General features: G+C 38.2%; 12 protein-coding genes and 1 pseudogene across 22 annotated transcripts; 7 read left to right on the forward strand and 6 right to left on the reverse strand.

The window, feature by feature from the left end:
* Window positions 1-4,963: 4,963 nt before the first annotated feature.
* On the forward strand, window positions 4,964-11,702 carry LOC113711785 (uncharacterized). 2 transcript variants are annotated; one of them, XM_027234988.2, is made up of 6 exons: window positions 4,964-5,549; window positions 5,891-6,023; window positions 7,063-7,222; window positions 7,920-7,956; window positions 8,979-9,330; window positions 10,243-11,702. In XM_027234988.2, the coding sequence occupies exons 1-6, from the start codon at window positions 5,367-5,369 to the stop codon at window positions 10,266-10,268; spliced, it is 891 nt and encodes a 296-aa protein (XP_027090789.1). In that variant the 5' UTR covers window positions 4,964-5,366; the 3' UTR covers window positions 10,269-11,702. The 2 variants fall into 2 exon arrangements, with proteins under 2 accessions (XP_027090789.1, XP_027090785.1); XM_027234984.2 differs by having other exon boundaries at window positions 10,263-11,702.
* A 2,730-nt stretch (window positions 11,703-14,432) lies between these two features.
* On the reverse strand, window positions 14,433-32,086 carry LOC113712879 (vacuolar protein sorting-associated protein 52 A). The gene is made up of 19 exons (XM_027236491.2): window positions 31,486-32,086; window positions 30,874-30,931; window positions 30,614-30,709; window positions 30,207-30,308; window positions 28,972-29,055; window positions 28,764-28,844; window positions 27,119-27,262; window positions 26,805-26,896; window positions 25,187-25,268; window positions 22,384-22,566; window positions 21,702-21,817; window positions 21,544-21,602; window positions 21,077-21,177; window positions 17,504-17,554; window positions 16,406-16,585; window positions 16,186-16,320; window positions 15,906-15,980; window positions 15,104-15,161; window positions 14,433-15,022 (listed from the first exon to the last, which is right to left on the reverse strand). Exons 1-19 carry the CDS (start codon window positions 31,677-31,679, stop codon window positions 14,718-14,720), a joined length of 2,196 nt encoding a protein of 731 aa, XP_027092292.2. The 5' UTR covers window positions 31,680-32,086; the 3' UTR covers window positions 14,433-14,717.
* Window positions 32,087-33,118: 1,032 nt separating this feature from the next.
* On the reverse strand, window positions 33,119-36,040 carry LOC113712880 (probable beta-1,3-galactosyltransferase 8). Its single transcript, XM_027236492.2, has 8 exons — window positions 35,678-36,040; window positions 35,483-35,550; window positions 35,006-35,253; window positions 34,540-34,797; window positions 34,323-34,410; window positions 33,980-34,105; window positions 33,676-33,785; window positions 33,119-33,572 (listed from the first exon to the last, which is right to left on the reverse strand). Exons 1-8 carry the CDS (start codon window positions 35,942-35,944, stop codon window positions 33,412-33,414), a joined length of 1,326 nt encoding a protein of 441 aa, XP_027092293.2. The 5' UTR covers window positions 35,945-36,040; the 3' UTR covers window positions 33,119-33,411.
* Window positions 36,041-36,874: 834 nt separating this feature from the next.
* On the forward strand, window positions 36,875-42,903 carry LOC113711622 (protein BEARSKIN2). 2 transcript variants are annotated; one of them, XM_072067947.1, is made up of 5 exons: window positions 36,875-37,064; window positions 37,214-37,374; window positions 40,679-40,783; window positions 41,259-41,536; window positions 42,044-42,903. In XM_072067947.1, exons 3-5 carry the CDS (start codon window positions 40,729-40,731, stop codon window positions 42,764-42,766), a joined length of 1,056 nt encoding a protein of 351 aa, XP_071924048.1. In that variant the 5' UTR covers window positions 36,875-37,064; window positions 37,214-37,374; window positions 40,679-40,728; the 3' UTR covers window positions 42,767-42,903. The 2 variants fall into 2 exon arrangements, with proteins under 2 accessions (XP_071924048.1, XP_027090577.1); XM_027234776.2 differs by lacking the exons at window positions 36,875-37,064; window positions 37,214-37,374 and having other exon boundaries at window positions 39,159-40,783.
* A 964-nt stretch (window positions 42,904-43,867) lies between these two features.
* LOC113711623 (uncharacterized) lies at window positions 43,868-56,019 on the forward strand (annotated as a pseudogene).
* A 603-nt stretch (window positions 56,020-56,622) lies between these two features.
* Window positions 56,623-59,857, reverse strand: LOC113712881 (monooxygenase 1-like). 2 transcript variants are annotated; one of them, XM_072067963.1, is made up of 6 exons: window positions 59,549-59,857; window positions 59,291-59,437; window positions 58,360-58,413; window positions 58,071-58,228; window positions 57,583-57,811; window positions 56,623-57,226 (listed from the first exon to the last, which is right to left on the reverse strand). In XM_072067963.1, the coding sequence occupies exons 2-6, from the start codon at window positions 59,358-59,360 to the stop codon at window positions 56,694-56,696; spliced, it is 1,044 nt and encodes a 347-aa protein (XP_071924064.1). In that variant the 5' UTR covers window positions 59,361-59,437; window positions 59,549-59,857; the 3' UTR covers window positions 56,623-56,693. The 2 variants fall into 2 exon arrangements, with proteins under 2 accessions (XP_071924064.1, XP_027092294.1); XM_027236493.2 differs by having other exon boundaries at window positions 58,071-58,239; window positions 59,549-59,846.
* Window positions 59,858-62,010: 2,153 nt separating this feature from the next.
* On the reverse strand, window positions 62,011-64,334 carry LOC113712883 (chlorophyll a-b binding protein CP26, chloroplastic). Its single transcript, XM_027236494.2, has 6 exons — window positions 63,553-64,334; window positions 63,262-63,346; window positions 63,081-63,131; window positions 62,778-62,898; window positions 62,521-62,655; window positions 62,011-62,399 (listed from the first exon to the last, which is right to left on the reverse strand). The coding sequence occupies exons 1-6, from the start codon at window positions 63,767-63,769 to the stop codon at window positions 62,139-62,141; spliced, it is 870 nt and encodes a 289-aa protein (XP_027092295.1). The 5' UTR covers window positions 63,770-64,334; the 3' UTR covers window positions 62,011-62,138.
* A 626-nt stretch (window positions 64,335-64,960) lies between these two features.
* Window positions 64,961-69,052, reverse strand: LOC140014948 (uncharacterized). The gene is made up of 3 exons (XM_072066659.1): window positions 68,746-69,052; window positions 68,482-68,623; window positions 64,961-65,436 (listed from the first exon to the last, which is right to left on the reverse strand). Exons 1-3 carry the CDS (start codon window positions 68,939-68,941, stop codon window positions 65,340-65,342), a joined length of 435 nt encoding a protein of 144 aa, XP_071922760.1. The 5' UTR covers window positions 68,942-69,052; the 3' UTR covers window positions 64,961-65,339.
* A 510-nt stretch (window positions 69,053-69,562) lies between these two features.
* On the forward strand, window positions 69,563-77,810 carry LOC113712979 (uncharacterized protein ycf45). Of its 4 annotated transcripts, none has more exons than XM_027236666.2 (9): window positions 69,564-69,932; window positions 70,351-70,413; window positions 70,763-70,840; window positions 72,012-72,232; window positions 74,070-74,142; window positions 74,269-74,553; window positions 75,637-75,780; window positions 76,819-76,865; window positions 77,458-77,810. In XM_027236666.2, the coding sequence occupies exons 1-9, from the start codon at window positions 69,597-69,599 to the stop codon at window positions 77,480-77,482; spliced, it is 1,272 nt and encodes a 423-aa protein (XP_027092467.1). In that variant the 5' UTR covers window positions 69,564-69,596; the 3' UTR covers window positions 77,483-77,810. The 4 variants fall into 4 exon arrangements, with proteins under 4 accessions (XP_071923722.1, XP_027092467.1, XP_027092468.1 ...); XM_027236665.2 differs by having other exon boundaries at window positions 69,567-69,932; window positions 76,815-76,865; XM_027236667.2 differs by lacking the exon at window positions 75,637-75,780 and having other exon boundaries at window positions 76,815-76,865.
* A 2,492-nt stretch (window positions 77,811-80,302) lies between these two features.
* LOC113714516 (uncharacterized) lies at window positions 80,303-83,980 on the forward strand. Its single transcript, XM_072067570.1, has 2 exons — window positions 80,303-80,914; window positions 83,353-83,980. Exons 1-2 carry the CDS (start codon window positions 80,544-80,546, stop codon window positions 83,555-83,557), a joined length of 576 nt encoding a protein of 191 aa, XP_071923671.1. The 5' UTR covers window positions 80,303-80,543; the 3' UTR covers window positions 83,558-83,980.
* Window positions 83,981-86,396: 2,416 nt separating this feature from the next.
* On the forward strand, window positions 86,397-91,751 carry LOC140015342 (uncharacterized). The gene is made up of 2 exons (XM_072067630.1): window positions 86,397-86,741; window positions 91,374-91,751. The coding sequence occupies exons 1-2, from the start codon at window positions 86,455-86,457 to the stop codon at window positions 91,579-91,581; spliced, it is 495 nt and encodes a 164-aa protein (XP_071923731.1). The 5' UTR covers window positions 86,397-86,454; the 3' UTR covers window positions 91,582-91,751.
* A 1,304-nt stretch (window positions 91,752-93,055) lies between these two features.
* Window positions 93,056-95,403, forward strand: LOC113713430 (probable fructokinase-5). Its single transcript, XM_027237154.2, has 5 exons — window positions 93,056-93,279; window positions 93,628-94,038; window positions 94,341-94,475; window positions 94,590-94,706; window positions 94,807-95,403. Exons 1-5 carry the CDS (start codon window positions 93,097-93,099, stop codon window positions 94,942-94,944), a joined length of 984 nt encoding a protein of 327 aa, XP_027092955.2. The 5' UTR covers window positions 93,056-93,096; the 3' UTR covers window positions 94,945-95,403.
* Window positions 95,404-97,842: 2,439 nt separating this feature from the next.
* Window positions 97,843-111,564, reverse strand: LOC113714457 (CLP protease regulatory subunit CLPX3, mitochondrial). Of its 5 annotated transcripts, none has more exons than XM_072067950.1 (18): window positions 111,182-111,562; window positions 111,016-111,084; window positions 109,144-110,346; window positions 108,363-108,424; window positions 108,136-108,224; window positions 107,871-107,954; window positions 107,274-107,320; window positions 104,929-105,003; window positions 104,725-104,802; window positions 103,667-103,723; window positions 102,217-102,273; window positions 101,543-101,613; window positions 101,323-101,422; window positions 101,113-101,217; window positions 99,458-99,520; window positions 99,129-99,251; window positions 98,842-99,000; window positions 97,843-97,998 (listed from the first exon to the last, which is right to left on the reverse strand). In XM_072067950.1, the coding sequence occupies exons 3-18, from the start codon at window positions 110,197-110,199 to the stop codon at window positions 97,924-97,926; spliced, it is 2,301 nt and encodes a 766-aa protein (XP_071924051.1). In that variant the 5' UTR covers window positions 110,200-110,346; window positions 111,016-111,084; window positions 111,182-111,562; the 3' UTR covers window positions 97,843-97,923. The 5 variants fall into 5 exon arrangements, with proteins under 5 accessions (XP_071924051.1, XP_071924050.1, XP_071924049.1 ...); XM_072067949.1 differs by having other exon boundaries at window positions 109,144-110,740; XM_072067948.1 differs by having other exon boundaries at window positions 109,144-111,084.
* Between the last annotated feature and the right edge of the window lie 20,936 nt (window positions 111,565-132,500).

Genomic DNA, 132,500 nt, shown 5'->3' on the forward strand with positions numbered 1-132,500 from the left:
TTCTTCCCGCACACCAGCTTGTTGATGAGGTTGCCGTTGTACTTCTTGGCATTCTCCGGAGTGGCTCCGGCCTCGTCGGTGTCCCCCTTGGAGGGCCAGCCGGTCTCGAAAATACCCTTTTGAAGAACGCAGCTTGCATGTAAATTTTTTTTTTTTTTAAGTAATTTGTTAAATAGCCTGCCTGAAACCCGCTTGCGGGTTTCCCCCTTATGTAAAATGACTAAAAGCTGCGTTTCTGTTCTATTTATATCAAACACATACTTTCAAACCCTCACCTGAAGGGTGAGGATGAGAGGGGAGGTTTGCTGGGCATCCTAGGGCCCTCCGATGGGCATGTGCAACTCAACGCAGCTTGCATGTAAAAAAAAAATTTTTTTTTTTTTAAGTAATTTGTTAAATAGCCTGAAACCCGCTTGCGGGTTTCCTATAGCGGAATCCTGAAGGAATTCAACTTTGCAAAGCATTCGTAGTTGGTGCGCCCATAATCTAAGCCGGCCCTTCTTCGCTGAGCACCAGACAAATTGTATGTGGTGCGTAATGATGAGTAAGGCTTTGGATATACTATATATTAGAACTATACATTATACAATGCCAAAGCAGCTATGGCACGCACCCCATTGATCTTCTTCCCAGCACTTTAACAAGCTTTTGAAGGAGATAACTCTGCATAATTCATCCCGATGATGAGGAGGCAAAGATGGAAATTCTTTAATTTTTTTACAAAGTTTCGAGGAAACTGGGGTTTATTATAATTGTTTACACTGGAATAAATACAGTAGGGGTGGCGGGATCGACGATCCCGGAGTTGGGCTGGAAAAGGACGAACTCCAGAGGGACCTGCTTGGGGTTGGCCTTGTAGGCGAAGTAGGGGTAGGCATTGATGAGGAAAGGGGAGCCGGTCTTGAGATGGAAGTTGAGGATGGCAGTCAAGCAGGGGGTGAGGTCCGGGTGGAACCTGCAGGCGAAGGGGAGGTAGGAGGTCTGGAGGACGGCGAGGGAGTGGGCAGTGGTGATGGAGACCTTGTCCTGGAGGTTGAGGGAGCAGAGGACGGAGTAGACGCTCTGCATAGCCCGGAGTAGACGCTCTGATGTGATAGATGAGAGGGAGGTGTCGTTGAAGGTGAAGACCATATAGAAATAAGATGAAAGTCAAAGGGAAATATGAAAAATATGGAAGTCCCTAAAATACCCCTTCTGGGTTCCTAGATCTGGAAGCCGATGGAAATTATGAGGTGGCGCCGCCGCTAAGTTCCTTGATTGGAATCGAAATATAAGTTTAGGGATTAAATTGGCTATAAATAATGTATAGGGACTAAATTGACGGAAAAAAAAAGTTTAGGGACTAAATTGGCGATTTTCCCTAATCTATTACATCTGGTGTGGACGACAGCGACACATGTTGTACTTACCCATGACCGCCAACCTTAGCTACATGTCCACCGGGCATTCCAACTCAAAGACCGTAAAGGGAACATGTTCGAATCTTGGGAGCCCCCTCCCAGCACTACCAGAAAAAAAAGGTTCATCCTCTTGTTCAAGACGGTGGACAAATTCACAATTCGTTTTCACACGTACGATTTCTCACTTCCACTTCCATGTATATATATATTCTTCTAAGTTCTAAGAAGTGGTAGCTGCTTCATTTCGCTCCTCTAGGCTCTATCTACATTATACTCTTATCTGCCAATTTCATTTCTACGGCTTAATTGAATAACCACCCTTCCCATCCTCCATCAACCCTAAAATAAATATGGGCAATCTGCTACTAACTAGCTAGCTAACTAGTGTATATTGTATATGGGGACACACTACTACTATGTACTCATGTTTTTCGATTTTTATTTATTTATCGATTTGAAGGATTGGATTCTTAAGTATATACATACAACTTTTTATCTTTTACCCTTTTTCCAACCAAGTCCTTCCTGTCCTTGTTAATTATGACCTGAACAGTTTCATAGCTTTCCTTCTTTTTTTTTTTCAAAAAAAAAAAAAAAGAAAGACTCTCGACCCGTTGGTATCGAATATCTCTATCACATGTTTGTTTAAAAAAAGGGAAAAAGTCCCCCCTCCCCCAAAAGAAAAAAAAAACAGTTAAAAATTACACTTGCAATGTTGACACAATAAAATGTGCTCCCAATTAGGGGTCAGCATTCGGTGCAAAATCAATATTTCAGTTCATTGAATTCGATTATTAAACTTGTAAAAATCTAAATCGCTTTCAATTTCAAATTGAATATATCTAAATTTATTTCACTTTCAAATGGCCAATTTCAAATTATCGATTATGAATTCGTACCGAATTTGCTCAACTCTACTTCCAGTACTAGCATATTGTTGTTGGAACGTAGAGGGAGATAGAGAGTTACGGTTGGTTTGACGCTGTACGGCTGTCCCTGCAGTTTGCACTGATATACACTAGTCATATCTATATTATATTAATATAATATATACTACTACTAGTCAGTAAGTAAAGTAGTAGTAAGTATTATTTTACTACCCACTACATGTCAATTCTTTCTTTCTCATGTTTCAATTATCCGTCTAAGCGAGGGACAAAGATTCTTCGCGGTTACTGTATAGCTACCAATATAATGTCCAGCTGCAGCAGCATCAGCATCAGCATCAGCATGCATGCTTTAAGATTTTATTAATTTTTTCTGCCTTGTCACAAACATGATGATATACTCCATCCGTCCGTCCGTCCATCCCGCAAACCACCAGCTGATGATGAGCTACCCCCTTCATTAGGATAGGATACAGCATACTCCATTAGTTAGTAGGAAAATCAAGGAATGCATGGGGCGGTTCTCCCTACTAGGGTTTATAGCTGAGAAAAAAAATGAAATGAAATGAGCTCCAGCCAGCCTGCAGCCTGCAGCCTTCAGCCTTCAGCCCTGGCTACTGCAAACTTTTAACATTATCCTATTATTGGTAGGCAGCAGCTTCAGCCTTCAGCGGTACTATTTATAACTACAATAAAGAAACCAGACCGTGTCTGTGTGTGGAACTTTACGGGGATGGATGGATGGATGGATGGATTCATTCATTCAATCACACAGCCAAACGTCCCGCGTGAATGGTTCAGTGGCGGCACCTCCCCGTGGTGAATCTCTAGGTCCCAGGTTCGAATTCCTGCGCTGCTGGATTCCTCTGCGCACTTACCGTGCTTGGGTCGGGTTGGGGCGCCAAAGCCCGGGCCACAGGGAATTAATCGGGCCCCGTAAGGATTGACCCGTACACCCCTGTGTCGACAAAAAAAAAAAAAAATCACACAGCCAAACAGATCGTTATAGTTATAGTTAGTGCGTAAATACTTAATTCGGATGCTAGCTATTCATTTTCCGCAGCTACAACATTCCTTCCTACCTCATTTTCAGGACTTAAAAAACTCCCAACGGTACGGTGATCTAGTGTTGTCTAGTCACCTTAATTCTACTGTCTACTGGAGTACTTATTGAGGAAGGATGATGCGCAGGCGAATCATCGTAACCACGAACCGCCTCCCGGCCGTACCGTTTTTGCCATCAAATCATGCGACGATCTCCTCTTGCAAAGTGCAGTCTTAGTCCTCTCCTCTGGGCATTACTCCGTAAATACTGCAAAGTCGAAGCCCCAATAATACTTTGGGCACATACCTGTCATTTATTAAAAAAAAAATAAAAAATAAAAAAATAAATGAATAGAATCAAAGCCAACACTCAACAGCCACAGCCAGCCATGAGGACTGCCATTCGGAGGGACACAATAATAATTCTACGCTCTAGTCTCTACCCTCTTACCAACTCCCCCATTCTCCTACCAGCGCGCGTATGTACACGCACGTTCATGCTTCCGAACATTCACCGTCTCTCTCTCTTACTTATTTGTACTTGTGTACAGTTATAGATACTAAATTCAGGAATCTCCCCATTGGTTTCGAACCTCCTATCTCTAGCATAAAAACAAAAGCAAGTTCATAAGTTTTTAAAGCTTTAGTGGTAGAGATTGCATATATATATATATATATATATATATATATAATCAAATGTAATGACTTTGCATGGTTTTCTCTCAATATAGAGATTATTGATCAAATTATAACCTGATTGTAGGGAGCATTTTTTTTCTTGACTAAAAAATTTTGGTCATAGATATGATCTTGTATGTTTATCTTTTAGCTGAAAGTTCAAGTGACATATAGTATATTTCTTTAAAGATAATTTGATATCTTATGCTTCAAATATGTTTATCTTTGAGAGATAATATGTATAGAGATATTTAACAGATCTGCAACTTGCCACTTTTATTTAAAATTTTTAAAGGATTAATGCCTAACTATTATAATGATAGCCTTAAGTTCACTATTTTTAGAATGCAACATCTTTATGAATTGATTACTAATAATCTCCCCCCTAAAGCCTAATAATTATTCCCCCAAACGTATATAATTAAGATCTGTTTAGAGTTTTCATCTGTATATATGATCAAAATAAGAATAGACAAATTAAATTTTTTTGACTAATACGTTTTTACTCGTGAAATACACTTTGAACTATATATGAACCACCATATCCGCTACTCCGTTTTCATCCAATTTCTTTGACAATTCATATTCGAAAACTAGATGTTTTGTAAGACAATTTTTAACTTTATATTGAATATCTTTTTCATTTGTGTATTTAATTTTAAAACTCTAAACAAGCAGGACGAGCATTAATACTAGTAAAAAATAATAATACGATACAAGTAACAAGTGAAAGGTGAGAAACTGTAAGTAGGAAGCATTTGATTTAAAATTTTCTACTTAAAAAAAAGAGAAGAAAACAACTGAATGGGAATTGTAAATGGTGGATGAGGTTTAGAGTAGTAGTAAGCAGTAAGCACAACATAACATTAAGCGCGTAAAGATTATGGGTGGCAAAGTGTAAAAAGGAAGAGTGGGGTGGGGGCTGCGGCGTATATAATTCGTGTCCGTATTATTACGAGACTTCCTTTTTTCTTTTGCTTTTCCCTTCCCTCCCATTTCCCTCTCTCTCTCTCTCTCTCCAATCTTTTTCCCTCCCTCTGGATCTCTGACCTAATTGTCTCTTCCCTTCATCAACACCACCACTAACCCTACCTCATCTTCACCACAACTTTTATCCAAAAACAAAACAGAAAATATCCTCCTCTTCCTCTTGAGGGATTTCCCATCTTCTGTTGATCTTGATCCCAGCACATAGATCCCTCTCTGCCCTTCGCATAAACTACTAGGGTATCATTCATTTGTCACATGCAGAGAGCTTGTTAATTGGGGTGCTAGCTGTTGGTCTACATAAACACAGATCGAAGAGCGGAAGAATTGTACTAGACTAGTAGAGGGAACTGAGCTCAGAAGTCAGAAGATGACTCCAGCTAACTTGGCAGGGCAGTTTGGCGACACCACTTATACGAAAGTGTTTGTTGGGGGATTAGCTTGGGAGACTCAGAAGGAAACCATGAAGAAGTACTTTGAACAGTTCGGTGAGATCTTGGAGGCTGTGGTCATTACTGATAAGACTACCGGAAGATCCAAGGGCTATGGATTTGTATGTATCTTCCTCCCCCTCCTGCAGCCCCCCTCTACTCTTAATACTAGTTCTATATATTTCTCATCTCTACGCACGTATCACATTTGATACTACCTACATTCACATCGTGATCTCTCTCTCTCTCTCTCTCTCTATATAGATATATATATATATATAAACTTATCGTAAGTTCCAAATTATGTTTGTCTTCATCAAACAACCGGACCCCATAACAGATCTAGCTAGCAAATTTCACATGTTGTTTACTCTTTTCTTTTCTTGTTTGTGGACGCTCTCAAACCTCGATCGGGAGGTCAAAGAAAGTTGTTTCCAAAAATTTATGTATATATAAATGTCAGGTAACCTTTCGCGAGCCAGACGCAGCCATGAGAGCTTGTGCTGATGCTGCTCCTGTGATTGACGGGAGGAGGGCCAACTGCAATCTTGCCTCCTTAGGTGTTCAAAGATCTAAGCCTTCCACCCCAAAGCAAGGTAGTACCATCTTTTTTTGGTTTTCAATTCATCTCTTTTTTGCTTTTTGGGTGTCCATAACATACTGTTTGAGGGTTAAGCAGCGGGAGGGATGGCAATTTGATTAATCTCAAAGATTGCATGTTGAGAAAGAAAGAAACGTACTCCTGATTTTTGTTTGGTTCCTTCTCCTCATATGCAATCAGCATCGCCATTTGGGGTGGGGTTCACTCTGGTCAGGCATCTCACATGTTGAAGGTTGTCAATAGTAGTATTTTTACTGTGGCATTAATTTGAAGCAAAGTACTCCATCCACATCTTGATACGCCATGAATATTCATTCAATCTCCCCATTGCAGCAGAATAAAGTGTTGTGTTCCTGATATATTCCTGAGTTGGAGGCGGGTGTCCCAACTAATTATAAGAACGCACCCAAATGAATTGGTTGGCGCTGGCCACCACACACATACATGTACAGCTCGACTTATATACGTAGTCCAGTACATTTTCATAATACTCACACAAGTACTGTATGTGCAAGCTAGGAAAGAAGGAATGATGAGTTTTTGTTTTTTCGAAAAGCAAGCATGGGTCATGACAGCTCATTCTGCTACCAGTACTGCTTTTGCTTTTGCCGACTAGTAAAAAATTTTTTTTTTTTGCTTTTTATTCTTTCTTTACTTTTGTTGGACCTCATCTCATCTCATCATGTGGAAGCGCCCTAAATCTTTGTCAAAATTTTACTTATTTTTCATTAATGATGCAGTCCTAAAGATTAAGGGCGCGCGGCATTGATTTACCCATAAAACAAACTTCCAGCCTCAAGGTTAACAATTATATATGCATAAGAGTTACCGCTATCACAATATTGAGTTTCTTAGCCTAGTAATGTGATACAACAACTTAATCTGTGGATGATCTACCTACCCATATACCATTTGTTGCCCTGATGACTCATCATGCATGCATTCATGCTCATTAATTATTAATCTGCTATATAAACCTAATTCCAAGCACTCGATCTATAAATGTAATCAATTTGATGATTGGCGGCTAGTAGGAGGTGGAGGAAGGAACTTTAGGGTAATGAGCGCATTCCAGGGGGCCGCTGGAGGAGGAGGAGGAGGAGGGGGATATCAAGGCGGGGTTGGCACAGCTTTCCCTTCGGCAACTTTCCCTCATTATGCCATACAACAAGGAATTCCTTATAATCTATACGGGTATGTTGTCATGTACTAGCGCTAGTATAATGCTTTTCTTGGATCTTACTCTCTCTCTCTCTCTCACACACACACACTCTCTCAGGTAGACAGAAAGATACGTCCGTAAGAATGAAGGAAAATGATGTTGTAGAATAGAAATCAAGGGAGTAATTGCATAGGTTCTCCTTTCTGCATGCCCAAAAATCATCATTCTGTTCTGTTTGCTCTCTCTCTCTCTCTGACACCAACACACACGCTAGTGCACTAGTCGCTGTAGATAGAGGTGGTGAAATGAATGAATGGGAATGTGGAAGCACAGCAGGACCATTTCCATACTTTTTCCCAGAACATGAATGATATCGAACCCATTTGCATGTTTTTGTCCTCTTTTAGGATTACGCTGCAGTTAAAACAGTAGCCAGCTTCACTGCTTCCTCCCTCCTTCCCACATTTCTTTATTTCCTTCTTTCTTTCTTTCATTTCGACAATTACCAGAAAAAAAAGTACTGTCACTATCACCATCATCATCATCCTCAGCAGCGAAGAGCTAGCTGGCGCATTTGCTATTTTATGCATTGCTTCGCTTTCTCCTCCTTTTTCACATCATTCATACTTCTCTTCTACTATTACTACTACTGCAATGCAAGCAACCACGTCTCCAACTGCTACCTGAATCTTTTTTGTTTTCTTTGTTTCTTTACATGCTATATTTCAGGTACTCTCCATACTCAGCAGATTACACATATCCAACGGTAATTAAAAACAAACTTCTCTCCTTTTTCATTCTGATCTTTCTCTTTTATTTTGGAAGCGATGACACGACTTTTTCTTTAAAACGATTAAACAAAAAGACATAATATATACTTTGTTTAAACAAAAAGACATAATATATATGTTTAAATCGAGCTTCTCAAAGCTTATTGCTCCTCCAAAAGGTTAAGGTAAAAAGAAACAAGTTATCATGACACCTTAAATAAATATTCATTCATGGTGCCGCATCGAGTACTGTCTCTCTATCTATTACGTACGTACAATCATTATCCAAATTTGAAGCTTGTCGGCAGTCCCATCCATCCATATGTTTTTATTAATTTTAAAATTGGAATTGGGCTGTGAATTCGTAGCTACTGAATGGAATGGAATGGAATGATTTTGTACAACAGTCAGTCAACAAGATGTGCCGTCGAAATTTGACGTTGACTCTCATTGTTCAATCGTTAAGTTTTTTTTTTTTTTAGAACCAACCTTCTCTAATAATATATTAAGTGAAGGATTCCAAAGGCCAAAAAAAATTAGCAAAAAAAAAAAAAAAACCAGCAAAAGCTGGGGGGTTTATTAAGCTTAATCTGTCTCCAACTCCCTCTCATATGAATTGCGATGTGAGATGGAATGCCGCCGTTTAACCCTTTGACCAAAAAAAAGTTACTACATCTACTTTTCTGTTTTGACCAACAATCTGAGTCGTCAACAATTTCATCCTTTTCTTTTTGTCGCTTTTGCCAAATACTAAACTGAATAAGAGGAATCTTCACTACAAGCAATAATATTGTCTAATTCAAAATTCCTTTTATGCAAACATACCCCTACGGAATCTTCTTCACATTATTCAGGTAATGCCCATATAGCTAGAAATAATAATGTAGTGGCTACTTGGAATTCCCTTTGTTAATTAAAATGTGTAAAATCAGTAGTTAGTGTTTTGATTTACTACTACTAGTTTTGACGTCGTTACAACTTTTTCTTTTTTTCTCTTGGGTCTGTGGGTCGATTCCAGAGTTACTACAGCATATACGGTGGGACAACAACTGCTCAATATCCAGTATATGGAACTGGAGCTGCTGGGGGGATGTCCATGATAACCGGAGGAGGAGGAGCAGCAGCAGCAGCCGCCGCCGCTGCAGCCGCCTTCTACCCATATCTGAATTTCGCGGATGGCAGCGGGGCAGGAGCTACCGCTGCCGCCTACACTTCCAGCCACGGCTATGCAGGCGTTCAATACCCCAATCATCATCTCTTCCAGTACTCTGCCGCCCTTAATTCCGCTGCTGGAGCTTATACCCAACACTATGGTGCTGCTGCGGGTACCCCCATCTCCCTTGCGCCCCCCACCCCGCCACTGCAATCAGGTTTGTACGTTGCACTTAACACCCGGATTCATTTCCCCCGTGGCTTTGATTGGTTAGCACCTTTATACTACTATCATTTTTAGTTTCAGGTTACAATAGCTAGCAGCTTTGCTTTCCTTGATAAATAGGTTAACATAACATTTCTTGGGCTCCAACTGCTAATCTTCTTTGATTTAACATAACAGGGTATCAAAAGTCCACGCTATAATCGAGTTTCCCTTATGTTCATCACAATCATGTGAAATTATATTGGAGAAATTGACGGCTCTATTATTAAAATGAGACAAATAATAGATCAAACGACTAGCAGCATGCTGGCGACTTCCGCTTTGTTGAATTGTCAAGAGGTTTTGATGTGTGGGTTTGTTGGACGGTAGCATTCACACTGTCGGAAGTGGGCTGGTAGTTGAGACGTTGTCACAGAGAGTCAGTGACCATTCACCTTTGCATCCGTTTCAATAGAAAAACCATACAACTACTAACAGTGAAGCTTTTTCCTAAACAGTATATCACAATGATCCTGATAACACTACATGTGGCATCAAATATGTCTTCAGCCTCATCAATTGTCATTACTTAATTAAATTTAAAGATCAATTCCCTTTTTCAAATCAACGTGAATTAAGCAACTTATAATTCGTCCCCTTCAACTGTTTGTTTGGTTTCTAAAGGCTACCATTAGAGAAAAGAACAGACAGAAAACAAGGGATAAAACATACATGATATGGACAAGAACTTGTTCGCTATGCTTCATTTGGTCAGCCAAGAAACATGACATGCTGGGATAGGAGACAGCAGAGAAGTGTTTAATTTCCTGTCATACATACATACTTGGTTATAATTAACTGTTAATTATCTTCTTAAACGTTATCAGACTATTCTGGAATCATGGGATACTAATATCCTTGACAGTTTGTTTTGCTGTGCCGCAGGCGTGACCATGGCTCTGCATGCAACGATCCCTCATCGTTAAACAGAACAATCAGTCTAATGGTCCTAAATAGACGAATTCCAAGCTGCTCCTGCTTTATACTCCCATCAGAAGCTACCTCTGGCCTAACCATGGTTCTTTATCCTCTTGCTCTGCCTTCCTCCTATCCCTCATATGTGGAAGACCCTATTTGTAATCCCATCAAGTGGATGAATTGGGGTCTTGCCAAATGCATTTTGAGTAACCCCCCATAGGGGTCACCACATCAAAATGTGGAGATCGGGAAATGTGTTCTGATCTCCCGCCCTTTGCTTCTCTTGGCAGGAAAGGATCCTACTGGAGAAAGAAAGCAATTGCATTGCATGCATGCATGTGCATTGTCATCATCATATTCGTCACCAAACCAACTCGAGCCATTTGAAGAGCTTAGTTGTTGGGCGTTGGTCATCATCATATGTTCAAAAACTTGGCCAGGGACAGGCTGAGTAAAAAGCTATTTTGAAATTAGCCCAAAAGGCAATTCAAATGGATCCTTTTAATGTTTAGTAGATTTTTTTTTTTTTTTTGGTTGTAATGATCAGGTATTAATGTTAATAATCTTGTAATGGATTAGGCAATAGCTAAGACCCTTGTCAGTGTTTGCCATTAATGCAGGCTTATCTACAGAGTGGTAGTTAGTATCATTAGGACTCTAAGGGATGATAGATTTCCTTTGAGTTTTTGTTAATGTCAACTAGTCTTAATCTTTTAAAACTGTGACTAGTCATGTTTATTTTCAAAATTTCACCTTTTTTCTTTTTACCATTTTGAAATTTCTTGTTCCAACAATCACAAAAGCCGTGTCTCGTTAAAATAAGCAGACAATCATGCTGTCCTTAGGGTGAGGGTGAGTGGTTGTCGGTAGATGTTGATGTTTTCCTTGAGTTGGTAAACTCATTGTGGCTGAACGTTTGGAAGTTCTAGCCTTCTTTCTTGTAGTAAGCTATACATAGGATGGATAAAGTTTTAGGTAACTCTCTTTTTTGTAATTTTTCACTGGGTAGATTTTACATTGCATCAACCTTTGAAGAACTCCAGTACTGAATGGAACAGTGCGTGGAGTTCAAATGCATCAGGAAGTTACCCATCGGGAGGTTTTTGTGTCCCTTTGGGTTCTTCTTTTCTGACACAACAACCATGGTTAGAACTCAGGTCGTCATCTCTCTTCTACTACTCCTAAGTTCTGCTCCTCGTCGCCATCTCTCTCTCTCTCTCTCTCTCTCTCTCTCTCATAATTTGAGCTGGAACTTGCTATTGTCTGTTATGGATAAGCCTATGGTTTGTAATATACTAGTAACTAGGAAGACTGCTGCTTTTCATCGATGTCGATTGAGAACAGTTACTTAACTCGCTACTTTAATTTGTTTATGCAAATCAAACGCTACTCTGCCTACATTATTTATTTTTTCTGTAATACGTATTTCCTTTTTCTTTTGGTTTTCTTTTTCTTCCTGCAATGCTCCTTGGTTGTCATCCGCGAATTATGGTGCGCAGGGATGTCCTTCATCCGGTAATATTCTAGTAGATGACAAGCCCTGAGGACTTGCAGGGTTAGAGTGTGAAAGAGGCTAATCAAATCAAGCACCTAACGATGAAACTTGTTTGATTGTTCTATTGAGCTTGAAATACTTATTCTCTCTCTCTCTCTCTCTCACGTACATACACACACACTAATCTATCAAGAAAGAGAGTCTAGCAAGAAAAGAGTAGCCTCATTTTCCTTTGAATATTCATGGGGTATACAATATAATGCTTGCATCTCATTATTTTTGAAAATATAAATACCTCATAGAAGTCAAGGCCTACAAGAGTACAAAAGTGAAAAAGATGGTAAAGGTTTTAACAATATCAACTACACAAAGGTATGATAAACAAATAGAACTCAAAGCAATAAAGCATATTGCATGTCAAAGAAATATTAAGTATGCTAAAGAATTAAGTTATAACAGTATCATAAACATAATTATATTGAATCAAAATTCATTGTACGTTGTATGCACAAAAAGAAAAAATAACTTTTTAAATTAAGGTTTTAGAATAAGAAAAAAGCATGTTGAAGCAAAAGAATTAGCATATAAAAAAAGATTAAGGTCAAAACAAAGCTAGTAAATCATAAAAATAATAGATCAATTAGTGTAAGGTAAAGAGATATAGAAGAAGAAGACGGGAATTATAGAGGACGAGAGTGAGAGAGTCTAGCAGAAAAAACTTAATTAGAGAGAGAAAAGAGGAGTAATTAGTGTGTGATGGATAAAAGAGAAATCAATAAGAAGATACGGATTTGACTGATTGATAATAATTTTAATGTTTGAGTAAAGAGAAAATCAAATAAATAGTCATTGACATATTGATTTTCTATCTTATATATCCCTCTATATACTAATGATATCTCTCATGTATTGGTTTATACCTTTAATGTCCCTCATATATGAAATGATTCTTGATCCCTCAGAAATGAAAAATGCACATTTTTAGTCCCTCAACTCATTCTTACTCGAAAAAATCAGGTGCACCTCATGCCCCAGAAACTTCAGAGGTAAAATCAGAAGATTGCAGGGAAAAACGAAAAAACTTCTCTTATATTGCAGAGAAAAAGAATGTGGTAGCCAGCATGGCTGTCTTCGACTGCGATACTCGTAGTATTGCCGTCTGCTCCACCACCACTATTCATCACAATATTTCACTGAAATTCAACTCTCCTCTCCACTCAATTTTTCATGTAGAATTTGATTTCGACATTAGTTTTTATAAAAAAAAAATGAATAAAAGTGGTGATTTTTTTTTTTTTAAAAAAAAAAAGCTAGGTGGAAGCTATAACAGCTAATAACGGAAAAAACATCCCGCTGTTTTTTTCCATTAGCTGTATGATCTTAGAAAAAAAAAACATAATACAAATATCAAAATCAGATTTAGTGTCTTTTCTATTTTCACCCACACTGGTTCAATTTTTTTCCGCAAAAACTAATATCAAAATTAGATTCTACGCTGAAGTTAAATTTTGTGAAATTTTATAATTGAAAGTAGTGGCAATTGACGATGAGACCACCAGCATGGTGACCAAAGGCACCCATGGCTGCTGCCATATTCTTAGCTAGGAAATTAGGATGAACAAAAATGAAATGTGAGAGATATTTTTCCTTTTCTCCCTATGATCTTCCAATTTTGCCAATAAAATTTGTGAGGTAGGAGTTGCACGTGATTTTTTTCTAATAAGAATATAAGTAGAAATGAGTCGAGGGACTAAAAATATGCGTTTTTTTATTTGTGAGGGATGAAAAATCATCATTTCATATGTGAAGGATGTAAAAGGTACAAAGTCAATATGTGAAGGACAATTTGTATCATTTTCGCTTGAGTAAAAAATAATTTTGTCAAAAACATTGTTGCTCTAGCATTATTGTCTACCAATTTTATTTCTGCTTTTTTTTTTTTTTTTTTTTTTTTACGGTTGCAAGTGAAAGTTGTAAGAGAATAATGCTTGGATGTTTTATTCATAACTGTAAGGAATATAAGGTTATGGTACAAACCTGCGCAATTGAATAATTGTGTAAACCAGATGACCTTGTGGAGAAGATCTTGATTCAATTGCACTTTGGTAGCATGGCCGTAGTTACAGGGCTATTCTTTCCTGGTCAAGTAGCAATTGTTTAAATTGAATACTCAATAATTTTTACGAGGGATTTGCTAACATAGTCGTCCCTTTTCGCCCTACTATTTATCAAGAGATAATATAGAACAATCTTACTTAATTTTAATGAAATTTTTTCAAAGAAGGAAGATGATAGAATCTATCTTAATCCGTGTCCGCATCTATTTGCTTAGCAAAGGGGAAATAAATAAAGCATATGAGTTTGATCATTAATGATGCTGGGCATTCCAAGTACACACTAACATGCAGATTTTAAGCCCAAAGAGGTCGCGATACACGGACTTGTCTGACAGAGTTCTTCGTATCTCTCTGGTTATTTTCAACTCCATATCTTCTCACCAGGAATATCGCTTTACATTTTTAATAAACATGAACTACTAATACGTTCTATCAATTGCGTTGCTTCTGTTGCAAAGGGTTTGGGGTGGCAGAGAGCAATCATAATGGCGGGGATTTTCTGGATCTTGAGACATAATTGATAGATGGTCCAACAAAAAATACATGCGTATATATATATAGAATTAATCTTCTACACACTGACAGTGTATACACTCTCACCGTTAGATATATGATACATAATTCGAAATAATCCCAAAACCAAAATTCTCTTTTGAAGATCAAATGCCTTAAATTCATGATTCACCTATCCTGTTGGAAGGGGGTATGAACCGTGTATCAATGCATTCGGAGGCAAAGAATTCTATGCACCAACTGTAACTTTCGAAGGTAAAACTTACAAAGTGACGTGTACACTACTGGTAAGTTAACTCAGAAAGTCCTTGAATACTTTTTGATTTCATACATTATTGATGGTATGGAAACAAGATCTTTGTTTAGTGCAGATCCACCAGGAATCTCTTTTATGCAATCCAAAAGTCTAGTGTAGTAGAGAAGCAGCTGAGTCAAAGCAGCTCTCAATATCTCCATGCCGCAGAGGAAGTTGCTGAATGATTTGATGACATCGGTATGCATCAATTCTATCGCAGCTTTCCATCTACTTGCAAAGTCCTTCACAAGAGGCTCGATTTCAGCTACAGATATAGGCTTCTCTGACACAGCTTTTGAGTCCTCAGCTGACAGTAAATTTCACATAAGCATATTAGGAACCTTGAACAACTTATAGTTGATCTATAAGACATAATAGTCATACTTACAGGCTCTGGTCTTCACAAACTTGATGAGGTCACTGAAATGCTCCAAGAGTAACTCTTCCTGCAAACAAAAATGACAGGGTGTCCTATTACCAAAGAGAACAAGCTGTAGCTGAGATTAACTCAAAAACTTCAGTTCAACTTCCAACAATTTCTGAGAGGCAGATTCCTTCAAAAGCAATAAGGAGTTTTAACTGTCTAGTTGAAATGCAAAATACGCAAAACTATTTCATCTTCCTTTGGAATTCTAATAAATCAAGGGATGGGAAGAAACGCTATTTTATAAACTACTATCCGTTGTCTTAATTACCAGAAAGAACAAGCTATAATCTAAATTAACTCAAAAGCTTCAGTTTAACTTCCGATGGCCCAAAAATTTCTGAAAGAGATATTCCTGCCAGGAATCCAATCACCTAGTTGAAAAGCAAAATATGTAAACTTTTATATCTTTATTAGATCGTTCCACTACATCAAGGGATAGGGAACAATTTAGTTTGATGTTAAACAAGATCAATATATAAAATAACACAATATCTATGAATAACTATGCAACCATCTTAAAAGCTGGAATTGCAGAACAAGAGCAAAGATTACATTTAGCACCACAACTTAAAAGACTATAAAAGTAACATTCCACCAGATTTTTACCTTGCTATATTTTTAAAAGACAGATCTCTAAAGAAAAACTTATCAAGTATAGTGCTTCCAAAATGCTTCCATTTAGATCCAAGAGCAGAGAGAAAAGAAAGGACCGTATCCTGAAAGTCAAAAACGCATGCATTGAATCCATTAGTCATATGCTCACCACAAAAACAGCAGTATTGTTCTTCAGCAGATCTTCAAAGTACAATTGGATTTTCCCACCCTCTGGCCCAGCTTCCTGATACATGTAAAAATCATGTTTCAGAGCTCACAATCTCATGATTCAACCCATTTAAAAAAAGATTTAGACCATGACTACTCATCTAACAGTTTCCACAGTAGACAAAAGTAGCTGATTGTGATTAAAATCAGAGTAAGATCACAGTTTCATACACAACCAACTAGACATTATTTGGTTATAAAGTTATATAATGTAACTATACCTTCAGTACAGAAATTGTCATGTCATAGTTGTTAATCAGGAATACAGTCTGCAACTTTGCTTTTGAGAATGTTTTTGACAGTTTGATAAGCAAGTCATCAACAGCCATTCTCAGTCTTTCCAGGTTAAGTTCAAGCTGGAAAATCACATCAAGCGAGATTAGCAATTAACGTGAATGCCAGTTCCAATTCAAATACAGAGAACCTTCCAGCATATTATACCTGCCCATCTCCATATTCCACATTTAGGTGGATCAGTGAAGCCGTGAACTCTGCATAGCGCCTCATGACATAATGAGGGTGAACATCATCTTCCCACAAACTTCTGACATTGGCATTTCGCAGGCTGTTGAGGTGCATGTCAAACACCATCTTGAAACGAGGCCATAAAGCAATATTGACCTGCTCGTATTCATTCCAGTAAGCTTCAATAGTATGTATGCCACACAATGAATCAATGATGACCCAAGGACGTTGTTTTCAAACTTTCGAATCTAATTTGCAACATCACAGAAAAGCCCTTTTTTGGGCATTAATCCTCACTGAGCCGTCAGTCACCTTAGATCCATAGCTCACCATCAATCAAACTGCGGCACTGGTGGGTAAACTCGCAGTTTCAAAACATCCTTAAATCTATATGGTTTGGCTACTATATTTTCCTCAGCACATTTCATTACCAAGGTCAGCTTGATTTCTTTGGAAATGTGTTAATACTGGATAGTTGCAACAAAACTTTCCATTAGACTAGGCGAGAAAAACGATAGCACACCCAATTATAGCTGTTTTTAACATAGTAAATTGTTGCACTAGAATTTAGTTTTCCAATCACACATAAAGCTTTTTTAGAATCTGAATCATAGTTATAATCAGAGATCTGGGTTATACTAACTGCAGTGAAATAAGGAGAGAATTATCCAACACCGCTGATACAATTTCTTTCTCTTTTTAAGTGGACAATACGATTCTCAACCGTGCTGTGAAAAGAGAACATACAACTGACTATCTTATAACCATCAGTAATTTGCTTTTTCATTTCAGACTAAATTTCTATTGCTGGTGATTCATGCAATAGGCTTACTTTTGCAGTATCCTAAGTCATATTGCTTAGTGGAAAGGTTCTTTTACGACAGTCCCATCTAGAAAAAAAAATAAAACCATTCTGAGTTCATTCCTAGGAAAAAAAATTTATATAACAGAAACTATCTTGGGATTTACACATAACACCAACTTCTTACAATAGAAGAAGAAAAGAAAGCTTCATGACATTTAGCAATGACAAAAGTTGATAAAGATGATACATGAAACTATCTTGGGATTTACCTTATCCAAGTAAGAATCGAGACATGGTATTCGGCGGCGTGACATTATGAGCTGACGAAAAGATAAAAGAAGCTTACTGTAAGAATCACAACAACTTTGTCAAACTAATCAAACTCATTCTACTCTTAGTAAACTTGAAGTTTTTCTGAATGCAAAACACATTTAAACAATATCAGCAAAATATAGTCAAAATGCAATTCAACTATGAAGCTTCAGTGCAATTACAAATCCTTTTTTCCCCTTGTTCAAAAACTTCGTGTTATCAGGTATTAATGAGATTTGTACAACCCGTTTCATTTGCAATTACAGGCACACAAATCACAACTGAAAAGTCGAAAGGAGTAAACATTTACTCTTAATAATAAAAAAAAAGCTAATATAAGACGAAGGAAAACTGCTCAAAAAACTCCTATCCATATTAGAGGAGGAAGCAGTACATAATCTGGTGCAAAAATAAAATTCAGAGTCAACTAATAAGGAATAAAAATTCCATCCAAAATTTCAGTAATTATATTTACAGAGCTCAAACAAAAAGGATTCTAACCATTAGCTTGATATTGTAAAAATATTCTCAAATGATAGTGGTTCTCCAATACTTGTGGAAATATATAAATCATTTCCAGAAGGCCTTCTAGTTTTGAAAGTTGATGGTGCTCTTTTATAGGAGATCTACAATTTTCCTCACTTACCAAAGCCTGAATTTCTCTAAAGAGTCCCATACTCGATGGTTGTAACTGCAAATGGCTGCAAATATACAAACCAAAAACTATGAAAAAGCTAAAGTACTAGACATGATGAACCTTGAGCACTTCTAGACATTTGAGCCTTTAACATTTTGAGAATTATTGAGATAATTTGCCAGGCTCCTTGTTTTAACTTGACCCATGGTTGCTAACATTAATTGTAGCATATGCCAAACTTAACCATAGAAGTAAAATTCTTACATGTCATACAGAAAACGATGCTAAAAACTTATATAGTGTAATTCTCTAAACTAAAAATTTTAATTATTATAAGCCATAATCTAATGTCCTTTTCAAACCTGAAGTGCAAAATAGGTAAAGAGTGCCCCGTACAAGATGTCACTATGTGTTATTGACATAGCTGAGTAGAGTAGGCTGCAATCTTAAAGTTTTCAAACTGTGTTTCTCCACTGCATTGAAACATAGTTTGCAATAGGAGCTGTGGGAAAAACAAATTTCAAGTACGTTGATTTTGTCATTCTATGACCTTAATTGCAGATCCAACTACTTTCACAAAGTTGATTTAACATGTACTCCCATGATTCTGCTTGTTTTTCTCGCTTTAGGTTTGAGCATGATTTTCAGAAATTCAATTTTATGGGTTTGCACACCAAAGTTACTCTTGTAATTGACGTGAGAGAGGATAGAAAGCCAAAAAGTTCATCATTTAAGTGTTTAGTAATGGTGGAATTGGAATGTCTAATAGCAGCAACCAAGTTATTCTGTCAAAAATTAAAGAATGATATAACATGTAGCTTAAGAAAATGTCATGATACGAAATGAACTTGTGTTGATCTTGATATTCTACAATTTTGTTTTTTTTTTCCTGCCCCGCCAACTGACAAGGTATTTAAACATAAAGTACCTTGAACTTCGAACAATTTGATTTCGTGAGCAGAACTATCAACATGTATCCCTTCACTATCAACATGTATCCCTTCACATAAGGTCACATATTTCTTCATATTTGATAATTTTCCATGTTAAAGCATTATTATTGCCATAGTTGACCCTAGTAATTTGGCACTTGACAAACAATTTTTCAGACGGGCATTGCCTAATTGAAGCATTTATTGTGAGAAAATTTCAACTAGATACAAGTTTGTAAAAATAACTTTTGCATTACAGGTGATCAATAAAGGATAAATAGTAAATCAAGAGGAAGAAGAAAAAAAGAAACAAGATAAAGCTAAACCTCAAAAACACAAAAATGTTTTTCTATACCTGTTGGATACTTATTGCAAAGGGAATAATAAAGTATAACTTGGAAATCAGGAGAATCGTGTACGGATAAATGTTAACTGTAGGGTCGAACCAATATTTCTAACAAACTGTAGTGTTTCTAAAGGAAAACAAACTTTTGGGAAAAACTTGCTTTTGACAGAAAAAGATATATGCCAAATTAGTTGATTTAAAAATAAGAAAATACGTTTACCTACTAATATGAAACACAAAAACAAAAAAAAAAACTACTTTGTCTCAATTGATATTGCAGTGAGGCAGGGAAAAATCAAGCAATAAATGGCTGCTTGGAACAAAATTGGTTCCATGTTAACATTATCAAGGAAACAAAAGAAGGAAAACAACTTTAAATAAAAAGGCAATTAATTATGCTCAGTCAAATTCATAGTTTTAGATCAACTGAGATAACAATCGCAATGTCCCAAGATTTCCAAGGGTACATCCTTCATCAATGAAGAGTTGTTTATACTTCCTCTAATTAGTTTATCTAACTTTGTCAACCTATATATATTCTCTATAGTCATTCGTCCGAGTTCTACCATAAAGTGCACAACATATCCTTTCTAGTAAACATCAAATGGCCGCACTGGATTTGCTAACATATTATTGATCAGTCCCCAAACTCTTAAAAATCAGAGACAATCAGAAACAGGAAACTGAAGCAACATGAAGATAAACAATGAATCATAACCATCTAGAAAAAAATAGATCAGATACTTAATCCAACTACAGGCAACTAAAATTCCCTCAACAGAATATAGATAATTTAAGAAAATTTCCAATCAAAACAATAACTCAAAACAAGAATTTTGCCATAATAGACACCTCTTAGATCCAAAAGAAAATGAAAATCATATGAAAAAGCTAACCTTGCAAACTGAACTTAGGACAGGCAAATGCAATTCTTTTTCAGCATGACTAAACGATTACCTAATCTGGTGCCATAAGAAATTGACAATCATGACGTAAACACAAATCCATATTCAAAAAGAAAATTGACAATCATGACATAAGCGCCATAAGACCAAAAAGACAGCTCAACATAGATGTCCTATGAACAAGAATGTATTGTGATCACTAAAAGTGGAAAAAAGAGTCAGTTACATAGTGAGTTGGTCAGACATCAATTGCAGATTCTACAATGCACACCATTAAAGATACAAGAATAACAACACATAGCAGACATGATTATAGCGCTAGTTTCAAAAGACAAGGTTCGTAGAGCCTTTTCACTTCAATCTAGACAAACTGGGTAGGTAACAAACTCTGTTTCATGCATATTACCAAGAAAGAGAGGAGATTAGAGAGTAATGCACTAATTCCACAATGTACTAACAAAGTTAACATAACATTGGAGTTATCGATGGGAATGTTATAGCATATAAAACATCCAATGAAATACTTAAATAAATGGTATCCTTGTTTCAAGATTACACGGTTTTCCAAAAGCTTTCAAAGTTCTCTATTCCAGATTCTACACATTGAATGACCATCTAAGTTCTGATATATTATGTCAATTGGAAGGGAAAGAAGAACATAAAGCCAGTCACATCAAATGAGTTACAAGAAGTTAGAAGTTGTGCATTACCTGGTGCTGGTGTATGATGCGGATCATAAGCATCGAGCCAATAGCATCAAAACAATTTGGCAGGATCGAGTTGAAGTGTTCATCAATTACAGCAAAGGGACCTACAGTTTCAATATGACCCATTTCATACCATAAGAATCCGAATACTTGCTAAATTAACACCAAGACTGAAAAAAAAAAAAAAAAAGCATGACCAAATGGCCGGTATTCAAAAATGAATTCAGCAGTTCTAAATTCACTAACAAACTACCATGTTTCTATTGCTATTCAACAAGTTTTTAAATCTCCTAAGAGGTGATCAATATAAGAGAATAATACATTCTTATCAGGGAATGAGCTACCAAAAGTAATACATTCTCATTAGCAGCAACTGTGAAGTTAGATGATCAAATTGGAAGTCATCAAATAACTGCTATAATGAAGTCCTAAAATATTCATCCCCATAGAATAGTGAATAAACAATGTACCTGCAAATATATCATTAAAAATGGATTCTTCTCCAAAGAAATCATCACAGAAAAGGTACCTGAAAGAGGGAAAAAACAAAAACATAAGAAACATTCAATTGAAGGAAAGTATCACCTTATATTCCATAAAGAATATCAGAGAGAAAAATATGTAGTACTCAGAGGTTGCAGTATCCATAAGCAGTTTGTGCAAGCTCCTGAAAAGGACTTCATAAGGATACTTTTTGGAGCTAGCTTCAGCTATATGAGGTATCAATGCAGGTTCATCTATTTCCTGTAAAATAGGTAACCTATGAATAAAGTCTTTCCAGTAAAATAGGTACCTATGAATAAATTCTTTTGGAGGTTAGTCCACAATAGTTTCCTACAGCAAGATAGTGAAATGGAAATTTTGTTCATAACTCTATTTTGATTAGTGATTCATTGTACTATAAAAAATTTTATTATCTAGATTTTCCTTCAACCAATTAGTCTTCTTTAGTTCATAGATTTCAACCTTGACGTTTCAATAGCCTGTTTGATACCTATCAGTTCTCAGCTCAGACCAATTGAGAAATTAAGTTTCAACGTGCTTTAAAACAATTTGATTTCGAATCAAAAAATTCAATTCACATGAATTCCATGCGAAACATTAACAAAATCCATAACATATGGTGTTCAGAAGGTGGGCAGGGGGAGAACTTAAAATGAAGATGCTACATTTCTATTTCTAGATGACATATAGAGAACAACCCCAAAAATTCACCAAACAAACAAAATGATCAACACAACCATTGAAAATAGTAAAAACACTTGGAACTAAAGGTAATAAAAATAGTCCAGGTGACCACAGTGTCAAACCTTGAGAATGTTTATCCTCTCTCCTAAAGCAAAAACAGCGGATCGATTCTTCAGGGGTTCCCTTCCTCTGGAGAACAGACTACTGCTTCTTGCCTCAACACCAATTAGGTCACTCGATGTTGCTATATCCAGCTGTAATTTCTCCAGTGCTTGAATATAAGCCCGGAAATGTGCACTTAGAACCTTCAAAAGAAGAAAGTAGAATATGAAGAATTAAATAAGTGGCATTTGTTTGGAACTTAAGGGTGCAGTCCCAATATATTATTTGAACAAACAACTACTAATGAAAGTACAAATACATAAAAAATGATGGCAAACAAGTAGCAGCAAGATGAAAGATGGAATGCACATTTAGCTTAGAATCAAAGATAAAAGAATGGTAAGTATTGATGATGAAATGTAACATCAGCTTTGGCGAGGCAGTAGGTATATAGTACAGCTGCCCAAAATATAAAACTCATCTATACTGATTGACACAGAACTAGGCTAACCCCATATGCAGTTTCTCTACTTCCATGTTTTCATGATGGTGAAGAATATAAGACAGACCACAATTGAGTAGCTTGATTCACGTTTTAGCCCAAGCCAGACCTAGCAAATAATCAAAAGGTTGAGCCTTATGAATTAAATCTGTTGGTAAAGGATCAAGGACATTTCTTCGATGTGAAATTCTAAAAGTTTTGACATTTTAAAACCCCTTCCTTTGCTGCCAGAGGGTGGGGGAGATTTGGTTGTTGATATAGTGTCAAGCAAATTAGGCGTATCCAACCTTCCACACATGATACAACCTGATATAAGGCAAAACTAAAAATTCAAGCATGTCACTATTGTGGATAATATAGCACTAAATTCAACAAAAGGGCAGAGGGCAACCACTAGATTATCTGTCAGCAAGCCCATCTACCACTTCAAGCAGCCATGTAGATTCGTAAGCTCGTTCTATAGACATGGTGAACCTAAATAATATAAAACAATCGAACATCAAATGAATTAAAGCTTAATGCTAACAATGACAAGCAACACCTCTGCTTCACTATAAGATTTGATAAAGTGGATCTTGTCTTCAATGGTGCAATTTGCCCCTTCTTGGTCAAACAATAGGCTTGCGAAATCCAACAAATGCAGTACCGAACTTCAAGCCAGAGTGGTACATAATTCCCATTCCAAACTACAATGACAATCATTTTGATGGTATTTGCGCCACTGGATTAACTGATTAACCACAGGGACATCACCTTTCCACATGGATTACCAGGTTATGAAAGTACCATAAAGTCAAAGAGGTAAACAGCGAATATTTAACATAGCTTGTCTCTTTTGTTATATGTTACCAAAGTAGTAATACCAAATAAGTTTGAGTAACATAGTAGTAGTACTTGTACAGATAACTTTTGCAGCACTTTAACAAAAAAGAGATGGACCCCATGGTACACTAATGCTGAGAAGAAAAGGCAAAAAGCATTGAAGAACTTCAGTTTAGATCTTCCCCTTTATCACAAAAACCAAAACCAGCTATCTCTTACAGTCCACAGGAAACCATAGGTTTCACACAACAAATCCCCTAGCTGTCTGCCATACTGCAAAGACATTGCATAACTAGCATGTATTACAGCTCAACTAGGTATCAAGTCACCACTTGCATTTCCTGCTCAACAGAAGGAGAAACTCTGCAATAAAAGGAATTCCAAGTCTGGTGGGAGCTTTTGTCCTTGAGACGTTCTATCATGCACCTAGCATAACAGGTCCAACATCAGGAAATGTGTTTGACATGGTTCTGTACTTTTAGCTAATGATTCCATGTTGCTCTCTGTATAGCTCAGGCCTACACCATAGTCTACTTTGCACACAAAATCCTTTCTTCCAAGGAGTTATTCTGATGAGAAACTGTCAAGTATTACCTACTCTGCCATATTGTAACTATCAGTTTAATCCAGAGTCACCCACCCCTCCAATCTTGTAAGTACAGATTATAAAAATTAAAGCTCTCCACCAGATAAGATTAAATGCTTGCACCAAGGTCATTCAAAAGCTGGGCTCAGAAGCATGAAATTTTCCCCAAGAAATCCATTGAATGTCAAATAGAACACTTGCACTCGCTATTTCCTCGAATCTCTAAATTTCTCCACCTAGATAATCTTGTTTCAAAAGCCAATAACTCTGCAACTATTAATCTTTTGATGGAGGCATCACCAACAAATAAACTGTCTAATCTATATATCTTCTGTATAAGCTCTTTTGAAGTTAAATACACCATCACCATCAAGAGAATTAAAATGCAAAAGTTCATAGAGATAGAAACACAAAATTTATTCATGGGCAAAAAATAGAGTAAATTCAGAGTATGCAAAGTTGCAGGACTATACCTAGTTTAGTGCTGTGCAGTTACGGAATATGCAAAAATGACATGTATTTGAAAAATTAACTCACAAATATGCCTCGGTTTGGTTACCAGGTATCAAAGCCCCAACCCAAACCCTTTCAGTCAGCAACTACCGACAAAAACTGCTCCCACAATCAGAAGGGGGTACAATTAAGTGGCTGGTAATTGTCACTGCTCTAATAGCATCTACCTATTTTGGTTTCTACCTCTTATATTTGAAATCATATCCTTGAATATTCCTTCTATCACTATTCCCCAAAACCCTACTTCTAACCTTTTCCATCATAATTCATATCTATCAGTTTAATTCCTTTATGCCATTTGATTATGGAGCTAAAGCATTCACAGCATAATTGAATAGTTTTTGATAACTAAATTCTCAAATCATTGATAACGCTCCTTGACTAGCCTAAAGGCAATTACCTTGTTCATTGTGTCAATATATGCTGCACGAATTTCCACATATATCTCCTTTCCATGTTCCTTGAGAAAGGAAATAATATACCTGCATGTTCAACAGAATATTTCAGATCTTGCATTGGATCCATTATGGTATTTAAAGAAAAAGAGTAATAAAATTAAGTTTGAAGACCAAATATATAAGTCTAATACTGTATAAACCAACTTATATCTTCCGTTCTTCAATATGACAAGGATCAGACACATTAGAATTCTGCGGAGCCCCAAAACTAAGAACTTATAAAGGCAAGAAAGATTCTGAAGCAGGTAACAGGTTGTTAAAAATAAATACTAAATTCAATGGTGTAAAAGATCCATAACCACAAGCTCCAAGAATGAAGAGTAGGAGTCTTCAGTTATGACATATTAACGAAAAGCCTAACTCTAGCTCCCAAGATCTTTGAGATACTTATACAGCCTTTTTGCCCCTATTTCTTGGCTAATGGAAATGTGCCTCACATGCGAAAGGAGAAGGAAAACAGCTTTTGGCTTTCCTCCTTATTTAATAAACAAAGGCACAAGCGGCTAGTTTTGAGCAACCAAGAACAAGTCGTAAATAACTAAAGCTCATCAAAAGTGGAAAGGTTGCTGATTTTCTCTCTCAGAGTAGATATGCACAAGGAGGACCAAGTAACTTTCTGACAATTTTTATTTTGCAGACAAAAAAGTCAAAAGTATTGATTTTACCATCACTTTTGGCAACAAATCTTCTTTATCAATTTTATTTAATAAGAAACTCAAATTACCCCAGAATACATCTTCTGCCATGATAGTAGACTTATATCACATATTAGTCATTATAAATGCAAACTACAATAATGCTCTTCAGGATTCCATTTATCAATATCAATTCTAAACCTTTCCCACTTAGAATCTAAATTCAATACTTCAGGATTATTTTGCTCGTTAAAAGGGCTTACACATACAGTATGCATACAATTATAATACGACTCCAATATCTCCTTTTTCTTTTTATCCAAAGCCTGTCTTTTAGTCTTATATAAACTATCTGGTACTTAGAATCTGACATCTGAGAAAGGCCTTTAATCGAAATTGGTCTCATATAATGAGACTCTTTATAAGCCCTTACGTTCATATTTAACTTCTCCACTTCTTGATTTAAGTCCATCAAATTATTATATATAAACATATCCATGATATGAAAAGGATTGACCAGATTCTCTAAAAAGAGAGAGCTATGGAAGAATGGGTTATATTTTGCTAAAATGGCTGTAGTAATGAAATTATTGCGAACAGTGCAAGTCTCTGAAAGTCTGCACGTGTGTAAGAGAGTGATTCCGGGTGTGTTTTGAGGTAGAGTGACAGGGAGACATAAACGAATTATATCCACCTATGAAGGAATTATATTCAAAAAATGAACAGATGCAGACTGTTCAAGTCATTGATAATATAAAATTAAGTTAAGCATTCCAAGAAGAGAGAATTAAATGAATTAAAAAAGGATATAAGCAAGACCATAACAATGAATGGTTGTTGAGTAAGTTAACCTGAAGTAATCATAATAAGAATCTTTAAATTGACTATATGAGAAGCAGTATAATATGACAGAGATGCAACTTACTTGTATTTCAAAAGAACACTCTGTTGAAGAATCTGGATATTAGTTTTTGGTTTCCGCAATGCATATAGCTTTTGAACCATGAAGTCAAAAACCTATATGAAGAGGGAAAATGATTTATCATTACATGACTAACTTCATAGATTCCAAGAAACATTGAATAGAACTTAGATCGATAAATTTCACAAACAAATTATTAACCTCCTGTGATGAACAATTCAGACTGATAAAACATGTATTTCATTCTTACAGGATAGACTCAAGAGTCAACAAGCATCTAAATAATTTGCCATAGCATGTTGAAACGTGCATCTTACCTTTGAAACTGCTTTCTGCCGAAGCCTCTCTAATTCAGGTTGAACATCTTTTAATGCTTTCGAAGTTTTAACCATAGGATCCACCTTAACAAAGTCCAGCTTTTTGCTCAAAATCTCTAGAGTCCTCAAATACTCATCATTAACCTGTGTGCAAGTATAAAGACAATTTACTGACCATGAAATATGAGAAGTCAAAAGCAAAGATGCATAGTGGCCTGGCAAGCCCATCAACACATTTTAAGGGATTGGGATAGCAGGGACTGGAATGCCAACAACATCTCAAACAGACAACTATGGACAAGCAACCAAAAGGGGGGAGGGGACAAACTCAAGCAAGATCAATTCAAAGCCAGTCCAAAGAGTATATGAGACAAATAGCAAGTGGAAGCCAACTCAGCCAGTTTAGTAACTGGGCAAATTGCAATACAATTTACTAATCATTGTATTTGTCGAGGTACTTTTCAGCAAGCAAACACAACAATTCTTTATTCTACCTGTCAATAACCTTTTAATTCCAATTCTTCTCATTACTTGGTAGTTGCCCTATAATGCCAGCTCTTATGCTTTCTGTGTTGCCTAGTCTTTCAATGAAGGAGAAGAGTATGGTGTGCGTAATTTAATGAAATCTCTCCATGCAATTTCTGCATATTGAATTTCGGTGGAACAAGCATCATTGCGGGGTTTGTTATCCTGCGAATATTTTTTCAAAAAGGCATTTGATACTCAACTGATGTCTTTTTTCCTTGATACTCCAGCATCTTCCATATGATTTATAGGCCTCAGAAAGACCTCAAACTGAGTTTAATGCTAACTCAAAACAACTTAAAAAAAAATTTAGCCTGTTTTTAACATGAGCATGCAATTAGCAGAAACAGAAAAGGCTAAGTACTATGAAATGAAATATGAACTGGTCAACGAGATAATGTGTTAATTAAACATTCAGATCTTATGATGGCAATAAAAGGCCAAAGGAATCAATCAACAGAGACATTTGGCATCACTCACAAAATTCTAAACCCTAAATGTGAATGGAAACCATATTATCCACAAGAAAGGTTTAGAGTCATATGACAAGTTCCAAAGTGCAAATTAGAATGTAGCCATGCTTAACCTACTTGCGTATCTGCGGAGGTATATATTCTAGTATGTCTATCAGTATCTCATCCCAACATTATCTGCAACTTGAAGCTATTTTCAGTTCTCAATTTCGCGCCTAACTTTCCCCTTTTCTAATCAAATGAAAAAGAAAGTTATTTCTGAAAAGGACATTTGATGTGCATTTTAATTACATCTTTTGCTTGTCAAACAGTTTTTGCTACGTCTTTACCATTGTAAAAGATCATTTTTAAGACTGACTATTCTCGGATGCTTTACAAAGCTAAGGTATTTGTAACAGCCCCACTTTAGGATTTACCCAACTGTTTTCTCTTGTAACCTTTGCAACTCATTAGATGTACAAGAGACAGAAAGCTAATCAATCAGTAGTATCAACTTGAAGTTAAGGGACAATAAGATAGTCAATAGACAACAGTCATAACACTATGAAAGAGAGACTAAAAATGTACTTGTGTCAAATAAGCTGCCAAACTGAAGGAGGTAAAGGATAAAACTGGAAATGGGTAATAAAAAACAGAATTCAGAATACCTCTCCATCAACAATTATGTCTATCATCCTTGGTGGCACAATAATATCTTCAACAAATTTTGCCAACTTTGATTCCGCAACCTGTCAAAGAACATAAGCAGTTATAAAAGGCAGAAAAATGCCACCGAGCCTTTTGTGCTAGATACTGACTAGAGAGTTTACAATTACAAGAGTACTCCACCCAATAGGAACAAAGTAAAATTCATACCTTGCGATTTTTCAGCTTCAACCCCATATCCATGGACTTCTCTTGAAGAATTTTTATATCTGAACTTATAGAACCTATCTCAGCCTATGGCAAAAGTTACGAGAAGTATAATAAGAACATCGGACGACATCCAGAATAAAAAACTGAAAGATAAACAATAGCAAAGAGAAAGGATCTGCAGAAACCGATTAGACACATGTACAGCCAAAATGCACTTTCTGACATTCTAACAGCAAAACATTCAAAGACCCAAACAAAGTAGATAGTTGATGCAGGCAGGAGCACGAGAAAAAGAAAAGTCACTTTAATCCATGATACAGGTTTGGTTTTTAGGATAAACCAACAGAAAACCTTGATTATGGGGCTAATTCAGCACCCAACCTTAATAGTTTACCTGAAGAACCAAGAAGAAATGATACACTTTCATTAGATGTCAAAATCTGAATTACACATGCAAAACCTGAACCCTGTCCTTATCACTCTAATTCTCACCATCTTAATCTCATTCTTCCCTGTCCTTATCTTTCCAATCTGATAGGAGTTAACCTTAACCTACTAATATTAAGAAATTTATCCTGCACGAGTAATGCTCTGACATAAAAATTCATCCCAGTTCAGTTACTTCTGTACAAACAGATCAAAGTGGAAAGTATGAGGAATTCCACAAGCACAAATCTTGATAACAAGAACTGCCAGAATTCAAACTGTGATCTTCTTAATCTTTGGATTCCACGAAATATAAAGTATTAGACTGGGAATTGCTTGCTATTCTGCCTTCTCAACTAACTCAGCCCCTAGTTTAATTCTCTACAGTAACATGTGTAGCTCCTCCTAGTTGTCAAGTAAGGCATGACTCTTGGCATTTGTACCTATTTCAGCTCAATCACTACTAGATGGTACAAAAGCACAAAGCATTCAGTTTAACTTGCTGCAGTCAAAGCACATTGGGTTAAACGCACAAGAGGTAACAATGGAGGTTATCATCTGTAAATCAACCTAAAAAGAGACATAAAAATTATAAATGGAACAGCCTTCTCTCTCCATTGATGCAATATACAGACATAAACTAGGGCCATGATTGCTTGATGGAATTAAAAACAGCAGTAAAATTAGAAAAGTATAAATGAGTCCATGCTTTAGAAGTTTCCAATTCCATTGACGACGAAAGTTCAAAATGAATGGTATCTTGATTTCATCAATATGAAAAATTGAGCAACAATGATGGAATGCAGTACCTGGAATCCACTAAGTAGGGTCTCCATTTGTGAGAGTATAATGTCACAATCACGTATTTGATCATGAAGGGAGACCAAGTTGTCACTTTCCTTAATGTAATCCTAAAGGGACACAAGGGATAGCTATCATGTTAGAGAAAATAAAGTAAAATCTTTACCAGACATATATAGCATGACAATGTCAATAGCCTGTCAACCATGAACAGAAACAACACTCTTAAGACATTTCCCCATGAGTACAAAGTTCTAAAATTCACAAGGCGAGCTTTTGGACTGCCTAAAGGATAAGCAGCTTGACAACATGAAAGTCTCGCTACAAGCATGCTCTAGCTTACAAGAAATTGCAGACATATAATCCAACAATAGACAAATTTGGAAGGAGGAGAAGTATAGTGAGACCAACCCACCTCAATGGATTCCAATTCAACTTGGCGTACATTGCTCTCAACACCCTTTGTGTACTCTCGAAGCTTTGTTCCCTTAGACAAGATGTTTGCCACTACCTTTCAAAGAGCACAGCAGAAAACATAAGGCAAGAGGCGAAAATGTTGTATGCAAGAAAAACAACATACAGACAACAAGGAAAAGTAGACAGCTTTTCATTACTTGAAAATGGGAAATGAAGAAAGTGAAAAAAAAAAAAACAAAACAAAAGAAAAGGACATACTTGATCATGCTTGCATTCTTGAAGCTCTTGCTCTAGCCCTTCAAGTGATATATCCTCACTATCAAAAAAAAAAACACCATTATATATCCCAAAAAAGAATCAGCAGAATAGGTGCGGGAGGAGAAGAATAGAAACCCACAGTGGAACACTAATCCTACTAACTTGAGATCTTAAATATATCAAATCTCAAAGAAATTGGATAGTGAATCGATGAGGATGAAGAAGAAGCCCAAGCCTCCCAAGCAAGAAGTCTAACCCCCTTTTTATTTATTTTAGATTAAAAAAAAAGATAATTGATAATCCAAGACATCAGACTGATGAAGAAACAGACCAATTAGATCCCAAACCCAATCATTCGAAGAAAATTTGAATCAAATTCATTTTCATCAAACTAATAGTAGGAGATAAAAGCTTTTTTTCAACTCGCAAAACAACAATAACCATGATATATCAACTAAATATTCATTCTGATCAACACAAAAAAAAATAAGTTTTTTTTCTTTTTACGGTTCGATAAATCTAACTACCCACAAACAAATGCACAAAAAATGCAAAAAAGGAGAAGTAAATCGAATATGTTTCTGGACGGAATGGAGGAAGAAATTTCCAAACCTGGCATCATCATCGTCGCCACCTCCGCCAGTCAAGTCCCCCACATATGATTCCAAATCCGAAACAACTGGATGAATCATCTTCTGGCCCCCATTTTCATGCTCATCATCATCATTATTGTTTCCCTTCGCGAATTGTAATTTGTTAGAATCAACCTCGGCGGCCGCGGCGGCTGCAGAAGCAGAAGAAGCCATCCCCAACTCAAAGATAAATATCAGATCGCTACAACTGATTGATGCAACGGAGGAGTAGTAGGCTACTAGTAGTACACATTACACAAGTAACAACACGACAACAAAGCTGTGTTTGGAATGAATTTAATACGCCAGATCCATGACACCGATTAATAGGAGTTTTCTCCAGGGAGGGAGGACGTTGTTAGTTACCATTTACCGAGCAAGGTACAAGTTTTTCAGGGTCATGTACACCATTTCACTGCCACCGAGTTCCGGAATACTCCTATTACTGAAATGAAAATAGCCTCCAAGCTGGGACTGGCGGTCTGTCTAAGGTTCCAGGTTATCGTTGCTGGCGCTTTTGGGGCGACCTCTGCTCAGTCGTCTGGGTGATTCCAAGATACCCTTTTAAATTGAAAAAAAAAAAAAAAAAAAAAACCTCCAGCAGTACAGAATAGCAAGTACCTGACGACGGACTTCTATTTTGCACCCTTTAACTAGTAATTGATTCTTGAGTGGCATCTTAAACTTCCAAGTTTGAGCACATTGCATCCACTCTAAAACTCTCATATGTGTCCCATTTACGTCCGAACGTTACCAAAAATGGTTTAAACTCATGTAATGTAATCCGTCCCATTTGAGTCTAATCTTGACATAGAAGAAAGAAGTGTGCACACAACTAAATGAATTAAGAAAATAAAAGAAAATTATTTTTTTATGCTTTTATCAAATTACCGGATAATGCAAAAGGAAGCCAATGACCCAAAAAAAAGAAAGGAAAATATGGGTTTCAACTGGAATTTATTGAGGATGGACAAATCCAAGTTTAATCTTACAAGAAAATTCTTAAGATATGCTAAAGACTAAAAAGGCCTCGTTTAGAGTTGCAGTACTTTTAATTTTTTTTTTAAAAAAAAGAAGCACTTTTAAGTGTTAAAAGTATTTTTAAGACATTTGATGAAAATCATTCCATAAATTTAAAAGTGAAGCTTTTAGTGTTGAAAGCACTTTTTGACCAAAAAAAAAAAAAAAACTCAAATTTTAGTGCTTTTATAGTAAATTTTGTAATTTAAAAAATAAAACATTAAATCTAATCCTTTTATCCTATATTATAAACTATACATTACATATTATTCAATATAATAAGTACTTATTGAGTTATGTCTCGATACGCCACTAATAGGTAAAAGGGACGATGATATAGCTAAAATTACAGTTGAAGAACAGAAACTTCCGGTTGGAAAATTATAGTAATATGCTTTTGGTATTTATCATTTAATGTGTATTTATTCTTAATGTTTTTTTTTTTGTTAACAAAGTCAAGGAATGAATGAGTAATATTGCGATTTCCCAGCGACAGAATATGGAGATCTCCATACTTCCTTTAGCTTTGCTTACAATACTAACGCTTGGACTCGAATAGCTAGGATAGATTTGTAAAACTTGTGAGAATGGAATACATTGAAATTTAAGATTGGATTTAAATCAGGCAGATCTTAAAATTTAAGGTGCAATACATTGAAATTTAAGATCCGAAGTGAGAATTGAATAAAAGTTAAAAGAGTAAGACTTGTTCAACGACAAAATTAAAGAGTTAAAACTCTGGGCTAGCTAGCTGAATTCGGGTTCTAGTTTGAAATGATCGATGATCGAACGGTAGCCTCCAACTTGAGATTGATTGCCGGCGGCCATGGATGAATGCAAGGAAGGAATTAATGATGGGAATGAGAGTAGCAGCGGGCCGGGCAATTTAGAAATCGGCATCAACAATATTACTCCAAACAGCCCCGTCTCCTTCGCCGCAAGCGCTGTGCACAGCTTTCATCCTCTGCACTGAGTTGCATATCCCGCTGCATGACCAATCAAATGACGCAATGCATGTCTTCCCTCCTTCCCTTTTCCACTCACAGTCTGCCCCCCACAAAAAATTAAATTAAATTAAGTCCTACCAATAATATAAATAAATATAGTACTTATATATAGCATTGCACATTCATTAATTATTGTTACGTACCAGGAGGGGTTCCACAACACATGGAGCGATCGTCCACGTGTTGCACTTCCAAGCCAATGAACCACGACCCCAGCGACACGTCCTCATTAGCATACCGATGCAAGATCCCCCTACACCATACCATGCATGCATATATAATAGGAGGAGTACCGATCGAGCACACGTACATATATTTGCAGATGGAATCATCCATCAGCAAATCAGCATCTTAGTTAACTTTGTGATCATATATATATATGTATGTATGTATGTATAGGCAAGCATGTGCATATATATTTGATAATTAAACCAATCAGTATCTTACGAGTTGATGGAGATATAGGTGGCAAGGTCCTTAGAGATGGCATATATTTGACCGGTGGCATGCCTAAAGTACTTGTTGCCTTCTTCCCCAAATTTCCAGAACTCTGGCTCGTAATACTTGACTCCCCTGCCATGCCATGATTAATTTCAAGGGAAAACCAGCAACCCATTATAAGTAAGTACTGTTAAGCAAGACTAGTACGTACTGACTCAAGAATATATATATATATGGTGCATGGTGCTGCATATAGATGTGTATGTACATGTAATATTTGAAGTATTACACAAAAAAAAAAACACTAGCTACTAGGTAGAAACAAATGTTACTCGTGAATTCTACTCACTTCTGAGAGAGAACAGGTCCAGACTTCATGCACCCAATATAGGTCCTGGGTTGTGATTTGTAGCGGGCAAGAGTGTTTACAAGCATACCTACAACATATATATATATATATACATGACCAGTGCAAATTAGGCTAATTATATGATGTGATTATTAATTTGCAGCTGTATGTATAATTGGTACGTAACTAAGAAGCAGCAGAGAGGAGCAGTACGTACCCAAATTGACATGGACATCATCGTCCACCTTGACATAGAAGTGGGCATCCCAAATTGAGACTGCAGTGGAGAAGTAGAGTCGAGTTTTGGAGGAGAGTTGGTGGTATCCTTCAACGTGATCCAGTCTGAGGATGTCCCCGTACTCCGCATCCTCAGCATCAATGGCTCGATCCAGAACTCCTCCCGGTGTTGCACTGTGCCCTATCACAAATCGGATCACTATTCCTTTCTCCTTCTCCAATTTCTTCAACATATTTCCTATACATGATCATTATATAGAGTGGATTAGTAGCACATAAACATGATCATCATTCTTTATAAAAATCAGAGGGAGGTATAGGTAATGCACTTTTTTTTTTTTTTTTTGGGTAGGTAACATTTTATTAATACCCAAGAAAGATACAAAATATAGGTACCGCACCTGGCGTCTCTTATAAATAAAGATTGTTAGTATTAATTAACCTACCTTTGAGCAGCCAAGTCTCTCTGAGGGATTCACGCCGTCTCTTGCTGCTGAAAGCTGTATTAATTCCAATAACAACAAAGGCCTTCTTCTGCAGCAGGCTACTAGTACTGGAGGTGGAATTTGAGGAGTTTTTGCGTAGATCATGATCAAGTGAGGAGTAGTACTGCTGCTGCTGGGTTTTCCGACTACTCCTAGTCCGAGCTGCTGACAATTCCATCTCCAATGTTGATATCGTTTTGTCTAATGACCTGTTTAATTAATTAGAGATCATTAACAAACGAAAAATAAAATCATTACGCATGCAAGCAAGCAGCAATATTTTTTGTTATATAAGTATGATTAAAGGGAAACATGCATTGTTGATCGTGATCCTAGCAATTAAGCTGAGGGGACTGCAGGCTTATAACTCAAACAGCAGAAGAGTGATTAAATAGTCAACAAGGAAAATCAGGCATCTTGTACTATACGCTGTCTTACTGGATCGCTTGATGTGTCTTTCTCACTTCTTCCATAACGTCTCCAGAGCCCATTTCCGTCAATTTCTTCTGCAGCACATGGACAAATATATATATATAGGCAATCATTAACTAGTTTTAATTCATTTTACGTATGAAGGAAGAGTTTCAAGAAAATCATAGCTCAAGTACTTAAATTGGTACGAAGTTTAATTACCCGTCTCTGATGATCACATCCATTTGTAACCAGCTGCTGGGTGCTGAGCTTTTCCACATAATGATGAGTGGTGGGGATGCTGGAAATGGCACGACGTCCTATACTTTGAGTTTTCGGGGCAGGGCGACTAGTAGCTGTGATCAGGGCGGTGGTAGTGGACGACTTTGTGCCCCGGCTGCTAAAAACAAGTGATCCTGCCAGGAAGCTGGCAACACATAGCAGAAGTATGGCTTTCCCAGAAAGCACTGATGATTTCCCAGCCCGCATTCTCTTAATTTATTAACTTTTTTTGAAAAGGAAGGAGAGGGGGGCGGGGGGGAGGTCAAGTTGCCAGGCTCGTGGCCCTGAGTTCAACAACAAATGCCACCGCAATCCAACAACGGTCGGCCTCTTTTCTGTCAGCACTCAGCAGCAGCTTTACCTCATGTGTTGTGGTGGGCTGTAGCTGCCGAGCGCTTTGTTGCCGAAGTTCTTGAACATGCATGGACCAAAACGCAGATGTCTGGATGGACGAAGATGCAGTGGATGGACTTGGGAAAGCGGAAAAAATTGATAATAATGATTATCAATATATATATATATATAAGAAATGGTCGGAGCTTGAATAGTTGTATGGAAGAGATATGTAGCTAGAGACGTAGGTAGGTAGCTAGCTAGTGTACCCATTTGGCTTGGAAGCTAATCGATATATATTGAGGGTTAATTGGTGTATGTGCTGTTCCATCATGCATGGGAAGCAGCCAGTAGCTGGAGAGGGAGCGGGGGAAAAGGGACTAATTATGGGAGGGCAGTTTAATCATGTGATTTTCATGTTTCAACAAACCCACTCATATCCTAGCTTCTGCCAATACTTCTCCCCAGATTGCCCGTCTAATATGGAGAACACAACTCAAGTGTCCCACCACATATATGTGTGTGTGTGAGAGAGCATAACCACTCCAATATCCCATCAGATGCGAATGCTAGTTTTTTTTTTCTTTTTTTTTTTTGTATTAATATATGTGAATGCAAGTTAACACAATAATATTCCTAGGTCGAATCAAATTCAGATGTATAAAGGAATATATATATATAGCCCAAATACGGGTTATATTATAAGTTTGAATACGGATCCTCTCATGATTTTCTGTTATATGTTGGATCATGTCCTTTGCGTACTGTTGTAGTATCACCAGTTAATGTGGACCTCAGCGCAGCGCGCGAGGTTGCCTGGGTTTGGTGATATATGTGTTTTTTGAGCTGTGAACGCGTCTGTTAATTGGTTTAAGTAGAACCTTGTGGGAACCAAGAGCACAAACTAGCTTACTTGTAAATCCAAAAGCTGCAGTCATAGCTAACAATTGACATAAGTATATCTACATTGATGGCAAAGAGTATTTACATATAGGTACGTAGGTAACAATTTTCATGTTTTTCTAAATTATGTTTTTGTTTTCTTAATTTAGTCAAAGTAATAATTTTCTTGAAATTGCAAATACTAATTTGTATTTTATAAATGATTTTAATGTTATCATTTCGGCCATGTTATATTGATAGATTACTCAATCATGTCAACAAAGAGCCACGATAGCACAGAGGAGCAAAAGCATAAAGCTTCATCCCTCAATCCTCGAAGTCCAACTCCAACCCATAATACCTCTGTTGATGAGACTAGAGAAGGTTCAAATAAGCGAGAACCATACAAACTAAGGTCAAAGGTATAGTCTCATTTTGCTTTAGAATAGATGACTGGTATCAAGCAAGGGCAATTACTATAAAAAAAAAAAAAATAATTGCTGCTAATCCTAAGTGTCATGCATGGTACAACTCCCTTACTCAATCAATTATCTAAGTATAATCAGAATCCCAACAACAAACCTAGTGGTCAAGCTACTTTGTATATAGGGTTGATTGATGATGGGGGAGAGACCAAAGGGAGTCTAATTATTTGGAAATTTGATCAGTCTATTAGCTAGGAAAAGTATTGCATACACGTTGATCAGTGAAAAGAAAGGATTTCAACATGTTATGCGTACTACCTATCCTTCATTTGGGATTCCCTCTAGCTGGACTATTTCTAGAGATTGTTATCAACTCTATTTAGATAAGAAGGCAAAGTTAAAAAGTTTTCTTAAAAGTATATCTAGCTCACAACTGATTCTTAGACCTGTATACAGAGAAATAATTATATGTGTTTGATTGCACATATTATTAATAATGACTAGAAATTGGACAAGAAAATAATAAACTTTTGTCCAATTACTAGTCATAAAGAAACTGAAGTTGGAAAGGCTGTTGAAAAATGCTTGCTTGAATGAGAGATTGATGATGTTTTTAGTGTTCCTATAGACAATGCTAGCTCTAATGATCTTGTTGTTCAATACAGTTACAGTCTAGGTTAAAAAATTCAATGAATGTGCTAAAATTGAAAAAATTAAAGTGTAAGAAACTGTTAAACCTAGATGTTGCTACTAGGTGGAACTCAACATATCTCATGTTAGACATGCACTGCCCAAAGATTTGAGAGAACCTTGAATGGTTTGAGGAGCAGGATCCCTATATGGTTCAGGAGCTACAATTATTACCAACAAAGTCAAATTGAAAGAAGGCTAGATTCCTAATTTTTATGATCTAACTATCAAATTTCCCACTATGGAAATGAACACTTAGGTAAACAATGAATAACCTAAAAAAAATAACATGTTGCCAAGAATGTCAGTTGGACCAGATTTTGAAGATTCAAATAGATATGATGCCTTTCATCATATCAAAGTTATGAAATATATACGATCTAATTGTAAAAATTTTTGGGACCAAATATGTGACTTCTACTAAATTTTTTAATGATACCGGTCACATAAATGTAATCTTGAAGAAGATGAAAATGTTGAATTGAATGTAGTGGCAAAATCTATGAAGGATAATATGACAAATATTGAGGGAGAATTGAAAAGATGAACATTTTGATTTTTATTGCTGCTACGCTTGATCCTAGTACTTGTTTTTATGAAAATGTATGGGGATACTAACAGTAAGGTTGTGGCTAGGAAGGCAAAAGATGTCATGTTTGATTTGTTCCATAAATTAATACAAGAGGATGAACTTTCCTTTGCCAGTTAATACCTCTTATTTCTCATATTCTTCAATTCACTTTCTAGTGAGTCTGTGGTCAATGTTTAGTTACTGTGGGTGCTACAAAAAAATAAAAAATAAAAAATTCAATGACAGGTACAAAATGGAGTTTAAGAAAAGGAAAATTGAACTTTGAGGTAGGGACAACAAATTTTAGTTGGATAAGTTCATAAATGAGGATTATGAATTGGATGATGTTGATAAATTTGATATTAATTTTGGCATGATGGAAGGCTAATAGTATCAAATTTCCAATCCTTTTAAAAAATAGTTTATGATGTATTGGCTGTTCCTGTCTCTACTATTGCTTCTGAATTTGCATTTAATATCGAAGGACATGTTCTTGATAGTTTCAGAAGTTCTTCTTCAACTCTAAGGACTGTTCAACCTCTTAATTATATGCTCTCAAGGAGATCCTCAATCTTAGCACTGAATTGCCGATTTCATATCCGATTCTCACTCCTGGAAGCTGCTCTTGCCTACACCCTTATGTCTACACCTCTAATTCATTCTCTCTTTTTTTTTTTTAAAAAAAAAAAAAAGGAAGAAGAAGAACCCACAGACGTGTGATGCTACAGTAAGAAACTTAGGACAAGAAATATCCATCTGTCATGTACAGAAACATGTTCACGTTTGTAGTGGATCATATGTCCTTTAAGCTCTCCGATAGACAAATAAAGGGATAGTTGTATGTATGGTACTTGAGGAGCATGAAAAGGGTAGAGTTATATGCATGAAAAGGGTGTATATGGAAATGAGCTGAAAGATGTTGTGACCATGAATACAAACGTAAACAAGATGCAAGGAAGAAGAGAGAATGCGTAGAATGGAATCAAGCAAATTAATCTGCGCCCCGCACATGTGCAAAGCCCAAGCCATGGCGACTGCGTCTCCATTGATCGAACTGGCCGGAGACTTCACAAACCCTCTCTACTCTACACCAGTATTATATATGTGCTTTTTGGTATTAAATTATAAACTGAATATAAATCCTCCGGAACTACTAGTAGTGTATATATTATATACATTAGTGTTGGATTTCAAATAATATCGGCCGTCCAAAATCCAAATGGAGGTTGAGAGAATCTCGAGGAGTACTTGTAGCTGTTCAAAGGAAGGATAGCATTGCTTCGGGAGCAATCAAATATCCCCTAATCGGACAATCATATTCTGGATCCCGTACGTATTTTCAATCTCGGGATCGCCTAACAACTATTTTTTTTTTCCCAAGAAAATGCTTTTGAATCATAACCAAGCCGAAAACAATGATGAATACCAGACGCGAGGTTAAGGCAAGTGCATTCTACTAACTTGATGGATGAAGTGAAGAGAGCGTGTGGCAATGGAAAAGGGATCGTATGCGCGTCCAATGAAGTAGTAGCTAGCATGAGGAGGAGGAGGAGGAGAGATGCATGGATGAGGAAATGCATGAGTTGTCGCTGGGGCACATTGCATGGCGTTTCCCTTTAGTCGCCGTCTCGGTCATTCCTATGACTTGGCTTGTACGTTAGCTTTTAGCAATCCCGGCGGCGGCGTCACCGGCCGTCAACTTTCTCACAATATCACACACACACGCCCCTCGTAGCTAGCTAGGTAATTGAGACTTAATTTGAGAGGGTTGACAAATTGAAAAAACCACAGCAGGCAATTGCACATATATAAATGTATGTGGAGCGTTAATTTTGACAGCACGCATACGCATACGCATGCGCATGTACATGTAGAGAGAGAGAGAGAGGCTCGCTGGCTTCATAGATTTTGAGGCCTTCATTGCCACCTTCAATCTGCATGCTGCTCTAGCTTCTTAATTTGGTGTGTATATATATATACTCATGGCTTCATCAAATGGCGGCGTACCACCTGGGTTCCGGTTTCACCCCACGGATGAAGAGCTTCTGCACTACTACCTCAGGAAGAAGCTCTCCTTCCAGAAGTTCGACATGGAAGTCGTTAGAGAGGTGGATTTGAATAAGATTGAGCCCTGGGAGTTGCAAGGTACTAATTTGTACCTACCTACCTATTTCATTTTACTGTACTTCCCACCAAACTGGACCATACTCCCTCTATTTCATGCATTTGCCAATAACCCATTTCATTCCCCTCTTTTCTCCGTTAATCTACCAGACCAAACGAAAGAGAAACGGATAAAATAAGTAACCTTTTTATAAGCATCTCCTGAATTTAGCCTTGCGTGACATGCTACTAAAATTCTTCGTCTTTTTTTTTTTCAATTACAAAATATCAGGTCATTTCAAAGTACAAATGATTTCGTATCCAACTAGACAAGTGCTAAGATCACCAACATATCGATCTAAGCCAGTAAACTAACATAGATAAAAACTGTACTCCATACAGTACCCCAACAGATTCCACATACTAGCAGTATATATATAAATATGCACTCGTAGTAGTATTTGAAATCCAGAAATGGATATTATTCACCCTTATTTTTGTTCCCCTCCATTCACAGAAAGATGCAAGATTGGGTCCACCCCCCAAAATGAGTGGTACTTTTTCAGCCACAAGGACCGGAAGTACCCGACAGGTTCAAGGACAAATAGAGCCACCAATGCCGGTTTCTGGAAGGCCACAGGGAGGGACAAATGCATAAGGAACAGCTTCCAGAAGATTGGAATGAGAAAAACCCTAGTTTTCTACCGAGGCAGAGCCCCTCATGGCCAAAAGACCGACTGGATCATGCATGAGTACCGACTGGAAGACGGTGATGATCCCGAAGCCAATCCCAATGTAAGTCTCCCAACGCAAGATGTAGCTAGTGTGTGTGTGTGTGTGCATATATATATATATATGCAAAATTATCAATTATTCACTTTCTCTTGGTCAATAGATTGTAGCAAAATTAGTTATCAGGCTAGACTAATATTATATATATATATATATGCAAAATTATCAATTATTCACTTTCTCTTGGTCAATAGATTGTAGCAAAATTAGTTATCAGGCTAGCTAATTAATTAGTCAACAACACAGCACATACTCAGAGGTAAGTAACGACGAATCCCATGAATGGATTTTGAAGTCACACACTTAATTTAATCAAAGGCCCCCTAGCTAGGTACCTGCTGTCACATTGACCTCCCTCACACATATTCGTCCCGTGGAGGCCTGGTTTCTTGAATGGATCGATGCATTAAATCATGTCCAAGTAACAATTCCAGCATGAATGCATGTGGTCTTAGTTAGTTATATACGAAAGCATGTAAACACTTGTTATCTGTACTGTATGTACTGCAGGAGGATGGATGGGTTGTTTGTCGGGTTTTCAAGAAGAAGAATTTATTCAAAGTTGGAAATGAAGGAGGAGGGACCGGTGGCGGCAGTGGCGCGGCTGCCTCAGACCATCTCAATGCTACTGCTTCCACCAATATTAATCAACCTCGTGGCTTCATGCAAAGGGAGAATCAGTACTTGTTTCACCAGCAACACCACCCCCATGTCCTAGCTGGCTATTCTCACATGATCCCACTGCCCTCCATGCCTCATCAGCAGCAATACTCGGCCCAACAGATTCAAGCACAGAACTTCATACCCACGCATAAGCCCCAGTTGGACGCCATGGGATATGATCTCTCAGCTTTCTCTTCGGCCGCTTCAGAGTCAATAGTAGTACCCATGATGCAGGTCAAGCAACTCATGGCAAATGCTAGGGACTGTGACAGCGGAGAAAGCGACCAGAATAACAGCAGTCTTCGCACTTACCAGCAAGCATGTGAATCCGGTTTGGAGGTGGGAACCAATTCTTGTGAACCTTCTCAGCATCAAAGTATGATTACTACCGGAGACGATCAGAATCTGAACGAATGGGGAATGATTGATCCTCAACTTGGACATGCGCATGACTCCTCCAAAGGTGCAAGGTTTGAGGTTGGGGAACCTAATAATCCATCTAATTCCATGAATCACGTCAGTCAACTCTCACTGCGTGGTGAGATGGATTTTTGGGGTTACGGCAAGTAGTTTAAGCATATGGTGTACACTACCCATTGATTCAAGATTTAGGTAATTAATCAGTCAGAAATAGAAAGTAATTTATATTAACCTGTGTATCAGAGGTCCTTCGAACAAATTCATGAGGTGCAACCATGTAAAAAACATTGAACAGAATCATTATTTCCATTTAATGTCACTGTGCTACTTTTCCTGTGCTTCTAGTAGCATCTTCTTGTTGTGTGACGCTGTCAAACAGGAAGTCTCTTTTCCTTGAAATATATATATATATATATATATATATATATGAAAGGTAACCCCGATCTTAAAGTAATTCTTGATTAGGAAGATAGAAAGGTTATAAATACCGTGACTTTGTAACTATCAAATAGAAAGTAATTCCTATCTTAAAGTAATTCGGAAAATAGAAATGTTATATACACGTAACTATGTAACTATCGACTGGAAAGTAACCACGGTCTTAAGTAATTCTTGATTGAGCCTTAGAGAGCTCGGTCTATTGCATATAAGCCATGCGCATTATGACCAATAAACAATAATGAGCTTAATGACCAACAGGTCCAACACACGGATATGTTTGCATATTTTTATATTATAGATGTTATTAGTATTAACTTACCTTTATTAAAGAAAGTTATTAGGATCTTATCTTTATTAAGAAATTAAGTTATTAATATTGAAGGACAAATTACATTTTACCCCATGTGGTTCAGTGTTTCTGTATATAATCTTCCTATGGTTTCAAAAAGCTATATATAATATTCTCATGATTTGAATTAAAGTGTTAAAATAACGAAATTTACAATCCATAACAGAGTCACCTAAAATATAAAAAATACACCTATATAAAGTTAAAAATTATTTATTAACCACAGGGGGGTTATGTGTATATTTTGAAAATTATAAGTGAGTTATATAGTAAAGCATTAAATCATAAGGGGGTTATATGATAAAATATAAAACCATATGGGGTTAATGTGTTATGTATATTATATTTATATATTTTGGTCACTTCAGCAATTTTAATTTTTAATTAAGAATAATTTCGACATTTTTAAAGATTCCATTACGAATGATCATTTCCATCATTTTGACACTTTAATCCAAACTATGAGGGGGTCATGTATAGTTCTTGAAACTATAAGGGGTTATGTACAAAAAAACACTAAACCATAGTGGGGTGAAATGTAATTTGCCCAATATTGAATGTCATTTATAGAAAGCGGAGGATCTGAGCTGTTTAAAATCTACATGCTTACTGCTCTGGGAAAGAGATGCCATTATGTCTACGTACAAAAGCTGGAATATGTCACATTCACCATGGAAACTTGGTAAAAACAGAAGCTTTTTTGAATGTTTTGAGACATGAGAATTTACATGACCATCCCCAGTCAATTATTAAGATCGGAGATTCACTAATGCATCACGAGCATTACGAATCTGCACTAGACTACTATATGATGTTGGTAGGAGATGTAGTTAAGAACCATGGCTGCCTGTATCTGAAAATTGCCAAGTGTTGCAATTGTCTGGGGAAACGATTGCAATCAATTGATTACTTCTATAAAGCTTTAGATAAACTTGAGAATAGTGTTGATGCTTGCTTGGCTTTGTCATTACTTCTTCTTGAAGAAAATAAAGATGATGAAGCCATTTCTGTTCTCTGTCCTGCTAAAGAATCAGAGTCACAATTTAACTTGAACCTAAATGCAGCAAAACCATGGTGGCTTAATGGGAAGATAAAGTTGAAGCTTTCTCAAATCTATAAAGCTAGAGGATTGCTGGAGGCATTTGTGATGTAATTTTTCCTGTAGTTCGTGAGACATTGTTTCTTGAGACCATACAACAAAAGGTCAGGCCAAGGAAGGAGCTATCAAAAAGTGTTCTTTCTGAACGGATAAAAATACTTGAGCATGTTAGGACTGATACTGTGTTTCATGGATTTAGACCTGTCGCTTCAGCATCAGATCTGTCTAGAGCTTCCAGAGAAAAAAAGTTACTAAAAAAGAAGGAATCTAAAAGAACTGCTGCTTTGGCCGCTGGAATTGAGTGGATAAGGGATAATTCAGAGGATGAACCTGCTCAACAAGCGCCAAGAAAGCTTCCTCCTCCAAGCCTTCTAAGAGATGCAGAGCATCATTTTCTCATTATAGATTTATGCACAGCACTGTCATCCTTGAAAAAGTATTGGGAAGTGAAGAAGCACGGAATTTCCCCGGACCGAGCTGACCTGATGAGCTCGGGGTGCTGATGGAAGAGCTGGTTCCAAGCCTGCTAAACAAACAAGGGTGAGCTAACGGGGGGCCCTGAGGTTGTCCCCGAGGGCACTCCGACGGTCAAGTTAGTTCTCCGGTGAGCAGGGGAAGTACTAACAGTAAAGCAGTCGGGAGTGAATTGCCAATAGTCAGCGTACCTTGTACAGTAGGTATGTGTTACCATTTATACCTGTTGAAGAGTCCGACCTCCGTACGTTCCGGGACTTGCCGCGGATAGCTCCCAACCCCGCACTGAGGGGGATTCTTCCCGCCCTCTGCGGGGTAGCTCTAGGGAGCCTCCCGGAGCCCTAGCCGCCGCGCACCCTGGGCTGGTTCCCCGTGGGCCCGGGGTGCAAGCCCAGCTCAGGTCGACCCTGGGCTGCCACGTGTACAGGCCCAGGATGGGGCCTCTGCACTAGCCCCCTAGATTAGGTCAGGCTCCCGGGCAGACCTGATCTATCGCTTAGCCACGTGGAAGCCCATCATCACACCGCTCTGCCGCGGTCACCCCCGGTGCAGTGCTGACATTGGGAAGTGGCGTCCGCATCCTTTCAATTGTCGCGTCCCTTCGGTCTCCGTACCCCCATTTAATGCGTTCACATGGGACGGTTCGAATTCAAGTAACCGTTTTTCCCCCATTTTGTTCCCTATAAATAGTGGCCGCCAAATCCCAGTTAACTCTATTTGCCATTTTCTCCTTTTCTCGTGCATTTCCAACTCCCAGTAGTGCATTTCCGGCCAACAACACCCAGATTCCGGCGATCCCGCTTCAACTCCAATACATCCCTTGCCGCTAGTAAGTCCTTTCCCCTTTCCTTTCGCATTTCCTTTTCTCCTCCTACCATCCTTTGCATTTTATGTCGGGCCTCTCCGACGTCACTTCCACCGCCTCCCAGACTCCAGTCCGTCGTAGAGCCACCAGAATCTTCATCTCCTCTTCATCTTCATCTTCATCGTCTCCCTCTCCTTCTCCTTCTTCATCCTCTGCTTCCAACCCCAACTTTTCCATTCCTGATTTGTTTGAGCCCATTGACATCATGAGTTCCCCATCTACTCATTCCCCTTCCGCCCGGCTCCTGGAGGAGGTGGCCGAGCTCGATGCCCTCATCGAGCAGCGAGCCACTTCTGTCCCCTCCCCCAAGTCTCCACACAACTCCCCCGGCGGAGCCCATGAGGGAGCTGGGGAGGACAGGGACTCCTCAGAGGGGACCCCTGCCGCCGAGCAGGGGGATGACCCTGAATTTAACTACGGTCACCCCGACCGGGAGGAGACCACCCTCTCGCCCGGGGCGGTGGCCGATCTGGCCGCGTCCTTCTCTATTCCTTCGGCTTTCGAGCCCCGAGCTGCCGGGCCCACCGACCGGGCTTGCCGACCTCCCCCAGGCTTTGTAGCCATCTACAAAGAGCAATTGGTCGCGGGGCTTCGACTCCCCATTCCTCCGGCCCTGGCCGAGATCCTGAGCTACTGGGGGCTCAGGATAACCCAGGTCCACCCCAACTCGATCAGGATAATCGTCGGATTCCTGATCTACTGCCAGATCTGCTCCATCCCCTATTCTCTCTCCCTCTTCCGTTCCAACTACGCCCTCAAGGCTTCTCTCCCTGGGTGGTACTACTTCTGCCGTCGCTCTACCAGCAATCGCGGCGGGAAGGGCGCCCAGGATCTACTGTATGGGGTCCCTTCTTCCGTGAAAAACTGGAAGGGGGACTTCTTTTTTGTTAAAAACATGCGATTCCCCCGCCATGCGTGGAAGGTTGGGGGGGTCGGGGACGACCCCCATCCGGAGGACCTGGACCCTGAGGCCTTTGGCCAGATGCTGGGTTCTGCGGTGAAGCTGTACGCAGCCAAGTTCTCCACTGAGCAGATCTCCGGAGCCGGGCTGTTGGGGAAGCTATCCGGGTCCCCCGGAGGGGTGGAGTTCTCCCCCGCCGACCAAGGCACCTGTAATACTGCTCCTGGTCCCTTGTGATCTGCTTCCTTGTTATCTGTATCCTTGCCTCCTATATTTCTCCGACTTGTAGCACTAATCCGGTGCTGTTTTTTGCAGTGAAGAGGCTCTCCAGGCTACTGGGCGCGCCGACTGAGGAGGCAGCCTCCGCTGATCAGCCTGAGGCGGCGAAGAAGGCCCCTGAGGCCTCGACGACCCCTGGGGACAGCTCGGCCCCCCAGAAGGAGGCCTCCCAGGCTCAGTCCCCCTCCAAGCCAGCCCCCGGAAAGAAGAAGGCAACGGGGCAGAAGAGGGGGCGAGAAGATGAGCCTCCCCAGCCTGGGAAGAAATCTGCGCAGGGCCCAGCCCAGCGCCCCCTCCTGCTGACGTCTGGGGGCCCTGTCCACCTGGGGGTAGGCTCCGCGGAGGAGCACGCTCAGGAGAGCGCCCCCCCGAGCTTGTGGCACTTCCGCCACGTGGCTCCCACAAAGCCGGGGCAAGCCCCCACAATGCATGATCTCCGGCGCTTCTGCCCGTCCGGGGAGCTCTCCATCAATGACCGAGCCCAATTCCCCGAGGTGGCTCGCGAGCTGGTCACGGGCTCACTCCTCCCACGTGACAAGAAGTGGATGGAGCTGGCCAGCCCGTCCGAGCTCCAGGACATGTACTACACCGCCCAGGCCCAAGTAAGCCCCCTCTCTTTTAGGCCCCTTAGGTCCCTGTTCTTTCTCTGAATGGGGTTAGCAGTATGCTAACCTTTACTCTTAATTCTTCAGGCCAACGCCGCCGGTGCTGCCCTGGTAACCCGCTTCTCCGAGCTGTCTCCCGACCTGGAGAAGATGCGGAAGAAGAACCAGGAGGCCGAGCAAAAACTGGCTAAGGCCCTTAAGGAGGTAGACTCCCTTAAGGCCAAGCTGGGCCAGGCTGAGAAGGGACTGGAGGACTCCCAGGTCCAGCTCGCCTCCACCCGGTCTGAGCTGGACCAGGAGAAGAAGGGCGTGGCGAAGTTGAGGGAGGAACACGCCTTTGAGCTCTCTGGCGCCCTCAGCTGGGAGCGCAAGAAGGCTGTCCGGGACTTCATCCACTCCGACCAGTTCGCCGATGACGTGGCCTGCCTCAACCAGCCCATCTTCCAGATGGGCGTCACGCGGACCCTGGACAAAGTGAAGGGCCTCAACCCACCCGGCTTCAACTTGACGGATTTCAAGGACTACAATCCTGCGGCCGAGGAGAAGCTGGATTGGCTCTTCGATGGGTACCGCAAGAGGCATGCCCTGAGGGATCTGGCGAGAAGGAGTGATGTGGGGGCCGAGCTGGCGGAGCTCCCCCTGGAGGAGGAGGAGACTCATGGCAGGGCTTCCGGGAAGGAGCCTGTGGCCTAAGGCCGGCCACTCCAGTTGAAAATGCCCTTGAGGGTCCATCCTCCTTTTTTGACAGCCTTCTCTACCATCTTCCTTTTTAACAGCCTTCTCCACCCGACCTCCAACATGCTTAAGGTGTACCCTCAGCTCCCACCTCAAGCAGGTCGCCAGCAAGAAGAAGACGTAGCTAGGTCCCCCTTTCCCTGTATAACTCAGTGAGCGTTGTAATAGATAGGCTGGAAATTTTGTAATAGACAGGCTGAAAGTTTTGTAATAGATAGGCCTTAAATGCATATACGAAATTCGAAGGAGACCTTCTCGTAATTCTCGCATACGCCAAACTCTAGCAACTAAAACCATGTGCCGACCTCCTGGGTCGAGCACTATATATATATATACCCCTTCTCAATCTAACAGCCAAATTGTCAAAGGCAATCCAACTATCAAAATCATGTGCCGACCTCCTGGGTCCAGCACCGAGTATACTCATCAAGGCGACGCGCCAGCCTATTGGAACTGAGCACCAAACTTTCAGGATAGTCCTGCCGACCTCCTGGGTCGAACGCCGAACTCCCGAGCTTTGATGAACCCTCAATAGTTCACTTGAACCTTTCAGGATGGTACCGCCGACCTCCTGGGTCGAACGTCGAACTCCCGAATTCCAACGAACACTCAGTAGTTCACTTGACGCCGACCTCTTGGGGCCGAGCGTCGGACTTGTGGCTTTCAACGCCTCAAGCCGTGTCGACCTCCTGGGCCGAACACTCCCACGTGCCGACCTCCTGGGTCGAACACTATCGCATATTCCTCCCTAGCCCCCCACTAGGACATTTAGTGAAGGAACGCTAAGTGTGCTAGTGTAAAAAACTCAAAAGACAGACAAGTACAAACCAAACTGAAACTCGAAAGTCGGGCCTTTATCGAATGATAAAACTGAAATTCCAAAGAATCAGACAACTGAAAATCCTGGTCTAACCTACGCTACAAACAGTCGCAGATTGGAGAAGTGCCAAGTGCGGGGTACCTCGGATCCATCCATCCAGATTGGAGAGTTTGCAATACCCAGCTCGATTTGCCTTCGAGACCTTGTATGGCCCTTCCCAATTTGGATCAAGCTTGTTGGAGGCATGAGCTCGGCTGACCGAGTTCTTCCTCAGGACAAGGTCGCCCGGCTGGTACTGTACGGACCTAACCTTGGCGTTGTGATAGCGGGAGATCTGACTTTTGTACTTAGCCATTCGTACCGCCGCCTCCTCACGCCTGGCCTCTAGTGTGTCTAAGTTGTACCTCAGCTCTTCCTCGTTGGTGGTTGCAACGAAGTTCTGTGTCCGGGGCGAGGGGAAACCAATCTCCGCGGGCACTACAGCCTCCACCCCGTAAGTTAGAGAGAACGGGGTCTCGTGGGTGGCCACCCTGGGCGTGGTGCGGTAAGCCCATAGGACGCTGGGTAGTTCGTTTAGCCAGTTAGACTGGGCTAACTCCAACCTGGTCTTTAACCCTTGCAGAATTGTTCGGTTAACGTTTTCCACCTGCCCATTGGCCTGGGGGTGTCCGACCGAGGTGAAATGTTGGCTAATCCCTAGCTCGGCGCACCAGCTTTTGAAGGGATTTTCAGCAAACTGTCGTCCGTTGTCGGATATCAAGACATGCGGGATCCCGAAGCGGCAGACTATGCTTTTCCAGAAGAACTTTTGAATCGCTCTACCCGAGATAGTGGCCAGGGGTTCGGCTTCCATCCATTTCGTGAACTAGTCGATGGCCACCACTAGGTGCTCGTACCTGCCCGGAGCTCGGGGGAAAGGACCCAGGAGGTCTATTCCCCATTGGGCGAAGGGCCAAGGACTGTGGATGGGGACCATCTCCTGAGTGGGCTGGTGGCGCAGCGGGGCATGCACCTGGCAAGCTCGGCACTTCTGAACCACCTCCGCGGCATCTCGAAAGACCGAAGGCCAATAGTAGCCCAGGAGAAGGCACTTTTTGGCCAGTACCCGGGAGCCGACATGCGCCGCGCATAATCCTTCGTGGACTTCGAGGAGGACGTAATCGCCCTCCTCTGGCGTCACGCACTTTAGCCAGTGGGATAAGTATAACCTCCTGTAGAGGGTTCCCCCGGCGTAGGCGTACTTGGCAGCTTTGAGCTGGATCCGTCGAGCCTCGGTTTTGTTCTCGGGGAGGGCACCCGAGCTGAGGAAGTGTACAAGAGGGGTCATCCAGGTGGCCGAGCTGTCTATAGCCAGGACCTGAACCTGATCAATACTTTTCTGTTTCACAACTTCCACCAGGACTTCCTTGCTCAGGTGCGCAAACGAGCAGGATGCCAGCTTTGACAGGGCGTCTGCGCGCTTGTTTTGCGATCTAGGCACCCGCTCGATTTCAAACGTATGAAACAGGGCTGTCGCTTCCTGCACCTTGGCCAAGTACTTCTTCATGATTTCCTCCTTGGCCTCGTACTCCCCGCAAACTTGGAGGACGACGAGCTGAGAGTCACTCCGGACTTTGATCGCGGTAATGCCCATTTGGTGGGCTATCCGCAATCCCGTCAGTAGGGCCTCATACTCAGCCTCATTGTTAGACGCGGGGAAGTCAAACCGCAGAGCATAGGTCAGTTCTTCCCCCGTTGGCGAGATGAGCAGTAGGCCAGCTCCGCTTCCCTCCTTGCTGGAGGCCCCGTCCACGAACAGCACCCACGGCTCCTTCGGCTGTGCACCCTCGCGCAGAGGGCTTAGCTCCGTTAATGTCAAGCTGGCCCCCTCAGCAAGGAAGTCTGCCAGGACTTGGGCCTTAATGGCTGTGCGGGGCCGGTAGCCGATATTGTGCTCGGCTAGCTCGACGGTCCACTTAGTCATCCTGCCCGAGATCTCGGGTTTTGTGAGTATCTGCCGTAGAGGCTGGTCGGTCATGACGACGACGCTGTGGGCCTGGAAATAAGGTCGGAGTTTCCGGGCAGTGTGCACCAAAGCCAGGACCAGTTTTTCAGCCGGCGTGTACCGTGTCTCCGGCCCCTGTAGAGCTCGGCTAACATAATATATCGGCCTCTGGGCTCCCCTGTCCTCCCGCACCAGAACCGCGCTAACAGCCTCATGGCAAGCGGACAAGTACAGGAACAAGGTTTCTCCCTGTTCCGGGGCGGTTAGGGTGGGCAGCTCGGCTAGATATGCCTTGAGGTCGGTGAAGGCCTTCTCGCACTCCTCGGTCCACTGAAAGTCTTTGGGTGCCTTAAGGATTCGGAAGAAAAGGAGCCCCCTCACCGCGGACCGAGAGAGGAATCTATTCAGGGCGGCCATCCTACCCGTGAGCCGCTGGACCTCTTTCACATTCCGTGGGGGGGCCATGTCCATGATGGCTTGGAGGTTTTCGGGGTTGGCCCGGATCCCTTCTCGGGAGACCAAGAAACCGTGGAACCGGCCCGACCTAACTCCAAAAGTGCACTTCTTTGGGTTTAGCCGCATCCGGCTCTCCCGCAGGATGTTCAGGATTTCCCTGAGGTTGGGGACGAGTTGGGGTCCTGCTCGGCTCTTGACGATCATGTCGTCCACGTAGACCTCCATGTTCCTACCGATCTGGTCCTGGAACAGTTTATTGATCAATCGCTGGTAGGTAGCTCCAGCGTTCTTCAGCTCGAACAGCATCGTCCGGTAGCAGTAGATCCCTTCCTCGGTGATGAAGGAGGTTTTTTCCCGATCCTCCTCGGCCATCTCTATCTGGTGGTATCCCTTAAAGGCATCCACGAAACACAAAACATCAAAACCAACAGTAGCATCCACTAACCTGTCGATCATCGGCAAGGGGAAGCAGTCCTTTGGGCAAGCTTTATTGAGATCTGTGAAGTCGACACACATCCTCCAGGACTGGTTCTCCTTTTTCACCAGAACAGGGTTGGCCAGCCAGGTCGAGTAGTAGACCTCCATAATGATTTTGGACTCCAGCAGCTTTCCGACCTCCTTCCTGATCACCCCATTTCTTTCTGGGGCGAAATTCCTCTTCTTCTGCTTCACGGGCTTGAAGTGAGGGTCTATGTTGAGGTGGTGGACGGCCAGGTCGGTCGAAATCCCTGGCATATCCTCTACCGTCCAGGCGAAAACCTGGGCGTACTCCCCTAGGAGGGACTTCAGGTCATCCTTCTCATTGGGTGGTAGCGACGCACCAATGCGGATTACCTGATCAGACCTATCCTCCTTCAATGGGAACTCCTCGTTCTCGTCCGGAGTGCCCAGCTGCCGTTCCTCCTCGCCCGGGATGTAAGGCTCCAAGCTGGTCGCCTGGGCGACCACCTTCTCGTGTCCCCGGAGCATGGCCAGGTAGCAAGTTCGGGCCACTTCCGGATCTCCATGCACCTCGGCAATTCCTTCCGGGGTGGGGAATTTGACGCTGAGGTGGAGCGTCGAAGGAATGGCCCGGAGGGCGCTCAAAGCGGGCCGACCTAGAAATATGTTGTACGGGGACGGCTGCTTGACCACCACAAAGTTGACAGGGATGGTCCGGCATCTGGGTGCCTGACCTACTGTGACCATCAGGACGATCATCCCCTCCGGGTTGATGGGTGGTCCCGTAAAACCCACCAGGGGTGTCCGAACCGGGGTCAGCTGTCCATCCTCCAAACCGAGCTCCTTGAACACCCGATAAAACATAATGTCGACCGCACTGCCTTGGTCGACGTATACCTTCTTCACCCGATAGTTGTTGGTCACCACATCGATGACTATAGCCTCATGGTTCCCAGATGCTAGGGGAACCGCATCTCTCGGCCCGAAGGTGATCTTCTCGTCCATACGCAGGCGTTTTAGGGAGTCGTCTCCCTCGGGAGGAGATCGCTTGTTTTTCCGAGCTGTATGGCTGTCTCCCCCCGTGGGACCGCCGGCAATGGTGTTTATCACACCAGCCAAGTTCTGGGCGTCCTGGTCGGGAGAATAGCCCCGGGGTGCGCCACACCGATCAGGTCGGTCACGGTGCTGGCCCTCGCCTCTCTCTCCACGGTAGGTGCGTCCCGGCTCCTGGCCGGGACGGCCTTGCCGCACAAATCGACCCAGGAAGCCGCGCTGAACGAGGTCCTCGATCTCCCTCTTTAGGGTCCAGCAACCCTCAGTATCGTGCCCGACGTCCCTGTGGAAGGCACAGTACCGGTCCTGATTCCTCTTATTCCGAGGTGTGTCCATTTTAGGCGGCCGGTCTCCCAGGCCCTCTGTCTCCATGACAGCCAGGATCTGCGCCCTTGGTCGAGTTAGGGGTGTGTACCCTTTTTCAGGGAGCGGCGGTTGAGCGGGGGCCCTGTTCTTGGAGAGGCGATCGAAGACGTTCTTCCTGACTTGGCCGTCCTTGGTTTCAGGGGGGTTCGCTCGTCCTTTCCGGTCCCCGAACTCCCGATCTGATTCCCGTTTCAAGCGGCCGGCCTCCTCTGCGTTGGCAGCAGCGTGAGCCCGGTTCAGGAGCTCTCCCAGATTCTTGGGGGGCTGCTCGACGAGCTTGTAGTAGAGCTCCTCTACCCTTAGCCCGTTCATGAAGGCAGCCATGACCACCTTCTCATCTTTGTCCCTGATCTGCAGACTTTCCGTGTTGAAGCGCGTCATAAAATTCTTCAGGGACTCATCCGGCTTCTGCTTGACGGCCATCAAGTGAGCCGCGTTTTTCGAGTAGGTCTTCGAGGAGACGAACTGGGCAGCGAACTGTCTGGCCAGCTCGGTGAAATTCCGGATAGACCCCGGCGTTAGGCCCTGGAACCAGAGCCGGGCCTTACCCTTCAGGAACATGGGGAAGGCCTTGCAACGGAGTGCATCCGCGGCGGTCTGCAGACGCATGTGCGTCATGAAGACCGAGAGGTGGTCTTCCGGGTCCGTCGAACCATCGTACAGCTCGATGTTCGGAATTTTGAACCTCCGAGGTAACGGGTAGTCCTCTACCTCTCGGGTGAAGGGCGAGGCTGCGTAGTTATCCTCATACTGTTGTGGCCGCAGGATCTGCTCGATCTCGTCCCGGACGGGCTGCCACTGAGGAGGATCCCGCGGCCGACTCTGGATGGACCGGGCGGGGGATCGCTCCGGTCCGTTCCTCGCGAGCTTCCACCAGGAGGGGTTCCTCAGGCGGCCCCCAGCGGACCGGTCACGAGAATACCTCTCACTGTCCCCGACCACCGAGGCTCGCGGCTTAGGAGGAGTCCGCGGTCGTTTCCTCCTGGGGGGCTGGTCCCGTGACTCGTCCTCCGAGGGGATGAGGAGCGATTCCTTCTCCTTTCCCTTCGCCTTAGAGGTCTGCGCACCGCCAGCCTCACCCCCCTCCTTCGCCTGCCGGATTATGTCTTCCAGCATGGGAAGGTTCTCGGTTACAAATTGGTATATCTGCTGTTTCCGTTCCCCCGAAAGGGCCGAGCTCCCGGCGCCTCGGGCCGCCTCGGTCTCCAGCCGCCGGGATCCCTCGCCGGCTCCGGGATCAGTGTTATCCACGGTTCGCTTGGAACGTGTTCTCGCCATCAACACAAATACTCGTATTTTCGGTTCCCACAGACGGCGCCAACTGAAGAAGCACGGAACTTCCCCGGACCGAGCTGACCTGATGAGCTCGGGGTGCTGATGGAAGAGCTGGTTCCAAGCCTGCTAAACAAACAAGGGTGAGCTAACGGGGGGCCCTGAGGTTGTCCCCGAGGGCACTCCAACGGTCAAGTTAGTTCTCCGGTGAGCAGGGGAAGTACTAACAGTAAAGCAGTCGGGAGTGAATTGCCAATAGTCAGCGTACCTTGTACAGTAGGTATGTGTTACCATTTATACCTGTTGAAAAGTCCGACATCCGTACGTTCCGGGACTTGTCGCGGATAGCTCCCAACCCCGCACTGAGGGGGATTCTTCCCGCCCTCTGCGGGGTAGCTCTAGGGAGCCTCCCGGAGCTCTAGCCGCCGCGCACCCTGGGCTGGTTCCCCGTGGGCCCGGGGTGCAAGCCCAGCTTGGGTCGACCCTGGGCTGCCACGTGTACAGACCCAGGATGGGGCCTCTGCAGGAAGCATTGGAAATCATCAATCTAACTCTGAAATTGGCCTCCAATGTTTTGTCTGTTGAAAGGAAGGAAGAGCTTGGAACTCTGGGAGCCCAAATAGCATACAATATTGCTCATCTTGCTCATGGCTTTGAATATGCACGCTATTCTGCTTACAAAGTAATCTCAAACTGGACAGCCGATATTCAAAGCTTAACAAGCTTTTGCACACCATGCGAACCAAGCACAAAGGTTGTGTACCACTCACCCTCGTTTTTGGGCACCAGTTTACCATGATCAGCCAGCATCAAGCAGCAGCTCGGGAATATTTGGAAGCTTACAAGCTGATGCCAGATGTTCCCTTGATCAATCTCTGTGTTGGAACTGCATTGATGAACTTGGCCTTGTGTCACTGACTTCAAAACAAACATCAGTCAGTGGCACAAGGATTGGCGTTTCTTTACTATAATTTATGTCTTTGTAGATATAGTCAGGAAGCAGTGTATAATATTGCTCGACCATGTCATCATGTCGGTCTTGTTTCTCTTGCTGCTGTAAACTATGAAAAGGTTCTTACAATGCATGAAACTGATTACCCCATGCTGAACCTTCCAGATGAGAAACCAGATGGTTTGGCTTATCTAAAGCCAGTTTACCGTGATCTTCATCGGGAAGCAGCTTACAATTTGCACCTGATCTACAAGAAAAGTGGAGCAATTGATCTTGCTAGGCAAGTCTTGAAAGATCATTGTGTCATATGACTAAATAGAGGTAATTTCAGTTAGTTCTTGGCTAGTTTCTTCTTGGTACTATTTGGTGAATATCACATAAGATGGGAGACATTAATATTCCTCCATTATCAGGTATGGACTCTTGAACTTCTTCCACTTGTCATTGTTTAGCTTCGGTCGTAATCTTGTAGGAAAGCATTTTCCTCAGCCCTTGTGTGTGTACTTCTGTAAAATAGAGAGGAAATCAGTTCCTTTAATATTCAATTATGATTAGATCGTCATCGCCATATATTTGACAGGCTTTCTTGACAGATATTCCGTAATTCAGTTATTTAATTCCTAAGCTGTCATGTTAAAATCTCTACAGCCTTAATCTTACAATTAAATGTCTTGAGATGTCCATGCATGTGCCTAAACAGCATCTCGCTTCTCCGTGCACTCACAACATATACAACAGGAATGTGGCTTTACGTTGTTCAAGCCCAGGAACGTGAGATTTCACGTAGTTTAAACCCAGAATTGTAGTTTCATGTTGTTTTTCGTGGTGCAGAAGCTGGTAGTAATTATTGCTGTTTCGATTAAATGCTCGATAATGGAGGGGCAACAGACGAACGTTTCTCACAACAACAGACAAGGAGCAACATATATTTATTCAAGTCGTAGATGAAAATGGATACAAAGCAATGCGGTCTAATTAATCTGTCTTACAGATTACCACAATCAAATTTGGCATGTTCATTTCGATCTCGGAACAGAATAACCATTATGATGGCAGCAATGAACTTTGTAATTGACATTGGCGGGCTCCCCAGGATGAGACCAGTGAGGTATGCTTGTGTTGCCAATCGCACCATCCGCATTCTTCGCTCTTCTACATATTGATCAAAAGCTTGCCCAATTTTGTCAGTCATGATTTCTTTTCCTCTTTCATATGGACTGAGAGAAGCAATCTTCCTTCCCAGATTCCTTGCAAGAACCACTGCATCTTCCAAGGCTGCGGAACCACCCTGTCCTAGGAATGGTCCCATGGCATGCATTGCGTCTCCAGCTACTGTAATGGGTCCTCTTCGAAACCTTCCCACCAGCATCTCCCACGGGGCATGGTATCTCAAGTGTGTGATGGACAATGAGTCTAGATCACTTCCTTCTATCATCTCTACGGCATCAGATGGAAAGCCTTCTGTTATTTTCGTGGTTAACTTTCTAATGAGTTCTGGGTCATCTGGAAATTTTCTATCTGCAGCAAAATTTGAAGACCATCAAGAAATAGACAACCACTTCGACCTTAAATTCTATGCCAACAGCGTGATGTTCATCATACGGTAGCACTAAAGCACACGATGATGGTGAGAGCAAGACTAATTAATCCTTCATGTGCTTATGATAGCAATACTGTTCCTTAACCAATGGAACACTAACTCCATCGAATATGGCATGAAAGCCGATTCAGGTCAGAGATCCAGTTGAGGTTCCTGAAGTGCCCCTTTGCTTTGTCAAAATATTTTAGGAAAACCAAGAAATGAGAGAGAGAAAAAAAGGGAATCAAGGAGCATTTTATTACCTAACTTGTTACTCAAAGAACAAAAAAATTACCTAACCAAGACAATGGTACAGTAACAAACCAATAGACCAAATTATTGTCAACAGGAATTCGTCCCACCATAACTCTGTCTCTCTTGATCCGCACAAGCTCAGGAGAAAACACATGACCGTTTGGATAACTCGTTAAGCCTCTAACTGCACAAAGAGCAAATAACCTTGTAGGCTTTATGCCAAGGAAATCCGCCACTACGGAATTTGATCCATCACATCCAATAAGAACCTGCGAAGACATAATGAGCATAAACAACTTGTAACTGACTCATCCCCCTAGATGCAGCTTTGGTGCGAAACACTGCTATAGTCAAGCTTCTTCCTCTAATTCGCATTAAAATGTGAACGCCTAATTCTTAAACATTTTTGGAAGCCAAACATTCAATTCCAATTAATGCTAGTACTTCCCAAAATGTTCTATTCAAGGAAGATGATACTACTAATAACTTTTAACTAGGATGATACCAAATTCAGGTAATAAAAGATACCTTGGCTCTAATAGAGCTGCCATTATTGAGTGTGAGAGTTGGAAACATATTTTTAGGGTCCATTGTTACAGCAACAACCTTGTATCCAAATCGTACAGTTTCAGGCGGTAAAGCATCAGCAAGAGCCTTGATGAGATCACTCCTTTTCAAGCAACGAGCTTCACCACCCCTACAGAAACAGTTTAGCTCATACATGCACATGTTTACGTAGGTACAATCAAGTAGAAAATCCTGTACATGGCATGGTATGTATTTGGCATTGAAGTTTAGAGAAGAAAGATTGACTTACGGAAATGGTATTGGCTGTTGCTGGTTTCCTTCGTCAACCCATATGTCCTGTCCTCTGTATGTACATGTCGGCAAATAAATCAGGTAATCAATTTTGGGATCAAGTTGCATATATTCTCTGGTTTGCCAAGAAATACAGAAGCAGAGATGTAAAAGACAGAACTTGCCTACCTATGGAACCTTTTAAAAAAAAAAAAAAAAAAATTTGTTTGTGTATAAGTTTTTATTGATCAGTACACACGTCAAACAATTAAAAGCAAATGATTATTTTTTAGAACCCAGAACCCATCAAAGTTGCAAATAGCCATGAAAGATCAAGAAAAAAAAAGAACAAAGAAAAAGCAACTATCTGCAAGCTCTATAAAAAATTATTCAAGTTCTCCTGTGTTTTCTGAACCTTCTTCCAAATTGCGATTAAGGTTCAATTTCTTTGAGAACTTGACCATGTACAGATGACTCAGAGTGGAACCGAAGATGCTGAATTTTGAGTGATGGTGCAAATTTGCTTTTGCTACATAAGACCCTATTTGATACTCCAATTCAGCATTTAAATTCAGGTCTTAACATGTCAAAATTTGAAATTTTGAATCAATTAAATGGCACCGAATTTTCTAGTTAAAACTTGATTCCATAAATAAACTATGTGATATAAACTCAAATAATGCACACTAAGTTCCTTAATGTGATTATCACTCAAGTTCCTTTGATTTGCAATCATACTCGCTACTTGTAAGGAAAGAGAGAGAGTTGGGGACGGGCTATAAGCTTTTATCCTGAATTTTTCCTATGTAGCAGCATAGCATAACAGAGAATTAAATGAAACTACCATTCAACAAGCGGTATATAGAAGCAAATTACTCCCAAAAAAAAAAAACTTAGATAGATAGACAGAGCTTGGGAATAGAAAGACGGATAGATAATAGGATAAGCACCCTTGAACAAGAATAGCCTTGTCTCTGAGCACATCTCCAACACCAAGCTGATCAAGTGCCCGCCACCCATTACGGAAGACGCCTATAGCTGAACCCTCTGCTCGCAGACTCTCTGATCTTTCATAAACTACACTTCTGAGTCCTTTCCTGCAAATGATTGGTTAATTAATCAGCCAATACTTATCACGCACTACAATTCTTGCCTCTGCAACTAATTCATATACACAAAACCAACAGCGAATGAAAGAGAAGAAGGACCTGTGAAGAGCAAGGGCCGTTGCAAGTCCGCCAATACCCCCGCCAACTATCACAACCTCGTGCTCTTCTTCTTCTCTGACTGCATCCATTTTTCTCTCTCCCTCTTTCTCTCTTATAGTATGACTTTTCTGATGATGGCTTCTTTTTAATGCTATATATGCAAAGTTGGTTAGGTGATACTACTGTAGCATTTACAAGTCCAGAGCAGGAACCCCGCAGTGTAGACCCCATACCCAATCCTAAGCTGTCTGGTTTCCACTTCGTGCAAGCACCCTCCTCAATTTGTTCCAGACACGACATTCGAGGTACTTAGAATAAAAATTACTAGATCTCACTCATAGAGGATTATTGAGTAATACGGGTTTATGTTTGTCTTTCTCCTCTTTTTATTATTATTATTCTTTTTTATCCTCCCATCTTTCCGGCTGTCCTTTTCACCGCCAACTGCGACACACATAGGATTTGAATTCTAAAACCTCTAAGAACTGTCTATGGATTATCAGTTGTCATAAGTCCAACTCCATTGATTAGTCTTTCTCTTATTGCATGTTGCCATCCTCTCAAAATATAGAGCATAAACTGTCTATGGATTTTTTTTTTTTTGGTAAGAAACTGTCTATGGATTATTACTACCTGAAGAAGTTTACTGACTAAATGGGTAACGTTTCAAGTTTCAACTCTAGAACGGCTTCTCTCTAGATGTTTACCCACAAAAATATAATTCCTGACGTTTCAAATTTGGACTTAGATTCGTGCATACAACGTGAGTCATCCGGCTGACTTTGCGGATCAGCTTCGATGTTTATCCAAAAAAATATAAAAATAAATCTTATATATACGGACAGTGTATACACTATATTCATGATATATATATAAATTAAATTTTAAATTTACATAATTATTATTCATCTAAGACTTTATACTGTCAAAATTGGAAAAGATTAATTTAAAATATAATTCGCATTACTTTTTCAAAATTGGAATTGATTTCGTGCATACAACATGAGTCATACGGCAAACTGTGGATATTATATTGATACTTATGATATATCGTTATCATGATCAAAAAGTACAATGAGTCTTGGTTAGGGTGCAAACAAGTAAAGTTTAATTGAGTAACTCACGAGTTTATTCGATCAAGACTCAATCTCGAACTCATAAACTCGAGTTGAACCTGGTTGAACTAGTTGACGAGTCAATATCAAACTTCATATGTAAAGTTGGAAAGCATGCGTATGCACGCGCACATACACGCGTATATATAGCTCACAAGTTTTTACTTGGTCAAAACTCAATCTGGAACTTGCAAACTCGAATTCAAGTAGGTCGAACTAGTTGACTAGTCAAGGTCGAGTTTATATATGTAAAGTTCGAAAGAGCGAGCGCGCACACATACACACACACATACATATATATATTAATTACTAATTTTATATTTATTAGTATGAAATGTCCATGTTGTCCCTTATTTAAAATTATATAAAATATAAACTCGATCAATTAAATTCGAAATAAGTTCAATTAGCCTCAATGAGCAAGAGTTCGAACTCAAACTAAAGTATTGCAAAATAAAATTGAGTTCGAACTTGAGTTCGACTTACAAGAGTTCGATAAGTTCGAACTCGAGATCGAATCCAAGTTTTTTAACTCGAGTTAAGGTCCAATACTGCACTACTCGAGCACAACTTGACTTGATTACACTCCTAGTCTTGGCAATAGGAAGTATAAGAGTGTAAGCATATTTTAATCTTAGTTTTTGTTATGCCAAAATTACCCTCATCTCTTTTAACTAGAGTTATTGCATGCCTTTTAATTAGAGTTATTGCATTTTAATCATGACACTAATAAGAAAAATGAAAAGTTATAATGAATTACATCTAAAAAATTTTGGTATTTAATATTAAAAACTGTCCATTTATAACTAATATTCACCAATCATTTCCCTCATCTCCAATTCATTATTTTATGTGTTAAAATTATCTCCAATTATTATATTGTTATGCATGATAATTAAACTTAACTATATTATATATATATATATATATTGGTTTAGAAGAAAATCATGATTAATAAGAAGACAAAAGGTTATAAACAGTTAATGAGAAAACAAAAGGTTATATTACTTATTAAATTCATTATATAATGTCATATCAATTAATAAAACTCCAAAAAAATTATCAATAATTAAAAAAATATAACAAAAAAAGTTTACAACTATTGAAATTGATAAAAATTTGTTTGTTTTTGCTTATTATAGGTTTCTTAGTCAATATTATACCAATAGCTTAGTTTAATTATCATGATCTTCCATCTTTAGAGTTTTTTATAACTGTAAAATACACAATAAACAAGAAACTGTTTGGTATTACAGAAAAAACTGATCGTTTTTAGCCAGAGAGCATTTTAAGGTAAGCATCCCATAAGCATTGTCGTAGACCAAGGAGCAAGGATTGCACGCCGTATAAACTGAAAAATGGTTTCCAATTACAGGGTTCGAAAATGGCTGACTGCCTTGTAATGTCCCATCAAATTGTACATTTCATAGATTTTCTGTTCGCGGACGATTAGAACGACAAATCAAAAGAAGGAATTACAGGGTCGGAGCTCTTTCAGCAGTTCCGGCTATGACAGTGAGCAAATTATTACCGAAGGGATCGCTTAAATGAGCTGCAAGGTTTTCAACGGGACCCTGTCCAGTGACATAAGCTTGGATGAAGAAACCAAGCATTGCAAACATGGCCAGTCTACCGTTCTTGATCTCTTTCACCTTTAGGAGGGCAAACTGGTCAGGGTCCTTGGCAAGTCCCAATGGATCGAAAGGACCCCCTGGGTGAAGCTTGTCCTCTAGATCCTGTATGTAACACACTCGCACAAGTCAATCTCCAAGTTCTCATAGTGATGGTGTATGGATAAGAAACAGTTGTAGTATTAACAACTCAAAATCTGAGCGTTATCAAACTCAGCGAGCATACCAGTGCATTGGTTATTCTGTAGTACTCAGCACCACCGACAAGAACAACCTCAAAAATGACAGCAAATGCAAGATTAATGGGAATGTTCTTTCCAAAGTAATTCAATGTGTTGCCGTCGAGGAGTAGAGCCCCAGTCTGCACAAGTTGCGTGTTAACTATTAACGCGATAAGGAAAAAGATAAAACGAGGTGCAATGCTGTCATACGATCTGGAAGGCTTGCAGCAAGGAAATGAAGTAACTACTACTACTTGCGTACCTTGAACCAAACAGCTTCAGGGCCGCAATTGGCCCCAAATTTGTTTAAGGCTTCAGGGATAACAAAGCCAGCAGCACCAAGCATGGCCCAGCGGCCGTGAATAAGCTCATATGCTTGATATCTGCATTACAAGAATCCCAAAATGGCCCCCGAATGAATAGTGTTCGTTAAAGTAGTAGTTTGACAATATGGTATCCTCCTGAGTCAACATGTACACCCGCAAAAAGGAAATTCCAAAGTGATGGATGTGCGTACGAGTGCAAGCACATACTTGAGAGTGCTATCGAGGGTTACTTTACTTACTTGGCAAAGTTTTCTGGCTTCTTGCTGAGGCCAAAAGGATCATATCCGTAACTGCATATTGACCAAATCAGATATTGTCAGAACCGTGACTGCCGTTGCAAATTCTCAGAAAAGGGGACATGTATAGACACAGATTCAGGGTTAGTAAAATGCGAGGCAGCATACGCAAAAAACAACTCACTCTCCAGGAACTTCTCCTGTCAAGTACTCGGGGATTTCTGATCTGTCTAAGAGCCCCTCGGGCAGGAAAATTCTTCTGTCAGGTCCTGAAATATTTGAGCATCAAAGGAAGTGTTAATTCAGGCAACCGTGCGTGCATTAGTATTTACAAGCAAAAGATTGACACTTTGATGGTGCAAATTACTAGTTGCTAGCGAGTTATGGATTCCAATTTCCATGATTTATGATCAGATCAGTGAATATAACCAACTAACTGAAGGAGGGAACTAATAAAGTGAATTTGACAACTCACCATACCACTTGGCGAGCTCGTCGTCCAATGAAGAGTCGGCCGCAGGCTTGGGCTTTGCAGCAGCTTTCTTCTTCGAGAAAAGGGCAACAGTCTTGAAACTGGCGGTGTTAGAAGGAGAAGGAGCGCACCTTGAAGAGCTGGTGAAGTTCAGAGGGTTTCCGAGCATTTCAGAGACGCCCAGAGAGGCAGCAGCAGTGGAGGCTGCAAGAGAAGCCATTTGACCGTGCCCTGAGATTTGATACCCCGTCCAGATACTGATATGATGACGAGAAATGGGGACTATGGGAGGGAGAAGTTGATGCACGGATACTCCCAACTAAAAGCTTATTCTGGTGGATGTGGGCTTGCCAACTGGGATTGCCGTTGCTTGTGATCTCTGATTGGTCTGCGTGAGAAGGGAAAGATGCTGCAATCTGATACAACATTTGGATAGGCTGAACTTGGCCACGTGGCTGATCATGCTGCTGATGTGGAGCAGTCATGCTCAACCGCATTGAGGATGCCTTACCTTGGATAACGTCCGTTATCCAATTACCATCCCTTCATTTTATTTTATTTCACTCCTTTTCCTTTTCTTTTCCAATACTAGTTTCTGTTTTAATTGGCTCTCTCCATTCCATTCTGCTGTTGAAGAGTTACCTTTGCATAGATTGGACCAAAAAAGAAGGTTGATAAAAATGTTGCAAACACAGTAACTATCGTTAATCTAAAATTTTTAAAGTTACAAGCCAAATCGTGATTCTATCTCATTATCCTTATTTATTAAGTGAAAATTACGAATCTTTTAAATCCCAAGTGAACAACGACTAAAAAAATTCATAGATTGTCTTGTAATTTTCATAATAATTACAATGTATAGAGTTTTATATATGTATTGTAACTTTTAAAATTACAATGGTTGTGATGCTACTAGGTGTTTGTTTAGTCCGGTTACAGTCAAACTCTACCACTTAATCATCAGAAAATGGTGTTGCTTCTCGTTACTTTCCAGAATTCAATTTCCAATTTGTCCGCCAGAGCTAGAGTGCACTCCAGCGCCTATATTTCTCAAAATTTTCTTCGCAGCACTAAAACTTAGCAATCGCATGGGCTTGTTAGAGTATTATTTGCTAAGATCTACTCTGGGTAAACTGAAGCACCAGGAACAACTGAGTTTTAGTTCAGTGGCAACCAAAAAGGAATTAAGGCCTCTTTGACTATAGATCAAGGGTTCAAACTCCACTTCAAATGAGGTGTCAAAACACCCATTTGATTTAATCGGATCTGTATAGGTTATAAAAATGTTATCGTAACCAACAAAAAAAAAAAAAAAACACACACACACACACACTAACTACATTTTCTGTTGTAACAACCATACCATATTCAAAGCAGAAACACAGAAGGAAAAACTGAACCTGCAGAACCCTTGAAAGAAAGAATCTCAATTCAAGTCTCACTAGGACATTGCAGTAGCATGTCAAGCTACTGATTCAATATTTACAAGAAAGCTACTTCAATATAATAATAATCACTACAATTATTATATTAACATAGAAAGGTTGCTCCCAATCTCTCACTTGAGGCTTTCTTTATTGCACTATGAGGCTTTCAGCATAATTGTTGAGGTCAAAGACTGTATAGAGACTCTTTTTGCAACCTATTCCCTTGTATACCTATTCTTCCATTTTTGAGTTTCACATGCTACCAGCAAATGATTTACAACCCAATCTCCTCCACACGTTCAGATCATTCACAAAAGAGCAAAGTCTAAAACCAAGAACCAAGAGCAGCGAGTTTGTGCAAACTTATTGTCGTCTCCATTTATCCACCTCTGTGGAAGTAGCTTTGACTAGCTTTTTGGTGTTTATTACAAGCTCATTGATCAGAGCACCAATTTCATCCCTGACATCAAGAGGCCATAGATAAGAACTTATTTCAAGGTAATCAGCTGCAGTTTTATAACTTTCTGAGCATCAAAATTTCATTCACACAAAAACTCAAATTTCAAATTTGAATAAAGATTGTATGGCATTCGTCTAAACCTGCTAGTGTAAAAATAACCTTACACTGACATTTATAAAAGATTAATCCTTGGAACATACTATTTGACTTCACAAATATCAATTATGGGGTACCATCCACTTTCACCTTTTCCCTTGGTTTTTCTTTTACTTTTAAAAGAAAACCCGAAAGCTTAAGGATATTGTTTTTGAAAGAAAAGTCAAACTGCTTTTTATAATCATTTTTCTCCAGTTAAAGTTTTGGGATTTGCAAAGTTCATTCCAATTTCCAGACAGATTTCCAGTACCCACATTGCTATTTGGTAGTTCAAAAGCTACGTCAAACAAGAGAAAGCTCCAACTCTGATTATGTAGGTCAAACTCTTCGATCAATTGGTCACAAATCAAGAGATTTGAGACCAGTCATTGAACCCGGCCTGGCAAGGAACCCGGGGAAAGGACCGGGTGGATGAGTCACTGGTTCAACTTGTGGGTAGGTGGTTGAACCAGTGGGCCACAAAATAATATTTCATAAACACGAATAATATATTAATTATCTTAGCAAATGTAAAATCTATAAATAAAGTGCTTTTATATATCAATATTTTATTTAGAAAGATTTATTTTGAACAAATAAATATTAATAGAAGACTCAATTGCATTTTGCATACTTTAGATATATAGGTCATGTAGTAAAAAAATAAAACAAAACTATTTGATTTAGCAACAAAACAAGTAGCAGCATTAATTCTTTGTAAAATCTGTTTTCGCCTAATGAAACAATTCTTAAATACACAACTATTGTTACATATTGATAACATTTCTAGCTTGAAAGTTGAGGGGATAAATTGTATAATAAAAAAAAAACAAATATAGTTAAGGGACATTTGATCAACAAGTGAAAGTTTAACCTAGTGGTAAAGTCTCTTCACATTTAGGTTGAGGACAAGGTTCAAACCTTGGCAAAATCATAAATTTGGGCCCAAAACCAATGACCCACCATGTCACCCAAAACCCAGCCAGGTTCGTGATTGAACCAGCGGGTCAAACGAGTTTGACCAGGTCACTTCTTAACTGGTCAGACTGAACCCGGCCCGGCCTAGTTACGGCCAATTCACCATGCTGAACGGTTCAACTGCCAGGCCAGGTTTAATAACTATGGTTGGGACACTAAGGAACTTCAAATAAATGGGACCAGCAACATGTATATGAACTTCCATTAAGACTGCTTGTGCTTGGAACATTCAATGAAGACCAATACATGCAATCAACCACAAAACACGATTTTCATCATAATAAGCAGTGATTGAATAAATGAATTGGGCTTATGGAGTTGACAAGAAAGAGTTACAAGATCGATTTGTTCTATAAAAACTTTAGAGCTCAGGCACCTGAACAACTAGCATGAACAAGAGGAGAACATATAGATTCTTAGCTTATCAGGAAGAAAAAGATTATTCCAGAGATTTCCCAAAGCAAGACTATAATTTCACCTGATTACTGTCGAACTCATATCTTCCCGACTTTACAAGACTAACCATTAAGGATTGGTGAAAATGGAATATGGAACCTTGATACTGAAAGAAATACAGTCCCAATATATGTCAAAACAAGTGAATTGAACGGTGCAATAGGTTCCTTCAATTGCATTCTCTCAATTGTAACTCATCTTGAACCACAAACCACAAGCAATCCAGACATGTGAAGATCTTCTTATAGCAGAACAGACACCTAAACCGTGTCTTCAAATCATGATGTCTTAAAAACGATTTCCGTGATCGCCATTTATTGCAAGAATATTGCATAATGACACACTGCATAATAGTGGGGGAATAAAAAAAAACAAGGATTGTGCTAAATATGGAATACAGCTTAAAGGAATACCAGAGCACTACTCAACAACTCATTAATGATCACCTTAACACATACCAAAACCAGACCAGTATGCATACTCTTAACTCAGCAGCCTAAAATTCCATTAACTCCAGTCCAAACCTCAATGGATGTAGTCACTACCAAAGTATGGTGAAAGGAAAAGGAGTCGCATCAGACAAACAGTTTGTGGCCTTGCAGACTCGTTAATAGTGCAACAAAACTAGAAACTGCAATAAACAAATCCTTTGACACAACTAAAGTACCATGCAGATTAAAAATGAACTGAAATTTTTGAGTGGTTTGGTGGTTTAGCCTACAAATCATATTTGTTCAAACCAACAAAAAAATGGCTTTGCAGTTTATGGCCTTGCAGACTCACTAATAGTGCAACAAAACTAGAAACTGTGATAAACAAATCCTTTGACACAACTAAAGTACTGCAGATTAAAAATGAACTGAAATTTTTGAGTGGTTTAGCATACAAATCATATTAGTTCAAATGAACAAAAAATGGGTAAATATCCGTACCACCCAAAAAAAAAAGAAAAAAAGTCTATGGGCATAAATGAGTTTCTGCTGGCCAGAAACATTATTATAAACCAGCCCAAGCTGGATGTGTTTATATGGACAGACATAGACATAACATACACATCTATTCTCCAGTAAGGATCAATTGGAAAGCCGTGATAAACATTTTTCCGTGCAGAATCAGTAGATACGAATCATAAAAGAGGGCTGGAACTATTGATAAGCTGAGAGAATTGACAAACAGGAAGCATCCAATAATGTAAGCCTCGCATATAAGCTACACTAGGCAGACAAGAAAAGACTTGTTGACCCTGGAGCAGCGTCTTCATGCTCATAAATTACGAAAATCTAGAATCCGTTTGTTTTCCTCCCCAAGGATTGAATGAATTGCATCATGTTACAATCGTGTCAAATGAAAACTAGTTTAGTTTGGGTTTTTGGGGAGAAATAGAAGAAAAAGCGGATGAAATGATTTTGGGGGACAAGGATCAGCAGTATGCCGATAACGCCACAAAGAGTCGAAGCTAAAATTAAGGATACATACCTGGCGACGTTGGAGTATCGGCGGTTGTAATCAAAAGCAATACCCCTTCCAACTCCGTACCCAAATCCCAGGCCAAGTCCGCAGCCTGCTCCGGCTCCCAAACCCAGCTGTAATCCAGGAATTCCAGGACCGACACCCATACCTACAGTTTATTCAGGAGAAAGAAGAGAAAGCATAGAGAAGTAAAAGCAAAGCAAAAGCAGAAATGCATACAGAACAAACGAATAAAAAAGAGGAAGCAAGCGATTGAGTCGGCAATACTACCTCCAATGATGCCGATGGCTAAACCGACACCACAGCCAAATCCAACACCAAAAGCAGGGCCAATCTTACCCAACTGCTTTGACTTCACCTCTGGCAGCTTCCACAATATGCCCTTCTCTTCTTCTTCATCATCATCTCTGCCGCTGCCTCTGCCGCCGCTCCCACCGTACCCGAAACCATATGCTCCGGTGCTCATCTCTCTACAACTCTGCCGCACTCCCCAATGTATACATACGTCCACACACACTAGAACTACCGCTGCTGGACTGTCCGACGACTCTGCGTATACTTATCCCGATATGGTGGGGAAAATTGTTGGATCCGATCCGCAGGCCACCCTACTCTTTAACTTAACGTTGGGTACATCTTGAGGACTGGACTGGGCTGTAGTACCACATTGGACTGGACTGGGCTGTAGTACCACATTGGACGGATTCAGATCCGCGTAACCCAAGGCAACGTATTAAAACAACAAAAATAAAAAAATAAAATAGAATTTAAGCAACAACACGTAAAATCCTAACAAATTTTGTTACTTATTTGAAATTTATTTGTGCCTAAAACTCAATTTAAACTACTCATTTTCAAATTTGTCCATCTCTTTGGAGCTGCTCTAATCTATCCGTGTGGAGGCCAAATTATTCCCAAAAAAAAAAAAAAAGAGACGGCAAATGCAGATTTTCGACAGCAGTTATCAATGGATTTTGTTTTTAATTTGGGCCGGTTTTCAGCGTTAAGGACTGGGTTGGGGCGGGGGGAGTGGGCTTTGGCGGGGGAGTGTAGTTGGCAATCCCACCGAAGCACTACTTAGCTGCAGTGTGAGGTTACAGAAGCTGGCTGCATAGCAGCCAATGGTGGCAACAACGGAGGGAAGGGAAATGGAAATAATGGGAATGGGAGTTGGAGTCGGAGCTGCTTCTTCCTTAAAAAACAAGAATCATCCGACCACCCACGCACTTCCACTTGCACCCCTCCAACTCAAGCTCCTCAACGGCGGTTATGCGGCGGGTACTCCTACTGGTAAAAAGCACTATACCAGTCCTACAAATAATTTCCCTCGCCTGACCACCCTACTCCAACACCATCATCTATATCAGCCTTTCACCTTTACATCATCTGCCTCCACGAATCTCAACCAGGTTCTTGTTCGGGATGACGACGACGATGACATCCACGCTCTGTTTCAGGTTTCTCTTCTCCCCTGCACCCCTCAAAACCAACCCCCCCCCCCCCCCCCTTCATTTATTTTATCACTCTCTCTATTATACTTTTATTTCATCCTTGAATCTTAGCATCTTCCTCAGTTGTACAACTGATACTGATTGTTGGATCTTTTTCTCCTCCCTTACACACTGCGATGCTGACATGTCCTTTTTTCTTAAGTACTATTCGACGACTTTGCTACAACATTTCTCACCAAAAACAAATAAAGATCCTGACTGTTTTTTTTTTTATTTCTTTTTCTTAAATCAAGTCTCTTTGCTAATTGCACTTGGTCTCCCTTTCTGCCATGTGGTGAAAAGTTGATACCAAGTGATGACATAGTAGTTTCTTTTCTGCAAATGGATTCTTGAGATGACTTCTGCCTTTTCTTTTTGGGTGCAGATTCTTCCTTGCGATTTGCGTAATATCCTTATGCATGACTCCAAGCAATCTCAGCTCTTAGAGGTCCGTTGATGTTTTCCATCCAGTATTTTCTAAACGAGAAGTCCACCCTCTTGCTTGAAATGGCACATGCCATTCTGCAAAGTGATAAAGTCAGATTTATTTATTTCATCTTTTGTTCTCTTCGAATAATGGCCCGTTTGATGTTTTCTGGTCGTTTCTTTGAGAATTGCCATCTTTCGAGGTGGAAAGTATTCTTTTCCAACCCCAAAGTTTATCATTGGCGGCAAACTTACAAGGGCAGCATCATCTCGACGACACAAAACTAACTGGCTTAATTTTCTTAGCTTTCAGATAACTAGCTATAGATGATGTCCCACAACTAAACTTTCTGGTTTCATTCTACCAATAGGTGATCTTGGACCTGGGAAAGTTGCCACAAGCATGCTATGCTGGTGATTTTGGGAGGCAGGTTTTAAGGGACACTGAGGTGAATCGCTAGATTATAGGATTCTTCCTTGGTTTATTGAATTCTGCTGAATTATCTGCATGCCTCTTGCAATATCCTACTGGTTTCTTGGTTTATGGTACGATAATACAAATTTGACTTCATATTGAGCATCTGGAAAGGTAGTACTTAATATAATGAACTGTCTAGACGGTAGTCTAATTCAATTATTCTGATTATATATCTGGGTAAAGTGTATGGTAACCCATCAAACTATTTCAAGTTCTCAGCTCGGTCATTGCACTTGTTAGTGTGTCAATTGACATGCTAAACTATTCAAACTGATGCAATCAGCCCATTCCGTTAGTTTTTTCAGTTAACTTAGACAGAACACCTGTGAGACAGATGCTTTCAGTGGGGACTAAAACAGCAGTTTGCCTCAACCTACCTTCCCTAGTTCATTAAGATATATCTTCTATCGATTAAAATCTTTTTGTCATCAGATTAGGAAGAGAGGTTCAAGAAACAACTTATAGACGACCCGATTGTCAACCACCACAGCCACCGAGGACCCCAACTCCCCACAGAGCCACTGCTCAACACTCATCAATTAGAGCAACCCATGATGAACCCATAGCGCTAGGAACCAAAGGTAGTGCAGCAAAACAGTCTTCAGATAATAAGATAATAATATAGAAGTCAAGAAAGATGACATCATCTCGTTCCAAAGGGTCATGAGGATGAGGATAAAGAAGAATGATGAATTGAACTAGAAAGGGCTAATTGCAGGGTTTGCCATGCTCGAAAAGATGGACGATTCTGCAACATAGTTCTTGACAAATGGGAAAGCTTTGTCGAAAGTTCAAAGAATGAAAGAATGTGTACACAAGAAGGCTAACGGAATTCTCATAGATGATGTTAAACTGAAATTAGTCAAGCTAATCTGATGAGAAGAAGGATTAGTCGATTAGGGAAGATGAATTTTAGACAAGATATCGCTTTTGTCCTTGCCAAAGGCATTTGCCTTTCATGTTAGCATTATGCCATCTGAGTTAACAGAAGAACTAGCATAATGGGTTAATTTCACAGTTTGAGTAGTTTAGTGGGCCAATTGACACGAAAAAAGGTTTAATGATCTAGATGAGAATTTAAAATAGATTAATAGGCCATGGTGCACTTTACCCTATATATTTTAAGCCATTTGATTAACCAGGTGACAATAGAAGAGCTAGAGTATGCTCAAAATGCAATTGGGCAATTTGGAGATGATAATAGAGCTGGCATTGTGGGTACCTTGCACCGCATATCTGCAATTAGGAGCAGGAAAGGTCAAGTTATTGGTTTGACATGCAGAGTTGGAAGGGCAATCCAGGGGCATGTTAGCATGGTTAGGGATTTGCTTGACTTCAGTGAGAGCATCTTGTTTGTTGGAAGGTCAGTTAGCAAACTAATCTCCTATACAGATGTAGTTCTTCTTAGACCTTAATAGGCATTGCACAAACAAATATTGCTCATTCTAATTTCTCTTTACCTAGCATTCCATGAAACTCAGCTATAGCATTATCGTATTCACATGCAACCCCCATCTACCTATTATAAAATTGCAAGAGAGAGGTACAAATACTGACTGGACTTAAAAAGAATATGAAAATAACTACTCCCAATTATTTTGTCATGTTTTGGGAATACAACCTTTTAAGAATAGTGGTTTGATTGTGATGTTTGTACTTCTCTTTCCAATCTTACCCCCACAAATTCAAAATTTGAATTTGAATGGTAACATGCATATGATTAAAGGGACGGACTATATTGGAAGGAGAGATTAAAAAGTGCTTTGACTTTCTCAACATGACAAACATTTTGGGACATCCCAAAATGGAAAGTATGACACTTTCAATGGGATGAAGGGAGTATCATCTTTAGGCAATAATATTCGTTTAAAGCACGTGGGCTCTCTCTGGTGTCTGAAAAGAGAAGACCAAGCGCTAAGTTATCCATGAAGAAAATTTATAAGGCTTAATGTCACTAGAAAAATCTGCAGTGAATAACTTTACATGCGCACGTCTAATATTTGCTAAATCAAATTGCAGTTCTACAGACTGATTAATTGACACAATAAAACTTACATGACATCTCAATTCAACCTTCAGTAGGTTGATTAATGTTGTGTTCTTTTGAATTGATTCAGTTCTTTTTCTTGATTACAAAGCTTGTGTCAAATATTTCCTTTGGAAATCAGTCCAATTATCAGGAACCATGCCTTCGTAGCTTATTCATGATATTTACTTTGTTCATGCCTTCAATCCTCTTTGGCATTCTTCCATGTGGCCTGGCTATTGTCTTATCCCCTCCAACTTGGAGAAAAACCTGATCATAAAGATTCTTCATTTTATGCATTTAGATGGCCTCTGAGATTGCTTGTAATGTAAGATAAAGGAGCAAAAATGAGTCCATTTGTAGATTTATAACTGCAACTTCATTTTCCACCTTTTTTTACTATACTGCTCTTCTTGTATCTAGTTATTGTGGATTTCATAGGATGATTTAGATGAGGTATATACTTACTGTATGCCAGTCCAATCGTATTGATGAAAGTTACTTATCAGAACAAGGATACGTGAACACATAAGGTGCAAAGCTTGCATTTTAACTTTCTTCAGTTTATTCTGGGTTGATTTGGGTGGTAAATAGACCAGACTGAGAAGTAATGGCCTCGTTTGGATTGCATTTTTCTGAATTTTTTGTAGAAAAATTACTGTAGCAATTTGATATATATGAGGTAAAAAGATGAATGAAAAATGTGTTCACGGAAAATGTAACAATTTTTCTTTAAAAAATTGGCAATCCTAACACACCCAATGTATTTCCGGTATCAAATCAAAGAAAAAGTTAATCCATGTCACCTGTGATACTGTGCAAACTGTGTGCACTATTATGTGCAGTGCTTGGATTAGAATCATATAGCTTGTGGTTAGCTAGTCTTCATTTCTGAGCACATATACCATTCTGGATTTAGACTACATTGATATCTTTACTATGATGGAGTGGAAATATAGCACATTTATGTAATTGTTCCCAAACAAGTATGGATCCTGAGACGCCAATGCCTTAAAACAACCACACTGCTCCATTCATATGATCTGACCCTCAATTGCTTCCAATTTCTGCTCAGAAGTTGTATTATGTTATTTGCTTTGCTAAGTTTGATTTACTTTCTTGTAGTTCTTGTAGCTCACATGCTTTATTGATATGAATGTCTTGTGTTTAACAGACCTGGCGTAGGCAAAACTACAGTAATGCGGGAGTTATCTCGCGTCCTGTCGCATGATCTTCAAAAGAGAGTGGTTTGTTATGTTTAAGTATTTCTGTATTACATCACTTGTCAGTCCACTTCCAACACTATCACAGCTTTGTATATATTTTCTTCTCTACTTAAGAAACTGATCAACCAAGATCCCTAAATGGAATAGGTGGTTGTTGACACCAGCAATGAAATCGGAGGTGATGGGGATGTTCCACACCCTGCAATAGGAAGTGCAAGAAGATTGCAGGTTCCTGAGCCATCTATGCAGCACTTAGTTATGATTGAAGCAGTGGAGAATCACATGCCTGAGGTGATTATAATTGATGAGATTGGCACAGAATCTGAAGTTAATGCTTGTCGAACTATTGCAGAGAGAGGAGTTATGCTTGTAGGCACTGCTCATGGTGAGGGGCTGGAGAACATTGTCAAGAATCCTATCCTAGTGGACCTGGTTTGTTTAGATCCTTCTGGAAATTCTTAATATGAAAGTAATCTGTTTGATCCTTTGTTCTTATCATATTGCAATATCAATAGCATCTTCCCAACTTGTAGAGATCTTCAATTATCCTGATCCTTAGTTGTCATTGTTATCTCCACTAAATTGATTGCCATACAAAGTGATCATGCGAAGCTGAATTTGTCAAGAATGTCTGGGGGCCATAAAAAACTCACTTGTTTGATAACTCACAAATTGCTGTGGTCTTGTTTTGATTAATTTAAACATTCATAGTTTTTTGATATTTAGTACATGGATAATTGTAATGTTTTGTGGGTAAGTTGCTGGTATGATTGCGAGAAGGATGAGGGGGAGTAGAAAGCATGTTGGAAGGCTGAGGAGAAGGGAGAGAGGTACAGCAATTAGTGTGTTGTTTGTGGGAACTCATTCCATGTCCTCATTTATTTAAAGTAGATGCTGTTATTTGAATCCTTTAAAGAGGAAGTGAAAGCATCTTCAGTTTACTTAGGAGTCTGGTGCTTGTTTTTTCAGCATTTTTCAAAACAGTATCCAAAACTATATAATCAAATTTGTTTTTTCACTAATAGTCACAGGATTTTATAAAGGTAGTCATAAAAACAAGAACCAGGCATAGAGCTATTAGGCTTATTTGCTGCTGTACTCTTATATAGGATGTTAACCTAGAAGTGCAGATGTAAGCATATTCAGTATAGTTTTATGGGGAGGGGTAATCCGAAATCTTATGAAAACAAGTGATTGACGTTGATAAAATTTCTCTATCCAACATCAGCCTCAAATCTTTCATTTGCATATTAGAAGATGAATAACGCATGATCTCGAGGACAATGTTCCACAGACATACAATAGTGGCTGTCACGCTAGTTCAGTTTCATATTGCTCAAGCATTTCAAGTTCTTTGGTTTGAATATCTTAAGACTATAGAGAATCCTTAGGAGCTATGCGAAAGTTGCATGCAGAATCCTTAGGTGTCATGCAGAATTGGCATGCATAATTTCTTTTATATTTTTAATGAAATGATTTGACACAATCTTGATTTTTTCAATGTTGAATATTCAGATTGGTGGAGTGAAAAGCGTAACATTAGGTGATCAAGAAGCCCGAGTAAGAAATAGCAAAAAAATCATCTTTGAGAGAGTGGCTTCTCCCACATTTCCTTTTTTGGTTGAGGTTAGGGAGCGGGACTATTGGGCCATACATCGGGTTAGTTGTTTATTTTTCAGTAATCATTGAAATCCTGAATTAAGATCTATTTCACACCTTGTGTCTTCCATGTTGATAAATTTTATTTTCGTTATTTTTTTCTTACTATATTTTTCTCGCCTATTTCTTTGACCTATATTTTTCTCTCCTATTTCTTTGGTGGGGTATGGCAAAGGGTTGTTTGCATCTGTGCTTTAGGATTGTTAGTGACAAGAAAAGTCTAGTTTATTTCTCATGCAATTGTATCCTTCATGGTGGAATGCTTTATAGTATGGTCTTTAATTGGAAAGTCCACCTAGGGAATGCCTACTAAAGACAGAGCTATGAAGTTTATAATGACACTAACAAAATTAGCGGCCTTCCCTTGAATTTTGCACAAATTCAAGGTGTTTTTGTTACTTAAATATTCTTTTTTTCTATTTTCAATGTTCACTTGTGCAACCTCTGGTGCTATGTAATTTTGCTCTGCATTGTGTGGAAGGAGGTCTTAGTATTCTTCTCTCTTTTTTTTTTTTGTGGTGGCATTGTTTGTAAGGCGGCCATTGGTTCAATACATGCAAGTAATCTTTTTCTCTGGTACGGATAAATCTAGTCCTTCATATATTGTGGGAAATAGGATTCTTGTGCACTGAGTTTGTGTTATCGTAAAATTTTGCTGTTTCTGTTTCTTTCATGATCTCTATTAAAACTTCTTATCTTCCATACATTGAACAAAATAACCAGCTGGGTTTGCTCTATAACATTTACTTAGACCCCAATTTAGTTATTGTTGGCTTCTTGTTTGGCCGTGTATGCGATGAATTAGAGGATAGGTGCCTGATCATCTAAGATTTGACTGCCTGTAGTCCAGCAGTGCAGTTAAGTTATTTAAGATCAAGCTGGAGGTCCAACAGTACTATGGTTATGGTGGATGTCTTCAAATGTCAAACCTAGAGGATTCTTGTCTAGATTGAAACAACTTTATCACTTTGTTTTTGTCTTTGCAAGATATTTTAGGTGGAATAATTTTTTCTTTTTCCAATTTCATTATTTAGACAGGAAGGAGTGTGGATGCTTTGCTTCGTGGGAGGAAATCGTTCGTTGAGGTAAGCAATGTATTTTATCCGTGTTCCATGATATTTCTGGGTTATACTTTAAAAGGGTAGTTAAATCTGCTGTAACATGGGCATATATATGGTACAGAATAAAGGCTGTAAATATAGCAATTAATTGAGTGAAGAAAAAACTATGGATGTATATTTGAAAACCTAATATCTCTTGGCAAGAGTTCTTTCTCATTGCTGATTAGGATATGGTCAACATGTGCTTTTAAACTCCTCTAAAATGTGAAAGTAGCCAGGTTCTTTAATAGGTTTCTACCCCATACACATTATAGATATTTGGTGAAGTATCTTGCATCCTTGATTGATGGTCGATTTAGTTGTTAAAGGAAGGTCCGGATGAAGTGGAAAAGTTCCAACTTTCTAAAACTATGACGGGATTAAGAAGTTAACTCAAATTGTGGTAATAGCTTCAACATGCTTAACTAGAAATGATGAGAACTCGAATGATTCTGCAAAATGGAAAAACACAAATTCCTGGCAGAACTCCTAAAACACGGTTAAACCATATTTTACCTTTAGAAATGTATAATGTACAGAACGGCTCTATTCTATTTAACATGCATTGCTTTTACAGATTAGGAAAAGAGATAAAGACATGAAAATCATGATTGAAAGATGGAAGATGGAAGCCTGAATTGTCACTTTGGGAACTGCTAATATCAGTTTGATCCTGTCAGCAGCTTGCACAGAGTTCTTGACGAATGGAGGCTTTTACTGGTTTTTTGTTGCATATGAAGGAAGATTGATCTTGTAAAGCTTTGCATAAAGTAGGTGGTCAGATTTTTAATGATCCTAGAATCCCGTCAAGAAGCTTATTGGGTGACTTGGGATCTCTAACCAACTCCGACTTTCATCTTTCAAATCCATTGCATGAGATCTTACCAGAGATCCTAGAAAATTCAATGAGATCAGTAACTTTCATATCGAGATGGTGATTAAAAGAGGGCCACCTCTTAGGGGGTTCTAATTTCTAAGGGGCAGGATTCCAATTCTTCGCTACCAGTAACCACCCTCCACTTGAGGACTACAGCTCAAGCAGGTCCCTCCCCCACAAAATACTTCTCCACCCCCACGTGGCATTGGTATTACATTTGACAGTGAGGAAGTTCCTGTTCATATAAATGTTTTGAAATAAAAAAAAACTTACTGACAAAGATTGCCTTAGCTAAGAATGCCTGCCCTATTCATTTCCTCAGTAGATCTAATACCTCGTCTCCATTGTTATTTAGACTTAGGTAGAATAGACAAGGGTTTCCAATTGATACCCTAGCCTTCTACAAATAAATCTGGCAAATGTCGATCCACGCTTTAAGCAGCACTCCGTGGGATATGAAACATTGCAAGCGTAAACGATCTCCACTTTCCAATGCGCTTTGGCGAACTAAACACTAAGGCCTTGTTTAGAAGGTCATTTTTCACCAAAATTTTTACACTTTTCATGAATATATTTTTTAATTATTTTTTTATTTCATATATATCAAATTGTTATAGTACAACAATTTTAGAAAATTGCAATCCAAACAGGACATAAATTTGACTTTAAAAAATTTACCTTTTGACCAGACAAAAAAAATGAGAAAATTTTTTGCTAACACCAATTTCTGAGTGTAATGCGAATAATGAATGTAAAGTGTATGAGTGGATAATGAAAGGCGTTTGTTGGAAAAAAAAAAAAAGGATAATGATAGGCACTGTAATGAATTTAGTGTATATGAAACTATGAATTCAAGACAAAAAACTATGAATTAGCTATGAATTTTTAGCTATAATGCACTTGTTATTTTCATAGCTTATTAGTATCAAAATAAGAAAATTGCACAAAATTTTCCTCGCTTTTTGCCAAAAAAATAAAATAAAATTTACCTTCCTCGTAATTAGAATGTTGATCTCATGTCACTCGTGAAAGCAAGTCATGGTCCAAGACCTCCAATTTTTGGCAACTTTTTGACCCACCGCACAGGTTCAATTCTACAGGAGCAAAAAATGCCAGATTAAGGGGACGAAATAAAAACTTAAAGAAACAAACTACTATAAAAAAAATTCATATAAACTTGCACGTCACTGCCTCGGTTCTCATAGGAAGTATTTCTTTAATTATTCACCTAAACAATTAACATGCAATTAATGATGCAACACGCAAATCTTGATCCGTGATTTACTTCCTAAAAGCTAAGTAGTATTAAACTAACCCATACCCACTGGCCTCTGCTTTGTTATTACAGCTTTCATGAGAAGTCACTCCTAAATAGAGAGAATGATTTCCACTCCTAAATTTTAGCAAAATGTGGATTCCGAAATGTTTGAATAGAGGAAAAAATTGCATTTAACAAAAATATCCATTGATTTCAATTATACTATTACACCATAAGCAGAATTAAATATCTTAGTATCAAGTTTGTTTGATCATTTTATCGTATTTGAAATTGTGTTCAAGTTTGATTTGTTTATATACCAAGTTGAGTTTGAAAATATTTTTATCAAGTCAAACTCTAATAGCTTGAATATTTTAGTTGCAAAGTTCCAATGTTTATCAAATCGAACTCTAATAATTTGAATATTTTACATACAAAGTTCCAATGTTAATCAAGCTAAGTTTTGAGCCAAGTTAAAAATTTTGCCGAACAAAAAATATTAGTCATACTCGGTTTGATAATTCGCGAACCAAATTCGATGAACTGATAAGAAGAGATTGATTGATTGGTATGTCAAATCTGGATCAGCGGTTCAATTGATCGGACCCCGAACTGGTCATAACTTTGGTTCGGTTCATACCTTGAAGTTGACTGGAGTTAAAAATCGGTAAGAACCGGATTGAATCGTTGAATCGGCGGTTTTTTTGTTTTTGTATATTAAATTGAAAAAATGTATTAAAAAAAAGATTAAGTTTTCCTTAACCCTAAAGACTAATTATTAAATGCCACATCCACTCACTTTCTTCTCATTTTTTGTCTTTTATCAAGTTTGCATCTCTGTTTTCTATTTTCCTGATTTTCTCCAAATTCCAAACTTCTTTTTTTAAAAAAAAAATTGCAATATCTAAATCCCAAAAACATGAATCAAAAATTTAAACTCACAATATCTAATTCCTATGGACGTGAATTTTGTATAATTTTAGAATATTGTGGTATTTTTGGATTGGATTTAAATTATTTTTTGGTAGATACAATTAAGACTAAGATGAAATTTATTTTTTGTTACAACTTATAATTTAAAATTTTTATTTGTGAAAATCCAAGTTCTTTAAAAATATTAAAATTTTTATCATATAAAGTTTTAAATTAGTTCATTGCATGTCTTACTTTGTACATATATTTATATAAATTATTTTTAAAAAAATTTATTGAATCGATCCGACTGGTTGAATCTCGATCCGAACATCTCGCCGGTTCAATTAACATCCTGAGTTTCAAAACATTGCTAAAGAGGTAGGTCTTGGCTCATGGCAGCCGGGAATTGTTGGCCCAGACTACAAGATAAGAAGTGAGCGGATGAGAGCAAACGGTCCAGAGATTGGCAGACGTAGAGAGAGAAAAGTTGACGGATCAGAGCGGAAATCGTAGTTAGATAATTGGAGTCTTGGAGTATTGTATATAGTGGTTATTATTAGTACTTACTGGGGGACAAAGATAGACGGGATTGAATTGCAAATTGCAATTAGGAATGGCATCGGCATGGTTGAGTACAAACATTGCAGCTACCGGTGCAAGTAGCATAACGTATGGGATGTCTGGAATGGTAGTAAGAGTAGCCCCCGTTGATCCTATAAATGTAAAAAATGTAAACCGTCACAATAATTATCGCTGCTGCAGCACCGCCGCCAGTAGTACTAGTACTGCTAGTACTTATCCTGCAACGAAGCTCTCGTCGTCTTCGTCGAGGGGCAGAAAGAGGTGCTACGCTAACCGGAGGAGAGCTGAAGCAGAGACCCCAATCCCAATGGCAACCAGCGTCATCGAGAAATCCGGAATCAAGATCATTAAAAACCCTCCTGAATCTAGGCTCTCTGACCTCGGCGTCAGAACTTGGCCCAAGTAAGCGTACCCCACTTACCATATACGCATCCCCTTTTTTGGAGTCTTTACTACTCCCTAGTAATTTTTAATTTTTCTTCCCCCACCTTCTCTTAGCGGGAAATGAATCCCTTTGTTTGTTTTAATTTCAATAATTGAATGGTCTTCCGTCTCGTCTGGCTTTCGTGTATAAAATGACGACATGGACAAATTTTCAGATCTTCTCGTTATCGCTCGTCATTACTACTGTAGTATTCTTAAGCAATTCTCGGCCTTTTTATTTCAACATGAAATGAATTACTATATCAGCTTTCTGACTATTACTCACTAGTTACTAATATTTGGGAATTTCTCTGCCTTTCCCTTGCCAGCTTCTGGCTCGGTATGAGAGGAGAGGGAAGGATTTATAAACCATGTTTATGCCTTTTTTTTTTCTTTTAAAGATTTGATTACTCTTCTTCTGCCAGGATTCCATTTTTCCTTGAATTTTCCTTTTCTTGAGTGAAACTCACTTGTCGCATTTTCCAATTTTCTCAGCATTGTTACACAATTTTCTAGTATGAGCTTCATTAAACTTCTATGGGTCATATTTTACGCGTTTCTCTCCGGTGTTTTTGTTAACCCAACGAGAACGTAGCTTTTGTTTCTTTATATTTTCACTATGAAATCCTTTAAGAGTTGGGATTGACACCCTTGTTTTTCTGAAGAACAATATTACCGTATTCAGTCTCCCTTTAAATTTCCTGACGCTTTTTCTATCTGCCATGACTGTTTGCAGGGAACTATAGTCATCACATGTCCCTTCTCTCCTTTGTTTTTTCTGTACTTAACAGTGTTGGGAGGGACTCTTTATTAGTAGGGCGGGATTTACTGAGCAAAGCGAGTATTAAAGATTGCCCAAGGTTTGGTTTTTTTACTTCTGGGCTCACAAAGCAACGAGGGAGCGTAGGTCTATCAGGAAACACCTTGGAACTATTAATTATCAAGTGCACGAAACTTCTCATTGAGTTCCCTTATGGCACTATGGGAGTAGGACACCTGGTATGGGTGATGGCTTGAAGTTGAGCTATATAATTTGTAGACTTTTGCCATACTTTGAAGATGAATGACTACAACGCTAATTGTTGAATGCAAATTACAGCGGATTGAATGTGATTGGGTGCATTTCATCATTTAAGGAAAATGTAACTACATTTGTTGTGCTTTACTGAAACCTCATTCAGGTGATACTTCATTTGAAAGGGAAATAAAGAAAAGAGAAAAAGGAATTTTAACCCATATAGGCTTTATTGTGTAAACCATGTTTGCATATACTGTTCTCTTGAGTCCAGGAAATTTTGAATACCTGTTCTTGGCAGTTGTTTGAAATTTTCCTTGGTTCAGCTTTAATTAACTGTGCCTAATCCTAATAGTTCTGCTTGGTTCAATCGGTCTCACTGAACTATTTTGGTCGACACCCCACTTCTGCTTGTTCGAAATCAATCGGCCCTAATAGTTCGGAAGAAAAAGGCTGAGTTTTCTAGTAAAGAGTTGAATAAGGGACGAATAGTTCAGTGAGATTGATGGAACTACATCCAATAATAATCCTTTCTTTTGCCATTCTTTCCTCCCTGTAGCACTTACCGTTGATCACCAATGTCCGAGCCTTGCCTGATCAATATAGAAAAGATTTCCCCACTAGGGAGGGAAGAGAGAGGCCTGTTCACTTAAGACAGGCGGTAGGATTTTCATTCAAGAGCTCCCTCTTTGGCTTTATTAATGCATGACCTTCGAAATCCATGACCAATAACTGATTACTTAATCCTAACCCTATGAGTCAATACATATAATTGCTGAGAATTTCCCGTGGAATAGCTCAATTAACTAAATACCTGTAACTGTAAAATATATATATATATATATATATAGAACAGACAAACTCTTAGAGCTACTTTCCTACCATGATGACCATATCCCATATCCCACTCTCTTCGATGATACATGCTCTTGATTCTTCAGTTTTTACAATGTAACAAGGGGCTGTGTGCTTGAATAAGAGAATGGTATGTTCCTGATAAGTTCTGATTCATAGTTTCAGAGTGGGTGATACGTTGTATGAATTAAGTTGAAATTGTGCAATACACACCCGCCAATTCACTCCCACTGTTTCTTTTCTTAGCATCCTTGTGCTGTTCCATCCATATAACTGAATTATCAAGATTAAGAATAAGCTAAATTAAGTTGCAATAACATTTGTGGTACTGATATGTTTTCTTAGGTGGGAAGTCTTGCTTCTTTTGTAGCCACGCAAAAATTTTTAGTCTCCAAGTATTCATGAAACCAAGTGATTTTGAATTTCAATTCAACCATTTATCTTAGTCTTTTTGCTTTTGCTTGTTGAGCAATAGCACATGTTTCCTGTGTACAATATGGCTACAGACACAATGGTCTACCTTGTTAATAGCTCTATTGTTCTGTAGGTGGGGGTGTCCTCCTAGCAAATTCCCATGGACATACTCATCCAAGGAAACGTGCTACCTACTGAAGGGAAAGGTTAAAGTCTATCCTGACGGATCTGAGGAAGTTGTGGAAATTGGTGCTGGTGACTTGGTTGAATTCCCAAAGGGTATGAGCTGCACTTGGGATGTCTCAGAGGCTGTGGACAAGCATTACAGCTTCGATTAACTGCAGTCTCGATGCATAAGGCTCTGCAAGTTTTACCAGCCTATGATTACTAGCAAAATGGATATTCAACAGTGATTATTACTTGTCTACGTAGTCAAGCATGCTTCTGCAGTTGTGATGCTACTAAAATGTTGAAATTACATGAAATCTCTAATCCCAGAAAAGCAAAAATTGCAACTGGATACCGTGTAACTAGTTTGTTGAATGTAGTGCAAAAATTGCAACTGGATACCGTGTAACTAGTTTGTCGAATGTAGTGTTTGGACGCTGGTTTTGTATCAAGGAAGGCAGACTGCGGATAAAAGAAGATATCTAGAATTTTTATAGTTACCGATATGATGCCTTGAGAATGTTAGAATACTGTCCGAACTGAGGACTTGTACCTGGACTTCCAAATTGAGGATAGATTCTACTTACTGTGCATCATAGATGAGTTACTCTCTCTTGACCAAAGCCCAAAGCTTTTTGGCAAATTTTTACTAACCCTTAAATGCGAGAAAAACTTCTAGAGATGGTGGGAAGGTATATTAAATGCGAGGAAAAGACCACAAGGAGAAGACCACATTACACTGACAGCAAACATAATCTGACAAATTTCGAAAGCCAGAAATGCATGCTAGTTCAAAAGAAAATGTGGGGATCATATGTCAATCTTAGATCATGCAAAGACAGAGTGGCTGGAGTTTCAAGAAGAGCAATTAGGCAATGATGAAAAGCACAGAACAGGAACAGGTCACCAGATGCACAACCACAAGTGAAGACCACCAGACGAAAGAGTGGTGATGACCAACACGGATACGGATGTACCTACTGCATTGGCCGGAGCAGGCTTAGGATTGACATAGATAATCCAACCTAAGGAAAAACTTTTGGTACAATGTAACTTTTAAGATCAATAACGTTTTGAGAATTCATGGGATTAATCCCATACGCAATATTAAATCTCCTAAGCCTATCCCGTCCAAATGGACATAGATAATCCATTGGGATTTAGGCTCAATTACCACCTCTCCTCTCATTACAACTTTATTGTGACCTTATAGAATGAAGTAAATATGCGCAAAATCCATCACCAAAACTCTGCATAAATGACCATAAATTGATTTCAAAAAATAGTCAAAAGGTCAAGTAAAGAGGAAAGACAGAGTGTTAATAAGACATGCAAGGCTAATATTTTGGGCTGTTTGAACAGAATATTATTTGATATATTATTTAAAATAATTATTATAGTATTTTTTGTGGTGTGAACAGATTAGAAAACGTATCTGTGACCCAATGCATTACTTGTTACCAAACCGAAAGTAAGTAGGGAAAATTGTCTTAAATTTTCTGACCTTGATTTTGGACTACAGTAACTGCGCAGGGACGAGAATCCGCGTTGACTTCCAATTGGTGTTCCTACTTCGAAAGCAGGGGAAGTATATTAAAGAACGCCAAGCCAAGGACATGTAGCGAATAAATATTCAAAAGATTAATTACTACATTTTTTTCTTGGGTTAATTTCACATACCTCTCCTGAGGTTTTTAATAATTACAGAAAATTCCCCTCAAATTCCAAAAATTACACCTACCTCCCCTATTTTTACTATTTAAGTGACATTTTAGGCCCAAAAAACTATACATTTTTTCAAAATTCCTATAACACCCTTGAGCTATAATTCACAACAAAAACATAAAGAAAAAAATGGTTTACAGTCTCTATTTTATTTATCTTTTCCTGCTATCACTATTACTTGCCTATCAACATCCAAATCACCATTAAATAAACACTAATTTTTGTTTTAATGTTTCTCTTTTACCTAAAAATTTCTGGTGCAGACTATTATATCAACTATAAAATGCTACATTAGATGCCCAAAAAATTACCTATAATCTCATATCAATATCAAATTTTACTTAATACATAATAATATTCATTAATATCCCTAAATTTTAATTTTATGACGGCCACCTTTTTAATACAGAATAATAAAAACCATCATTGCTAATATCAATAGCCAATATTCTTCATTAGCACATAGTTCAAAATCAATCAAATTCTCTCTATAGAAATAACATCAATAATTGTATATCAAAAATAGAAACACAATACAGTTATAAATATATATCAAGAACACTTTTTTTCATGACAACCATAATAGTATAACTTATATTTAGTTCCTATTCCACTTCCTGTTCTTAATTTTTTTTTTTACCACTGTGACTATCTTCATCTCCATTTAGTTTGATAATGAAATTAGCACTCAATTTGTCATTTGACAATTTCAATTTGCTAATGCCTATAAAAAATTGGAAACAAAAATGGGTGCAAGAAAATTATTTAATAATATTGAAAAATCGAGAATTGGGAATAGATACCAAGATATATAATGAAATTAGCACTCAATTTGTCATTTGACAATTTCAATTTGCTAATGCCTATCAAAAATTGGAAACAAAAATGGATGCAGGAAAACTATTTAATAATAATGAAAAATCGGGAAGTACGAATAGATTCCAAGATATATAAGTATTGGTGCTTTAGTGTGTGTGATAATTTTATTAGTGACGATAGTACACATTTGATTGATAATAATAAATAAATTAGTTTGAAAGGAAAACAGATGTAAGAGAAAGAGAATAGATAGTTAAATAGGAAAAACGGTAGTTTAAATTATTGGTTGATAATAAATGAGAGAGTTTTAATATTTGATAGAGTTTTTTAATGAGTTGATAATTAATGAAGGGCATTGTTGTCTTTTTATTATATCAAGGGAGGTTTCTGTAATTATGTAAATCTCAAGGGTACCGAGTGAAATTGTTGAAAATCAAAACCTCAACCTCAGGGAGGTTTCTGAAATTATCCTTTTTTCTTTTGGGGGTGGCGGTGGGCGCTGTCGGGGTTGGTTGGTTCATCCATGGCAAGTGTGACGAAGCATATGATACCCCAAATTCTATTGTTCGTTGTTTGCGTCGTGATATTTAATCATACAGCAAAGATTGAGCAGCAAAAACAGCAGCGGCCGCCTGAGACTGAGGAGACACCGGTAACAGCAGCAAAAAGTGCGACAATGACCACAACTTCTGACCTTGATACTGTCCCAGAGGGGTCTGGTGGGGATGTGAAGGAGATATTCGGAGTGAGGATCGAAAGGAACCCTTCTCAATTCAAGCTTGATGAGCTTAGCGTCACCTCCTGGCCCACGTACGTTTCTCTCTTTATTCCCTTCAATCCTCCAAGATACATAACTGCAGATACAGTTACGCAGTTGCTCGATTGACCGCTATTGACATTAGTTTAAGAACTTGTCCTGCTTCTACCCCTATTGAGATTGTAAGGGTCAGGAATTTTTTTTTTATTCGAGTTCAATTAACCTAATCTCGTAGATTTTCCCTTTTTATTTCTCGCAACTGTGAGGGTTCTTTCATTTAAAAAAAAAAAAAAAAACTTTTTTTCTTTTGTTATTTACGTTTTGCGCTTCTGTGCTGAGCTATTCTTCAGCTGTTATTATCAATAAGATGGTTCCTTTGGTAACGTATTATTGGTTTTAGTTGTTGGTAGGGTGTGGAGAGATTAGGGAGGAGCTTCTATAAAAATTAAGCTAAAGCAGACGGGTACAGACATTTTGTGATTCCACTTCTCCGTTCAACTGCGATTCCAATAGCAAACCTGTCTACATACATCCTATCATGTCTGGATTTGAGTTTCTACTTTCTTCTTGGCATACCACCCTCAGTGTTGATTTTTCACTTTTCGACCAGGTGTTTTGCGTGAGACTGATGTCCATTTTTGCAGAAGTTCAGAGTAAGAGCCTCATTAAGCAATTTGATCTCACCTGGAAGCCTTTGAGCAATACTAGTTATAACTTTTCCTGTTTCCTATATCAGAATAGATATAAAGGTCCTTTGAGAAGGCCGCCAGACATGACATGTTAATGGGATAGTGTATAGTTTCTAGAACAAGAAATTCCAGATAAGAACGGGTAAGGACGAAATTTTCTATGGGGCAGAAAAAAATGGCTTCAAATCCGCTAGGGGGGAAATAGGTATTCTTTATGGGGTTCGTGCCAGTGGAGTAGGATGGAATGCAAGAAATCAGGAATATTTATCATTTATGCATGGGGATTGACAATTTGGGGATGACTGAGAAAGAACTTTGCCTATTCTATAGGGGGTGTCTAAAGAGACTGTATAAAGGACTGTCAGATATACAGACCGATTAGACCAAAGGGACTGTCAGATATGTGGAATAGGATATATTAGGTTATAAAAAATGTTATCGTTGCAACAAAAAAAAAAGAAAAGAGAAAGAGCAACTTATGGATTGTCCTATAAGTTGCTCAATAACCAACCAAAACTTGCCAACTGGATACAACAATATTACCTATCAAAGTTTGAAATTCTTTACATTAATAGCAATTACTTCAACATGGATGATTTTTCTTAAAAAATTAAAAATGCTTGGTTTACTAAAGCAATTTATCAAGCACTTGATACAACAATTTGTCATTTTGGGTATTTTAATTTTTTCTAAAAATGAAAACCATGGATTTTTATACACATACAACACTACATTAACAAAATATTAGAACAAATAATTTACAAACTCAGAGAACAGATGACTAATTTTTATTAAAATTGCAACTTTATAAGAAATCATATACACCAGAACTTGGCAAAAACGGCATGAGTTTTGCAAATACATTCTAAAAAAATTTCATCGCAGATGTGGTGTATTTTTCCAAATCACAAAACCCATTCACAAACAATCTCAAGAGCTTTAGATTTTCTTTCATACGTCTTCAATGATTACTTTCTCCCATTCATATGTCTTCAATGATTATGCCCTCCAATTGTAGATTTATGCCTAATAGATGGAATAGTGAGTGTAATTTGGTTTTGAATCAAGAAGGTGGAGAATATGCATTGGAAGAATTTCTTTTCCTTTTTTATGATTCCCTTTTGTGCTTGCAAAATATGTCTGAAACTATTAAATATGAAATATTGTTGTTTAGGTGCAAATCAAGAAAACTTCCCTTCTGGGTTTCTAGAGGGTGGATGCTATGTGGTGGGGCAGGAGGGAAAGTGGGAAAGAAGTGAGGTGAAGAATCATATGATTTTTTTGGTTATATAAAATGATAAATATCAAACTGTGTCACTAGACCCATTAATTATCTAGTTCGCAAGTATTAATTGGTTATTGTGCAACTTATAGGATAATCCATAAGTTGCTTAATGACCATACTAAAGCTTGCCGGCCGATGTTGGTGCAACTAAGCTTGGCTCCTATTCTTCTGCCTAATTCCACTGTATCACAGGCTGATAGAATATGCAGAGGCAGTGGATTGTTCATCAAATTGCAAGGAATAAGCTTAGACATCACTGGAGAAGGTAGTGGGTAGAGCAAATTGATCTGCAAAAGCAACAAAAAAGAACCTAACTAGCTATTTTAGAGGTAGGAGATCATCAATGGGTTAATGTTAAATGACACATTCTTGAGTGTAAAGCTGTAAACAAATCAAGCCGCTTGTGAACCGGCTTGGTCAAAGCTTGACTCGAGTTCGGTCAACATTGAACTCAAGTCGAGTTTGAGCTGATCAAGTTGAGCTCGAGCTCAAAAAAACTCAGCTCATTAGTTCGTGAGCCGCTGGATTATATATATATATATATATATATATATATATATATATTTCCTCTATCCTATTGAAAGTGTCATACTTTTCTTTTTTAGTTGTCCTAAAATGTTTGTCATGTTTGACATTTCTAACTACTTTATACTATGAAATTTCTCTTATGCCCTTCATTAATGATGCATAAAGACAAATATGATGAGATTGTTTTCTACTTTGACCAACACATAATTAAGGGCAAAAGTGGAACAAAAGAAAATTTTTTTTGGTGGAGTGTACTATGCATAAAAAGTACATATCCCCAAACATGACTAAATATATGGGACGGAGGGAGTATATGTTTATTTAGTTTTTATTTTAATAGTGAAATTACATATATATTCTTAATATTTTTATTCATTTTTTAAAATAAAATAGTTATTTTTTATTTTTTAAAGCTCGAGTAGACTCGAACTCGAACTTGACTCTGCTCGAATTTGTGGTTAAGATCAAGCTCGAACTTTACATTGAAAACTTGTTGACCGTGAGCTCAAACTTGGTAAAATTGAGTCGATACTCGACTCAATTAGCCCAAAACTCAACTAGACTCGACTCCTATGCAGCTCTACTTGAGTGGTTAACATAACAATTTGCCCAAGTTTGACAATATATCTTATATGTGAACTGTGAAATTTTTCATGCTTGAGCAAAAAGTACTCAATATGCAGACAATCGTGCTACATGATGTAAAATATGTGTTATGATCAACTGCTTTCTTCTTTTTGCTGGTATATGACATCAGAAAATGTTTCTGTCTGGGTAAAAAGCGTGAAACATTCTGGGACATTGAAAAATATCAGTTTTTGCAAGTTTGTATAAGTGCACCTTTCTCCACAAATTTGTTGTAAGGTTTTAATTCCTATAGGGCTTCCTTTGCCGGGGACAAAATATTGGTACTGGTGGCAGATGTTTTTATTTCTTTACCTGGTTTTTGGCTGGTTCATGAATAGAATTGTTTGTAAGATTTCTCCTAGTTATTTCAAGATTGATGCTTCTAAGAGCAAGGAGACTCTCCCACTAATGGTCATCTATTCACAAATGTTAGACTATATAAGACCTTTAAGGCTTGTATACTCCAATGCTTTAGAGCATGAACAGATTGTAAAGCAACAAATAAAATGAATTACTAGACAATCTATAAAGCTAATCGCTATAACCTTTTGGCTGTCCCTAACACATGTTAATCAGTTTCAGTTTGTCAAGTATGTGAAGTTTTTCTTGGTTTTAGCACTGATTCATCTAGATTGCGATCCTGGCAGTAGTTAGTGTGTCAGGCCACTTCAATAGCCAAGAGCATGGGTCGACTCTAAGCATTATTCTGGTCTTTCATGGTAGCGTTTGTTCAACAGCTCATGATATGCAAAGCTATTGACATTTTTTTTTAAACACATTCATACATATGAATACATGTTTACGCGCACTACCAAACGCACTTTTTTCCATGTATGTCTACGTGCAACATGAGGGATACTAGCCTTTTGACTTGAAAAGCTTTCTGCTCTCATTTTTTTTTCTTATCGCATGTGAACAATAATCTCACCATATATTAGTTATACTTCTCAAGTCTTTCCATTTTCTTTGTACTGCCATTTTTTATTTTCTTGTGTTCATCTAGCATAGTGAATGTTTACGCAAAAAAAATGCCTATCATGGTTTTAGGGTTGCTAAGGAGTTCTGCCTGCATTTTGTTGGCCCATTAAAGAACACTTACCAATGCTATGGTGGAATTTTCTGAGTACTTTACTGTTTCAAAAGTATCATGCATAGCCCACGGTAATCAATAGCCAGAGATTATCCTTGACTTGCAGCAACTTTTATTTGTCTGCTATTGTATTCTTAATAGCCAATAGCCTACAATGAAAAAGAAATGAGGAAAGAAGTATAAAGTGAATTTAGAGAGGAGAATAGTGATTGATTCACATGCCTTCTCAAAATGTACCTGGTAACAAGCCTTTGGGATTGGTAAATTGACATTCTTTTATTGGTTTTTTTTCCCTGGGTTGCGGAGACTCTGTCCTCACAGTTACCTGGCTAAGGTCCTTAACAGTTCACTAGATCTTGGGGACCTTGTTACGTTTCTACCATTTTTTTTTTTTGGGAGTTACGTTTCTTCCTGGTCACTTCTCTTCCATGGGCCATTTCTTGCTGAAATCGTAAAACATTTGCAGGTGGACCGGGAATCCTAGCCAAATCCCATGGACATTTGCTGCAAAGGAGACTATGTACTTGTTGGAGGGCAAAGTGAAGGTCTACTGCGATGGCCATGACGACTTTTTCGAAATAGGGGCGGGTGATCTGGTTGAGTTTCCCAAAGGAATGAAGATCACATGGCATGTCATAGAAGCTGTGAAGAAGCACTACAACTTAGATAAATGATGTTCGTACATCGTGGTAGGAATTAGCATTATCCGCCATGATTGAGTCTCGTATGTTTGTTGGCAATTCTATATTTGTCTTGGTATAATTCTAAAATTGTAGTAATAATTGGATCGCGCTGATTGGATTAGAGTCACTTGATGACTAAATCCACAACGTTCCTTATCTAATGACTCTGTCTCCAATTGAAAATCATATCTCGATATGAATACCAATCCTCCCACGAGTGGAGGCTTCACGACGACGGAGGGTCAAGTTAAAGCTGGGATGAGTGCAGCCTTATCAACACAGGATATTATACTGTGCATGGCATGATTAATGTGATGTTCTGGTCGAAAATGAAGCTGTAATTTCACAAGAGAAATGGTGCATTAAGTTGGTTTGGACTTGGTTCAACCAGAGCTAAATAGGCGGCGTTAACTAGAATCATCAATGGTTCATTGTAGAGTCAGTATACTGAAAAAGATGTGTAGAGTTCTTACATTAATTTAATTTTTTAAAGATGATGAACTAAATTGATAGACGATGATATATATACTAATGAAGGTTAAGACTCCGAAGATAAGGGATCAAAATATCATTTTCCAAGTGTTCAAACTTTGGTATCAAGCTTTGCATTTTAGGATATTTATGATTATGTTTTTCATAATTCTACAACCACAATCTATCATAATAAATGGGGTAAATCTTTTATATACTATCAATGTACAAATTTTATTTTTTCAATTCCAGGTTTAGATTATGTCATATAACAACATGAATTCAAATTTAAAATTCAAATTATGCATATGTGTCATAAATTCATAGCTGCTAGTATGAAAAATCACTACACTATCAATGTATAAAAAGTTAAATTAATCCTAATAAATATGCATGCAATAATTTCTCCTTCTATATTTCAAAAATTTGTAAAATTGCAAATCTTCGTACTATATCATATATCATTATAGAAGAAAAGATGGGTCGTGCACCTCCAGTTCTCTCATTAATTATCCAAATTTATTTCTATCTGGATTTCAAAACATAGTCTACTTATAGACAAAGATTAATGGAGTTAAATCCCAGTGTGTTCATCATCACTAGTACCACCAAAGAGTGGACTGTGTTAATTGTGAATGGATTTGATTGCAGGTGCAAGGTTAACAACGTATGATGGTATATAATGGCGGATCGTCCCAATTAGTCGGAGACCGGGGATCCTAATCCGAGTAACTTACATGTTTGGTTACACTTGGAACAGAATAACCCTACTAATCCGTAATTGTCTATGAGGATAAAGAGGAGGAGTCAGTTTCAATCCAGATATTGTGGAACAACAACCAGATATATGATTTCCCGACGCATTTGGTTACCGAAATACTACCTATGTTGATACAATTTATAAATTCATCACTCTTTCTGTAATTATTCTAAATTCGTGTACCTTTATATATAGCTGCTGCGTACATATAAATTATATAGTTGTCATCTGGGTTTTAGGTGTGTGTGTTTATATATATATATAGTATAGAGAAGATGACAAACTCTTCAAGTCCACTTATTGTGTGTTTCGGGGAGATGCTTATTGATTTCGTACCTGACACTTCTGGAGTTTCTTTAGCCGAGTCTAAGGGCTTTCTGAAAGCCCCTGGGGGTGCTCCTGCTAATGTTGCCTGTGCTATTACCAAGCTTGGTGGCGTGTCTGCTTTTATTGGCAAGGTTCTTCTTGTTTCTTTAGTTTCTTTTTCCTTAAAAGATGGACAAAAGAATCTCATTTTCTTAATTGTCTTGAAATAAGAGATAAAAGAAAGAAAAGGAAAAGGAAAAAACAGATGGGATGTCAAATTTTTGTTCCTGAGCATACAGGTTTCTTACTGTCCTCTGTCGATTTCATGTTTCATCTACGTACTTTGACTGAACCACCCTTATTGCTCCTGAATCTGCTTTTGGGTCGCAATCCTTGAGCAATTAGTTGGTTGCTATGCATGAATTGAACAACTGAACTAGTAAAATTCATGGATATACATGATGGAGTGTAGAAATAATGTACATGAAATACTAAAGCAGGTTGGAGATGACGAGTTTGGCCGGATGTTGGTGGATATACTGGCAAAGAACCGGGTGAAGAGCGATGGCGTGTGCTTGGACAAGCATGCAAGAACAGCTCTGGCATTTGTAACGCTGAAACGCAACGGAGAGAGGGAGTTCATGTTCTACAGGAACCCCAGCGCGGACATGCTGCTCAAGGAGTCCGAGCTGAACATGGGTCTCATCAAGCAAGCCAAGATCTTTCACTATGGATCCATAAGCTTGATTTCAGAGCCTTGCAGGTCTGCCCACATGGCAGCCATGAAAGCCGCCAAGGAAGCCGGCGTTCTTCTCTCCTATGATCCGAATGTTCGCCTGCCACTCTGGCCTTCTGCAGATGCTGCTAGACAAGGCATCAAAAGCATTTGGTTAGAAGCTGACTTCATCAAGGTATGTACTAGCTGCGTTTCTTCTTTTCATGGCATGCACACACTGACGGATTGACTTAGCCGTTTCTTTTACTATTTTTTAATTATTTTTATTTAGCATACTTTTTTATATTATTAACAATTTTTAGAATATTAAATACTTTAAAATTTGAGTCTCACCGAGACCGCGACCGATATGCCGAGACCGACTGCGACCGCGACCATGACTTTGAACCATGATCATGTCGGCCCTGGAGTCTAATTTTTCTTATCATGGCATAATTGTTTTCACTCGGCATGTATTGTTTCGGATACTGATTATAGGTTAGTGACGATGAGGTGGAGTTCCTGACCCAGAAAGATCCCCAGAAGGAAGATGTGGTGATGTCATTATGGCATGATCATCTCAAGCTACTTGTCGTTACGGATGGCGAAAAGGGTTGCAGATATTTGACCAAGGCAAATATTCTGTTCTTTACTTGTTTTTCTTTATTCAATCTGTCAGTAGCTTTTGAGCAAATAATATAATACGTTTGTTTCTCAATAATTGGGCTTGTTTCCAAATGAGGACAGAACTTCAAGGGTAAAGTGGCTGGATTCTCGGTGAACGCCATTGACACAACAGGAGCTGGGGATTCTTTTGTAGGAGCACTGCTGTGCTCTGTTGCCAATGATCCTTCTATCTTCCAGGTACATCCCGAAATCCTAGAATCTGGTTGAATTTTAAGTTATTTTGTTTTGGTTACCAAGTGTTGTGCTATTAATTTATGTTTCCTCATGATCATTGCAGGATGAAGGAAAACTCAAAGAGGCTTTAACCTTTGCAAATGCGTGTGGCGCAATCTGCACGACTCAGAAAGGAGCCATTCCGGCACTCCCCACGCCATCCGACGCCCAAGCACTCATAGCTCAGTCCAAAGCCAAATAGAGAGAGAGAGAGAGAAGTGTTTGCCGTGCGTGTCTGGGAGAGTTATCATTCACTGTCTTCATGATTTTATGTTCTTGCTACTCCAATCACAAGACAAGATATTTCTTCTAGCGTACCAATGACATAATGATACAATATTCTTAGACATAACTATATGTTTTCACAATAAATTGTCGAGGGAGAAACTTGTTCTTGTTTCAAATCAGCAAGAATTCTCTTAAGCCTAAACGCTTCACAAGCTATCAGCAGCTGAACTAGATCCTGTACAGCTGAAGACAAGGCAGTTGTCTTTTGTGGAAGAACGTGAGATTGGATTTTATGCCAAAGATATATCTAGATGTAGTTTTCATGTCACAATTGATCCAGCTCACTAGCTCAGTCCCTATTTGTGTATCCTGTTCAACTTCAATTTTTTTAACAATAGTGCCTTAATTATGATGTTTATACTTCTTTTTTTAATCTCATCAAAATTCAAGCTTTGAATTTGGTTATAACATGCACATGATAAAATAAAGGGATCGTATTAAAAAAGAAGAGAGAGATTAAAGATAACTGTTTCTTCAATACCGAAACTTTTGAGCCCTTGGCAGATTTCTAACAATTCATTTTGTTGCAGCATGATGGAATTGACTTGGATTATTCATGAATTTGAAAATCATGCTGACAGGATAAACAATATCTAACTTTGTGTTAGCGAGACACATAGACTAGAGTGTTGTATCAACTTTTGGTCTCCATCCTTTCTTGTTGTAGATTTTAGTATCAACTTTTGGTCTCCATCCTTTCTAATTGTAGTTTTTAGTTTTTGGGTTAAGCCCGTAGGAGTTGAAAAAGGCATGCAATTTGGCATTTTGAAAATTTTCAGCAAGTATTTAACATATTTTTTCCTTTTCTCTGTCGTATTTGGATGTATAAAAATATTCCACAAACCCAATTTTCAACTAAAGTTACGGGTTCAAAATGATTAATTCAAACTTCCTTTCATTTGATAGACAAGATATTTTGTTTTTTTCCTTTCGTCTTCCATTTGTCGATATGAGATATTACACTCTTCTTACCTTTAGAACTTTGCATCCTCATAAAATCCGTTACAATCCAACTGCCCACTTAGTTGTGATGCAAAACTCGATGCAATCCAACTGTCCAATTAGTCATGTGTGCGGGCTCTAGAAGTGGCTCATATGGGCTCTAGAGATGACACTTGCGATCCAATATAGCACTTAGTCCCTTAAGTTCTAGAGGTGGCCCTCTATCGAATGTGGCACTTTACTCCGCACAGTACCTCGCTCCTTGAACGGGGTATTTTACTGTTTCATAAGTTCTAGAGGTGGCCCCATCGAATGTGGTACATTGTTTCGTATAACACTTAGGCTCAGTACTTAGCTCCTTAAACGTGGCACTTTATCCCGCACTTAACTCCTTATACTTCCTTGTATAGTTGGAACCAAAACTATAACACCACTTGACTCCAAACTCAATTTGCGCACAGTACTTAGCTCCTTGCACTTTCTTGTATAGTCAAAACCAGAACCATATCAAAAACTTGGCCCTAGACTCATGTAACACGCTTGCTTGTATAGTCAAAACCAGAATCATAATACCACCTAGCTTTGGTCTCACCTCGCATGGTTTAGAGGTGGTTGACCACTTTGCGTACCTTAGGTTCTAGAGGTGGCTCACCACTTCGCCATCCTTAGGTTCTAGATGTGGCTCCCATCGAATGTGGCATTTTACTCCGCATAGTACTTGACTCCTTATAGTTCCTTACATAGTCGGAATTAGAATCATAACAACACTTGACTCTAAACTCATTCTACACTTGGCCCCGGCCTCACCCTGAGCACTTTCTTGTTTAGTCGAAACTATAATCATAATACCATTTAGCCACAAGTTCACCTTGTGTAGTCGAAACCAAAACCATAACCACTTAGACCCAATCTCACGCGGGCGCAAAAATCACGTAAGATTTGTTTTGATACCATTTGTAATACCTCACGCCCAACAAGTTGGTTCAATAACCTTTTGAACCGAAACCACAAGTTTAGAATGATTAATCCAAAATTATTTATAATCCAAAAGACCGAATGCCTGTTTGCCCATGTGGCACGTTACACATTCATCATGACTTTCGCAGTAGCTTAAAATTTACGAGAAAGCTAAACCAGAGATTCCAGAAGAATTGGAAATATAGCCTTGCTTGGAATTTTGATCAAAGTATTCTGTCCCGTTAAATCTAGTGCTTCTTGTTAGTACTTAGAACTAGAAATAGAAATGTTTGATATTTTCTTGATGTTTTGCTGAGTTAACATGCTTGCACTTCAGCTGTATCTCGGACCACTACATGATTCTACAACTAAAAGTGAGTATATTATGCGCACCCAAACCCCCCCTCCCCCACCCCCAAAAAAAAAAAACTAGAAAAAGACACTTCAATGGCAATGAGAAAAGTCGAGCAACGGAAGTACCCCAAGCAAATTTAACATACCAGAATCGAGTAAAAACTAACAGCCCAAGGCAAATTTAGGCCAGAACCGAGTAAAAAGTAATCAGCATATGAAAGAATTTCATGGTAATCCTGTGAACAAAAAGAAATGTTAAATAAGCTTCTGCGGCTTGTGCATACGATTTGGAATATTCACTTAGGCCGCAAGCATGCAAAAAAGCATGCAAAAACCGCCGTTCTCTTTTTGTAATATTTCCAGCGCTTTTTGGACACACTGCCGAATAATCTTAGCGTAATTTTTCTTGGGGTGCGCCTCGTGCAAATTTATAGTGTTTGCCTAGTACGTATAGCCACATTTTACTTTTTCCTTTAACTAACTCTTTTCCTTCACTTAAATCATGCCGTCCTTTTGATAAACTGGAGCAGGACGGCCAGCACTACTAGATCAGGACAACTACATCAACAAATAAATGGAATTACGCATACTGCAGCAAAACACATTTTCCAAAACACAATTCATGTGATTCTGTGAGTAGCTACATGCTAATAGCTCTTGACGAGACCTCTGATTCAACCCCCTGCAAGTCTGCTTCAGATGCAGCAGCATTTTCCTACCAATATGTGAAGCATGTATCATAGAGGTCCAATAATAAAAGGGTTAGTCGCAATTAATCCCCTTAAAATATACCCCAATTCTCACTTTACCCCATAACCTTTAATTTTGCTCACTTAATCCCCTATAGAACAAAATTACCCTTCCATTATTTTGACTTTTCATTTATCTTTTTTCCTCTCTTTTATTTCTTTTTCTCTTTCTTCTTTCTTCTCTCTTTCATCCTTCCCAATAGAAAAATTCATCTCAACGGAAATTTTTATTTTGAATTTGTAATTGCATTTCTGGGTGAAGGTTTAAAAGACATCAAAAACTAATTTTGATTTTTGGTATGATGCCACATGTCACAATTTTCAAATGATGATTATTAATCAGGTCACAATTTTATTTTATGATATTTTCTTGAGAATAAAATGGGAAACTAGAAAGAAAAAGAGGAAAAACCAAAATTAAAAGAATTGAAAGGCTAAAAAAAATTGTATTTTAGGAAAGTGATTTGAACATTTTGTAATCATTTAAGGAGAAAATAGATCTCTGCAATTTCTCTTTTTTAATTTCAATCATTAAGATGAAGATTTTTTGTGGAGAAGAGGAAGAATTAAAGGAATAAGAAGAGGCAAAGAAAATAAAGGAGCACAAAAGGGGAAAGGAAAAAAATAAAAGAGACAAATAAGAGTTTAGAATAATAGAGGGATAACTTTGTCCAATGGGGGATAAAGTGAGAAAAAAAAATGGTTAGGGGGTAAAGTGAGAAATGAGTTATACTTTAAGGGGACTAACTGTGATTAACCCAATAATAAAAAGAGAAGGGGGGGGGGGGGGAGCCAGGCTTAGGTCATACCACTTGATCTTTCAACTTGGTCTTCGCTAGGTAACATTCCAAAGCACCGTCTCCTCGAAGTATCTTTCCACCACACCCAGCAGCGTCAATTGTACCCACGGACTCTTCATCAACCACAACAGCATCTACTCTATCCATTCCTCCCCTAATATCAGGAATCTATTGAAAACCAGTAAATGCGTTCAACTTAACTAGAGCAAAGAAGAAATGATGTCAAAACATCTTTAAGAACACTACCATTTGTTTAATGATCATCCAAAGAATAGATAAGCTCAAGCATGATTTACCTCGTACATGGCATCAGTCAAAATGCCCTCCAAAATGGCTCTTAAACCTCTAGCACCAGTGTTTTTAGCCATTGCTTTTTTGGCTATCAATCCTAATGCTTTCTCAGTAAAATGTAGTTTAACCTGTGAAACATAATTAACTATTACTTAGCACACAAAAACCTAAGGGTCTAAACTTAAGTTTATGCATATGTACATAAGTATGCATGTACATATGCATACACACGTGTATTCTATGTGCATGTATGTATACATATACATATTTTGTCTGCATTTGGCTAGGGGCTGAGATACAGAGAAAATCCAGGTACACAAAGGATGCAGCTTACATTATTCATGTTGAACAATTTCTGGTACTGCTTTCCAAGTGCATTTTTTGGTTCTGCAAGGACCTGAAAGAAAAAAATAAAAGGATTATTGTCATATTCCTGAAAACTAATGCATCGGCTAAATACAGCCCTTCCATCTCATGCAGAAACAATTAGTCTCTTTTTTCTAAATAGTTTACAAAACAATCCCAAGAACCAGGTATTTGAAATTTAGTCCAAATTCTTTACTGTCAAAAGTTGAGTCTTCTCATTGTTTGGCCAAAAACTCCAAAAGCCAAACACAATTATCCTGTCATCTCTCTTATGACCACCAGAATTGGCCGAGCCCAGACAGGTTTTTCTACCATATCTGTCTCCTCCAATATCTCTAATACAGCTGCTATGAGTATGACAAATGCCAAAATCTGCCACCAGTACAACACAACAATTTCCTCTCAGTCGTGCAACTGACTGCCCCCTATGAATATCTGCAGTTTTATGTAACAACCCCCATTTCATTTTACAGCCTCCCAAATCCGTATGTTAGTCCACTAAGCAATGGTTTGATTTGCATGTAGCAGCTTGAAGCTTTAAAACCAATTTGTTTCGTATTCAATTCTTCAGTACGTTATTGCAGTACGACTGCCTGGTAATGATTGATGACTGAGAGGGTGCCTAAATTGGAAGCAAATGGTATACCAGGTAATACAAAAGGATAAAAAAAAACAAAGGGTAGAATTGATTGCATAGGATTCAGAATTTGAATCTTGATGGGCTAACTTGCCACTTGGATGGGGGTTCGAAAGTTGAGTAGAGGACCTTGATGAAAAGGATGATTTGGGGAGAATCAGAAGTAGGCTTTGCTAAAAAAGGACATAAATTTACAAAAGAGAAAATCACAGAAGGGAAATAAAGACCAAAAAAAAAAGTTTCTTCCTTCAGTAAGAAACAATACCATACTTTGTCAAATTTAAGTTCAAAGAAGAAAGTATCAAAAGCGAGATGTAGAAATAGATGCACAAGGGGATTATGTAATGCATATGTCCATTAAGGATTACAATTGAAACAAAGAATCCTAATGAAGAGTGAAACTCATGCACAAAAACAAAAGAAAACACAACAATTTTATGCTTCTTATTTAATTTCCTCTCAGATTTCTATAGAATATGCAATTGATTTATGTTGGTATAAACTGCAAGTAGAAGAATGTTGAACATAGAAGCTGAACTATTTTGCTTAGATTAATATATTAAAATTAACAAGCCTCCTTGTATATCAAAAGCTAATCATGTTCTGTATTTTTTATTAAACACATATTAATATTTCGAAAATGAACATACAAGTATAGTGGGTAAAACAAAAATGGGAAAAAGAATGGCACAGAGGCATGGAAGTATTTTAAACAAAGGGTACAAGAATAATAGACCATAAAACACAAAAGCCACACAACTACAGACTCTCACAGATACACGTTATCTGTATTTTTAAGATGGAAACTATAGGCACTACAATATACCAACAGATTCCAAATGACAGTGCAGGAGCCACATGATACACACCTCTGCTCACACCCAAAAGGCCGCTTTATATAGTGAGGCAGATACTGTAAATAGCACAGCTGATACAGTTTGAAACAGAGTACAAACGATGAACTAGTAAAGTGCATACAAGATTACCTGAACAAGTTGGTCCTCTGTTAGAGCTGATAAATTAACTAAAATGGGGAACCGCCCAACAAATTCTGGTATGAGACCATAGGCAATAAGATCACTGCTTTCAACCTGAAAATCATGATATCTACTTAAAGCATGCAAAAATACAGAACTTCTCAAATGCCAATGCAATTATTAAAACAGTCCTAATAACAAAAAAGTCAATGGCCTCACGGATTCCAGTAAGGATGATGTCACAGTGGCATTAGTTATTCCACCAGTTCTCAAGTTAGCACGAACGGGAGCACCAAAACCAATTGAAGAATCCTGCCGTCTGGCAAACAACATAAAGAAACTTGAATCCCATCAGAGAGACTCGAAACTAGCAAGCTAGTACTACAGAGAAGGAAGTCCTCCAGGGTGAGATGGAACAACACAATGAGTGGAACTTTACCTCTCAGAGATGGTCTTTTCCAAATCAATGAATGCACCACCACAGATAAATAGGATGTTTTTTGTATCAATCTGCAGGAAGTATATATTATCAGATCAGAGTGTAATCTTGTACATTCATGACTATATCTCCAATAGATCAATGAAACCATTTAAGATTCATGCTTTACACTTTCAAAGGACCTAAGAAGATCTCCTACCAGCAGACTGACAACACGGAATCATCTCACTAGAAGTCTTATTTAAAATCTACTCCATGACAACAGTAACAATAATGGCAGGACAATATCTGACAGAAAAAAGGCATCCTCCAGAATGCCAGGTCTATCTTGCCTTATTTATATTGTATGAGTTACATACTTTAGCCCAAACATAACAACTCAACTTGCATAGAGCATACAGCCAAACCAGAAATTAATGACCTTTATGTAGAAGAGACTTTGCAAGAAACCTTTACAGGTTACACCATCCTCTAGCAGCCTATAGTCTGTTGAGGAACTGGGTGAATATGTGTTTTAGACAAGGTTGGACAGGCATGAGATAGCACTAAGAAAAAAGTCAAAGCAATCTATAAAGACAGAGAAAAGCCAATGAATTCAGTGATGACAGTAGAAGAAAAGAATCTTCTATAAAGAAGGGATATGCTGGGCAACTTGAAGTCAAAAAAGAGGACACCTGGTGCGTCAATGAATCTACAGGCAAAGGTGATTCATTCATGCGCAGAGAGATCACCTGATTACAATAAAATGGAAAAAGGAGATGTATTGGCAGGGAATAAGTATGCCATAAAAGAGTAAAACTAAGAAAGTGGGGGAAAATCGATAATGAGCACAGTGAAAGGGACGTATAGGAATATCTCCCTATCCGAAGGAGGTCAAGAGATGATCCCCAGGCAGAGCCTGCTGAGGATGCCTTTGCTCCAAGCTTGATGCCACAAGACATCAGAATCCTTGGGGAGGTAATAAGGCCTCCTCGTAGGCTTATGATGCCTACGAACTATATGAGATTAATAGTGCCAGACTAGTATCAGTCTGAAGTACAAGGTCAAATTTGAGCCCTCGGCCCTCGGGAATGAGGCAGGCTGCCCCTGCAGCTAGTATGAGCATGGGAATGAAGATCCAAGACTTATGTGTAATGTCATGAAAGGGATGATGCATGGTGTGGCAGGAATCCTAGTTGCCATTATGCAACAAATGATGAGCTAATGCAACTAAAGATTTTGTCACTCTCTCACTCTTTGCACCTCATAGCAGTGCCTCACATCTTAACCTTGTGTCTTCATCTCATCCACGCAGAACCCTCTGACTTCCCGCTTTTTGGTTGTTTTCTGGACACAAAATCAGCTCATCTTATCAGATTGGAAGCCAACATCATGACATCAGGCCACATCCTAGTTTCTATATGCATAAATTTCCACCAATCGCATCGTTGATGGTCTAATTTAAAGTTGTCATGGTTTACCATGAAAGTAATGGTATTGGGAGGAGACTAGTGCTGAAATACCTGGGCTCAGGTCAACAAAAGCGGAAAGAAAACAGGTTCAATCATTAAGTTCTTGAAGGGATTTGAGAAATCAAAATGATTGTAAATAGGATTTTCTATTTGTTGTCTGTTCTATCCTCAAACATTTCCTTTCTCTCTTGTATTACTTTTCTGATCACAGAAAGGAGTGCACTGACACAAGCACACAACTCACCAATTCTGCATAATCTTCCACCACCATACTTGACCTTTAGCCCAGGTATCATTTTTGGTTATTACTAAGATCCCTTTTTGGAGGGGAGGGTTGGATTGTTAGTGTGGATGATTTAGAAGATATAATCAACAGACCATAGGTCTGATGATCTGGGCTAAAACTCTGGAAATTCAAAATGCCAAAACAGATTCTTAAGCTAATCACACAGTGACATCTCCTAAGCCCAATACAAGTTTTTATGCATCAGTAAAGGAAACAAGTGAAAAATATATGTCAGTAAATAAAACAAATCAAGTAAAAAACAACAACATAGGGATATAAACATCATTAGGATTACCCATCACTCATTTCTGAAGCATATAAGATTTCCTAAAGAGCTACATCCTGTTTCCAAAGGATAACCAGATAATTAGATGCAACGCAACATACCTGGATATGGTCACCGCGTGGATGTTTTCTGGCCCCCTTCTCAGGAACATTTACTATCTGGTTAAGCAAAATACACAATAAATGCAACTAATTAGGAAATGCAGTCACCACAATGCAACTGATTAGTCAATTTGAATCGCAACAGATGGACTGCAGCATAATTTGAAGGCATAAAAAATTTAGCAGAAAGCAAACTTCATATGCAAATAGGTTCCGCAATCATCAAACAAGCAAAGGACAAGAAAGAGATAAAGAGTATGAAACCGAATACCGTAAACTGTGCAAAATTACAGGGCTCTCATTGACTAAAATGTTAATGAACTTTTCTGCTCCTGTGGCATAAGAGATGAAGAAAATGGAGGAGACAGAAAAGTATACAATCTATAGCAATGGTGAAAAATAGTTTCTAAAGTGCTAGCAATGGAGGAGACAGAAAGGTAGATGATTTATAGCAATGGCGAAATGAATGCTATAGAAATGATCTTTTGTGATGCGTGTGAGTTTATAAAGCAGAAAAGCACTAATACCCTTACAAAAGTGCTAGCACATAGCTGTTACTGTGTGGGTGTGGTGCATGTTATACAGCAAAGTGCTAAGAACACAAATGTTAGTGGTTGGAAAAGACTTTGACAGTTGTAAAAGGGGGTGTTTAGTTTGGTACGCCAAAGATGTCCTGCAGGCATAAAGTAGTCCATCAGGACACAGCATGCATTCTGGTAAGCCCAGTATTTTTTTTCTTTTTGATGAGTCAATCATCCCTATCAAACCATCAAAAGCTCCTCAAGTCTAGCATATCTGCATGAAAAAGACTAGTTTCCTCCACCATCGGTCGGCCAAACTTGTATATTTCCATACAAGCAACTTCGTCATGTGAAGACAAATTCATGACTCAAACCCAAAGGAATTGCATGCAAACAATCAAGAGGAGAAATAGAACAGAATAAATGGAATAACTACTATGTAAACTATCAGTTTAACTAGTCACAAAATTCCTATACCAATTAATCTGCATAATTAGAATAAAAACAAATAAACCAATTAACTCATAGATCAATTACCGTTCCTTCCAGCATTTTAAGTAGCGCCTGCTGCACTCCTTCCCCAGAGACATCTCTGCTAATGTTTAAGCTCTCTGCCTTTGAAGTTTACCACAAAACATAACAGGAGAAGATAATATACTGATAAGAAGTTAGACGCAGTCATGTCTCAAAGAAAGGGTGCAACCTGAATATGTTTATATTGAAAATATTAAAATGAAAAACCTTTTTAGTTATCTTATCAACTTCATCAATGTACACCATCCCTTGTTGTGCTGCTTGAACATTGAACTCAGCAACCTTCATGCCAAATTGAAAGCTCAGACACTTGATCACTAACAAAGATATATGCAACAAGCAAAGAATTTGAACTATTGAACATGTTGGGTAAAACGAGGATTGAAGACAAAATTGTTCATAATAACTCGTAAAGTATAAACCCCACATTTCTTTTCTTTTGGATTTATGTTCATAGAATACGTAAGAACATGTAACTGCCCCTGTTTTTAGCATTTATCAAAACAATTTGAAAAAATACTACTCCCTCCATCCCATTTAAAGTGTCATGCTCTCCTGTTCTATTCACCCCAAAATTAGCGCCACTTACCAAAAGAGACAATAAAACCTTTCACCCACTTCCATTGATGCCCTATAATCCAACAACCAGATTCTTATCTTTAAGTAGGCCCAAAAGTTCACCTATGAAAAACAGAATTTCCATTTGATGGTGTGTGCGCCACGTTAGAAGCAGTAGGATTCGTGCATTGCACTTTCCCCAAAAGAGCTTGAAAACATTTCATAGGAATGGGCCCCACAATCTTGTCACCACTCTATCTTACTTTGAATGAATCAACACATCAGGCTGCATAGCAAGTTCAAGCAGGGCATTCTTGGAACATAACCCACAACATTTGAAATCTAAGCACTGTTGAAAATAAGTGGGATTCCCAAAGTGCGACAGAAATTTTGGGATGGAGGGAGTACTTGTAAACCAAAAGATAAGCCTAAAAAAATGTCATGCTTCCTTTAAAGCAACTAAAAGTGAAATTTGCATATTGTCTTCCTGAGTCAAATCCTAATTTAATTTGGAGTACCTGAAAATCTGAAAACATAAAACATAAGACTCTCAGAGAGTTTTGGCAGTATATCCACTAAATATCTTAACATTACTACTGGTCAGCAACGTAACTAAATAATGCACACGATCATAATGGTCCACAACATGGAAACAAACTGAACCTGCCAAGCACTAATGGCACATGCGAAAGCATGATTTACCAATCAGCTTCTTACTTGCTCATATCCACACCCTCCAACAATACCCAATGTTACACATACATGGACATACAGTTATATGCAAGACTCTAAGGGGCTCCAATTGCAATTCAAAGCATCATGCTTGACATACACTAGTGTTCAGACTAAATCAGATTGGAGACTCACTCTTGATAGTTTGAATACCAAATAACTGAAAAGGTTTTGCCAATAGTCAATAAGGTTGAAGGATTTTTGATAGTCATTATCATTTCCATTTGGTAGACACCAAACCAGCTGTTATTCTCTAATATACTACACCAGTTGACCTAGAAGAGTCTCTCTCTCTCTCTCTCTCTCTCAACTTGAATACACACAAAAACCCACACACACAAACACATGTCAATACTATAACAGTTGTGGTACCTAAACCCCTAAACCCAAAGCATAACCATGAACCCACACACACAAACACGTCAATGCTATAACAGTTGTGGTACCTAAACCCCCTAAACCCAAAGCATAACCATGACCAATTTGAATACACTGTGTTTATTAAAATTAATGTGATCTTCATCAAAGCAAAATAGTATGTAAAAATATTTTGTCAACTATCATGTAATTATTTCTGCAAAATTATTACATCTAAATGAGTCTTATCCTCCTGTGTTTGTGCGTGGAAACATAAATGTTTTGGATCTTCATCTGTTTCTTACATGAATCTATATCTACTCTCAACCGCTGTGACTTTAACCCCCAATTCTATCCCGTTTCCATAACCAAAAATACTTTTCACCTGATCAAATAACCCAGAGTTACCTCTGTTCTTTAACCTCCCACACTATTTCTTCAACCCCTTCTTAACCTTTGCTCTTATAAGTACATCCATTGATTGTGCCTCAGTCAACAGTAAAACATGATGCAATAACACTAATTATAATATATAGAACATTTCTTGAAGGCAAAAGAGTAGTCATTATATATCAAATTCTTAAATCATACATCTTAATTTTATATGGACCAACTTAACTGTCAACAGGGCAAGGGTATTCCTATGTTTCTCTTATGTGTTTACTATCAGCAAGCACGTTGCATAGGGAGGGGAAAAAATCATTCAGGTAAGTCAAATCAAATTTAATCTAACTCCTTCCAAATATTCACAAAACATTTACTCAAATTCTTGTCCAGGAATAAGCATTTCAATCTCAGCGGTTGCTGCCGGATAAAATGAGGATGAACATCCCAATAAAATCTTAAACTGATTCAACTATTGTAAAAACTAATTTGAATGAGTTTGGCAGGCTGAGAGTATATACCGTGAGCAATTTGTGAAGTATTGATTCAACATCCTCACCAACATATCCTGCCTGTACAGGAGTAAAGTACTCTTGTCATCTGGACAGATATAGGAAATTTGAAAGACCCAAAGAAGAATACGAGGCATGAGACAGTAAAAGCAGCAGTGATAAGAGCAAAGAAGAATCCCATCTGTCTCTTTATCAAGTGCACAGTATGTCGGTGGTTTTTTTCCGCTTTTGTAAAAACTATTTTAACCAGATGAAAAAAAAAGTAAAGTAATTCTCGAAAAAGCAGCTCAACAAACTCAAACAGTCATTTTGTGAAAAGATTTCAAAATCAATATTTCAGCTAATAAGCTAAAAGCATAAGCCATAAGCAAAGAACTAAACCTTGCAAAAAGCTAGAAATCAGCTGATTTTAAGCAATCAAGAACAAGATTTATTACGTTGAGATTACAACAAAACACTTTTTTGCTCCCCAAAAAAAAAATACACCATTACATCAACAAGTATACTTACATAGCTGCACACTTAATCTTTTAAACAGACACTTGTCCAGATAATCATACCAGCCATGGATGAGTACAGCCTAAAACAGATTCACCCAAGAATTACTTGCCTGGGTTAGAGTAGTTGCATCAGCAATTACAAAGGGCACATTCACAAAACGAGCTAGAGTTTTTGCCAGCAGCGTTTTTCCTGTTTAACAAGAAAGTATGAACTACAAAGGCATTCTAAAATATGGAGACTCTACATGTTGAACCATGTCTCAATAAAACAAATCATCAAGGATGATCACGTAACCACCAACTTATCTTACAGCAAATGCCTTCTATTGAAATAAGGGATTGAAAACAAGAATTGTGAAGAACAAAGATACCAGAGCCTGTTGGCCCCATCAAAAGCACATTGCTCTTCTCCAATTCCACATTTTCGTCATCATCATCTGGTGCTATTTCTGCTTCTGACCTAGCATCAAAGTACGGATTCAAGCTGTCAAACAGTATAGAAAGCACAAGTATAGTGTGTCCAATTGTGTGAAAAAGCATTGCAGTTAAATCGTATCCTGGCCATGCATAACTAGACGAAAAGGAAATGATCACCAACCCCTTCTTCAAGCTGGCATGATATATCCTTTTGTAGTGGTTATAAACAGCCACTGATAACACCTGCAGCACGAAAATGAAGCCAAAATCACATATGAATTATAATTGGAGAATCTTAAACATTGCTAGCTGTTTTGGCACTCACAGTGTGCCCCAATCCACTCCAGGTCAGCAACCCAAATCCATGCATGCATTTTCAGTAAACCACCCCTCCCCCCCCCCCCAACCCAAAAAAAAAAGCCGGAAAAAATAAACAAAAAAGGGTTTACATATGTTCACAGTCTATGGACCACTATTTTGCATGAGTAGAAAACCTACTGACGAGAACTACTATTGCCATCTGAGGACTATTGTTCAAACTTGCTTCCACTTCTCTAGTTCTGTTGTGCATTTCATAGTCTAAGTACCAACACCAAGACAAGTGCGATGGTTGCATCAATGAAACATAAATACAACATGATACCGCAATTGTGCAAGACACACATGAAAGAAAGTGAGAAACTTGACTAGAAGAGTTGCATTCAAGCAACATTGAGAAGAGAATTAAACACCTCCAAAAGAATGCCGGCATGAACTTTACATTTGGAGAAAGCAATCCACACAAAATCTTGACAAGCTAGAGATGACAGCATCAAGGTTTATATTCAACATGCAACCAATCAGGCAACTTAGATCAGAATTTAGAATACCACTAAGGTGTGCATTATTGTTCATGGCTATACAACTGAAACATGTTTCCAGAGGGAAAGAAGAATAAGATAAAAGTGTACAAAAAAGGGAACCTTTTTGGCATGATCCTGGCCTATGACAAACTTATCAAGTCCCATGCAAATCTCCTTTGGCGTGGGCAAATTTTTTCCCAGATTAGATCCTCCCCATCCACTCTTCTCTCCGTTGTTGCTAGTGTCACCACCCTTAATGTTAGGGGTGCTGGCAGCCCGCACCACATTGACACCGGGAGCAAAAGGTGGGCCAGGAGGTGTATGAACTGCAATCCCATCTCCCCCATTTCTGTTGGCGGGAGGAGGAGGAGGCAAATTCTCTGGTGGCTCACTGCCGTAAGACTTGAAGGTTCCCCAAAACGAGGCCCTAAGTCTTTTTCCCCATTCTTCTTCCGTCATTGACCTCTTGTCAGAGGCAATCCTGGTAGCACCACCGTTACTAGTTTTAACTCTCCCAATCTCCAGGAAACTCCCTTGAAGGGGAGCCATCTGGTGTGGACGGAAATAGTAGGCGGTCTTGCAATTGGGACAGAGGCTAACAGCCTGGTATTGGTGCACTCCTCCATTTGGCCCGCCTGTGGCTTGTTTCTTGTCCGCATTACTAGTGTTGTTACTGATCATGTTATTCGAGGAGGAGGAGCTGCTGTTGCTCCACTCGCCATTAGGATGAGGATGACTAATGTTGTTTGAATCACAGTTATTAGTAGTATCAATAACACCATCATGGTTATTGGAACTTGAATCGAAAGGGAAGGCATCAAAAGTGGGAGTGGAAGAGGGAGGAATGAGGTGGGGGTGACGCTCGGTGAAGAGGATATCCATTTGCTTAGCGCAGCGAGGGCAGTTGGCCTCCGCCCTAATTCTGCGAACCGTGTGGTAGTCGTCCGAACCGCCACCGCCCCCGCGGTCCCACTTGTACCTCTCCTGCACCCCTATCAGTGACTCCCTACGCTTAAGATAAGAGCCCACGTGCAGGCAATTCACGAAACCTCTATTGTTCTGCTTTTGCCACGGCTGGCTCTGGCTCTGCTTCCATCTCCGTGCGGATGATGAAGCTGTTGTCGCTGCCGCCACTCGGTCTTTCAGCCTCACCCATTTCCAAATTCCCCGGGACATAATACTACTGTATTTATCAGCCTTAGCTCTACGCTCTATTCCTTCCCGGTAATAATATATAATGATGATAATACCATTTACAACTAAACTGGTAATAACCTACTCCGCCCACGTTTCTCCCACTTTAGAGTTTTAGATTTGTTTCTTCTGTAACGAAATTGACGGTAGAAATCGGGATCAATGAATGAACTCAATACAATTAACAAGTCTACAATCAAGTGTCGAATGGCTAGATCTTACTATCTGAGCGACCGTGCTTTTATAAGTATCTACTAATACTCTATCTTCTTGACGTGAACAAGCGAGCTCCAAGGCACACACCCAGGATAGAAAATAACGTAGGTGCCGGGAGAGTTCGTAGGAGACGGATTTGTTTTTTTAATGAAGCAGCAAAATAAAATGTCAAAAAAATGAAACCGACCCCCTGCCCCTGTAGAAGCAGTTTGTGCCATCGGCTCTTACCTCCTCCCCATACTTGCAGTTTGACCGCATCGTTCACATCTGAATTGCATCGTTGGACTCGACAAGTGGAATAATTGGGCTTCACAATCCACAGCCGCAATTCACAAGGTCATTGGGCTTTTCGATTTTAACTCGTGCAATATGGTTTACGATTATGAAAAAATTTAATACTTTTAATAAATTAAAAATATATAAAACTATTAAATAGGGTTAAAATGAGGAGAAGAGAAGGATAAATTCGTTACCATACGAGTCCATCTTGCTTCCATTTTCACGCCATAATCAATTAATCAATGCAAAATTTAAAAAATAAATAAATAAGAACGAACTAATGTAAATTAGAAGAATTTACACCTGTATTGTACATTTCAATGGTCGAAAGGTTAGACGTCCAAATGCAATCTTCTTGGTATAATATTAAACCTACATAAAAAAAAAAAGATTCGATAAATAAAGCAATTAAAAAGGCATGAAAAAAAGTAAGAACTAACCATGCATTCATAATAGTAAACAAACATACCACGCAAAAGTATGTTGCAACACTATTGATGTATCAAAAGAATCACCACTAAATCGTGTCGTAAGTATGGGAGGGATTAGATATCTGAGTAGTTCTAGCTATAAACGATGGATACTAGGCACTGTGTGGATTAGATATCTCTATAGTCTTAACTGTAAATGATGGATACTAGGTACTGTACATATCAACCTATGTAATGCTGTAGATAACACATTAAGTATCCCGCCTGAGAAGTATGTTCACAAGAATGAAATTCAAAGGAATTGATGGGCCCGCACAAGCGGTGGAGCGTGCGGTTTAATTCGATACAGAGCAAAGAACCCTACTAGAGCTTGATATGCCGCAAACTCTCTTAAAATAGAGAGATGCCTTTGGGAACGTGAAACACTGGTGGTGCATGACCATAACAGATATGGATAGACGTGCACAACCATAATAGATATGGATGGACGTCAAGTGGTTGATATTATCCTCCAGAACCATAACTTGAATATATCAAATTGGATCAACCATTAACGAGTAACGCTAATGTAGGCGTATTTGGTTAGGGAGATGCATAAATACGACTTCAAGATCCATTATGTGTCTAAGGTCTTTTGTTCTTCTTGGCATTTGTTATTTTGACACAATTCTTTTTTGTTCTAAAAAAGAAACAGTTTGAGAAAGTTCATTTGGCCGAAATGAATTTCTAGACTTGCGGTTGCTTGTTTATACTTTTTCTACGAGATGCTAGAAATCTCTTTTACCGAATTGCTAATCATAATATATATTTTTTGAAGAATCCTATTTGACTTTCACCCTATTTCTTTATTTTTTTTCAACCAATTTAGGGCTATGGAACTATATTATTATTGCCCGATTTCAATGTTATAAAATGGATCAATGGTTTTTTATTCTAAAAATAAAAATGTATCAATAGGATTTCAATTTTGGGGTTAATTTGATATGAGAATAAGATTTTCAATTTTATCAGTAAGGATTGTTTTATATCTGGATTGTGATGATAGATAATAGGTTTATCTATTAATTAATGATCAAAGGAGATAGATACTGCTTGCGTTAAAAAAAAAGATAAATCATATCATATATATATATATATATATATATATAATAAAGTCGTATTCTCATTTTTATCCCTTCATGTTTTCTCTTTCCTACGTGGCTTAACGAAACGGCAAGTAGTTTTCTACGTAGCTTGCTCCTTTTTTGTTTAGATATATATCAATTCTTATTTCCTATAAGAATTCTTAATATTATATGATTCTTATTTCTTACCTAAAAAAGGAACTGGAAAATAATGCGATATAAATAAAAGACACATAAATATCTCTATTATATATATCTCCAAATTCATGCCAATAATTTGTGTACTGCATAGGGAATCGAAATAAATAAGAATTGTTATCACTACAAGAAGTAGAAAAGTAACTAATTTCAAAAGGAACCATTAATAACAGAAGTCAATATCTGATGTTGGAAATAGGATTCTTAATAAATTTTATTATTAAGTGCATTATCAAAACACAGTGCATAGCACGAAATTTATGGAAAAGAAAAAGTTAATTGAATCCAATTAACTGTATGTATTTGATCTGTACGGTCAAATATCAATTCTTATTTGAGCACGGATTTGTAAATTCCTATAAACTCATTCGTTGTTAATCAAAACATGCAGGCTATACTCATTGCTAGGTTATAGGATTCACAATACATCTCTACTCAGATGGTGGGGAGTATTTAGTGTGTGGATCCACACCATAGGAGTCCATGCACTTAAAGGACTCGATATAGTTGAGGTGGTCTATCTTTCAAGATAGGTAAAATCTGTCTTGAAAACACACTTTTATTTCCTATAATAATTCTTAATATTATAGGATTTTTATTTCCTATCCAAAGTTACGTACTTTAAACAAGTTAAATCAAGATAAACCTACTTTTAATGTTCTTATCAATATCTCTTTATATTCTTATCAATTCTTATTTCTTATGCCTACACTACATATAGCCTCTAATATATTGATTTCAAACATCAAATTCATGATTAGGTATTTCAGTGCAAGCGGTTAGCACATTAAAATATCGATTTTGGGTTTTCACTGCTCTTGATTATCAGGTACATCTTTTTTCAACACATATATTTTTTTAAAAGGCATGTTGATCTTCAATTGTAAAAGTTTAGTAACATATCTTGAATTTTATTTTTTTTTGTTTTTATTTTTGTTTGTTTTTTTATGAACACATAGGATTAGTAATATATCTTGAATTAGTAATAAATTTTTCTTATATTTCATATATTATATATCACATAATATTTTTGCCTTTAATTTTGATAAATTATTATCAGATTGGTGGAACCGATAACCAATACCAACCTGAAATATCTTCCTCCCAAATCCCAATTAGTATAACAGATGATTATAATCAACAACATTTCAATACATTTCATATGAATCATTCATCAGAGGGCTCAACAAAAATCACAGAGAAAGGGAAATCTCATAAAAAGATTTGCATGAAAATGTAGATTTAATATACTATTTACTTTCTTAAATTATAATCTTTACGTATTGTTATACACAACTTTGAATGCGAAAAATCATTTATTTTTTTATACTTAGTTATCCTGCTTTACTATCATGCAATGATAATGGAAAATCAATAAATGCCGAGAGGAGAATGTTCAAACAAAAGAAAAACAAAAACAAGTTTCTGAATAGTAGAATATTATTTGATACTATTTATTGCACTTTTTATTTATTTTCAAGTTTTTGAATGTTATGTTATTGTCCAATGTTATTTTTTTCATTTTTGAATTATTACTTACTGAATTAGATGTTCAAATTTATATTATCAGAATATTTTATATTACAATGCGCATATAATAATATACTTAAGAAAGGTTATAATAAAATATACATTAAGTTTGTATTTCATATCGACATTTTTATAAAATTGACTAAATAGTTTATTATTTTTTGAAGATTCCCATTCAACGAACGGGTGCAAAATTAGTATATATATAATAAAGTCGTATTCTCATTCTTATCCTTTCATATTTTCTCTTTCCTACGTGGTTTAACGAGACGGCGGGTAGTTTCCTAATAGGATTATTAATAAATCATATATATATATAATAAAGTTTTATTCTCATCCTTATCCTTTTAGTTTATCTCTTTCCTACGTGGCTTATCGACATAGTAAGTAGGTGCAATGCGCTCTATGAGTTAACTCCCTAATAACTTACGCTATTCTATCTCTCTTTTTTCTCTTAACTTTACAATTCTAGATAATCCTTCCATAATTATCTCTTCCATTTTCTCACCTTTTTTTCCCTTAACCCTAATCGTCAAGCCTAAATTTTCAAGGGATTAGTATAAATAATTTTGAATTATGTTTTTAACTCTCTCTCATCTACAACTCAAAAGTTCGAAATATCAATTCAAATATTAGATTATCTTTATCAGATTATCGCTATCGAAGATACTCTATATTTTTACTCATATATATGGTTATCGATCTATTACTTATCACTTTATCAAGCAGTGCAGATGTTTACACTTTTTCACAATGTTTTTGGAATTTTTTTTTTCAATGCAGAACCGGATTTGGAACTTCGTTTTTATTCCCTTCAATGCAAGGACCGCATTTAGACTTTGTTTATACTCGCTGTATGTGGTCTGTAATTTCCTACACCTTTTTCATAACTAGGTCATTGAATTTGAATTTTTTAAATCTTCAGAAGTTACAGTTTGGTTTTTATTTTTGGCAAGGTTTTTGTAATTAATTTGTTATTTCAATTTATGGATTCACTCTTCAATTCAAGTAGAACACATATTGTTTTTTTGGTTAGTGATTTAAAAGTGACATTTTAAACTATGTGTTTTCACATGATTTTTTAATTGCCTTTGACAATTTATTAATTGTCTTCAACAACGTATTAAATGTTTTTATTTTCTGGATTTCTGGGGTTAAAAAAATTTTGTGCAGTTTTCAATGGTTTTTTTTTTAGACTTTGATAGAAAGCTTCTAAAGAACAAGAAGGTGTCATTGATTACATAAATGGCAAGGCATCAAATTCATTGTCATACAGTAGTTCACGTCATGCAATATACATCAGACTATTTAGATTTTTTATGTTTTTGACTTAATAGCAAAATACATCTTATATTTTCGTTTTGGTTTCTATTAGCCATGAACAGATTTAGAAAATTGCTATGTTCATGTGACTTGATTGATTCTGAATTCTTATCTTTTATTAATATTTCATTCAGCTTCTTTTCTTTTCACATTAACCTTTAAGCCATTTATATTAAGTATCATAATTGATATTTTGGTAACGGGTTGGCCATTCTTTTGTTTACATAAGATCAGCCAAGATTTGATCTTCCCTATTTTCAAGTTTTTGAATGTCATCGTATTGTCGGTTTTTTTTTACATTTCAAATTATTAATCACTGAATTAGATGTTTAAATTTACATTATACGACTATTTTTGAATAACAATGTATTTAAGAAAGGTTATAATAGATTATACAATAAGTTTGTATTAGACAATTCCCATTCAACGAATGGGTACAAAACTAATTCTCTTATAAATAAGACAAATTCTAATTATAGAAAAAGAAAAAAGTTGAAAATTATGAAGAGAAAAATTTGAAAGCTGAGGTTAATTTTTTTTTAGAACGTAAGATTTTAAAAGATTTGTGATTAAGTGGATAGAATATGTTTATTTTGAATGTGATTAAGTGGATAAGAGATATTTTGTGAGGACCCGTAATTTTCTTAATTTTTAGGTTTTATTTTCTTTGAATTGCACGTTTTTCCACATTTTATTTATTCAAAAAATTTTAAAACATAATTTTTATTAGTAAATATAGTTTTTAAATGATTTTTCTAGTATCGGTTAGTTTTTGAGAAATTAAGAGCGTATATCGGACGTGGGACCCGCTAGTGCGGAAAGTTCGGTAAAATTCGGCCAGTTAGGTTAAGTTTTGGATACTGAGTTTAATTTATCGGGTGTTAAGAGATAATTAGAGGTTGCTAAATGGATTAATGGTGAAGAGGCAAAAGGATAATTATAAGCCAAAAGAGATGCTAGGTGTCGCGTTTTCATTGGACCTTGGACTTTGACCATCTTACTACCTTTACTAAATAACCAAAAATTGACCAAATATTCATCAAAAATCTCATCTTCTTGGCCGGCCACTCTTGGAGAAAAAAAGAAAGAAAACTCTTCAACTTTTGCTTCATTTTCTTGCCAAATCTTGAAATCCAACCATTAATCTCCCAAATTTCTCCATAAAACGTACTTGCTAAGAAGGATAGAAGTGCTTGGTGGAGTTGTTTGGAAAGGAAAGACCCTAAGCTATCTTGTCTCTAGTGTTTACAAGGTGAGTAGCCAAGAAATTCTTTCTTGTTCGTGATAATGCTAAATTGGTGCCTTGTGGTAGTTGAATAAGTGATTTTTTGGATGATTCCATGACTTGTGGTGAAGATTGATAGATTTTATTTTTATGCTTGATTTTTCTGATTTCATATGTTTAGTGTTGGTTAGTCATGGATTGTTGGTTAGTTATTGTGCAAAATGGAGTTGATATAGGTTGGATATAGGGCTGCAAACGAATCGAGCCGCTCGCGAGCCGCTCGCGAGCGGCTCGAGTCAAGCTCGAGTCGAGCTCGACATTAATCGAGCTCGAGTCGAGCTCGAGCTCGAACTCGAGCTCAGAATATTAAGCTCGTTAGCTCGCGAGCTTGAGTATATATATATTTTTTTTTATTTTTATTTTTATTTAATAATAAAATTACGTATATTATATATATATATATTTTTTTTATTTTCATAGTGAAATTACGGATATATCCTTAATATTTTATTATTTATTCAGAAAAAAATATTATTTTATTTATTTTTTTTAAAAATAAAATAAATTTTTTTATTTTTTTCGAGCTCGAGCTCGAGCTCGAGCTCAGCTCGACTTGATTCGAGTCGAGCTCGAGCTCGAAAATTGCCAGCTCGTCGAGCTCGAGCTTGATAAAATTTAGTCGAGGCTCGGCTCGATTAGCTCAAAGCTCGACTCGGCTCGGCTCGTTTGCAGCCCTAGTTGGATATGATTGATTGTGCAAAAATTCTGGTTTGGGGAGAAATTTCCAGGTTAGGGTTTCAAGCAGGCCTGTTCTGTCCGAATTTATTTGAGTAGGTTAGAGGCTGAATTAGCCTTAGGTTAAAACATGAAAGTTGTAGAGAATGATATTTTATAGTTGCCTACAAAATTTCAGGCCAATCGGAGCAATGTACCTTATGAAAAGACTGAAATACCCCTGCTGCCCTGTTTCTGTCCGAACTTGGTAATCAGCTTTGGTAATTGGTTAATTTGATTGGGAATGCTTCTGATTTGGTTGTTGATGTTTTCTTAAGAATTGTAGCCTTGTATCTTAGCTTTCATGTGGCATTGGAATCACTTGAATTGGAGTTGTAGGTGCTGAGATATAGTTAAATAAGTCAGGACTGTCACAGTACACTTTGAACTGGAAAAGCTGGGGTTGTTTTGGTAAATTTGACCTAGTTAGGGTGTGAACTGGACTAAGTAGTCTTCATCAAAGTTATAGCCCTCTGTCTTAGCTTCGAAACGGTATAACTTTCACTTCAATCCAATAAGCATAGTTTCAGTTAGGTCCGATACGCTAAGTAGCGGTGAATCTGCCTTTTGGTTTCATAGCTTGAAGTTTATCTCCGATCATTTTCCTAGTTAACTCTTGTACTTGGATGACTTTGAGCCTATTGAACGGTTGTTGTGATGAATTTATATTGTGTATGATTTTGGGATTGCTTGAGGAAAATAATGAAGCCATAAATGGTTGGAAAATAGATAAATACAAAGGGAGTGCTGCCCAAATTTACACTCGAGAATTAGGTAACGATTTGAGAGTGAGTACCATATGAGCCATCCAGGATATTTGCGTCATCTTTTCTCGAGGTATATAAGTTCGAATCTGGCGAAAACTTGTGCACTTGGAAAAAAGACATTTACGACTAAAAGAAATACGTTTTCTTCCTTTCTTTGACTCAAATGGATATTTCAAAGTTTGTCGAGCGAGCATAAGTTTCCAAATATTTTACTCATGTCCTTCGGTTTAAATGTACTCTTTTCACTTCCAAAATCATATTTATACTTTGTACTAGTGGTATTTGAATTGTCTTCAATTCACCTGACTCTTGTTGGAGGAACTGTAATATTTTCTCTTGATTAACCTTAGGGTTCATCGGTGATTGAGAGTGTTACCCGGAAAGATATTCTGGACATTATTTTGCCTTAATAGGTGAGTGTACCACTACCATCACTTGTTGTTTAACTCGATTTCTGTACATGCAGTCTGTGATATGAACGACTGAACTATCTGTTTATTTTGTTTGAGACGAGGGTGTACTTTATCACACTCATTCTCTTGTCTGTTCATATGCCAAATCTGTATCTGTTATCTGTATCTGTATCTGTATCTATATCTGTATCTGTATCTATATCTGTATCTGTTTTGACGTTGTTTGGAAACTTGTATCTAATGACCTTTCTGTGACCTCTGAGCTCAAATCCTATGGCAAAGTTACTCGACTCGAGTCGGCAAGGGTCTGGTCGATTAGATAACGATCCACGGTAGTCTGTTTTGAAATATTTGGGTATTGAGACCCTTGATTCCGGTATACTCGAGTATTATCACTTCTGTTTTGTTCGGCGTTCGGGCCCGGTAGGGGTATGTTTGGTGGACGAAAAATTGGTGTAAAGTGGGGTCTACGGATATGTTGGTTCTATTTACGTTGACGGAGAGTCAACGGGTTCGGATCAAGTACTGCAGTTGAAAATTTGGTTCCTGAGAGCCACCTGTATCCTTCCCTTTGAATCATTGTGTCTAATCTGCTTTCCTTTATAGCTGGTATATGTATCTGATTGGTTAAACGTGAAAGGCCATGATTTTACCCCTATATGTTTGGTACCTCATTGAGCGAAAGCTCACCCTTTCGTGTTACCTTTGTTTTCCTTACAGGGAACCACTTTCTGGATTTGCGATTTTGAAGTATGAGTTGAACTAGTTTAGATATTTTGTATTGCTCCTCAATGGTTGGGAACCCTAATTGTACTTGCTCTTTTGCAAACGAAGCCCTAATTGTATTTTGGGTAGTATGAATATCTCAGATTGCACTGTATGTTAATTTGTTCGAGACTCCACTGTATATATATGTAGTTTCCGATTGTTCGATTTTTTTGGATCCAATCGCGCGTTCTATGTCGGGTTTGGGCGAATCGACTCCGTAGTCCTGGCGAGAGTTGGGCAAGCGATCCGCCGAATCCTTTGATTCGCTTTAGGGTGAGGTGGGACTGTCACATATTTATTTTGAAAGTTTGGAAAGAATCGATGTTATTAACACTAACCAATTAAAAGGGACTATCCAAAAGAAAACTTGATCCATAAATAGTATTCAATTAGGCATGCTAAGTAAGAGTGAGAAATAGATCCAATTAAAATTTCTATTTTGAAAGTTTGGAAAGAAGCGATGTTATTGACACAATTAAATGGTCAACCCAAAAGAAACTTGACGGTAAATACTAACATGCCAAGTAAAAGTGAGAAACATGTCTAGCTAAAATAACTACTTTCATATATTTTGGACTTGTTCTTAGCTACTTTCTTTCATATATTCATAGTAAACATTGGGTTTCTTCACAATTGATTAATTTGGACTTGTTCTTAGCTAATTATATATTATGATTTTAGATAATTAATTTTTAGTGATGTTCTCATTTATTTTTTGGTTCAAATTGTATTTTTCAATAATCCAAAAAGCTGAAATCCATAATCAACCAAAAATAACTCTTGCTGATTCTAATTATTCTTTGTAATCACTTTCAATAATCAAATATTGTAAAGTCTAAAGCAATCAAGATAAGGCCTATAAGATTATAAATTCTGATTTTGAATAATTAATTTTTTCGCTTTTATTGATTTTAATAAAATCATTAGCAAGCATTCAAAAGAAGTAATCAATTGAACCAGCACCCAAAGAATCAAAATCATCCTCAAACTTCTAAACTAAAGCCAATTTCATCCTCTATCTTTTATTTGGGTGCTTTTAACCCCTTAACTAAAATTTAGTTATCAATTTCATCCTTTTACAATAGCACCACCAAGTTTGATTTTTTCAACAAAGGGTTCATCGCAAATTTTGTTTTTTTTTTTTTTGTCCAAAACAATCTCCCCACACTGCAAAAGCTTTTCTTCATTTTAGTTTATGTTTTCATTTAAAAATTATATTTCCTTCTCTAATCACAAACCTAGCCTACATTTTGGGACACAAAAATAGATGGCCAGATTAAGCTGAAAGAAATTTTCGAATTGATTCCATTAGAAAAGAAATGGAACAAAATGGATCGCAAATACGCTCAAGGCACTAGTAATAGCCTCATGCGGGTCGTCATGGTTTTTGAAGTAATTTGTTTGACCTCTGAATCGGATTTTTGGAATCGGATACTAAATCGGATCCAATCCGATCTCCTCATGTTGCAGAAGATAAAGAAGCAATACCTGTGAGTTGGGTTTTTGGAGTAAATTCTTGAATTATGATGAAAAAAAAAGAGTTTCTACAAGTAAGGCTATTGGTGGAGGCGTTTCTAAAATGAGGTTGTTCGCATTTGTTGAATGCGAACTTACTTAGCTCGCATTCGGCAAATGCGAGCTAGGATACATTTAAAAAAAAAAAAAAAGTACCTCGCATTTCTCTGTCTCTTTCACCTAAACCCAAAAACAGAGCTCCGTTCTTTACGTCAAACATTCGGCATTCAAATCCATAAGCAGAGGGGCAGAAATTGGAACGAAACTTTGCACACCCAGCTCACTCTCTCGTCTTTTGCGTAGCTAGACAGCAGTCCAAGCTTCCAAGAGGAAATTGCCCAAACTCCCTCAATCTCTTTCTTTCTCGTCGGTTGTTGTCCGCCATTGTTGACCTTCCACCAGACGCCATTTGCACCCCAACCAGCTGCCATTTCTGCCTCAGCAGTCATCCCCAACCAATTTTGTGACCCTTTGCGCTGCACATTTTCTTTTCCCTTCGCAAATGGCTTTCAAATTCGTGGCTGTGCATCGCAAATTGTCTCTGAAGTATGTGGCTTTGTGACTATCCTGTCTGGAACATTCCTTCTCCACAAGACCAAGGACATGGGAGGTGTAAGCAGCACTAGTAACACGCCCGTGCCATCTCCGGTATTCCTGGCATCACGCCAGAATTCTGCGGTCTGAGCTTTGAGATGAGATCGCATTCTTTTTTTTTTTTGGATTTCGTTGGAGGAAAATTCAAGAGACTTCGCATTCAGCAAATGCGAGTTGAGGGAGCTCGCATTTGCTGAATGCGAAGATCCCTTGGACAGAACCCCACACTCAAAATGCCCCCTTTGTAGAATTTTTTTAAAATTCATCATAATTTTAGAAATTTCTCTGGGTTTTTGTGTCAGGAATTCGGGTTTGACGGGTATGTGAAAGCTCACATGAAAAAGGTCCTGCCAAAACTGGCTTCTTCAACTACAATTCTATTAACCACTGCGTCTTCTTTAAATTGTAAATTGGGACTTTGAACCCATTTGCGGTGAAAAAGTCCAAAGAAGGTGCCAAAATACTCTTTTGACCTAGTCAGATTTTTATATCTATTAACTCCTTATACACAATCTCTTTAGATTCCACCTCCTCTATATTAGGATAGATTAAATTATAGATATTTTATCGTTGCCTAAAAAAAAAACTACCAATTGTATTTGCTAATGTGCAATATTTGTCGCTGCAGCTCAGGAAAAACATCACCCTTGACTTTGACAACAACCTCTACCAGACTGCTTTCAACACAAACAATGATGAGTGGTAGAAGTTATACTCAATATATTCAGTAGTCTTGTAACACACTTAACTTGGCAAACAGGAAAATAAAGATTTTAGACAATTGGAATGAAGTAAAAGCACTAAATTGCCAATGTACTTTATCAAACAGGAAGTAAGGCAAATAGAGCTCATACACCACCACACTTTCCACAACTAAAAGTGAAAAGAACAAGTACATATTTACATATTGCCCCATACATATTTACGCAATAATTAAGTGTGAATGTAGTCATAAATATGTACTTGCGCAAAACAATATTGGAAAGAAATACATTAATCCTTGAAAATCCGTAGAAAGCCTTCATTGAATTCAGGATCTTCATAGCACAAGCCACATCTTGACAAATGGAGCTATTTGGGACTTATTAGGCTTGGTGTCATAAACTTTGAATACAAAAACTAAGGAGTAATGGTAATTATTGTCGAACCTCATTGTTTGAAATAAAAGGGAAAGGATGTTTACAAATGAATTTTTCGATTTTAGAAAATAAAGAAAAAAAACCTAAAATGAAATTTTAAATAATGCAACGATTTGACCTCAAAATATTAATCTAAAAAAATTTTTAAAAAGAGAATCACCACTTAGTATCTAATTTAAACGTACGAAGCCATCTAAAATATATTTTAAATAAAAAAATGATTAAAACCCTTTTAAATGACTTTAAGTCTTTGAAAATGAGAAAAAGAATTCAAAAGTCACAGTTAAAGAAAGAAAAAACAAAAATTTGATTTGAAACATTCTTTCAATCTAGTCAAGGGTAATTGCAAAATTTAGTCAAATTTTTTTTTAATTTAACCTATAAAACTTATCACATTTGGATGTTTTTATATGAATAAAAAATTAGACCTAAAAGGGTATTGAGAGGAACAAAATTTTTCTTCAAAATTTAATTGGTGCAAATCACATTAATTGTGAAACTCAAAAAAAATTTCTTAGAGAGATCACAAATATGCAAAAGATAGGACTCAAAAAGAAAATTATGATATATACATGATCTAGATGAAAGAAATGCAAAATTACTAGTACGGAAAATTAAAATTCGTAATACAATATTCCTTCTTATGAAGGGGGGTAATAGCGTGCTAAGATTAAAAAAAAAAACCCATACTCGTCTATTTCCTATATTCGAAGAACAGTTCTTCTAACCTAGACAAACAAATAGACTAACCTATTTCTCTAATTATCTAAATGAAATGCAAGTTTAAATGATATAATTTGCGCACACAGGAATAAGAGAATAAAAAGATATATCATATAAATGAAAATAACATAAAAAAATACTTGAAATGCAATCAATGTCACATAAAATATGAATCTAACGCGAAAATAACCTAGAAAGTCTAATATTAGATTAATCCACTTCTACAAATTCTCATTAGCGTTGGACTAGTGAGAAATCGAGGAGAAAAATCACAATTAGCGTTGGACTAGCGTGATGATGTCATGCACGAATTATAAGTAAATAAAGCATATAGAGCATAATTAAAACAAATAAACACATAAAACACATAAAACATGTAGAACACATAACACATAGACATAATATTTAGATGCAAAGCCCTATAAAAATTGAATAAAACACATAAACACACAAGCACACAAGACCTAACTATTATATTAGGAACCTAAATTACAATCTAAAAGGGGAAATATAAAATAATGAACCTATCTAACCTACCTATTACATTTATCTAATTAATTACATTTCTTGCAAAAAAATAAACCTAACTATTACATTGCCTATCTAATTACATTTCTTGCATAAGATGATATTATCTATCTATTACAATTTGGGCATTAAAACGCCATCAAATAATCACAAGATTTAAATTAAACAAGCATAAAATGAAATAAAGCTTGAAATAAATAAATGAAAGAAAAAAAAAACACATAAAATATAAACACATAAGAGCACATAAAAACATACAAAAGAATTTAAAGGATAATAAGTATACCTCCCTTCTGAAATAGACACTAAATGAGGGAAAACCTGAGTTGTCTATTTTTTCAAAATCAACAAACGGGTCAATGCACCAATTTAATTAACAAATTTACAAAGGAATGTAAACATATACTAAACTCCCTTTTTTATTGTGAAAAATGTAAATAACATAAAGCAACCAAAAATTTACAAATTAAATGCATTTAAATACAGCAAAATTAGGAATTAAAGAAGAGAAATAATTGTAATTGAGAAATAACAAAATAATAAAAAAAAGTCAGGAGCTAAATTACAAAAATTAAAAAAATTTTGGGGTCAAAATTTCAATTTTCAAAAAATGAAAGGTCAAAATTTAATAAAAATAAAGTTTAAGTGGCAAAATAAAATCATTTGCATAAATTCATAAAACTGTCTAATTAAGTTATCTAAAATCAACAAATTTTATTCAAAGCCCCAACTATACTCTAAAAACCAAAATTAATTTACTTAAAACATGCATAAACATATGAAAAGAATTCAAGACTTTGAAGGGAAGAAATTTAATCCATTTTCACAATCTTTTGGGCCTTAGTGCAATTAAACCAAAATCGGGGAGGGGGCAAAATGCAAATATTCATTATCATCCTCCAAACTCATGCGGAATCAGCAAACTAATGAAGAACTTAAGCGTGCAACCAGCCAAGAAAACATTGAAATGAAACAACAAAAATAACTATTCAATCTTGCCTGAAAGGGAAAAACCAAAAAAAATTATTTTTTTTGGCCAAACACAAGTACAAGATCATGCAATCCCAAACACCAACACAAGATTCAAACGTCCAAAGGCAAGATTGTTCAAGATCATGTAACATGCAGAAGAGAAAAATGAAAGATGCACAGCAAAGACAAGACTTCGGATCTCACATTGAATGGATTTAAATGCAGATCTAAGCTTGTATCCAAAGGAAAGTATGAATAAAGGTTATCTCTGATGCTTATTGAGCGTTGCAAAGTCCCAGTAGATGTCGAAACGAAGCAAGATCCAGTGGCTGCTGTTGGTGCCAACAATTGCCAAGCAAGCAACTTCAAGCTCTGATTTGAGGGTCTTGAAGCTGTTTTTCTTGATACCTCTCAACACAAAAGTTTCTCTAATACGGTCCTAGAAGACGCAGAAACATAGAAATCGCCACAAAGATCTCAATAAAAGCAAGAAAATGATGATGAACACGACTGGTCGACCAGTCTGTTCTCTGTTTTTGCAGAAAACTTTTTTAGGAGGGCAGTTTCGGGCTTCGATGAGGGCAGTTTCGGGCTTCGATTTGAGGGGTTTGTAATGGTTATCGGCAAAATATTTCAACACACAATTTATTCCTCTATATCCTTAGAAGGTGCATACAAACAAGGGTAAATCTTATATACACTGACAGTGTATACACTATTACTGTTTGATTCATGACGTGTACACAAATTGAATTTTAAATTCAAATTCTGCATAGTTTTCATTCTACGCTGAAAGTGTAGTGTAGGAAAGATTAATCCAAAAAATAATCACTGGATCAATAAAGAAAGAGAAAATTGAATTGAAAGAGAGCTGGTCCACTAGCTTGTTTTCAAATTCTATAGAAAAAGCTGCTTTTGTTTTCTTGCTTTTTCTCTCTCTCCACACTCATAAATCTTGTGCAATCGCCCCATCACTTGTTTCCCTCTCTTAGAAACCCTAAAATCTCTCTTTGCTCACTATTTAAATGGAATAGAATTCCCAAAACCTAAGAGTAAGGGTTTGGATTGAAAAGGGGTAATGTGACTTGTTTTGACCCTTTTGATCTGCTTGTTGAGTTGATTTTTGGATAGAAATTCGAGTGAAGAACTATTCCAGTACTATCCAAAACTTGGAGAGAAAAAAAGGAGAATAATCCATAAAAAAAATCTGCCCAAAATTTCCAACTATTCTGAATTTTTGCTTCGGGTTTCGTACTTTGCATGAAGAAGGAACGCATGCGTGAATAGAGAAAATTTTTTTTTTTTTGAGAAAAGAACTGGGCCAATGGACCTCCTTGCTTCTAGGCTTTTGCTTGGGTTTTGCATGGATTTTGTTTGGGTTTTATTTTGGATTTTGGATAGACTTTGGGTTGGATTTTGGGTAAATTTAAGGTTGGATTTTGGGTAGATTTAAGATTGAGTTTTTTTTGGTTGAAATTTGATTGGGTTAAAAACAAAAAACCTCTACTATTTTTCCAATTTTGAAATCCCATTTTTCTTCTTTCCTTTTCACCTTTTTACACAAACCTACAAAAAGTAAAAATTAAAGTAACTACTTAGGCACTTTTGTAAGTGAAGAATAAAAAAAAAAAAATAAAAAAAATAATTGAGTTGAAATTAAGAAAAATTTAGTGTCTACAATTACTTACCTCGAGATCTTCTCAACCTTGAATTTCCTGCCATCCCTCGCCAATACGAATATCTCGTTCACGAAAGGTCCCAGCATCCCGCTAGGAAGCACCTGAGGATTCAGAACCATCTTCAAGTAATGATCACCGACCTCCGCTATGCGTGTTTTTTTTTTAATACCTCATCGCAGACAGATCTATTGTGCGAGATTGCTGTCCGGTCAGCAGCTGAGGTTCAACTGATAACAGGAAAAGGTCAATTTAATTTTAAAACATTATGACATAACTCTGTAAAAATGCATATATTATAAATTTAAACCATACTCTTAAATATAAAAGGAAAAAAATGAGCTTAATTTAATTACACTGGGCAGAAAACTAACTGAATAAGTGCTGTGTAAATGCCTTTACACTATGTAGCATCTTTTCTTTTCAGTTGAAGTGTTTCATACAAAAAAAAAAATTGTTTCCATCATCTTAGAAAAAACACTTTTTGCTTTCAAGGCCTAGTGCACCTGCACCATGCAAAGTACACAAACAAATGCACCATTTAGAAATGTAGACCACCCACATTTGGAAAGCAGCCACCAGATTATCCAGCGTCTTAACCTATGCATCGTCTTGAAAGAAAATTCAGGAAATCTCTCAGCAAATTAACCTAGAGTACTGTAAAATGCATGTTCTGTAGTTCACCATTAACAGCATTTTTGACAAAAGGGAGAAGAAATGATTCTCCAGAATTGGGCTACAATCCATAGACCTGTCTTCAACTTTTTATATCCACTCATTTCTGGTAAACCACATGGGCCTCCTTCCCAAATACCTGATAAAGGCTATCCCCCAATAGTACAGAAAGTGAAAATTTTTTTTTTTTTTACCAAGGGTATATGACAAGCAGCAAAGTCTCTAACAAGTTCATTTGTAACAAGAACCATGCGTGTAATCAGGAAAAAAGAATTAATCTTCTACCAGAAAAATAATCTTAATTAATGTAAAAGGAAAATCAGGAACGGAATTAGTGTGTAACCATATAATCTTCCCTAATTGTAGGATTACAGTCAAAGAAGTCTATGTCAAACAAGTGTACTGTAGCTATGGACAAATGACAGGAAACAAGGTCTAAAAACTTGGAAGGAATTCCCTGATTTGGCCCAGAGTAAGTTCCCAGATTATTGTGTGGATTTATTTGCTCATAAAGTAGGCCAATTCTGTATCACAATGCATTAAATCTAAAGGAAGACCACCTGAAGTTTATAATGCAATTGATCTTCACAAATTTATAACGAAAAAATGAGGATAAATGATGGTAAATACTTACCCAGGGTTCATGTGAACATCGAAATGCACGCCGTCCATAGCCAATATGAACATCTCCTTCACAAAAGTTACGGGCATCCCATTACAAAACACCTAAGGATTCAGAGCCATCTTCGAATAATGACCAATGATCATAGCTTTGGCTTCACTTCCCCACCCCCCCTCTCTTCAAATTTAAATATTGCCAGACAATCTATTGCAATTTGCAAGAGATTGCTGTGCGGTCATGTTGGTGACACAACCTCTAAACCCATTTCAAATAATTGATAAAACAAGGTAGTGGCTATCATCCTCGGAACATAAATCAGTAGGCGTATCATCCTTTGAAAGCTGCAATATAACAAAGAAAAGAACAGATAGATGACATAGTGACCCATGCACTTTCAAAGAACAGGCAGACCTGTTTTGAAGTGTACCTGCCGTGTTATTAATTTATCTATGCATATAGCAACATAGTTAAAATGATTAGTTGTTAGAAATGTTTATTGAGCTGTCTCGTTGTAGAGTTAAGGTTAGCAATGACCTATTAAAATTTCAGTGTTTACTTTCTTGGACACTGCAGTATTCAGTTGATTTTCTTCTGTTATTTGGTACTTTTGTCCTCTTTATCTCTTCTCCTCTATTCCTTTTTAAACATCTTCCTTAAATCAATTGGTATCACAACCTCTGCTGTATACAATTTATTTACAGCAATTGTGTTAGTTTTCAATTCTTATTCTACCTTTGTCTGGTGTTGCATTCTCAATGGGTATCCTGATGCTAGATAGCTTTATGCTGTCCACTACTATACGGTTGCCTCCTCTCAGCCTTTGAAAGTTTTTGATCTCTTTAAATTTAATTTAAAAAAAAATTTCAATACCATCATGCTGCAAGCAGTTTTGAAATGTAAATTTTCACTGGTGTCATTGCATAACATTTATCCCTTTTACTTTCCACAAATGGAGACACCAGCCATCCTTGTCCTTTTATGTAAAGAACTAGCAGATTAAGATCCCAAGAAGATTTTAGCCTTTTGACAAAAGATTAACAGAAGATGTTAGCAGGCCTAGCAGACATTTAGCATAGACCAAGGAATGACAATGGCAACGACACCCTCAATGGTAATAGATTTATGAGAATTCCTTTTTCTGAAAATTATGTTTGGTATTTTCACCGCAAAATTACGGTTGCCTCCTCTCAGCCTTTGAAAGTTTTTGATCTCTTTAAATTTAATTTAAACAAAATTTCAATACCATCCTGCTGCAAGCAGTTTTGAAATGTAAATTTTCACTGGTGTCATTGCATACCATTTATCACTTTTACTTTCCACAAATGGAGACACCAGCCATCCTTGTCCTTTTATGTAAAGAACTAGCAGATTAAGATCCCAAGAAAAGGGTAATATGGATTACACCTTCAACTGTGTCTTTGATCTATATTACGCTTCGTTTACGTTTCTTGAATATTTTCTAACTGATGGAAAAATGATAGTCAAAGCTAAACAAAATTCTGGATTTCAAGAGAAGAGTTAGAGGTTTTAGGGAAAACTCATGATGATATACTCCCACAACAAGGATTTGACATATATAAACTCTAAAATCCAATTCTGAAACCTTTTGACAAAAGATTAACAGAAGATGTTAGCAGGCCTAGCAGACATTTAGCATAGACCAAGGAATGACAATGGCAAAGACCCCCTCAATGGTAATAGATTTATGAGAATTCCTTTTTCTGAAAATTATGTTTGGCATTTTCACCGCAATGGTAATCAACCAAATTTTAGTTTTATCATTTTTTTTATTCATCTTTTGCTGCTTTTCCTTGTAAGTTTTCTTTTCCTTATTTTCCTCCCCCAGACTCTTTTTTAATCCGTTTCAACAATAAACCCTAATATACAAAAAAGACAGCTCCCTGGCTAATATTAAATTCTCCATTGATCTCATTTTTCATATCAAATTGACAAAAACTCAATAGAAGAGGCCAAAAACCAGCACTAAACCTGTTGAGGCTCCCTCCAACCAAATTGAAGCATCCAAATGATCATTTTCATGGTAATACAGCAATATAGATAGTCAATCAACAAACATCAGTCCCATAAGCTTGTATCACGTTCAGGCAACTAAAAAATACAGCTATGCTGAAGCCCAGTGCAAGACTTATAACAATAGTTGAAGAGTAAGTGTTTAATCACCAAATATTGAGTTTAAATTACAAACACGAAAAAAGGTCATGGCAGCGTAATGACAATTATTGCCTTCTACTGCTGAGGAGGTTGGGGGAGAAGGGAACCAAGTATTGACAACATACACGGTGGAGGGAAGGGAGAAAGGAAGGGGTTTAGGTGAGGGGAGATTGGAGAGCCATGAAGATTTTTGGGGAGAGAAGTGAAGCATAGATGAGGGTTCCCAAGTACTGATAACATACACGGTGGAGGGAAGGGAGAAAGGAAGGGGTTCAGGTGAGGGGAGATTGGAGAGCCATGAAGATTTTTGGGGAGAGAAGTGAAGCATAGATAGGGTTGCTGGGGTCTTGCTTATTTATTTATTTCATTTTGTTGGTTTTCCAAGCATTAATATTCCGGAATAATGACCATTGCCCAGTTTTAAGTCTTCCATAGTGATGGAAACAAACCCATATACGCTAACCAAACATTTATGGGATTCAAGACCTTGAAACCTTAGTGGGATAAACTGTATTCCAAGATGAAGTACAATATTTTAGTTTTCATATAAATGTCTTGTAATTGTTATCTATTAATCACAGGGTTTAGGTTTACACTACCTCTTGTGACAAAATGAGTCTGGCCAGGAATCAATTGAACTCCAGCCGGTCTTTTGCTCTATAGGGATAGGGAGCCTAATACAATTCTTCAGGAAACATGGGTATTGAATATCTTAAAAACCCATAGGTTCCCAATTTTAAGGTTATGTTCCGCTCAGGAATAATAATTAAAATTGAAAGAAAATTTGGCGAACTTAATATCAATAGATCTATGCAAAGAGGCTCGAAAGGGCATCAAAGTTGCTTCAATATGCCCTAGAAAGTCATGAGGATTCAATATGCTTCAATAGCGAATACTCTGCTGGCTCTGTTACCTCTCCAACCTTCCAAAACTCTGCTGGTGCCAAGTCAATACTCACCCAAACCCCATTGTACATAACCCACTCAAACGGCAAAAGCCTTCCTTCTGCCCACCCCCACAAAACAAGAAAAAAGAAAGAACCAAAAAAAGATCAGCAGGGGAACCACCAAACCCTACCTAGTCTCCCCTCGTGGCATTCTCTAACTGCACTATTCCCACTTCAATGCTTGTAGCACACCAGCTGTCCATTCCTCTTCATCTGGAACCACGCGCCCGTACCCTGACCATCAAATCACTTCCTCACCTCACGGCAAATATCATGCTTAGCCTCAAATCACACATGTTCAATTCCCCTCTAGTACCATAGCCGACATATCCATTGCCACCAATCTGATCCCTGTCTGCTATGAGTGAAGTTTGAAGTTTATTTGTAGATCTATTTTTGTAAATTCAGGTAAATGACTTATTTTGTTGTGGAGAATGGTCCTGATTTAACACATTTTCTTGTGTAAGTTTAGTGATAGAATAAACTAGAACTATCAGCAGCTCCATTAATGGAGTTAAAAATTGAGAACTACTTTTAAGTCATCTGACACAGATCAAAACCTAAAGGTGTAAATTGACACATTATTAACAGAATGAGGCAACCTTGAACTGGATCCTTAGTTCAAGGAGGTTTATTGTATTGTACCATATAATCTAAGTACACTGGTTTCCAGTTAATACTAGACCAACAAATAGTTTGCAAATACTTATAATCTGATAACCCTTATCGTGTAACAGATAGGACAGTTAGAAAAAGCATTTTTTTGCTTTGGAACCCAGTGCACCTGTGCCACAAGGAACGTACACAAACAAATGCACCATGTAGAAACCAAGACTACCCACATTTGGAAAGCAGCCAGGAGACTATCCAGTGTATTTAACGTATGCATCATCTTCAAAGAAAAATCACCTTATCTTTCCAGAAATGACTCGGCCAGAAAGAAAACTAGCCTAGAGCACCATAAACAGCATTTTCTATATTTCACCATTTTTCCAGGAACTGGGCTGGAATTTAGAGTTTTTATTCAACTGTTATAACCATAGTTTTCTGGTAAACCAAGTAGGGCTTGCTCCCATACGGAAGACACAAAATAATTATTACATCAGGAAAATGTGAATTCACATCTGGCTTGAGACCGGACAAATTAAATGCACAAGCCCCTTGCAGTAGGTATAGTTACTTTATTGACTACAAAATGCTTGAGACTATAACATAATGGAGAATGACGTGTGGAACAAAACGTGCAAAGCCAACTTACCAGAGGCAGATCAAAAGCAGCAAAGTCTCCACCAGGTTTATTTGCAACAAAAACCATACGTATATTGGACAAGTAACTTATGCCCTTTGCTTTGTCATGTCCTCTTTGAGCTCTGAGAGACAAAAGGAGTTAATTTTCGACCAGAAAAAAATCACTATTAATGTCAAAGGAAAATCAGGAATGAAATCAGTGTACAAGCATAGAATCTTCCTTAATTGTGGGATTACCGTCAAACAAGTACTATATATTAGCAATGCATTGAATTAAAACCAGTTGCAGGAAAGGATCATAAGTGCTCTGTAGCTATGGTCAAATGATAGGAATGAAGCCTTTAGAGTGAAGAATAGAGTGATTTGGCAGAAAGTAAGTTCCCAGATTTTAAATTATTCAGTGGATTTGTCGGCCCATCGTGTAA

This window comes from Coffea arabica, chromosome 10e (genome assembly GCF_036785885.1).
Source record: "Coffea arabica cultivar ET-39 chromosome 10e, Coffea Arabica ET-39 HiFi, whole genome shotgun sequence".
In the NCBI taxonomy this organism is placed as follows: Eukaryota; Viridiplantae; Streptophyta; class Magnoliopsida; order Gentianales; family Rubiaceae; genus Coffea; species Coffea arabica.

Bases quoted from the DNA above. Each gene is read 5' to 3' on its own strand.
- LOC113712879 (XM_027236491.2), bottom strand. From the start codon at position 31,679: ATGGCTTCTTCTGCTTCTGCAGCCGCCGCGGCCGCCGAGGTTGATTCT. The intron at 28,845-28,971 runs GTATGAATTTTA...GTTCTTTGACAG, and splicing joins TGAAGCTGAAAAATCGCAAG to GTTGCGGAATCAAAGTTGGC. The intron at 15,023-15,103 runs GTAAGTATGACT...ATTTACTGTCAG, and splicing joins GTTTGTGAAGACCAGAGCCT to CTGAGGACTCAAAAGCTGTG.
- LOC113714516 (XM_072067570.1), top strand. From the start codon at position 80,544: ATGGCATCGGCATGGTTGAGTACAAACATTGCAGCTACCGGTGCAAGT. The intron at 80,915-83,352 runs GTAAGCGTACCC...ATTGTTCTGTAG, and splicing joins GGCGTCAGAACTTGGCCCAA to GTGGGGGTGTCCTCCTAGCA.
- LOC113712881 (XM_027236493.2), bottom strand. From the start codon at position 59,637: ATGGATGCAGTCAGAGAAGAAGAAGAGCACGAGGTTGTGATAGTTGGC. The intron at 58,414-59,290 runs GTGCTTATCCTA...ATGTACATACAG, and splicing joins AAGGCTATTCTTGTTCAAGG to AGGACAGGACATATGGGTTG. The intron at 57,227-57,582 runs GTAATTTTTTTG...ATTTTGCTGCAG, and splicing joins TGTACCATTGTCTTGGTTAG to ATAGAAAATTTCCAGATGAC.
- LOC113712883 (XM_027236494.2), bottom strand. From the start codon at position 63,769: ATGGCTTCTCTTGCAGCCTCCACTGCTGCTGCCTCTCTGGGCGTCTCT. The intron at 63,132-63,261 runs GTGAGTTGTTTT...GTCAATATGCAG, and splicing joins ACAGGAGAAGTTCCTGGAGA to TTACGGATATGATCCTTTTG. The intron at 62,400-62,520 runs GTATGCTCGCTG...TGTTACATACAG, and splicing joins ACAGAATAACCAATGCACTG to GATCTAGAGGACAAGCTTCA.
- LOC113712880 (XM_027236492.2), bottom strand. From the start codon at position 35,944: ATGCGGGCTGGGAAATCATCAGTGCTTTCTGGGAAAGCCATACTTCTG. The intron at 34,106-34,322 runs GTGAGTAGAATT...ATGGCATGGCAG, and splicing joins GGACCTGTTCTCTCTCAGAA to GGGAGTCAAGTATTACGAGC. The intron at 33,573-33,675 runs GTACGTAACAAT...TGTGGGGGGCAG, and splicing joins GTGTTGTGGAACCCCTCCTG to ACTGTGAGTGGAAAAGGGAA.
- LOC113714457 (XM_072067950.1), bottom strand. From the start codon at position 110,199: ATGTCCCGGGGAATTTGGAAATGGGTGAGGCTGAAAGACCGAGTGGCG. The intron at 108,425-109,143 runs GTTCCCTTTTTT...TTCGTGCTGCAG, and splicing joins GCCAGGATCATGCCAAAAAG to GTGTTATCAGTGGCTGTTTA. The intron at 104,803-104,928 runs GTTTTTCATTTT...TAAACTTCAAAG, and splicing joins TTGATAAGATAACTAAAAAG to GCAGAGAGCTTAAACATTAG.
- LOC113712979 (XM_027236665.2), top strand. From the start codon at position 69,597: ATGGTGGCAACAACGGAGGGAAGGGAAATGGAAATAATGGGAATGGGA. The intron at 70,414-70,762 runs GTCCGTTGATGT...TTCTACCAATAG, and splicing joins AGCAATCTCAGCTCTTAGAG to GTGATCTTGGACCTGGGAAA. The intron at 70,841-72,011 runs GTGAATCGCTAG...TTGATTAACCAG, and splicing joins AGGTTTTAAGGGACACTGAG to GTGACAATAGAAGAGCTAGA.
- LOC113711785 (XM_027234984.2), top strand. From the start codon at position 5,367: ATGACTCCAGCTAACTTGGCAGGGCAGTTTGGCGACACCACTTATACG. The intron at 6,024-7,062 runs GTAGTACCATCT...GGCGGCTAGTAG, and splicing joins GCCTTCCACCCCAAAGCAAG to GAGGTGGAGGAAGGAACTTT. The intron at 9,331-10,262 runs GTTTGTACGTTG...GCTGTGCCGCAG, and splicing joins CACCCCGCCACTGCAATCAG to GCGTGACCATGGCTCTGCAT.
- LOC113711622 (XM_027234776.2), top strand. From the start codon at position 40,621: ATGGCTTCATCAAATGGCGGCGTACCACCTGGGTTCCGGTTTCACCCC. The intron at 40,784-41,258 runs GTACTAATTTGT...CTCCATTCACAG, and splicing joins TGAGCCCTGGGAGTTGCAAG to AAAGATGCAAGATTGGGTCC. The intron at 41,537-42,043 runs GTAAGTCTCCCA...TATGTACTGCAG, and splicing joins ATCCCGAAGCCAATCCCAAT to GAGGATGGATGGGTTGTTTG.
- LOC140015342 (XM_072067630.1), top strand. From the start codon at position 86,455: ATGGCAAGTGTGACGAAGCATATGATACCCCAAATTCTATTGTTCGTT. The intron at 86,742-91,373 runs GTACGTTTCTCT...AAACATTTGCAG, and splicing joins AGCGTCACCTCCTGGCCCAC to GTGGACCGGGAATCCTAGCC.
- LOC140014948 (XM_072066659.1), bottom strand. From the start codon at position 68,941: ATGAGCACCGGAGCATATGGTTTCGGGTACGGTGGGAGCGGCGGCAGA. The intron at 68,624-68,745 runs GTAGTATTGCCG...AATAAACTGTAG, and splicing joins AGCCATCGGCATCATTGGAG to GTATGGGTGTCGGTCCTGGA. The intron at 65,437-68,481 runs GTATGTATCCTT...TCTTGATGTCAG, and splicing joins CGATACTCCAACGTCGCCAG to GGATGAAATTGGTGCTCTGA.
- LOC113713430 (XM_027237154.2), top strand. From the start codon at position 93,097: ATGACAAACTCTTCAAGTCCACTTATTGTGTGTTTCGGGGAGATGCTT. The intron at 93,280-93,627 runs GTTCTTCTTGTT...ATACTAAAGCAG, and splicing joins TGTCTGCTTTTATTGGCAAG to GTTGGAGATGACGAGTTTGG. The intron at 94,039-94,340 runs GTATGTACTAGC...TACTGATTATAG, and splicing joins TAGAAGCTGACTTCATCAAG to GTTAGTGACGATGAGGTGGA.